Genomic DNA, 141,940 nt, shown 5'->3' with positions numbered 1-141,940 from the left:
CAAGGTCATGGCAAAACACCTGAAGTTCATTGCCAGGACTGTGATGGTGCAGGAAGGGAACGTGGAAGGTGCATACAGGACCCTAAACAGGTAAGTGTGAAAGGACCAGAATCATGCCCAGACCAAGGCCCTTGAGAAGCGCGGTGGTTGTCCTTTCCCTTCCCCTGTCACACATTGTTCTCAAACCAGTGCCAGCCCAGGTGTTCACAGTCTTGAAACTTCCCAGCCCCTCAGAACCTGAATTCTATCCAAGACCTCAAACAGAGCCCAAAGGGAAAATCAAGTTATAAAGTTTCCAGGAAGCAGGAAGATAGTACATGATTCATAGAAAGCTTAGGGAGGGAACGGTGTGGGGCAAAGCTAATGGAAAAGATGAATTCAGAGTTGGGATCTTGGAGAAGCAAGCAAGAGAGGAAAAGTGTTACTTTAAGTGTTACTAAAATTTAGATTTTAGGAAGCTGCATTTCTCTTCCTTTTTATTGTGAAGTGTTAGATATATATCCCATAATTGCATTTTAGCCTCAAGAAATAAAGTGATACTTTATATTATTTTGCTCTTAGAATAATTTTCTAGGCCAAGAGTTTTAAGCATGCAGATATGAGCTAGCTGGTGCTGGAGTGTCCCAGTCTTCTGTCAGACACAGTGTTTTCTGATACACTCTTCTTCTTTTTCTCCTTTTTTCCCTAATATCCTCTCTCTGGCCACCTTTTCTGTATGTATCTATTACGTCCCAGGCTTCTCGTCTCTCTCAGCTTTCTGATAGTTGGTAGTTTAAAAATAAGTTGCGTGTTCTGTTGTCTAATTACAACAGTAGGTGGAGAGCAAATGAGAGGAGAGGGAGGTGGTTAAAACGTGCGCATGTTTTGTAGAAGCAGTCTTACAAAGGAAACAGCCTACGTGTCCGCCTCGTTAGACCGCCGTAAATGTTTATTATATAACCAAGGGCCCTCCTGGGTGCCCCGGGATGAGGAGATAAGAGAGTGGGGTTTGCTAGGAAGCCCTGCATGATTGGCTGACCCCAAGCGAGGAAAGGCAAGCACACTGGACACATGCCCGGATGACCCCTTTTATTTCTGGTGGGCAAGCTTCTGGGCCCATTGAGTCCTTCTGCGTTCACATTGGTCCTGACGTAGGCTAGCTACATGGACATGTGAGTCTGCCACTTCCAGGGCCCCCCCCCCCCCCCCCCCCCCCAGCTCCTTTTACATAATCCCTTGATTTTCACTAAAACTGGCAGCTGATTTCTCCTTCAGTGTTATGTTGGCAGGCGCCTGAACTCAAGGCTGATCTGTTTACACTGAAGCTGTTGGTCTTCTAGGCCTTGAACTACCTCTGGAAGCAGAAACATCTTTAGTAACACCGTCTGTTTACGTCATGAGTTCTGCAAAACTCCTCCTGTATCCTTTTTGTTAGAAATAAGTTGAGTAGATGCCTCTATGGTAGGAACTCGGGACCATTTGAAGCTAATCTGTACTTTTTTTTACGATAACTAAAAAGTACAGAGTAAGGGAGGGAATCTGCACCTGGAATCTTGGAGCTTATTTGGTCTGTGTTCAGGAGTTAGTTAGACTAGTCCCGGGAAAACCATTAGCAACCCCCTAATTATGTTGTGGGCCACCGATCTTTTTGTTCTTTCCCGTCCTCCATTCTCATATTCTTCTGTTAGTTTCCTTCGCGTCTTACTTTTTTGGCCTCACCACACAGGCATTTACTTGGTAAGATGACCACTTCGGTTTCAAACCCCTTTTGAAACTCCGGTAGGATACCCGAGTGTGTCTAAACTCTCTCCTCCCTTTGCAGTTTTCTTCCATCCTGCTTTTAAACTGTCTGTCATTCCAGTAGGGTCCTCTTCCAAGGTGAAGTCCTATCCAGGGGTCCCTGTTCTTTTTATAGTCTATCTTCAAATCCAGTCTCCTTGTCCTTTTTATATGATATCTCTAGTTTTTTCTCTCAGGGACTTCTTCCTGCTTTTTTCTTTAATATACTAGTGCCTAGTCCAAAAAGTGGCCTTCATCAAACAGCAGTAACCAACTAGACAGAAGTAATGCTTAGGTGTTGGCATCATTCCTTTCCCTCAGTGTGCCATGTCTTGGCTTACATCTCTTTAATTAGGGAGCCTAGCCAGCTCTTTCCTCCTTCCTTCTTTCCTTGGCTCATGAGCACTGCAGTGATTTGTCTCCTGAACCCCAGCGGTTTTTGCTTGAGAAGCAGAATGCTGTTGTGGAGCACAGTACTAAAGACGGAATTCTACTTCTAGCTGTATTCTGTGATCTTGGGGCAGATTAGCCTCTCTGAACTTCAGTTATCTAAAATCTAATGTGCTATCTTAGCAAAGATAATATCACTGAGGCTTTCTGAGTCAACATTTCCAAGAACTGCGTCTATTATAAAGTCAGTCCCTTGAGCTGTGGACATTTGTCAGTCACCCAGAGCAGTGGTCGGCAAACTCATTAGTCCACAGAGCCAACTATCAACAGGACAACGATTGAAATTTCTTTTGAGAGCCACATTTTTGAAACTTAAACTTCTTCTAACGCCACTTCTTCAAAATAGACGCGCCCAGGCCGTGGTATTTTGTGGAAGAGCCACACTCAAGGGGCCAAACAGCCGCATGTGGCTCTCGAGCTGCAGTTTGCCGGCCACGGACCTAGAGGATTCATTTTTGTCATATATTTACTGATAAAGGCTTAATCCCTAACCTTAAGAAGCACACAGACCAGTAAGAGAGATGATAAAAAATAACAACAAATAACCACAGTTAGATATACTGCTGTCTGAGCAGTATTCTAAAAGGGGCATTAACACTGTGCTGTGGCATTGGTTTTCCCTGGACCTTCAGCAGCGACATCATCTGGGAACTTGTTAGAAATGCACATTCTTGCCCTAGCCGGTTTGGCTCAGTGGATAGAGCGTCAGCCTATGGACTGAAGGGTCCCAGGTTCGATTCCGGTCAAGGGCATGTACCTTGGTTGCGGGCACATCCCCAGTAGGGGGCATGCAGGAGGCAGCTGATCGATGCTTCTCTCTCATTGATGTTTCTGACTCTCTGTTCCTCTCCCTTCCTCTCTGTAAAAAATCAATAATATATATATTTTTTAAAAAGTAGTATGTTTGGAGAACTGCACCTAGTTCAGTATGACTAGGGCATAGGCTTTATAGACAAGATATTAAAGGTAAAGCTAGAGAAATAGGGTGAAGCTCAGTTGCTAAGGGCTTCAAGCTTACACTAATGGTTCCCAGATTTATTTACACATTGGAATCACCATGTTCCTCTCCCCTTGTGATTTAATTCTTCTGGAGTGTGGCCTAGGGGGTGGAATTTTAAAAATATCCCCAGGTGGCCCTGGCTGGTATGGCTTAGTTGGTTGAGTATTGTCCCATGCACCAAAAGGTCACTGGTTTGATTCCCAGTCAGGGCACATGCCCACATGGCAGGTTCAGTCCCCAGTTGGTGTGGGTTATGGGAAGCAACCAGCTGATGTTTCTCTCTCCCTCCCACTCTCCCTTCCTCTCTGTCTCAAGTCAATAAAAACATTTTTAAAAATAAAAGAAAATATCCCCAGGTGATTATAATATGCAGACAAGACTGGGAACCACTGGCTTAAACTATTTTGTATACTGGGAAAGATTTTTAACATTTATTGATTGATTTTAGAGAGAGAGAAACATCGATGTGAGAAAGACACATTGATTGGTTGCCTTCTGCATTCACCCCCACCGGGGCCGGGGATTGAACCTGCAATCCAAATATGATTCTCTACTAGCCTACAAATCATTCTCGATATTAAACAGCAAGAGGCTGGGAGAGGATCCCATAGGTATAGTGGTTCCCATATCTATTCACATTTGTAATTTACCCAAAGCTCAAATCTTTTCAAGTTCATGTTCAATCTATTGTTGTTATCTTGGGCTTTGTAATATAACAGCAGTAAATAGGGTTTCCCACTTGGCAGAGTAGCTGGTGGTTTCTCTTATTCTTACTAACTTCTTCCTGGGTCCTCCTTCTTCTAATTATAATAGCCATGTCTCAACCTCGCCAATTGTGTTTATGACTTCTTATATGTAATGAAAGGGCAGGGAAGGCAGGAATGGAACCATTCAAACAATGCCAGGAATGGAGGGCAACAGCAGCAGGTGCCTCCAGATCTCCTCAGGATCAACTGATGATGGGTTGAGAGGGAGACACAAATTACAGATTGAGCTCTCAGGAGCATAGGATTAGATAGGTTATAGAATAAACCCCCATGTCTTCTTGGCTCAGTGCAAACAAAGAGGTGAGTTTGAGTTAGGCATGTTATAAATCCAGCAGGAGAAGCTGCATTGCAAGTAATCCGGCGGGGGTGGGGGGTGGGAAGGGGAACAGATTGAGCTCAGTTTTATGGACACTTAAAGATTAATAAAATGTGGTTTCTACCTTTGAGGATTTTCAGTCTAATAAAGGAAATATTAGTATAAGTAACTAATGGAAGGGCAGAATGAAATAGTTGCTAAATAGGTCTACAAAAAAGTAAATGATTGTGTAATTAATTGCTTTTTTATTCCCCTCAAATTCCTATTTGGGGTCCCTATAAGTAGGCAGTTAATGCTGTATTGCCACCATTTCATACCCTAATTTTTTTTAGAGAGAGAAGAAGGGAGAGGGACAGAGATAGAAACATTGATGAGAGAGAAACATTGAACGGCTGCCTCCTGCACTCCCCCACCAGGGATCGAACCCACAATCCAGGCATGTGCCCTGACCGGGAATTGAACGGGTGACCTCTTGGTTTATGGGTTGATGCCCAAACACTGGGCCACACTGGCTGGGCCCTAATTTTTTACAGACATCAGTTGTTTGGTCAGTTGACTTCTGGCCATCTGTAAAATTGAAAAGGAATAATAATGAGTCCAAGCTTCTAACGTCATTGCCTGCCTTACTACAGAATCCTCACCATGGATGGGCTCATTGAGGATATCAAGCGACGCCGGTACTATGAGAAGCCTTGCCGCCGACGACAGAGGGAAAGCTATGAAACCTGCCGGAGGATCTACAACATGGAAATGACTCGCAAGATCAACTTTTTGATGCGAAAGAATCGGGCAGATCCATGGCAAGGCTGCTAAGGCCTGTGGATAGTAGGAAAACACCTATCTGGTTGTATCTCCATCTCTTTTCTTTCTGCAACCCCATTTCTTGCAATAAACTCAATCATATATATACAAGAAGGCCTGAGTATATTGAAATAATCCACTAGTCAGCAATGGACCCTCTCTTCTATTAAGTGAAAGAGAAACTGAGTCAAAAAGTAGTCTAGGCATAGAGGGGCTGGTTGGGAGGGGGGATTGGGAGTTATTGTTCAATGGGTAAAGAGTTTGAATTTGGGAAGATGAAAAAGTTCTGGAGATGGATGGTGGTTGCATAGTTACATAACAGTGTGAACGTACTGAATGCCACTGAATTGTACACTCAGGTGGTTAAAATGGTATATTTGATGTTAGGTCTATTTTACAGTAATAAATTTTTTAAAGTAGAAGAGGTGAGGAAATTTCATAAATATAGTGGAATATACCAGTATCTACCATTTCCTACCCAATTTTTATGAAACACAAAGGAAGATCTTATTGGAAAAGCATCTGTTACTCTTTTTTTTTTTTTTTTAAATATATTTGATTGCTTTTTTACAGAGAGGAAGGGAGAGGGATAGAGTTAGAAACATCGATGAGAGAGAAACATCCATCAGCTGACTCCTGCACACTCCCCACTGGGGATGTGCCCACAACCAAGGTACATGCCCTTGACCGGAATCGAACCTGGGACCCTTGATTCTGCAGGCCCACGCTCTATCCACTGAGCCAAACTGGTTAGGGCTTTTTTTTTTTTTTTTTTTGGACAAGAGAAAATAAAATTTAATATCATGCACATGGGCACCCCACATACATGAGAGAGTCAGAGACCCTGCATACAGGAGAGATTTAGAGGTAGAAAGGGGGATTGAAGTATGTAAGACACCCTGAGTTAGAGATGAGGTAATGCACATTGCAGGATGATAAAAAGAAGGGGTTTTCAGTTAATAAAAGTGCCCTGCTATATAAGTGGGTCAAAAGGTTAGTACTGATAATCTCTTTTCATGGGCAAGGCCTTTAATTCAAATTCTTCTAAGTAATTAAGGGGGGGCAGGGAAGCAGAAGTTTCTCCTGAGCCTGAAGCTAAAATTGCCTTTAGCTCAAAGTAATCTGCATACCACCGAGGCACATCCTGGGGTGGCTGGTTCTAGACCCCCACACAATTTTCCCATACCCTTGCCACTGTCATAGTCTTATTTTTCTTAAATCAATTTAAACATTTTCAATTATAGTTTACATATATTAATTTCAGATGTATACCCCAGTGATTAGACATTACATAACTTACTAAGAGATGATCCCAGTAAATCTCACAATCATCTGACCCAATAACAGTTATTAAAATATTATTGACTATATTACCTGTGCTGTACTTTACATCCCCATGACTGTTTTATGACTACCTATTTGTACTTAATCCCTTCACCTTTTTCACCCAGTACCCCAACCCCCTTCCATCTAGCAACCATCAAAATGTTCTCTGTATCTATGAGTCTGTTTCTGTTATGTTTGTTCATTTATTTTGGTTTTTTAGATTCAGTTGTTTTTAAAAATATATATTTTATTGATTTTTTACAGAGAGGAAGGGAGAGGGATAGAGAGTTAGAAACATTGATGAGAGAGAAACATCGATCAGCTGCCTCCTGCACACTCCCTACTGGGTATGTGCCCGCAACCAAGGTACATGCCCTTGACTGGAATCGAACCTGGGACCCTTGAGTCCGCAGGCCGACGCTCTATCCACTGAGCCAAACCGATTAGGGCTAGATTCAGTTGTTGATAGAAATGTATTGCCATTTTATTCATGTTTTTTATGTTTGTTTTCTGTTCTTTTTTAAAATATGTTTTTATTGATTTCAAAGAGAAGAAGGGAGACGGAGAGTGATAAAATCATCAATTGGCTGCCTCCTACACGCCCCTTACTGAGGATCAAGTCCACAACCTGGCATGTGCCCTGACTGGGAATCCAACTGCTGACCTTGATTGCTATTGGCATGTCAGTGAGAGGGACTTATCCACAGACCAATCAAATTTACAACTAAACTTAATTTAGTTGTAATTTTTATGTGGTTGTAGAAGGCATGAGTACCACATTTACCTACACTGCCATTTTGACCGGAAGTCCCAGCATCTGTTACTCTTTTTTTAAAAAATATATATTTTATTGATTTTTTACAGAGAGGAAGAGAAAGGGATAGAGAGTTAGAAAGATCAATGAGAGAGAAACATCGATCAGCTGCCTCCTGCACACCCCCTACTGGGGATGTGCCCGCAACCAAGGTACATGCCCTTGACCGGAATCGAACCTGGGACCCTTCAGTCCGCAGGCCGACGCTCTATCCACTGAGCCAAACCGGTTTCAGCCATCTGTTACTCTTTACTATACTGCCCCCATTGTTAGGTAAAAGAAGTAAAGGAAGCTTATATATATTTGGAATAAATTCTGCTTCTGAAATACCCATTGACCAGATGAGAGTGCTAGAAGCCTTGCCCAAAGGGATCCTTAAGACAAATTTAACATTCACCTCTGTTTTCCCTCTTTCCTTTAGTTTTCCTGAAAGAGGCTAATAGAGGGATGGTGGAGAAGAAATAAAGAGTAGGTGAATGGTAATAAAGGAAATAGGAGTATTGAGAAATAGAAGGGCACTGAGCCAGAAATGCCTACAGCAGCAGTTCTCAAAGTGTGGTTTTCAGATCTGCAGCATTTACAGAAGCTGAGAAATTGTTTGAAATGTACATTCTGGGACCCTGCTTTAGACTTCTGAATTGGAAATTGGGGTTAGAGCCCAGTAATATATTTTAACAAGCCCTGCAGGTGATTCTGATGCCTGCTAAAATTTGAGAACACTGTCCTATAGGACTCAAACGGGAGTCCAGACGGAGAGCCCCACCACCTTCCCTACCTTTCCCCAAAAGGCACTCCTGGGCCTGTGATTTTTTAAAGATATTTTTATTGATTTCAGAGAGCAGGGGAGAAGGGGAGATAGAAACATCAGTGATGAGAACCATTGATCAGCTGCCTCCTGCATGCCCCCCACAGGGGATCAAGCTCTCAACTCTGGCAGGCATGTGCCCTTGACCGGAATCAAACCCAGGACCCTTCAGTCCGCAGGCCGACGCTCTATCCACTGAGCCAAACCAGCTAGGGTCTGGGTCTGTGATTTTTAATAGCTGGGGGTATCTGACCCCTGGGAAGACCAGCTACTCCGCTTCCTCTCCTGTGTATTTCCTCTTGTCTTGTTCCCCTGACAGCCATGCTGCTGATACAAGGAGAGTTGATGCCAGCCCCTTGTAGGAGAACAGCAGAGGGTAGGCAGAAGCTGCGAGCCCCCCTCATCTCAACCAAGGCAGCTCTCAGCATGGTGTTTTAAAAAAATAAACAGAGCAGATTGCCAAGGCACCCCCACCCCAACCCCCCTGCACACACCTCTCCATATTGCTAGTGTTCAAACATTGCCCCCTTGTGGTGGTGTAGTGTGGCTTCAGATTTCTGGCCTTAATTTTCTTTTCACTATCTTTTCTCCCTTTCACACTTATTAAGCAGGCCTGCAAGAAGATATGCTGAAGCCATTGTTCCTTGCCTTTCAAGGCTTGATTACACTGAGTGGCCAGATTAGTATGATCTCTGAATACATAATAACCTGGCCACTCAGAGTGTGTGTGTGTGTGTGTGTGTGTGTGTATATTAGAGGCCCAGTGCATGAATTTGTGCATGGGTGGGGTCTGACATGGGCTGTTGGCTGGCCTGCCTGCTGGTCGAACTGGTCGAGGGGACAATTTGCATATTAGCCTTTTATTATATAGGATATAAGTATGACTTGCAAATATTTTCTCCCATTCTGTGGATTGCCTTTTTACTCTTTTAATAGTGTTCTTTGATGCACAAAAGTTTTTAATTTAGATGAAGTCCAATTTATCTTTTTTAAAAAAATACTGCGGAAATTTAGGGGTGGAATGTTTATTATTTTATTTTGTATTGATTTCAGAGAGGAAGGGAGAGGGAGAGAGAGGTAGAAGCATCAATGATGAGAGAGAATCATTGATCGGCTATCTCCTGCACACTCCACACTGGGGATTGAGCCCTGACCAGGAATTGAACGGTGACCTCCTGGTTCATAGGTCGACACTCAACCACTGAGCCACGACAGCTGGGCTAATTTATCTATTTTTCTTTTGTTGCTTATATTTTTGGTGTCATATCCAAGAAATTATTGCCAAATTCAATGTTATGCCGAAACCGGTTTGGCTCAGTGGATGGAGCGTTGGTCTGCGGACTCAAGGGTTCCAGGTTCGATTCCGGTCAGGGGCATGTGCCTTGGTTGTGGGCACATACCCAGTGGGGAGTGTGCAGGAGGCAGCTGAGCGGTGTTTCTCTATCATTGATGTTTCTAACTCTATATCCCTCTCTCTTCCTCTCTGTAAAAAATCGATAAAATATATTTAAAAAACAAAAACAAAAAACAAATTCAATGTTATGAAGATTTTCTTCTAAAGGTTTTATGGCCCTAACTGGTTTGGCTCAGTGGATAGAGTGTCGGCCTGTGGACTGAAGGGCCCCAGGTTTGATTCCAGTCAAGGGCATGTACCTTGGTTGCAGGCACATCCCCAGTAGGGGGTGTGCAGAAGGCAGCTGACCGATGTTTCTCTCTCATTGATGTTTCTAACTCTCTATCCCTCTCCCTTCCTCTCTGTAAAAAATCAATAAAATATATTTTAAAAATAAAAATTAAAAAATAAAGGTTTTATGGTTTTGGCTCTTAAGTGTAGGTCTTTGATCCAATTTGCATCAATTTTTTTTATGTGATATGAGGAAGGGATCCAACTTCATTCTTTTTCCTGTTGTTGCTGTTAATCCTCACCCAAGGATATATTTTGCATTGATTTTTAGAGAAAGTGGAAGGAAGTGAGAGAGAGAGAGAGGAAGAGGGAGAGAGATCAAGAAACATCGATGTGAGAGACACATCGATTGGTTGCCTCCCCCACACATACCCTGGCCAGGGCCAGGGATCGAACCTGAAACCCAGGTACACGCCCTTGACCCAGGATCCAACCCGAGACCCTTCGGTGCATAGGCCAACACTCCAACCACTGAGCAGACACTGGCCAGAGTGCAACTTCATTCTTTTTTTTTTTTTTTTTTTAATATATTTTATTGATTTTTTACAGAGAGGAAAGGAGATGGACAGAGAGTTAGAAACATCGATGAGGGAGAAACATCAATTAGCTGCATCCTGTGCACCCCCTACAGGGGATGTGCCCGCAACCAAGGTGCATGCCCTTGACTGGAATCGAACCTGGGACCCTTCAGTCTGCAGGCTGACGCTCTATTCACTGAGCCAAACCAGTCAGGGCCGCAACTTCATTCTTATGCATGTGGATATCCAGTTTTCCCTGCACCATTTATTGAACATACTTTTGAAAGGTCTTGGCATCCTTGTCAATAATGAACTGACCATATACTAGTATGTGAGGTTTATTTCTGGGCTATTTTATTCTGTTGGTCTATATGTCTGTCTTTATGCCAGTGACACCCTAAATGTGTCTTATATATTACATTTAATCTTCACATTACTCTTGAAGTAGAGATTCTTCTCATTTTATAAATGAGGAAACAACCTCAAAAATTAATTCCTTGAATGAATTACAGCTAGTAACTGGGAGACTAAGGATTTAAACCCATACAATTCCAAATATTGGAAATAAAATCAGTTCCTAGAAAAACATTTCCTTCTGGGGAATTGAACCCAGATGGTTAAAAGCACTGAAACAAAAAAGTTTACAACTCTGCAGAGTTGGAACTCACTACCCATTCAACAGACTTTTGAGTGAATATTAAGTGAGACATTGGTGTTAGGGGCTGTAGATACAATGAGGAAACAGGCTTGGATAACTTGAGCACCATGTTCAAGCTCCCTCAAGTTGTTCCTTAAAGCCAGGCTTTATTCCATTTTGTCTGCTGCATAATGGTCAGGGAAGGTGGTTTGGGTATGTATTTCTTACCAAAATCATGTGCTCCCTGGGAAATTCTCTTAACCTCCCTAGCAAATAGCTTCATTTTCTAGTGAGTCTACTATCCATGAAAACAAATTAGAATTTTAGTTTCTGTAGTCTGTAATCTGATGTAATTGGAATATTATTCAAACTGTATACATTTTGAAAAGAGGGCCAATGGAACAGAGGAGTCCAGATGACTCCCAAGATTATTGGCCTGCATAACTATAAGAACAGAGTTGCCATTAACTGAGATGAGGAAGACTGTATTGGGAGCTGGAGTGTGTTTTCTTTTGGGGGGGGATCAATTTAGTTTTCATTGTGTACATTGTTTACAGCTATATAGTAGATATAAGTAATATATAAAACATCTATAACAGAGATGTCTATTACACATATATGTTATATATCATGTAGCTTATTGAGAAGCACTGTTTTAAGTGCATTGTCCTTAGTCACTCACAGCAGCCCAATGAGATGGATTTTTTTTACAGGTGAGGAAATAGTAAAGGGCTTAAGTCTTTGCCTACTGTCACAACTAATGAGTGTGAGAACTGAAATACGAATCTAAGTAGTCGAGCTTTAAAGCCCATGTCTTACTTAATCATTAAGCAATCTTGATTCTCAGAGGATTCCCGGCACCTTCAGTCAATAAGTATTTGTTCCATCAATGAATGAATGAAATAATAAAATGTAGGGGGCGCTACTATCTTCAGAGTCCTAGACTCGCCTTTTTTTCTGGGTGGTTGGTCTCTGGTACCACTGTTAATTCAACCAAGGGAGAAAGGTTTAAGGAGACGTGGCTAAAACTAGTCAAGTCGACTCTTGCCAGGAGTTGACTTTCTACCAGAAAGGCTGCGCCTAGGCTCGCTTTTAGTTTTAGCATAACTTGACTTTGGCGCACTTATTCTCCACTCCAGGAACGCTGCGAGCCGCCCAATTTCTGCTTGAGGCAGAATTAACCTGGCAGGAACCGACTTAGCGGAGTTGGCAGGAACTTGCTCGGGGCAACTTCAGGGCTCCACTGCGCGTGCGCCCCGCCGCCGGGGACGGTGGCTACTGCAGCTGCGCGAGTGGGAGGCCCGGCCCTCCCCCGTCACGTGTTGGAGGACCGCGGCGTGGAGGCCCCGGTGGCGGTAGCGACGGCAGAACGTCGGGCAGTCGGAGGGTTTCCGGTTCCGGTGTAACGTTCGGGCTCCGTCTCAGGGGCTGAAGTTTGTGAGGTGAGTAGTGGCCCCGGGCCCAGAGGGGGTGTCCCCCCCAGTCCGAGCGCCGGGGGCCCGGGCTCGGTCCCGGAGGAGGAACGAAGCGGGAAGGTTCCGTGGGAAGGCAGCCGAGAGAAGAACCAGGCTCTGCCGGAGAACGGGTCAGAATGAGATTGTGGAGGAGGAAAAGGGCGGGGGCGGGAAGGAGACGGGCTGGGGAGACGAGCTCAGAAATAAGGAGTTTGGGGAGAACACGCTGGGATAGGGACCCGCCGGCGGGACGGAGGGAGCGAAAAGGGAAGGATGGGGCTGGGGCTGGGGGCGGGGGGTGGGTAACGGGGTGCAGTGAAGAGGAGCAGGGCGTAAGGAAATCCTTCAGGAGACTGGATTCTGCCACCTGCTCATTCAGACATCATTCCGCCTTCCTCTCCTTCCTCATCATCGCAAACACCCCGCCCCGCCCCCTGCCCCACTCGGTTATTGTTCAACATTTGATTAGTGACAAAGCTAGTTACTGTTTGAAACTTTGATTTTTGCCCACTGCCTGTTCCGTGTGCACATTACCTTCTATGGACTTGAATCCATCTGTTGGTATAGCGCTTGGCCATACCTTTCATCCCATAGAGCGGCAGCTCATTTACGGCTTTGGATTTTCAAAGGGCTTGCACTTTCTCGCCTGTGATTCACCTTTACTGGAATATAAAACTCTTAAGGCGAGGATTCTTCTCGGGTTTGTTCGCTATTGTATGTATCCTCGGCACCCAGTATACTGCTTGGCACAATACGTATTTATTGAGTGGGTTAAGTACAATGTAGGTATGGCAGTTGTCCTCATTTTGTAAGGTGAGTAAACTGAGGCTTAAGGGGACTCACTTGCCCAAAGGCTGCTAAATAGTAGAGCTGGGTGTTGCACCTGTTCATTGTGAGCTCTTTCTTCACTTTGGTATCTCAATATGCTGCTTTTGAGCAGTACACACTTAATATGTAGAGATTGATAGGTTATACTGCTATTTCCTGATGGGTGAATAGAGAACTGTTTATATAATGTGTCACTGAGGCATAAAATCTTTTCACTCCTACTTTCATGACTTGAATCTACTAGCTGCTTGTGGTGATACCAAAATTAAATACACTGTTTAGCAACAGATCTTAAAGAGGATAAACCTGCCAAGAATGTGGAAGTTAATCAGACTATCTTTTAGGAGAAAAGATACCTTAACACATCTTTTTTTTTTTTTTTAAAATCAGAATTTTTATTAACTGCAATTTTTAAAAATATATTTCTTTATTGATTTCAGAGAGGAAGGGAGAAGGACAGAGAGATAGAAACATCAATGATGAGAGAGAATCATTGATTGGCTGCCTCCTGCACACCCCCTACTGGGGGTGGAGCCCGCAACCCAGGCATGTGCCCTTGGCCGGAATGGAACCCAGGACCCTTCAGTCCGAAGGCTGACACTCTATCCACTGAGCCAAGCCGGCTAGGGCCCTTAACACATCTTGAAAGATTGATTCCTAGGTTAGACCTTGATATGTTGCACTGCTGGGAGGTTAGCTTGGAAATTGAGGTCAGTGCAATTATTGACTTTTAGGCATTATGGAGAAAATCAGGGAAATAAAATGTTCTCTATGCTCATGAGTTGTTTATTTTAATATTTTTTTAATTTTTAGAGAGAGAATGGAAGGGAGAGGGAGATAGAAACATCAATGAGGAGAGAGAATTACTGATCAGCTGCCTCCTGCACGCCCCTACTGGGGATCGAGCCCGAAACCAGGACCTATGCCCTGACCAGGAATGGAAACCTGACCTCCTGGCTCATAGGTCAATGCTCAACCACTGAGCCACACCGGCCAGGCTCATGCGGAGTTTTGAGTTGAGATTAGGTAGGAGATGAGAATGTAAACATGAATAATGTTTAAGAATTATACCAGCTTGCATTAAGTAACAAGGATTTGTTGTAGAGAGTCCTTTATGATAGTGTTTTCTCTGCTAAGCTAAAAAGTCGGAGAATAAAGGTGAAAAAGCAAAGAGCTAGAACGTCCAAATGAGGGTATTTTTTTCTGAGCTGAGGGATTTACTCAATCAAGTCAACTGACAGAGACCCTGTAGAACAAGCATGTCAAACTCAAAGGCTAACACGGGCCAAATAAACAAGGTTTAAGTTTATGTGGGCCTCAAAAAAAAAAAAAAAAAAGCTTTAATTTTCATAGAAACGTAGGTTTATTTCTATAGAGACATGCTGAATACAAAAGACTGAAATAAATGAGTAATTGTTATTACATTTTAATAAAAATTAATATTTTTTCTTTTTAAAAAGAATATATTTTATTGATTTTTTACAGAGAGGGATAGAGAGCTAGAAACATCGATGAGAGAGAAACATCCATCAGCTGCCTCCTACACACCCCCCACTGGGGATGTGCCTGCAACCAAGGTACATGCCCTTGACCGGAATCGAACCTGGGACCCTTCAGTCCGCAGGCCGATACTCTATCCACTGAGCCAAACCGGTTTCGGCAAAAAATTAATATTTTTTCTTGAACATTAACTCACCAGACACTGAATAACTGTACAAATTAATAAGTGTAACACAAATAAACCAATTTTTCTTGTTCTCCGAAATCGAAATATTTCCAATTGCGAACACCAAACAAATCAGTACAAGATTAATGATGTGGCAATCAGCTGCTGAAATATTCGCTGCTAGTATTAGTGGAGAGAAGTCTTATTAATGGAGAGTATTAGTGGGCCTGCAAGTAAGGGAAATGAATGTAACACGATTATAGTAATTAGTCATTAGCGAAAGTTGTAGTTCGTTATTAATAATGATGTATAACAGGGTATTGTGAAAATTAAGTTATGAGATTTTTATTAATAAGTTTCTTAAATACCGTTATATTGGCTGGGGCGCAAAAATAATCGTTGTGGACCACATGCAACCCGGGGGCTGGAGTTTGACATGCTTGCTGTAGGACATGAGAGAAAATTATCGGTATAGAATTCTCACTGGGATGAATATGAGTTCAAAGAAATGTGACCAGCTCTTTGCTGCATCTACTGCGAGGATGAAGACCACTCTCAGCAATCAGACTCTGGACATCCCAGAAAATGTGGACATCACTCTGAAGGGACGCACAGTTATAGTAAAGGGCCCCAGAGGCACCCTGCGGAGGGACTTCAGTCACATCCATGTAGAGCTCAGTCTCCTTGGAAAGAAGAAGAAGAGGCTCCGGGTTGACAGATGGTGGGGAAATAGAACGGAACTGGCCACAGTTCGCACTATCTGCAGTCATGTACAGAACATGATCAAGGGTGTTACACTGGGCTCTGTTACAAGATGGGGTCTGTGTACACTCACTTCCCCATCAACGTCGTTATTCAGGAGAATGGCTCTCTTGTTGAAATTAGAAATTTCTTGGGTGAAAAATACATCCGCAGAGTTCGGATGAGGTCAGGCATTGCTTGTTCAGTATCTCAAGCCCAGAAAGATGAGTTGATTCTTAAAGGAAATGACATTGAACTTGTATCAAATTCAGCTGCTTTGATTCAGCAAGCCACAACAGTTAAAAACAAGGATATCAGAAAATTTTGGATGGTATTTTATGTTTTTGAAAAAGGAACAGTTCAGCAGGCTGATGAATAAGATCTAATTTGTCCAACTATAGAAACACCGAGATGCCGAATGATTTGTCACACTTGTTTGTGAAATTATAAAAATGTACAATAAAAAAAAGAAATGTGACCGAATAGTCTTAAAGATTATGAGCTTTAATATAGGATAAACTGACCTGGACAAGCCCTCCCTTACTTGCAACCCCTAAAAGAAAGGGAACCTATAGGTTGAGTTAAGAAATGCCTGCTTAGAAGTAGAAAAGATAAACTCTGGGTGGGCTTTTTTCAGTCTTGTTTTCATGTTATAAAACAAGTCCTTGTTGATATGACAGGTTCGAAAAAGAAGCTAGAACGATTGATTGATTGATTGATCTTTATTGATTTTTCTGAGAGAGGGGAAGCGAGAGAGAGAAACATTGATCAGCTGCCTCCTGCATGCACCCAAGCGGGGATCGAGCCCACAACCCAGGCATGTGCCTTGACCGGGAATTGAAATGGCAATCTTTCCATGTCAGGAGGACACCCAACCAACTGAGCCATACCAGCCAGGGCTAGAACTCATTTCTCAGACTAGATTATTCCCAGGGTTGGTTTATTTATTCCACAAATTTCATTGACCCACTGATACTGAGTTAGGGTTAAAAATCAAACAGGATGTAGCTCTTTCTGCTATGAAGTATGCGTTTTAGGTAAAGTATTTGGCTTGAAATGAAGTGGAGGAACTGCCTAAGCCTAATGATGTACTAACCATTGCCTGGAATCACTTTGGTCTTTTCTTATCCTCTAACTTAAGTCTTTCCTGATTTCTTTTTAGGTGCAGTATAGAACTCCATTTGAGCTATCCTCCTTTTCCTGAAGAATGGCACTGTCTAAGAGGGAGCTGGATGAGCTAAAACCATGGGTAGAGAAGACAGTGAAGAGGGTACTGGGTTTCTCAGAGCCCACAGTGGTCACAGCAGCACTGAACTGTGTGGGGAAGGGCATGGACAAGAAGAAAGCAGCTGGTATGTACCTTTCTGAATCTTCTGACTTACCATGAGATGACCCCAAGGACTGCTTTGAACTTTCCCAAAAGGATCAGGCTACATTTTTTTTCTTGCATTATAATGAAAATAACTCAAATAACTGATTTTGCTTTTTCTCCTATTTTTTATTTTTGTGACATTTTGAATCTCAGACTGACTTCCCTTGACCACTGTCCTGAGTTACCTAAGTTAAATTTACTTAGGAAATATGTTAAAGTGAGGTGGATACATTCAGATTCAGGTTGACATCTAAATATATAGAAGTTGTTATGAAAAAGTTGAGGGAGGTAGATTTTGTTAATGATCATCTCTGCTATTTGGGGAAGAGTTAGGGAGACTTTTTTTCATCCCAAAGTTTGATGCTCAACTTAAGTAGCTTGCTCTGGCTATGCTACTTCCTACTCTAAAGAATTATAACTGTATTTTTACCTCATAGGGCGAAGTGACTCAGTGTAAGAGGATTTATGGGAATCCTACAAAGAACTGAAAATATTTTCCTCCCCCAGAGATAAATTTCCAGTGTTGGTGTCTGTTATGTGCCTAGTATTAGACTAAATTAAGTACTCTTACCTTTTCAACCCTGCCACCTCTTTTTTTCCTTTCAGACCATCTGAAACCTTTTCTTGATGATTCTACTCTCCGATTTGTGGACAAACTGTTTGAGGCTGTAGAGGAAGGCCGAAGCTCTAGACATTCCAAGTCTAGCAGTGACAGGAGCAGAAAACGAGAGCTAAAGGTAGGTTACAGTTAACTATCTGATTAACTCGGGAGTGTTTTGAATGGTAACAAAGTTGCTGAGCTTACGTGGTTCACACTTTGATATCCACTATTAGAATACCTAATATTCAAGAGAGGCACTTACTTACACCTTAAAGCAGAGGGGGTGAACTTGAATTATCACCATCTTATGGTAATGAACTACCTAAGTTCATGGGTTGAAATATTCCAAGGAAACAATTGATAAGTTTGTCCTATTTTCATATACAGTTAGGGGTTTTGGTTCTCATGTTTCCCTATGTTTCTTTCTCCCCCTCCCCCCACCTTTACTACTGCCTAAAAATTGATTGATTTAAGATTTTATGCTTCAATTTGCTTGATGCCTAATAGATTGCTTCAGAATGTGATTCTACTGCTACCTGAGTGTAGACCTCATTGTTGCTCCTTTTTAGAGGTTTCTCTGCAGTGGACTTATAGATGGAATACCTAACAACAGTTACTATTTGTCTGGAGAGCCTGCCATTTTTCTATATAGCATCTTACTGGCCATCTGGCCCCATGAGTAGAGTACTTAATGGGACCATCGTTACTCCCTTACCTACTTCACTTTTTGTTCTGTGGTTGCTGATTGGTCATGGCCTCTTTGAATATTTGCAGTATCAAGTAGCTGATCTCTATATATCTTTGCTCTCTGTCTCTATCTTTAAAGAAAATCTTTCTGTGACTTCTATCAAACCTTCCAAAGTGCTTTTGATACTTTGTAGCCTATTGCTTTTCCTGAGGCACAAAGGGTGAATAAGCAATGTCTGCTTGGTCCCTGGCCAGGCTGTGGAACTAAGAGAAACAAACATTCATGCTCTCTGTGTTTAGGGCATTGGAGGGTGATCAGCGGAATGAGAGCTAGTCCTTGCCTTAAAGGAATTTGCTATTTAAGGGTTGAAGGTCGGGGGAGCAAACAAAATAATCACAAATTATAAAATATGAGTAGCAATTTCATGTAAATTTTAGGGTTGACTGTAGACTTTTGTTGAATTTTATGTTTAAAGGGGAATGCTTGATATACAGTATACACAGATCTGTAGAGTGAACATTAGTTATGATAGGGCATGCTGCTGTATAAGTGCTTAGGTGGGATTCTTGAAGAAGGTATCTAGATAGCCTTGGGATATGGGTCCCTTTTTGGTCCATTCACGTCCCAACCCCACACCATATATTATGGGAGAGTCCTTTTTCTTGAACTGTAGGAGTTCCAGGAAGCGCTCACCCCTGGCCGAGGATATGTCCTTGCAAAACACGAGCCCTCCTAGTGAAGAGGGGATGTCACCCAAAGCCTACCACCGGTGTGTACATTTGCTTTTTCCCATTGTCCCTTCCAGTTGGCCATTCTTGGTCCTGTTAAATTCACCTTGTCAGTTAGTCAACAGTGAGTTCCCATTGTTTGATAAGAACAAAGTGTTATTGGGGAGTACTGAAGAAGAAAGAGAAAGCCCCTATCCTGGAAGAGCTTAGATTCTAATTGGGAGAAAGTACTAACATTGAAAGATGTAACACTTGGCAAGCAGAATGTAATTTTACATAGTATAAACCAAGCTATTAAGTGCTAAGAGGAGGCAAAACAAGAGTTTGATCAGTATGGGATGAGACTATTAATGAGGAAAACTTGCTGGAGGAGGTGAGTTTCAGGCAGGATTTGGAACAGGGGTTGTGGAAAAGTTGAGGGAGATCATTACACATATGGGCAGTAGCATTTGCAAAGACCTTGAGATGGGCATGTTGATAAGGACATGGGGATGAAATTTGCTTGACTGGAGTGGGTGAATGATGAAGTTGGGTGAGATGGTCCATTTGGTGGAGGGTCTAGAAGACTCTGGGAAATGCCACAAAATGTTGATAGGAACTAGGATGATTCTTCTCTTCTCCCATGGGCAGGGATACAACTCTTCTTTCATCTTGGGTTCCCTTAGGAAGTGTTTGGTGATGACTCTGAGATCTCCAAGGAATCATCAGGAGTAAAGAAGCGACGGATACCTCGTTTTGAGGAGGTAGAAGAGGAGCCAGAAGTGATCCCTGGGCCTCCTTCAGAGAGCCCTGGCATGCTGACTAAGCTCCAGGTTAGTATTAAGAAATGGAAACAGCCCTAACCGGTTTGGCTCAGTGGATAGAGCATCAGCCTGTGGACTCAAGAGTCCCAGGTTCGATTCTGGTCAAGGGCATGTATCTTGGTTGCGGGCACATCCCCAGTAGGGAGTGTGCAGGAGGCTGCTGATCTATGTTTCTCTCTCATCGATGTTTCTAACTCTCTATTCCGCTCCCTTCCTCTCTGTAAAAAATCAATAAAATATATATTTTTTAAAAATGGAAACACCCCTGGCCCATTTGCTCAGTGGTTAGAGTGTCGCCCCGAGAACCAGAGTCTTGGTTTGGTTCCCGGGCAAGGGCATGTACCTCGGTTGCAGGTTCAGTACCTGGCCCCAGTCTGGACTCCTGCGGGAGGCAACCAATCAATGAGTCTCTCTCATGTTGATGTTTCTCTCTCTCCCCTCTTTTCCACTCTCTAAAAATCAATGGAAAAAATATCCTCACTCCTCAGGTAAAGATTAAAAAAAAAAAGAACTGGAAACAGTAATTTTGTGAGTTGGAAAAGCAAGAGATATGTGGATCCAGATTTATTGTGGCCTTGATGTGGATTAGTGTTTAGTATTGGGGAACTTTCATTTCCTGTTTTATGTTTCATCATTCCTTGATTTAACCAGGAGTATTTCAGTTGAAGGTTAATGAAATGGCATTTACTGAGCACCTATTATGTGGCAAACAAGGTGTGTTACATAACTTCATTTACCCAATTATCTACCTCATTGGGTCATTGAGAAAATTATTGAAATAATCAGAATTCAGCTTGATAGCAGAAGAGAATTTCCAAAAACAATTTAGAGAAGGTATAATCCACTTACATAGTTTCAAGTTGACTTTTAATTTTTTTAATAGGAATTACCTGGCTTGTTTTTTTTTTTAATGGTCACTGTTAGACAATTTTGACACCTCATAAGCAATAACTGTTTCTTATACCAGTTAAAATTTCTTGGGAGGAAATACATATGGATATATTCCATTGGGTAGATAGGTTTGCTTATATGATATTTCTGAAAGGGAATGAAACTGATAATGATGTTTTTTAATAGAAAATGAGGTGGAAGAATTCACAATATAAGCTTTTGTACTTTTTACATTTTGAACTATGTGAATATATTACCTACTCAAAATTTTTGTTGTTGCCCTGGCTAGTTTGGCTCAGTGGATAGAGCATTGGCCTGCAGACTGGAGGGTCCCGGATTCAATTCCAGTCAAGGGCACATGCCCGGGTTGCAGGCTTGATCCCTAGTGGGGTGTGTGCAGGAGGCAGCCAATCAATGATTCTCTCTCATCATTGATGCTTCTATCTCTCTCCCTCTACCTTCCTCTCTGAAATCAATAAAAATATATATAAAAAAAAGTTGCTCTGGCCAGTTTTGCTCAGTGGTTAGAGTGTCGGCCGCAGACTGAGGGTCTTGAGTTCAATTCCAGTCAAAGGCACGTACCTTGGTTGTAGGCTCAATCCCCAGCCTGGTCGTGGTATGTGCAGAGGCAACCAATCAATATGTCTCTCTCACATTGATGTTTTTCTCTCTTTCTCTGTCTCTCCCCCTCCTTTCCACTTTCTCTAAAAATCAATTGGGGGGCGGGGCAGAATGTCCTCGGGTAAGGATTAATAACAAAAAATATTAAAAATAAATTTTAAAAAATATCATGGAGCATCCTGGCCAGGTAGCTCAATTGGTTAGAATATTGCTCCAATACTCCAAGGTTGCAGGTTTGATCTCCTGTCAGGACACATATAAGAAGCAACTGATGAATGCATAAATAAGTGGAACAACAAGTCAATGTTTCTCTCTCTCCCCCCTCCCCAGTCCCCTTGCCCCACCCTTCTCTCTCTGAATATAAATCGATAAAATTTTATCTATCTATCTATCTCTCTCTCTTAGAGCCCCTTGACACCAGTTCTCTTGGAAAATTTAAGAAGAGTTTATTTGATTGTATCCTCAAGGAGTTTACAGAGACTATGAAGCAGGTCTTTGTATTGTCATCTCTGGTTACCCAAACAAGTAATTCAGGGACCAATAACATGATTAAAAAACAAAACAAAACATAATGATTTCTATTCTAGGAATAGAAGTTCTGTTATGAGTTTTGCATATGTTATTTAAATGCTCACAATAGCTTTGGTAAGGTAGGTGCTACTGTTTTTACCCCTTTTAGACACTTGGAGGCTTAGGGATTAAATACGATGTCCAAGGTCACACAGCATTAAGTGGCAGAGTTAAGATTCAAACTCAGGTTTCTCTGACTCCAAAGTCTTAGTCATCAAGCTGTGTTACTACCTAACATACCAGTCCTGCCTTGGGAAGATACATTGAAAAATGCTAGTGCTTAGCTATGTGGGTTCATCTTTACTAAATTTTCTAGCCTATGATACAGGCAGAATGTGATGTTGTCATCCAAAAAATGTTTAGCTTCTAGACCTGAAAGCCCTTTGGATTTAGGAACCTATATGGGAGAAATAAAAGAGAGACATTAACAGCTTTTCAACTCTCCCCTATTCCCGAGAGCAGATCAAACAGATGATGGAGGCAGCAACACGACAAATCGAGGAGAGGAAAAAACAACTGAGTTTCATCAGCCCCCCTACACCTCAGGTATTATACCCAGATTACTCTGAAAAGAAGAATCTTTAACTCAGAATTTCTTGTCATCCATTCAAATGAGAGTCCAGAAGTGACTGCATGTTTCACGCCAGTCTACCACTGTGTGCGTGCGTGTGTGTGTGTGTGTGTGTGTGTGTGCGCGTGTGCATGTGTGTGCATGGGCGCTCACCCACCTACCTACCTGCCTGCCTAATCCATCTAATTCTGACTTCTTTTTACCTATCTCACAGCCAAAGACTCCTTCTTCTTCCCAACCAGAGCGACTTCCAATTGGCAACACTATTCAGCCCTCCCAGGCCGCCACTTTCATGAATGATGCCATTGAGAAGGCAAGGAAAGCAGCTGAACTACAAGCCCGCATCCAAGCCCAGCTGGCACTGAAGCCAGGGCTCATTGGCAATGCCAATATGGTGGGCCTGGCCAATCTGCATGCCATGGGCATTGCTCCCCCGTGAGTATCTATTTCATGGAATCCTTGTTGTTTCTGAAGCTTGAGAAGCAATAAATGTCTTTGCATGTTATTAATCCTCTTCTTCCAAGGAACCTAATTTCTCACAGTTAAATATTTCTTACATAAACTCAGTAAATACCAGTTGAATTTATTGTTTTGGCTTCCCTGTTGCAGAGTTCACAATATTTCTATAATTGGTAGGACTGAGGTTAAGATTATTCATCTAATATTGAAGCTAGAAATAGAATCAGGTCTCCTGGTTCCTAACTCAGCTCTATCCAATAAACGACATTAGGTGAGACCATATCTGAGAGTTCTCTATAACGGGGTAAAGATGATAAACTTCATCTTTAGCATCTACGATTGGTATGGCATCCCTTACTAACCCAAGAATTTAGGAATAAAGAAAGATAGGATTGCAAATTCATATCAATGTAATCTATCCGTTTGTTTAATATGATTGTACTTTATAGTCAAATAACCAGTTTGGTGTTTTCAATCAAAATATTATTACTCACCTATGGGTTTATGTTCCCTAGAATTGGGTAACTTGGTTGTGTTTGTTGGGTTTTGATTTGTTTTATTTTCTGTTTGTTTTTTGTTTGCCTTATTGTTCCATATGCAATTTATTTCTGTGTGGGCTATTTTTCAGGAAGGTTGAATTAAAAGATCAAACTAAACCTACACCACTGATTCTCGACGAGCAAGGTCGCACTGTAGATGCAACAGGCAAGGAGATTGAGCTGACACACCGAATGCCTACTCTGAAGGCCAATATTCGTGCGGTGAAGAGGGAACAATTCAAGCAACAGCTTAAAGAAAAGCCATCAGAAGACATGGAATCCAATACCTTTTTTGACCCCCGAGTTTCAATTGCCCCTTCCCAGCGGCAGAGACGCACTTTTAAATTTCATGACAAGGGCAAATTTGAGAAGATTGCCCAGCGGTTACGGACAAAGGTATCTGGATAAGAATATAACCTAGAACTTCAAAGAAGTTAGGAAGGCAACAAAGGACATTGAATAGAGTCTTAAAATACTGTCAACTCATTTCTCTGTGTTTTAGGCAATTAGACTTGATTTTTAGCTGATTTGTCTTCTTAATTACATTCTATTTAGGTGGAAATAAAATTGAGTTGAAAATTCTCCACATCCAAATAACAGTGGAGGGAGACAATTCAGGAAACCCTTTGGGTGATTGAGGAAAGCTATTCTGGTGTTAAAATTTACTGCAGACAATCCACACACTTGGAGAGTTGAATTGACTGTATATTCAATGACTTTTGCCTTGTTTTTATCTTCTCAGAATGAGGTTTTCATAATATTCAATTTCTGCACATTTGCTGCAGGCACACATTGGGTGAAAGAGTAGTGATGAGGGTGAAATGTCTTAAGTAAAGGATAAAATAAAGCAGGACAGCTCTTTTTTTCTAAACTTTCAGAAATTATGAACTAGTTACATTAAGTGTAAAGAGTTTAACGGGGGAGTATTTTAAAATTTGGGATTCTACCACTCCATGTTTTACCTTCCTTTCTCGGTTTATCTTGTCCTTAGGCTCAACTGGAAAAGCTGCAGGCAGAGATCTCACAAGCAGCTCGAAAAACAGGCATCCATACTTCAACTAGGCTGGCTCTCATTGCTCCTAAGAAGGAGTTAAAGGAAGGAGATATTCCTGAAATTGAGTGGTGGGATTCTTATATCATCCCCAATGGCTTTGACCTGTGAGTTTGTTAGTTCCTTTTACTAAGACTATAATTTTAATGTGAGAGATGACACTTATGCATTAAGTAAACATTTAAAATTCAAGAGAAATAGGTAACTGTACACAAGCTCATATACTTATAAAGAATATGTTGTATGAGTTATTTTTGTGTGTGTTTTTTTGTTAATGTAGGAGAAATGGGCACAATCAATCTAAAAGAGCAGATCTATAAATTATTTGCTTTTGTTATATATTGCTATTTGTTTTTAGCATACTTATTTCTTATATTTTTGTTACTTATAATAGGTGTTTATGTTTCTTAAAGATCCAGTTCTAGAATAGAGCAAGGATTCTTAGTTGATGGGAGAGAGAATGGTAAATAAAGCATATAGAAACATTTGGATAAGGGTAAAGGGAGCCAAATATATAATAACAGGATGATTTGACTGGATGGGGGGCACACAATGCTATATGCAGATTGTGTGTCATGGAGATACACACTTGAAACCTATAGAATCTTATTAACCAATGTCACCCCAATAAATTTAATTTAAAAAATAAAATTTGGAGAGCATTAATAAAAATGGAGAGCATTAGTTATATCTGCTTCATCATCCTGATACATGGCTTTAGGAGACTGTATTTCAGCCTTTCCTTACCCTTTCTTTGTCAACCAATTAATGTTACTAATGAGAGAATGTGGTATCTATCAGGGTGTTAGACTAGAAAAAAGGTCGAGAATAACTGGTGTGGAGAGTGCATCCAACCTTAGTGGGACCCAGTTTTCTCATCTTGAAAATTATGTGTAATGTAATTACATATTATAGATAGGCAAATACTAAAAAGTGCTTGAGTGCATTATAAAGAGTGGATTTTTTCATTGTGTTTCTGAGACTCCCCCTCTCAGAATCATCTCTACCCACATATCCTGTTTTCCCTTCTTCCTCCAATTTTAGTACAGAGCAAAATCCCAAGAGAGAAGATTATTTTGGAATCACAAATCTTGTTGAACATCCAGCCCAGCTCAACCCTCCAGGTAATATATAGATTACTCAGTCAAGACTCTAAAGAAGTACTAACCAATAGAACTTTATGCGATAATGGACATGTTCTCTATCTGTATTGTCTGTATAGTAGCAACTGTCCACGTGTGACTGTTGAGCACTTGAAAACTGAGTTGCACTAATGTAACTAAGGGATTGAATTTTTAATTTTATTCCATTTTAATTAATTTCCATTTAAATGGTACATGTGGCTAGTAGCTGCAGTATTACCGCAGCTTTAGAGCACTGAGGCCCAATCTAAAGAGGACCATACTGATGTACAGTACAAGTTGGGCTTTTGTCATAGTGTTGACTCCCAACTCCAGTCTTGTATACCAACTCTAAATTCCTGACCTTCAGTTTTTGTCTTTAGCCTTTCTCTCTTTTTATCATTATTGTAGCAAAAGTTTTATTAGCTCAGCCCTGGCCGGTTGCTCAGTGGTTAGAGCATCAGCCCCTGGACCGCAGGGTTGTGGATTCGATTCCCGGTCAAGGGCACATACCTGGATTATAGGTTTGATCCCAGGCCCCAGTGGGGGCATGTGTGGGAGGCCACCAATTGTGCAGGAGGCCACCAGTCGATGTGTCTCCTTCACATTGATGTTTCCTTTTCTTTCTCCCTCCATCCCTTCCCCTCTCTCCCTCCCTCCCTCCTTCCACTTCTCTAAAAGTCAATAGAAAAAATATCCTCAAGTGAGGATTAACAACAAAAAAAGAGTTATCCTATATAATAAAGAGCTAATATGCTAATTAGACTGAACAGTAGAACGACCATCCGGATGACCTTCCAGACAAAGCTGGGGCTGCGAGGGCCAGCCAGGGCTGCGAGGGCAGGCCGGGGCAGCCAGGGCTGTGAGGGCTGAGCCTCTTGCAAGAATTTTGTGCATCGGGTCTCTAGTGTGGATTATAAAAGACTTTAATGTTTTCACCAGGTTTGAGATGAACAGAGGAGATAATACCTCAATTAGTAAATTTGCTTGTCAGTATCTCCAGTAACTTCAGAAAAATAGATTGAGCTCTAATACAAGGTATAATATTGAATTTTATTTCATCAGAGTCTACTCTACTTAGCTGTCATCAATGTGAATCATTAGAAGAATGTGGAGGGGTTGTTTTAAAAAGTTGTGTAAACCTGCTTTGGGGATCCAGATGATTTTTTTCCATTCCCTATAACTCTAAAATTATAAGTTTTATCATCTTGGGCAGTGGTTTTCGAATTGTATTACATAGAAACATTGAGGTTCAGCAGGTGAGATCCAAATGGGATTCTAGATAACCCCCACCTACTCAAAATCCTCAAGCAGAGAGACCAGAGTAGCTCTAATTTTGTTTTCTCTATTTGCTGCATTTCAGTTGATAAAGGGTTCAATTGTTTTTTAAAAAAAAATCAAGTTAGAACACTATGCAGTTAAGAATGCTTTTTAAAAATATAACCTTACTACCTAAAAATAACCAAAACAATTAAAGATTCTGGTTTGTTTGTTGTTGTTTTTTGTTTATAATCCTTACCCAAGGACATTTTTCCATTGATTTTTAGAGAGAGTGGAAGGGACGGGGAGAGACTGAGAGAAACATTGATGTGTCTCTCACATCGATTGGTTGCCTCCCATGTGCACACTGACTGGGAATTGAGCCTGCAACCGAGGTACATGCCCTTGACTGGAATTAAACCCTTCAGTCTACGGGCCAATGCTCTATCCACTGAGACAAACCATCTAGGGGTAAACTAAAGATTCTTTTAATGTGATTGATATAACACCTATGTCCCTCTAACATGCTTATTGCTTTAGTACGTTCATTTCTCTAATTAACAGTCGACAATGACACACCAGTTACTCTGGGAGTATATCTTACCAAGAAGGAACAGAAGAAACTCCGAAGGCAAACAAGGAGGGAAGCCCAGAAGGAGCTACAAGAGAAAGTCAGGCTGGGCCTGATGCCTCCTCCGGAACCCAAAGGTACATTTTTAAAAGCAGGGATGAAGGGGTGGCCATGTTGATCTCTGCAATTCTAGAGGAACTTTAGCATCTCTCTGTATTCTGTTTCTGAGAATCATTTATTGGCTCTTCTTCCTTTTCCAAAATTTCTGTCATCTTTCCTTATTCAAATAGATTTTGAGTGAGCACTGTTATGTATAGGATCTTTCACTAAATGCTGTTATCAGAGTGAAAATACCAAAGAAATTAAGTTCCCAAGGTGAAAGAGAGTAAATGGGGGACAAATGGTGATGGAAGGAGACTAACTAGACTTTGGATGGTGAGTGCACAAATACAATGTGCAGATAATGTAGTGTAGAATTGTACACTTGAAACCTATGTAATTTTAAAAAATATTTTATGGATTTCAGAGAAGAAGGGAGAGAGGGACAGTTGAGACAGAAACATCAATGATGAGAGAGAATTGTTGATCGGCTGCTTTCTGCACGTCCCACACTGGGGATCGAGCCCACAACCTGGGCATTTGCCTTGACCAGGAATCGAACTGTGACCTCCTTGTTCATACATGGACGCTTTACCCCTGAGCAACACTGACCAGGCGAAACCTATGTAATTTTATTGACCAGTGTAACCCCAGTAAATTCAATTAAAAAAAGAAAACAACAGCCTTGGCTGGGTAGCTCAGTTGGTAGATTGTTGTCCTGATAAGCCAAGGTTTTGGGTTTGATTCCCTGTCAGGATATATACAGAAATCAACCAAAGAATGTATAAATAAGTAGATCAACAAATGGATGTTTCTCTCTCCTTCTCTCTGTCACTCCCCTCTCTCTCTAAAAAAAATTTAATTAATTAAATTTATAAGTTTCTTTAAAAAGAAAATAATAAAAAACAATGACATTTAAAAAAATTAAGTTCCTTGTCTTTTATAAATTTAATGCATGCCAACTATGTAGATTAACTGTGTGAACATCCACAAATACTGAGTTAATTGTATGGTCTTTTCAAGGTAGGAGTTCCTAGAAGAAGTTAGTTTTCAGCAGATTTGAAATATGTAAACAATATGAATTGGTAGAGAAGAAAGGATAGGCTATCCCAGCTGGAGAAGATTTGGGAGATTGATTTCTGTCCTCTTTCCACTGCAGTGAGAATTTCTAATTTGATGCGAGTATTAGGAACAGAAGCTGTTCAAGACCCCACGAAGGTAGAAGCCCATGTCAGAGCTCAGATGGCGAAAAGACAGAAGTAAGTGCCATGGGATTGGGTGGAAACCCAGGGCAAGTATTTTTCCCAAACTTTCTAGGGGATCCACATTTGAAGGAAGGGGAGAGTCCTCCGTTGCTCTCTCTTTCCCTCAGCCCTGCCTCTGATCTTCAATGCCTTTCTCACTTGTGGATGTCCTTCCTGTCACGACAGAGCGCATGAAGAGGCCAACGCTGCCCGAAAACTTACAGCAGAACAGAGAAAGGTCAAGAAAATTAAAAAGCTTAAAGAAGACATTTCTCAGGGGGTACACATATCTGTATATAGGTAGGTGTTCAAACTGGCAGCCTTTCCCAGAACATTTTCTAAGTCCTTGAAGCAGAATCACTGTGGTCTAAAAGCATACCTAACATCAGCCCCTACTCTCCTTAAATGACCTAAGTGTAAAGAGGAGTTAGTAAATCTTTTACAATGGTGAGGGTTAAAGGCTTACCCTTCTATGTCTGAGGCTTCTTAGTGAACCAGTAATAGTTCTGAAGAATGAATGAATGCGTATATTTGTTCAGGCCAAGATGTGAACTAAAGATCGTCTATGATTTTTGAAGCATAAAATACCCTATTTCTCCAGGAAGCATTAAAAGTTTCTTCAGTAACTATATCCTTATATCCTGATGTATTGCAGTAACCTTTTACCGGTATTCCCACTCCAAAATGCACTTTATACAGTGTATTTTTTACCTTTGTGTTGATTTAATGTTTTTATTCTCTTACGTTGAGTACCTGTGTGTCTTCTATTTTTTAAATGTTTTAGTAACTAGTTCTTTATTATAAAAGTAGTGAATCTTTGTTAAGATTAGAAAAAAAATTCTAACAATATAGAAGGGCACTTAAGGGGAAGTCCCCTTCCTATTCTCTATCCCTTAAGACTACTCACTATAGCTAATTGCTACTAACAGTTTTTCATGCATCCTAGAAATTTTTTATGGATAGCATTGTAACTACATCCTAAGCATCTAGAATAAATTTTGATTACCTGTTATTTGTTTTAAGGTGGAGTGCTAGACTTTGGAGAAGTGTAAGGCAGTAGAAATATATCTAAACTCATCATTTCTACCTTTTAAGCATTAGTATATTTGCTTACTCCAAAGACCTTCGTTTTTAGACAGAAAATCATTTTGGATTCATCTTTTTTATTTGCCATTCCATTCAGGCAGCTACCGATGCTAAAATGAAAGCCATAACTAAACTTTCCCTTCTCCAGAGTTCGAAATTTGAGCAACCCAGCCAAGAAGTTCAAGATTGAGGCCAATGCTGGGCAACTGTACCTGACAGGGGTGGTGGTACTGCACAAGGATGTCAACGTGGTAGTAGTGGAAGGGGGTGAGTCTGAAAAAATTGAGGGAGATTATCCCCAGGCAACCCTATGCCTTGAAGTGATTAGCATGGTGGGAGAAAGGAGAAAAGGGTACTATTTTAGAACCATACCTGGGCATAATATCCTGGGCCTCTGCTTCGTGTTTATTGGAGTAAAAGGACCTAAGTTATGGTTCCTGGGATTGCTTCAGCTACCATATTAATGTCAGCATTGAATGAGCTCAGAGGTTATTTTCTACCCCACCACCTTCCACAATTCTGGCAAAATTCTCCTTTTCTGTTTCCAGGCCCCAAGTCCCAGAAGAAATTTAAGCGTCTTATGCTGCATCGGATAAAGTGGGATGAACAGACATCCAACACAAAGGGAGATGGTGAATGGGGGTTAGAGGGAATTAAGTGGGAGTTGGGATGGTATTGTGTCCATTCATCAATTCTCCTTCTGACATTCTTGCTAACACTGGAATTTTAGAAAGGCCCATTTGGACTATGAATATGCTAGACACTCATACAGTATTTATTGCATGGTCATGTGCGTTAGTTATTCTGCCTCTCCATTAAGGCCTTTTTACTTCTTTCTACCAGTTTCACTGTCATGTGTGCATTGTCTATATTATCCTTTTTTTTTAATCCTCACGTGAGGAATTTTTTTAAATATTGATTTTAGAGAGGAAGGGGGAGAGGGAGAGAGAGATAGAAATATCAGTGATGAGAGAGAATCATCGATCAGCCGCCTCCTGCATACCCCCTACTGGGGATCGAGCCCGCAACCCAGGTATGTGCCCCTGGCCGGAATCGAACCTGGGACCCTTCAGTCCACAGGCAGACGCTCTATCCATTGAGCCAAACCAGCCAGGGCCTCAAGTGAGGATTTATTATTGATTGTAGAGAGAGGGAGAAACATCCATTGGTTGCTCCTGTTTGGGATTGAACCAACATTTAGGCATGTGCCCTGACCAGGAATCAAACCCACAACCTTTTGGTGTGTGGGACCATGCTCAACTGACTAAGCCACACAGCCAGGGCTGTTTTTTAATTTTTTTTTTAGCAGAGAGGGTGGAGAAAAGCGAGAGGGAGAAAGAGAAACATTGATTTGTTGTTCCATTTATTTATGCAATCATTGGTTGATTTTTGTATGTGCCCTGACTAGGGATCAAACCTATAACCTTGAATGATGCTCTAACCTACTAAGCTACCCAGCCAGGGCCTTGTCTGTGTGTTGTTTTTGTGTGTGTTGTGTGTGTGTGTGTGTGTGTGTGTGTGTGTTTAATTTGAGAGAGAAACATCAATGTGAAAGAGAAACATTCAATCAATGTTTCTGATCAGTTGCCTCCCTTACATGCCCTAACCAGGAATTGAACCTGGAACTTTTTGGTATATGGGACAATGCTCCAACCAACTGAGCCACCCAGCCAAGGCTGTATTATTTTTTGATAAAAAAATTTTTAAGGGGTTGAAGGCAAAAAAACACACAAAAGATTTTCAGATTAAATAAACTTCTTGCTTTGTTTAAGAAAATGTACTTTTCATTCGTTTGCCCAACTTTATCTTATCAAATATATATATATTTGAAATCCTCCTGGCCACCATTCTTCCATCAGTATTCATTATTTTCTTTGAAAACTTCGGTTGGCATTTAACATATACAGAGAGCCTTATTTTTTTACCTAACATTTTGGTCTTAAAGTATTTTTTAACCTTACAAAAAATATTTTTTAATATATTTTTATTGGTTTCACAGAGGGAGTGGGAGAGAGAGAGAAACATCAATGATGAGAGAGATCATGGGTCTGCTGCCTTCTGCACGTCCCCTACTGGGGACCGAGCCTGCAACCTGGGCATGTGCCCTGACTGGGAATTGAACCATGACCTGCTGATTCATAGGTCGATGTTCAATCACTGAGCCACGGTGGCGGGCACAAAGTATATTTTTTACTATAATTGACCTATATTTTGTTTCGTGTTCCTATTTTCATTTGATATATATGCCCTCCTCCTCCATTAGACTAAAACCTCCTTGAGAATGGACTCCCAACTCATGGTAAAGATTGACAATATTTAAAATAATTTGGGTAGATTTAAACATTGTTTAGAACCTAAATTTTGGTCTCTAGTCTATATCTAGAGCAAGATTTAGCTATATTGTCTTTTCCAGATGATGAGGAATCCGATGAGGAAGCTGTGAAGAAAACCAACAAATGTGTACTAGTCTGGGAGGTAGGTGATTCTTTATTAAATACTGAAGCAGAACTTTAATTCTTGATTGTTTATACTATTCAAATTAAGTGATGGAATGGTAAAACTAAACAATGACTAATCCCTTAAGCCTTAAGTAATTTGTGGTTTCTTGCTTATTTGGGGGGCAGGGGGGAGGGAATTTATTGTTAAACGTTTGGCAGCAAATTCTTCCTCATTAGATTTTAGTTAAATTGAAGAGCATGTTAGTATCTGCCATCTGGAAAAGAGTATGGAAAACTGGTGGCAAGATCACAAATTCTCGATTGAGCTATTTCATAGTCATAGATGAGGCCTATAAAGAGGGAAATTAATTGTTGGATTTTTCTTTGTCTGGATATAGTAAAAGAAATACTAAACTCAATATAAAGTTGGGAATCTGGGCAGTACTACTTATTAACTGTGCAACTGGGCGAGGCATGTTTAACATCCAATACTGTTGTTTTGTCTATAAAATGTAAATATAATTTTCCCTCCCTATTGTCAGGTGTTTTTTTGTTTGGGAACCTAATTAAATTATTGTGTAATTGTACTTTGTACAGTGTAACGAAATCACTCTTCAAATGGAACTTTCTTATGATTATACAATTTTTTCATTCCTGAAATCTTAATGAAGCAGTATTAGTTCTGAAGAATGAATGAATGAATGAATGAATGAATGAATGAATATGCTTGTTCAGACCAATTTGTGAAGTAAGCATTGTTCTCCTTTTTTGAAGCATAAAATACCCGATTTCTCTAGGAAACATTAGAAGTTTTTTTTCTCAGTAGCTATCTGTGTCCTGATATAGTACAATAATCCTTTTATTTCCACTCCAGAATACACTTTATACATTGTAAATATTTTTACCTTTGTGATTATTGTTTTCATTTTGTTCTTCTGTATTGAGTTCATGTGTACCTTCTATTTTTTATTTTATTTTTTTAATATATTTTTATTGATTTCAAAGAAGAAGGGAGAGGGAGAGAAAGCTAGAAACATCAACAATGAGAGAGAATCATCGATTGGCTGCCTCCTGCATGCCCTACAATGGGGATCAAGCCTGCAATCTGGCATGTGCCCTTGACTGGAATTGAACTTAGGACCCTTCAGTCCGCAGGCCAACACTCTATCCACTGAGCCAAACCAGCTAGGGCAATTTTTTAAATGTGCTCATGTTTAGTAACTAGTTCATTATAAAAGTAATGTTCTACAAAAGCAGTGAATGCTTATTAAAATAAATTCGAACAACAAAGAAAAGCACTTACTGAAGTAGTTCCCTTTTGATTCCGATTCTTTAAGACCACTCTTATAGGCAATTGTTTTTCATGTATCCTTCTTTTTTGTTTTTTGTTTTTGTCTCATAAAACCCCACCTGCATATTTAATATCCCAGCCTCTTCATCTCTTCCATTTATCTAATGTCTTCAGGAATTATATCTCAGGTTCAAAAACAAGCCAAGTTCTGCTCTAGCCTCCTTATTGGAGTCTGATCCCTGGAAGCCTCTTGAGGTAGCACTTTATGACTGTTGTTGCTACTGGTGCCTTTTTTGAGAATGCGCTTCCACCCAGTATCTTTTTCTATTGTAGTTCTGGAGGTCGTCCCCCTTGTCCCTGTATTCTTCGTCACTGGGCCCCAAAGCCTCCTTGTACACAGGGTCTTACTAAGTCTTGTGAAAAGAGTCCTTTCAGCCTCTGCTTCTCTAACACCTTTCTCCTGAAAAGACCAAATTTAATCTTTGAGGCCTGATGGGAGACAAGTTCATCCCATCTCACCATCCATAGTCCTTCCAGATTTGCTCTTCCACCCAGGCACCAGAGCACAGAACTCCTCTTTTTCCATTCAGTCAGAAATGACCAACAAACCCTTATGCGTAAATTCATGAAAACTCATGCAACATCCAAGGAGGTGGAGATTAGAATTTCCTTTTACCATAAAATCATATTCAGCTAAGCACGTTGCTACACAAGTGTTATTAGGTTTTATAAAAGACTATCTGATTTAAACTAGAAATTGCAGTGTTGTTATTACATATTTTGTCTCTTTTTCAGGGTACAGCCAAAGACCGGAGCTTTGGGGATATGAAGTTCAAACAGTGCCCTACAGAGAACATGGCTCGGGAGCATTTCAAAAAGCATGGGGCTGAACACTACTGGGACCTTGCGCTGAGTGAATCTGTGTTGGAGTCTACTGACTGAGACTACTGCAAGCCCTGGCCTCCACCCTCTTGCCTATGTCTCTTCAGTCCTCTCCCTTATTTTACTTCCCAGCCCGGCCCACTTGTGTGTGTGATCGCAGAACTGTGCCCAGCTGACATTGGGACAAAGGGAGAACACATTGCTCTCTTCCCCTGTCAGCCTGGTGCTGCCCTTTACTCCCCTTATGTGTATATGATTAAAGAGTTATTTTTAAAATTTGTATGATATTTTTCATACACTCATAGGTATTGATTGGAGTTTGGGTCTTCAGGTGATCTTTTCTCCAGACTCCTAGCAATTGCTGTGAAAAAAGAAAAGTTTGTCCTTGAAGCTTATGTATATATGAGTGAATGAAAGGATGAATGGGTATATCTTTTTGAGGTCTAATGGAAATTTTCTGGCCTCATCTTGGAGCAAGAGTGCTAAAACCGCTTTCCTGGAGCAGAGTGAAGCAAAAAGAGGTATTAAGTAGGTGAGGGGGAAACGAATGTCCATCTCTCAGCCTTCGATAGAGTCAGGAGGTAGACAGATTACTTCTGGTCTTGGCTAAGTAGTCATTTAAAAAATATTTTATTTTAGCCCTAGCCAGCTTGGCTCAGTGGATAGAGCATCAGTCTGCAGACTAAAGGGTCCCGGGTTTGATTCCGGTCAAGGGCACATGCCTGGGTTACGGGCTTGATCCCCTGTGTGGGGCGTGCGAGAAGCAGCCGATCAATGATTCTCATCATTGATATTTCTTTTTTTTTTTTTTTTTTTTTGATTTTTTACAAAGAGGAAGGGAGAAGGATAGAGAGCTAGAAACATCGATGAGAGAGAAACATCGATCAGCTGCCTCCTGCACACCCCCCACTGGGGATGTGCCCGCAACCAAGGTACATGCCCTTGACCGGAATCGAACCTGGGACCCTTGAGTCCGCAGGCCGACGCTCTATCCACTGAGCCAAACCGGTTTCGGCTCATCATTGATATTTCTATCTCTACCTCTCTGAAATTAATTATGCACACACACACACACACACACACACACACTGAGTGGCCAGATTATTATGATCTCTGAACGCATAATAATCTGGCTATTCAGTGTGTGTGTGTGTGTGTGTGTGTGTATTAGAGGCCCGGTGCATGAATTTGTGTATGGGTGGGGTCTGGCCAGCCTGGCCAGGGGAGGAGACATGAGCAGTTAGCCGGCCTGCCTGCTGGTCGAACTCCTGGTTGAAGGGACAATTTGCATATTAGCCTTTTATTATATAGGATATACACTGAGTGGCCAGATTATTATACGTTCAGAGATCATAATAATCTGGCCACTCAGTGTGTGTGTTATAGCCTTTGTTTAAATTTTTTTTCTTATTTTTAAATATTTTTATTGATTTTTAGAGAAAGATGAAAGGAAAGGGAGAGAGAGAGAGAAACATCGATCGGTTGCCTCATATGCACCCCAACTGGGAATTAAACCCACAACCTGGACTTGTGCTGTGACCAGGAATCAAACTGGTGACCTTTCAGTGCATAGTACGACACTCAACCAATTAAGCCACACCAGCCAGGGCTAACTATTTTTAGCAGGAAATGAAGTGGATGCAGAGGGAACATTGAAGGAGGATATTATGGGTCAGTTTGTAAAGTGGAATGAGAATTTAGCGTATTTCCTCTCTTTACTGATTTAAAAAAATCCACAATCCTTTTCCCACTGGTAGGTCTTCAGAGGCAATAATGCATGGAGCCATCACCTATGATAACAGTGCCTTCTGAAATACTTCCTGAAAGACCAACCTTTTAATGTTGGGGTCCATGTTTTTAAACTTGCAATATTCAGTCAGTTTCTCAGGAATCATCTCTAGAAGCTCCTCAATGTCATGCTTGAACCCAGGTTCAAGTTGTTTACTGTTTCAACTATAGCCTTGTTGATTTTTGTTTTGTTTTGTTTTTTAATCCTCACCTGAGGATATTTTTTCCATTGATTTTTAGAGAGAGTGGAATAGAGAGGGAAAGACAGAAATATTGATGTGATAGAAACACATCAATTGGTTGCCTCCTGCACAAGGCCCGACCAGGGCCTGGGCCGGGGAGGAGCCTGCAACCGAGGTATGTGCTCTTGACCAGAATTGAACCCGGGACCCTTCGGTCTGCATGCTGATGCTCTATTCACTGAACCAAACCGGCCAGGGTGCCTCGTTGATTTTTATAACCTCCTTATCCTTGGGAAACACTTTCACATCATGGATGAACTTCTTTAGTGTCTTCTTAAGAATGCTGTTCATACACTCCTTGGTTACCTCACCCCAAGCCCAAGCCAAGTTCTTGATGCAGTCATAGATGTAATCCTTCCCGAATTGCATTAGTGTCTTCTCAGTGTCTTCCTCAGTTGCAGTGGAGAAAGGTCCTCTTCAGGTAGTAGGCCTTAAAAGCTATTGTAACTCCTTGTTTCATTGGTTGGATCAAGGAGATGGTGTTTGGAGGGAGAAACACCACGTTGCTATTGGGATGAAGATCACCAATAAAAGGAGGATGTCTGGGAGCACTATCAACAGTAAGCAAAATCTTGAAAGGTATACTATTCTCCAAATAGTATTTCCATTTTCCTGGCATAGCAATTCAGGAAGACATCTTAGAAGAGGAGCTGGTCATCCATGACTTGTTACTGCTTCTGTAGTACACTGGTGCTGTATGCTTATTGATACGCTTGAAGGCATGGTGGTCTCACTTTGCCACATCAAAGGGTTTTAATTTGCAGCCCACAACATTGCCCCCAAGCAATTGATAACCTGTCCTTAAAAGCCTTCAAGCCTGGGGGGGTTCTGGTCAAGATGCAGGGTAAGTAAACATGGTACTCAGAACCTCCCACAACCACATCAAAATTCCAACTAAAGCACAGAACAACCATCATTCAGAATCGCCCCAAATCTAGCTGAACAGAAATCTTACAACTCAGCATATATATAGAAGAAGCCACATCAAGATGGGTAGGCCCTAGCTGGTTTGGCTCAGTGGATACAGCGTTAGCCCTCAAACTGAAGGGTCCCGGGTTTGATTCCCAGTCAAGGCCGCATACCTCAATTGCAGGCTCGATCCCAGGCCCTTGTCAGGGCACATGTGAGAGGCAATGAATCAATGTATCTCTCTCATTGATATCTCCCTCTGTTTCCCCCTCCCACTCTAAAAATCAATGGAAATAAATATACTTGGGTGAGGACTAACAACAACAAAAACAAGACAGGTAAGAGGGGTGGAGAGCTACTATATCACCCAGCAATCCTTCTGGGTATCTACCCAAAAAGTTGGAAAACATTTATTCATAAAGATATATGTACCTCTATGTTTATTGCAGTGTTATTCATAGTTACCAAGACATGGTTAAAGCCTTGTCCTAATAACGCCAAGGTTGTGGGTTCGATTTCTGGTCAGAGATATATATCTCCACTACAGTTCTGTCTAGAACCTTAATTCCTGGGCAACCTCATCCATCTCATCATTTTAAAGATCAACTATATACTGAAAAATTTTAAATTGATATTTTCTACCTAGACCTCTCATGAATTTCATACTTACATATTTAATGCCATTTATGTGTCTGATATCTCAAACTCAAGATGTCCATACCTGAAATCCTGATTCCTACTCAATTTTCACATGACTGTTCCTTTCCCTCTTTCTTCCCCTGGTTCATGTGAGAAAATGGCCACTTCATACATATTTTCTCTAAGTTCATTCAGTTCTTTATTGGTTGTCTGGGCCCTATAGCTGCCCTTCAGCTTAGGGTCTTCCTGAGCTGCACACAAAGACCTATCACCTACTGGGACCAAGAAGGTAACACAGAGGAGGTGGTCCTTGTCCCAACATACACACCCCACCCTTTGGGGCTTATGTTCTAAGACTTCTAGAGGTACAAACCTATATCTTCAAGATTTATAGCTCATTATTCTCCCCTTGACTAGCATGAACTTCAAACTCATCTGCAGTGTTCTTAGATTGCAGCATTTGTCCTGGAAGCTCTTCTGTTTCTGTTTCTCTCTAGTGGGCCTATGACTGCCCCCCAGTTTCCCCTCCAGGGCCTGGGGCTTCTCCTCCATCATTTCCTTGTCTGGATTATTCCAACAGCCTCCTTAACTAAGTGTTTATGAAGTCTTGTTGTTTTTTTAATCCTCACCCAAGGAGTGCAGATATTTTTTTCCATTGATTTTTAGAGAGAGGAAGGGAGGGCTAAGATGGGAAGGAGAGAGAAAGAAACATCAGTGTGAGAGAGATACATTGATTGGTTGCCTCACCCATTTGCCCCCACTGAGGGCAGGGATCAGGGATCAAACCTGCAACCCAAGCACTTGCCCTTGACCTGGGATTGAACCCATGAGCATCTGGTGCACAGGCAGACACTCTAACCATTGAGCCATGCCGACCAGGGCTCTGAAGTCTATTTTCTTTTTCTTCTGAAGTCTATTTTCAACAGCAATGTGATTTTTTTTTTTTTTTTTTGGAGAGTGGGAGGGGGATAGAGAAACATCGATGTGAGAGAGACACATCAATTGGTTGCCTCCTACACTTGCTCCATCCAGGGCCCAGCCCAGGGAGGAGCTTGCAACTGAGGTACATGCCCTTGACTGGAATCGAACCCAGGACCCTTCAGTCTCAGGCCACTCTATCCACTGAGCCAAACCAGCTAGGGCCCAATGTGATCTTTCAAAAATATTTCCCATGTAATTTTTCTGCTTAAAGGTCTGTATACAAGGGCTCCCATCTCAGAGCTAAAAGCCAAAGTCCTTACAGTGACCTCTTAGACCTCTACCACTTATGCCTTCTCCTACCCTTTTCTAGCCACACTGGCTTTCTTGTTCTTTCTCTAATATGTCAAGACATTCCTATTTTAGGGCCTCTGCACTTGCAGTTCTTTCTGCCCTTCCCCCATATCTGCTTTGTTATCTTGTTCTCAATGTTCATATTTACAAGGAGAAAATTATGAGGTAACCTAAATTAAACTACAGCAGGCCAGAGAGTGGAAGGAAGAGATAATTAGAGGTTAAGCAGTTAACATCTGTAGTGCAAAACTAACAAAAGACTGCTTGCACTCAGTGTATTTGGGACTTATTAACTTCTAGGTGACTATTTCTAGATTATCTAAAAAGAGAGAATAGCTAGTTTGACCAATTTCTTACCTCCCCCCTCCCCATTTTTGAACCCCAGGAACCTCTGCTTCTTGTTTACACACGCGTTTTACAGATTCTTGTGGACTCTGCTGCTCCTATCCCAGCTTCACCTTCTCCCATCCCCTTTGTCTATAGCTAACGTAAATTATTTAAGAAGGATTTGTATCTTACTCCCCCTACTTCATGTACTGTATAATGCTTGCATACCTGGCCAGTGTGGGTCAGTTGGTTGGAGTGTCGTCCCATACACTGAAAGGTTTTGGATTTGATTTCCAGTCAGGGTACATACCTAGGTTGCAGGTTTCATGCCTGGTCGGGGTGCATATGGGAAGGCAACTGGTTGATGTTTCTCTCACATTGATGTTTTTCTTTCTCCCTTCCTCTCTCCCTAAAATTAATAAGCATGTCCTCAGGTAAGGATTAAAAAAAAAATGCTTGCAAAACCCAAGGACATTAGACATGTTTTTTTTACCTAGCCATGTTGGTGGTGGTTAGGCTCACACCCCAAGAATCAGTCTTCTTTTTTTGTAGCAATGGCCTAATCAACCTTTTCTTTTAAAGACTTTCAGCTGTGAAAGTTAAAATTTTTGTTTAACAAGAGCAAGTGTCCCTTCCTTCCTGACTCACCAAACCACCATTCCTATGCCCATACAGGATCACCCATTCTATACCCTCTACCTCTCTTAACCTGCTTCATACTTCTTCATAGAACTCCATACTACTCCTTGATACATATTTGCTTATGGTATCCTGACACTAAGCCCCAGAGGGAAGGAATTTTTGTCTGTTTTGCTGTTACTCTCCAACATCTAGAATGGTACATCCCACATGTTCAACAACTTTTTGTTGAATTAATGAATACTAGATATGAGTTTGACGAAATAGGTTCCCTGCGTCAAGAAACATGAGTCTACTAGGGAGTCATAAAATAATTAAAATATAATAATTGCATTTGTTCAGTGGGACACAGAAGCCTCCAAATCTGCTCAGAGGATTTACATGGCAGATGAGTTAGAACGGTTAATCTAGGTGGTGCTAATCAATATACTAGTTATCCAAGGCTCCTGTAAACTATAATGTACTATGCAATTGTGAGATGGTCTTAGCTGGCCAAGGTGAGATATGTTAACCTTTCCTGGTCTTGAAAATTTTATGGGGAGCCTGGCCCGAGTGGCTCAATGGTTGAGCATAGATCGATGAAACAGGTCACGGCTCATTCCTGGTGGGGAACTTGCCCCGGTTGCCAACTCCATCCCCACTGTGGGACATGCAGGAGGTAGCCGATCCATGAATCTTTCATCATTGATGTTTTTCTCTCTCTCCTCTCTGAAATAAAAATTAAAAAAAAAAAATCCTCACCAGAGGGTGATTTTTCAGAGAGGGAAAGACAAATATCATGTCAATTGGTTGCCTCCTGTAGGCACCTTGACCAGGACCCCTGTGGGGGATGGGTCTGCAACCAAGGTCCATGCCCTTGACCCCAATCCAACAGGGGACCCTTTGGTCTGCAGGCCAACGCTCTATCCACTGAGCCAAACCGGCTAGGGCTGAAATCAATAAAAAAAAAAAAAAAGAGAATTTTACCGGGAAAATTTCATTTACTTCATTTATTTCCTCTTCCTATAATTCATATAGTCAAATGGCTATGAATGGTATGGCCCAAGGGGAATGTAACATATTGCTTGGTCTGGGAGTCTGCGTATAGAATGGCTCGCTGGAGCTGGCGCATGCGCATCATTAAGGCACTGCAAGATGGCTGCCAGCCACTTTGTGGAGCGTCAGTTCCCTGAGGAGTTAGTGCCCCAGCGGCTGCAGCCGCCAGAAAGTAACAGTGGCCGCCAAGTGGTGGGCGTTTCCGGCCCTGTTTTGTGAGCTGGGTAGCCTCAAGAGAGAGAGAGATCTCACTAGGGAGGAAAAGGCAGGGCGAGACGGGGCGGGGAAGCCCCCTCCCCCAACCTCTCAGCGTGACCAACTCCCTACTCCCCTCCCCGTTTTCCCTCCCAGCCCGCTACACGCCGAGGTGTTGCGCACGCGCAGAAATAATAGACGCGCCTCCGCGGCCCTACGGTCCTGCGGGCTCCTGCGCGCGCTTCTCGTGCTTGGGCCGTGATTGGTCAGATTGCCCCGCCATCACGGCCTCCCTCTGCTTTCTAGGTTGAGAAGGAAGAGAGGGGGGCGGGACCAAGCGGCGCGTGCGCGATACTGTTGCTGTCCCCTGGCTATTGCGTTGCAAAAAAAAAAAAAAAAAAATCCTGACTAGCCATCCTGGGGCCTTTTCTGTACTAGAGGACCTAAAGGAGAAAGATTTCTGCTACCGAAGGGGCAGTCGGGTAGTATTAAATTTCAGATATTAACGCCCGCCCTAAGAGGAGTGCGGGGATAGGGGCGGGGAAGGGCCTCAGCGTAGAGAGCCGGAGTATAAAACCATTGATTGGGGGGCCAGGCAGTTTTGAAAGGCTTTGCAGGACCTGTTTTTCTGCGTGATTCTTCCTTGGTTCGTGACTGGTTTAAACACAACCCCTCGAGCAATTCTGATAAACCTTCGAAACCCACAGCCCCTCCTTCGAAGCGTGTCGGAGCCCCCAGCGTGCCCAGCAGCGGGTCCGCCCGTCCTCCCTCCGGAGGAGCCGAGCGCGTGCACCGTCCCCTCCCCCTGGCCGCCCTCCCCACCTACGGCTTTCACGCACTCTCAGTGATTGTTTTGCTCGCTCCCGCCGCCGCCGCCGCCGCCGCCGCCAGAGGAGCAGCAGCGCTTGTGCAAACCGGGAAGATGGCGGCCGGCGGCGGCGGAGGCAGCAGTAAGGCCTCCTCCTCGTCGGCCTCTTCGGCAGGGGCTCTGGAGTCCTCGTTGGATCGAAAATTCCAGTCGGTCACCAACACCATGGAATCTATTCAAGGCCTGTCGTCTTGGTGTATCGAGAACAAGAAACACCACGCTACTATCGTCTACCATTGGATGAAGTGGCTCCGGAGATGTGAGTGTTGGGGGTGCCGAGGGGGAAGGGGGAAGACTTGGGGGGGAAAATGAAGGAAATCATTGCGTGACCCGCTTGGGGTTTTCCCACGGAGCCACTGCCTTTGGCGGGGCTGCTCACGTATAAAGATCTGACCGGAGTGTTCCCAAACCCAGACTCCATTCCTAGCCAGGGTTTTTCCTCCCCCCTGGACTGCAGAAGGCTTCGCGTTTCTCGGATATTTTCGCCACTGCCTCGGTGTGACCTTGGGCCGTTGGCCCCCGGTCTGGGGGGGTTTCTGCAGGGTACCCTTTCGGAGCCCTGCACGGTTTTGTGGACTTCGCGGAACCTTGACGGAAATTGTCGCGTCCGTTTGTTTCTGGGTAGAGGCCTTGACGTGTTAATGATGATTTCTGGTTTTCCCGAAGATAGACGGGCTCGGGTGTGAGCAGTTAGCAGACCCACCTATTTCGCTGGAATATGCTGGATCGCGCTGTTCATCACCGACCTGAACTTGTGATGTGTAACAAGAAGGGCCTTATCTGGGTGCATGTTAAGTAACGTGAGTTCCACTTAGCGCTGAAGCGACTTACCTGGGAGGCTTCCCCGTGTTCGCTGCAGGGCCTCTGGGTACTGGCCGGAAACCGCTGTCGTCAGTGCTATCAATGCTTTAAAATCACTTGGGAAAACAATTTTTATTTTTTTTTTAAGGAATTGAGTTTGGTTTCATGTGTAATAATCAAACCAGGAAATCAGGAAGTGTGCTTTTTGGGGGGTGCTTTTTGAATAGGTAGTACTTTCACCACTCCCCTGGTTATTACTTTTTTTTTGGTCTTCCTTGGGGAGTTTTTCCGCTTTGCTGCTTTACTACAGAAAAGAGGTCTAGTCAACTGTCAGGAAGCATGGATTGTTTGCAGAAGGTGTCACATCTTGCAGGAGGAAGTGTGGAGAAGTCGCTGTTGCTTCCTGCTAAGAAGAGATGGTTCATCCTAAATCCACCTGTGTTTGAATTTTAGATCTTCGCTGCTTCCTGTCCGTAGCTTGTCACCAGTGATACCCATCGTTCGGTTATTCTTATTCCACTTCAGCCATTGCTTATGTGGTGTTTTGATTTGTGTTTACCTTTTAGGGAGCAGATGGATGCAAAATCATAGGCCCAAGCTTAAAATAATTTGTACATATGAAGTTATTGTTGGGAGAGATGTTTTGTGGCTCTTTAAATAATAGATGCTGAAAGGGTTGTAGAACCAAGATGGGGATTACCTATATTTATCAATAGCAGATCGAAGTTACTTTCTATATTTATCAATAGCAGATTGAAGTTACTTTCTTTTGAAGAGGTAAAATTAGAACATACAAAATCAAATATAAGTTATCAAAGACCCTCTCATATTAAATATCTGCTATGTGCCTAGCCCTCATCATTTATAGTATATCTATCTCATTACACCTTAAAACACCCTAAGAAGTAGATTTTTTAATCATTGATTTACAGATGGGGACACTAAGGCTCAGAAATGTTAATTAAGTTGCTTAAGTTTACACAATAAAATGGTGGAGTTGGAATTTGGCTACCATATCAGTTGACAATGACCACATTTAACTTTGTAAAATGTTTTCAAGATTATTCTTTAATGTACTTGGTATACCAGTGGTAGCAAACAGTGCTCATGTGAGCTGAGGACTTATTTTTCTTAAACATATTTTTCATGTTTTAAAACATTTTTACTAAATTATGAAAGTATTTAGCATTTTCTGTCTTTGGGCTCTGGTACTTTAACTGTATGGTTACATCATTTGCAAGAATAAATTGGTTTTCATCCCTGCCTTGTGGGATTACAGATGACAATTACAATATTTTTTCTAGGCAGCAATACTAGAGCCAGAATTTTTCTGCCTCTGCTGTTGTTGATATTGTATCTGAGTTTATTTCTTTTGTTAATAACTTAAGAAGGGACAAAAATGATTGCTCTAGGACAGGGGTGCGGAATGTCTGGCCCAGGGGCCCTGTAAGGCCCTGGAAATCATTTGGTCTGCCCCTGCCAAGGCACTAGGGGTGAGTTAATTAAATGTTTTACCAAATATAGCAGGTTAGTTTTTAAGTTGATAATTTTGTGTGGCCCGCGAATGATGTTATAAATATCCAAATGGCCCTTGGCGGAAAAAAAGGTTCCCCACCCCTGCTCTAGGAAGACTACTTATTTGAGGTGCGTAATACATAGTTTATTTAGTTAAGCGCTTTTGGCTTTGTAAAACCCTGATTTTTGTTCCCTTGGCCTAGTGGAATGTAACTTAACTTTCTAAAATGGTTAAGGGTAATTTGTAGTAGTTTTGTATTTACAGTTGACCTTTGAACAACTCCCAGGTTAGGGATGCCAACCCCTGAGAAGTCAGAAAACTGTGTATAACTTTTGACTCTCCCAAAACTTAATTACTAAGAGTCTACTGTTGACTGGAAGCCTTACTGATTACATAAACAGTCGATAACACATATTTTGTGTGTTATATGTACTAGTGTTACATACTGTATTCTGACGTGAAAAATGAGGTTCAATGCATAAGCTACTTTCATTGTGCCCTTCACCACTCTCCTGTCTCCCCTTAAACTCTAGTAAGGAGAGACAATAAATAAGTAAAATATTAAATATATTAGGAGGTGAGAATATTAGAAGTGCTGTAGAGAATATAAAATATAAAGCAAGGAAGGGGGGGATACAGAGTGTTAAGGGAGTTTGCAGTTTTAAATTGGATGGTAAGGGAAGGCCTCACTGAGAAGAGATGTTTGAGCAAGAAGGTAAGGTATTAAACAATGACGATATGAGGGTGTGAGAGAAAGAGTGTTCCAAGACAAAGAGGACAGAAGAATACAAAGATCTTGAGGTTAGAGTGTGCCTGCTAAGCTTAAGGAACAGCAAGAAAGCTTTTGTGGCTGGAAAGGAGTTAGTTAAAATGAGGATTAACAGATGAACTCAGAAATTATGGTGAGTGATGGTGAACGGAGAGGCCGATCACAAAGAGCTTTATAGATATTGTAAGGAGGTTTGGCTTTTATTCTGAATGAAATAGGGAGCCATTTGAACAGAGGAGTGATGTGAACTGATTTGTGTTTTTGAAAAGGTCATTGGTTGCTGCAGAAACATGTATATCAATTAGGTGGCTACAGTAGTAATCCTGGGGTCAGATGGTGGTTTAGACCAGGTTGTGGCCAGTTGAATTGATATGAAGTAATTTAATTCTAGATCTCTTCTTTATTTAATATTTTTTATTGATTTCAGAGAGGAAGGGAGAGGGGGAGAGAGATAGAAACATCAATGATGAGAGAGAATCATTGATCTGCTGCCTCCTGCACTGCACACCCCACACTGAGCATCAAGCCCACGAGCCTGTAACCCAGGGCATATGTCCGGGAATCGAACAGTGACCTCCAGGTTCACAGGTGGAATGGTCCACCATCCATCACCGAGCCACGCCAGCCGGGCTAATTCTAGATCTCTTTTGATGGTAGATCGTACTGGGTTTCTAGATGAATTAAATATGGGGTAAGAGAGGAGAGTAATAAAAAATGACTTTTTTTGCCAGAGGTATGCAACAGTCACCACAGGACAGGGTGTTAGTGTGTCTTTAGAGCCACCAGGCTGGAAGAGACCTACAGCATGCGCCACTTAATGGGGATGCATTCTGAGAAATGCATTGTTAGGTGATCTTGTCATTCTTCAAACATCATAGAGTGCACTTACACACACCAAGATGGTATATATCGCCTACTACACACCTAGACTACATGATAGAGCCCATTGCTCCTAGGTTACAAACCCCATACAGCATGGTACTGTACTGAATACTGTAGGCAACTGTAACACAGTGGTATTTGTATATCTAAACATAGAAAAGGTACTAAAATAGGGTATAAAATGGTTCACCTATATAGTGCACTTAGCATGAATGGAGCTTGTAGGACTGGAAGTTGCTCTAAGTGACTGTTGAGTGAATGTGTACACTACTGTACAGTAAGGCTACACTGAACACTGTACAACACAAGATTAAATCAAGCACAAGAGAATGATGCAATCAAGAGAGTGGCAAACACCAGATCTGTGAGTCTTCTGCTGGCACAACAAGGCCTAATGTTTTACAGCAAACTTTTTTTAGTAAGTAGAGTGCACTCTAATGATAAAAAGTGTAGTACAGTAGTAAATACATATACCAGTAACAAGGTTGTTTCTTACCATTTTTAAGTATTATGTACTATACATAATTATATGTGCTATTCTTTTACACAACTGGCAATGCAAGAGGTTTGTTTATACCAGCCTCACCACAAAACAGGAATGAGGAATACGTAGCACTACGTTGTGATGGATACATCACTAGGCGATGGGAAACTTTCAGCTCTATTATAATCTTGTGGGGCCACCTGTATGTGGCAGGTTGCTGTTGACCGAAGTGTTGTTATGTGGCCATGACTGCACTAGGGATTAAGTGTGGATAGAGAAGTAGGTGTAATAAGAAAGAATAATAAGAGTAGATAGAGAAAAGGTTGAGAGAAGGCTCTGGGGCATTCTCGTATTTTAGATACCTCTGTCTATTTATTTGATCTGATGTGGTCTTGGCTTAGGTTCTTTTTGAGGTTCAAGGTAAACTTTGTCTCAGCTCCCCAAAGAAGTAGTATATCTATTTTGATCTCTTGCATATTTCTGCTCTTGGTTTAGGCTTTATGGCAAATTATAGTATAATTGGTCTTCTTGCCCTTTGGATACCTAGGTCATATTTTTTTCATTCCATTATCCTAGGTTCATAGAGATGCAAATAATATTTTCCATGTTTCCTGACAATGTTTAAAAACATGGAAGCACCTTAGTTATACCGTATAATTATTGCAATGGTATATACTAAATGAGCCTTTTACCTGTATTATGTGATTTTACAAGCCATTGTTATGTTCTTCATTTAGCTGCGTTGTCTGTCAAATGCAGAAGGGTGGTATTATATACATGGCTCTAGGTGGATCTGAAATAACATATAGAACATAATTTTGCTATATAAGCTTATAGTAAACTAAATAAATTATGTAACAGATAAACATTCTATTCTCATAACTCAAAAGTGTGAAACAATATTGACAAGCTTCACATGGTCCTGTGGTATGTAAATCTTAAAAGGAAAATTTCATTGGCAGTAGAATAATATTAATATTAAAATTTGCTCAAACAGGTCACCCCAAAATTAAAGTTTTATCTGCAGAGAAGGGGTATGTATGTGTGATTTCTTAGGAAGTAGAGGCTTACTAATTTTATTCAAGTCCAAAGAGGGTATGTGAGTTAGTTGTTTTAAAATTTCAACTATCAGATTATGTGAGGCCTTTTAATGTGTAGAAGGAGTTCAGAGACCCTAGTAAAATTTGTCAATAACTTAACACTATTGTACAAACCAGCTTGACTGAGTTTCTCGTTTGTTTGTCAAGGAAACAAAAAAGTAGTTGTTTTGTATAATTATAGAGCACTGGAGAAATGTACATCTTGTAGAGAAAGTAGTAGAACCTAGTTCCTCCTTTTGGAAAAAGGCAAAAATTTCATCTGGGCTTTGGAACATAAAGTTTGTCTGGCTAAGATAAAGGCAGTTTAAAAAAATACCTCATTCTTTTTATTTTCTTAGAAACATTGAAATAGAGGCTCTTTGATGAAAGAAATTAAATGTATAGTATGCTGGGTTTAAATTTTTTGGTTGTGGCCTTCATTTTTTCCCTCATCTCTTTCTCTCTCCACTTTACTCTTTAGTGAATGTGTAGTTTCACTTATTTTCACTGTATGGTTCTTTGGTATCCACTAGCAGAGGGAAAGTGAGTGAGCGAGTTTCTTTATTACCCTTTAGTAAAAGCTGCAGTGTTCGAGGGGGGAAGATCTTTTAATGTTAGGAGGTACAGCATTCCACATTTTATTTTTAAAAGACCAGAACGGATACCAAACTGTTTGATAGTTTTAAAAACTATAGCATAAAGCAGTATTTTAAAATTATGATCTCTTGTGTCCAGGAGACAGCCAGCGTTACTTGAGTTATTGAAATGTATAGTGTCTTCCTGTGTCCAAAGACAGCATTTAGAAAATGAACTCAGGAATATTGAATGCTTGCTTATGTAAAACTCTGTATTGGATGCTGAAAATTATAAGAAACTTAACATTTAGTAACTAAGATAGGAATTGAACAAAAATAATTGGTTCTGGGAAGTGTGATAGTATGCATTTTTATATGCTGTAACACTTTTAAAAAATATATTTTATTGATTTTTCACAGAGAGGAAGGGAGAGGGATAGAGAGTTAGAAACATCAAAGAGAGAGAGACATCGACCAGCTGCCTCCTGCACACCTCCTACTGGGGATGTGCCCACAACCAATGTACATGCCCCTGACCGGAATTGAACCTGGGACCCTCCAGTCCACAGACCGACGCTCTATCCACTGAGCCAAACCGGTTTCGGCTGCTGTAACACTTTAAAAGAGGTATCACTTTTTGGTTGGAGTGAAAGTATTCACTGAGTTTATTTACTAGATATCATACGTATATTACCTCTAAACCCGACATTAGCTCTGTAAGATATGAGTTATCCCCACTTAAAAATTTTATAAGCTGGGGCTCACGGAGGAAACTGTCAGAAAATTTATAGCATAGGAAAAGGAAACTACCTGGTTTCAGAGTGGCTAAGCATAAGTTTAATTTAAAAAAAAAAATGTAGGCAGAAGGTGAGAGTGGGAGAAAGAAAAATAATAGATTCAAAGCCTCTGTTGCTTACAAATACTTTATTATTTAACAGTATTCTTTATTAAATTTCTAGTCATTAATGCAGTTAACTTCACAAACATATCACTAATAGATTTAATAATAAATAGTTAACATTTCCTGAGTTCTTATGTGATCTCATTTAATATAACAATTCATGAAGTAAATTTTTATTACTTAATAAGTCTATTAGTGATATATATGTAAAATTACACTGGTGACAGGGAAAATAATGAAGAAATATTATAAATGGTAATAAGGGAAGTACTTAAAGACTTAGTGACGTAAATTGTTCAAGGTACACAGCAAGTGAACAGTAGAGCCAGGATTCAAATCTAAGCAGTCTTTACTCCAGAGTCTACTCTCTACCACTGTGCTAGACTGCTTCCAATTTCTTTCAAAGTTTATTGGTATTTTGTATTGTTCCATATGTAGTGAGTGTGATGTATATAGTATGATGGTTCCCAAACAGCCTTATGCCTATTTTTTTCCAGCTTTATTGAGATGGAATTGACATCTCAATAATCACGATACAACATGATTATTTGATACACATATATATTGCAAAATGATTACCACAATAAGGTTATCACCTTATAAATTAGTTTGTGTTAGAGAACGTTTAAAGATCTAGGAACATTCAAGCATATCATACCATATTTTAACTATAGATGCCATATTGTACATTAGATCCCCAGAACTTACTCATCTAATAACTGGAAGTTTGTATCCTTTGGTCAACATCTCCCCACTCCCTAGTCCCCGGCAACCACCATTATACTCTCTGTTTCTTTGAGTTTGTGTGCCTGTGCATTTCAATGATTTCAAAGAGGTTTTTAGTATAAGTAGAATTTGATAGAACTTTTCAACCAGTTGTATGTTGGGAATGAAGTTAGAGGAAAATTTGAAAGATGGATTCTGTGGATTCTGTCTTGGGTGACAGAATTGGGGAGGAAGAGCTAGATAATGAAAGCAGATTTGAACATATGGAGTTGGAGTGTTTAGAGGGCATCTGAGAAGAGTTGTTTAGTAGATAATTAGCCTTTTAGATAGTGTATATAATCCTCATATTGGCTAATATTTATGGACAGTTATGTACCTTATGCTATCCTACACACTTCACATGTATTATGTCATGTAATCTTGACAATAACCTTTGAATATGTAGGTATTATTATTATCCCATAGAGTAGATAAGGAAAGAAGTGTTTTGAAAAGGTCATGCAGTTGGAAATAGGGGCTGGGCTTTGAAACTAGGTCTGACTGGCTTAATAAATGTTCTTGCCCTGCTGGCATGGCTCAGTGTTGAGCATCGAACTATGAACCAGAAATAGTATAGAGAGTTGTCATATACCCTGTACCCAGTTTTTCTTTTTTAATTTTTTTTTCATTTTTAATAAATCTTTATTGTTCAGATTATTACAATTGTTCCTCATCCCCCCCCCATAGCTCCCCTCCACCCGGTTCCCACCCCTCCCTCTGCCCTTACCCCCCCCACACTGTCCTCATCCATAGGTGTGCGATTGTTGTCCAGTCTCTTCCTGCACCCCCCACACCCCTTCCCCCCCGAGCATTGTCAGTCCACTCCCTTTCTATGCCCCTGATTCTATTATATTCACCAGTTTATTCTGTTCATCAGATTTTTTATTCACTTGATTTTTAGATTCACTTGTTGATAAGATATGTATTTGTTGTTCATAATTTTTATCTTTACCTTTTTCTTCTTCTTCCTCTTCTTAAAAATACCTTTCAGCATTTCATATAATACTGGTTTGGTGGTGATGTTTAGCTTTGTTTTATCTGTGAAGCTCTTTATCTGACTCCTTTAGCTTTGTTTTATCTGTGAAGCTCTTTATCTGACCTTCAATTCTGAATGATAACTTTGCTGGGTAGAGTAATCTTGGTTGTAGGTTCTTGCTATTCATCACTTTGACTATTTCTTGCCACTCCCTTCTAGCCTGCATAGTTTCTGTTGAGAAATCAGCTGACAGTCGTATGGTACTTCCTTGTAGGTAACTAACTGTTTTTCTCTTGCTGCTTGTAAGATTCTCTCTTTGTCTTTTGCTCTTGGCATTTTAATTATGATGTGTCTTGGTGTGGTCCTCTTTGGATTCCTTTTGTTTGGGGTTCTGTGTGCTTCCTGGACTTGTAAGTCTGTTTCTTTCACCAGGTGGGGGAAGTTTTTTGTCATTATTTCTTCAAATAAGTTTTCAGTATCTTGCTCTCTCTTCTTCTGGCACCCCCATAATTCTGATGTTGGTACGCTTGAAGTTGTCCCAGAAGCTCCTTACACTATCTTCATATTTTTGGATTCTTTTTTCTTTTTGCTTTTCTGGTTGGGTGTTTTTTGCTTCTTTGTATTTCAAATCTTTGACTTGATTCTTGCGATCCTCTAGTCTGCTGTTGGATCTTTGTATATTATTTTTTATTTCAGTCAGTGTATGCTTAATTTCTAGTTGGTCCTTTTTTATATCCTCGAGGGTCTCACTAAATTTATTGGCCTTTTCTAGAAAATTCTTGAAAAACCTTATAATCGTGGTTTTGAACTCTATATCCAGTCATTTGCTTTCCTCCATTTCTTTCATTTGTGACCTGTTTCTTTGTATCCGCATTTTGGCTGCTTCCCTGAGTTGATAGAGTGGCTTTGTGTGCTAGGTGTCCTATAGGGCCCAGTGGCTCAGCCTCCCCACGCCCTGAACGCTGGCCGCACTCACAAAGCACCAAGAGAGGCTTCTCATGCAAAAAGCAAAGGGTTTATTGGTACAGGCATGCCCGGTCCCACAACATACTCTGAACACAGAGCAGAGGTTGTGGGCCCCGAAGCAGGGTTTGAACACAGGTTAAATACACTTTAGGGGGCAGGGTCTTTCCATTTTACAACCCGGTAACTTTCCACAGCAGGTTTTCTGCTTCCTGGAATAGTTAAGACAATTAAGTCTGTTGACATATAAACATTTTTCTTTATCTATGCACAAACTCTTGGTATCAGTTCCCCCCAGCCATAGATGGCTATCTGGTTTCTATCTCAAAGTTCTTGGCTGACTTATTCTAATTGTCTTCAACTGACCTTGTCTTCAACTGACCTCAGGCCCTTACTGAAATGCTGGCTTTTATGATTTTACAACTCTTCACAGTTACCTGAGGTGGACACTCTTGGTGCACCCCTTTGTGGGCTGTGTGCACAGTCTTGTAGTCAAGCCTTGATTGCTGTTGGTATCACTGGGAGGAATTGACCTCCAGGCCAATTGGCTGTGAGGATCAGTTGTGTCTACTCCGGGAGAACTTCTGTGCTGGAGACACCCTTATGAGACAAGAATTGCTTCAATGGGGCTTTGGTGTTCACTGAGTCTGCCCCCTGAGTGTGTCCCTTATGGATCTGAGGAGTTGTAATCTGGATGGTCCCACTTTGATCCCTGGGTACACTGGCTCTTGGATCTCCAAGGAGGTGCTGATTTAGCCTCTGCCTGAGGCCACTGAGCAGGAGCTACAGAGAGATCTGCAGATTCCTCTTCTTTGTTTGGGTTTTGGAGGTGCCCAGATGAGGCCCAGCTGTGAAGCAATGCAAGCTGCTGCGGGGCCTTGGGCCTTCTTTTGGATGTTCTGGGTCTCACTGACTCAGCTGCAGTTTGTTAGGTAAGTTTAGATTTCAAAGGACCAGGTCATTCATATGCAAAAGCCTCTGTTCAACTTGGATGGGGCAGGATCTCAGGGCGGAGCAAATAGCAATGGCTTCCCGTCAGCCCTGCCCTAAGATGTCCCTGGGTCTCAGTGTCCCGCGGTAATCGCAAGCACCTCTGAGAGAAAGCCGCCCTCGAGTTTCGCCCATTGCCAGACAGTCCAGTTTCTCCCCGTATGAGTCTGGGTCCCCGGAGTCTCGCCCGGAACTGGAGTTCAGAGCAGTCGGGAGCTTTTGTCTCCCTCCTGATTGAGAAAGCCAGCCCTCTCCTTGCGTGCGCGCCTCCGTACCTCTGCACTTCCACAGCTCCTCTGAGTCTCAGTGTGCTTTTCTCTTTCCTTCTAGTTGTAGAATTTCCACTCAGCCTGCCTTCCTGTGGTTCTGGATGATGTCCGTTTTGTCCTTTAGTTGTAGTTTTGAAATTGTTGTGTGAGGCAGCAGTTTAGGTGTTTACCTATGCCGCTATCTTGGTTTTCTTCCCCAGTTTTTCTTGTTATTAATATCTTAAATTAATTAGTGTGGTGCATTTGTTACAACAAATGAACTAATATTGATATATGTATAATTATTAACTAGAGTTCATACTTTATTTGTGGATTTCCTTGATTTTTTGCCTAGTCATCATGTCTCTTTTTTGACTAACAGTTTTGAGAAATACTGATCAGATATTTTGTAGAATGTCCTTTAATATGGGTTTGTCTGATTCTTTTTTCTTCATGATTGGGTTATAGGTTCCTGGGAAGAAGTAAAGTGCCATTTTTATTACATCATATCAAGGGTAACTACCAGCATGACTTATCACCCATGATGCTAATGTTGATCACTGGGTAAGGCAGTGTTTGTCAGGTTTCTTCACTGTAAAGTTACTTCTCCCTCTCCTCATCATACTGGACACTTTGGAAAGAGGTCACTGTGCATAGTACACACTTAAGAAGTGGGAAGTTATGCTCCACCTCCTTGAGGGGGTAGTATCAATGTAAATTATTTAAATTCTTCTGTATGGAAGGTTATAAGCATATTTTTAAATGTTTTTATTCATTATTCTCATAGAGAGAAAGGGAGAGGATAATACATCCTTAAAAAGCTCCTTTACTTCTTTTTTAGCATACACTAGTAATGCATTAAAAATATGCTTATGCCTGGCTGGTGTGGCTCAGTGGATTGAGCGTCATCCCATGAACTAAGAGGTCTTGGGTTGGATTCTGGTCAGGACACATGCCCAGGTTGTGGGCTCGATCCCCAGTAGGGAGCGTGCAGGAGACAGCCATTCGATGTCTCTCTCTTATTGATATTTCTATCTCTTTATCCCTATCCCTTTCTCTATAAAATTAATAAAAACATTAAAAAAAAAAGACTAAGCAGATGAAGTATTTATGCATTTACTTTGGTAGCTCACAGTGAGTCAGGGTCAGAGAAGATCTTTTGGACTGTAATTTCTAGATATGAGCCAGTCAGTTTAAGAAAAAACTAAGGGTGCTGAAAAAGGATTGTTTATATTGCCAGCTAAGGACATTAAATTTGTTATTATCATTTCATAAAGGTATTTTAATAGAAAAGTAGGAAGAAGATAATAAGGAATAATCCCTTAGTGTGGATACATTTTACTTTAGGAAAAATAAGCTTTGTCCTTACTTTTTTCATTTCTCTGCAAACCAGTAGAAATTTCATTAAAGGCCAAAACCAGAATTTGGGAACAACTGCCAAAGACCATACTGCTGCTTGGAATTTTTTCTCTTTTTAAAATTATTGATTGATTGGTTGATTGATATGAGAGAGAGGAAGGCAGAGAGAAACATTGATTTGTTGTTCTATTTATTTATGCATTAATTAGTTGATTCTTTCTTGTATATGTCCTGACTGTAGATGGAACCTGCAATCTTGGCATCTAATCAACTGAGCTACCTGGCCAGGGCAAAATTTTTCTTTACTTATTAGATAGATTGAGAAAAAAGTCAAGGAATGGTATCCGACTATGACAACTAATTGTGACTTTAAATAAGTTTTATGGAAACCAATTCTTTTAAGTCTTTTGTAAATGTATAATTTTACAACTCCTGATCTCAGATATGCTTTGTTGTTATTGATGGTGGAATTGATTTTGAAATGTCACCTGATACTTTGGTTAATATATTGTGGTTTTTAAAAATACATATATTTTTATTGATTTAAGAGAGGAAGGGAGAGAGAGAGGTAGAAATATTAATGATGAGAGAGAATCATTGATCAGCTGCCGCCTGCATGCCCCCCTACTGGGGATGGAGCCTGCAACCCGGGCATGTGCCCTGACCGGGAATCAAACCGTGACCTCCTGGTTCATAGGTTGACGCTCAACCACTGAGCCACGCAGGCCAGGCAATATATTGTTTTCTTACAAGTTATCCTTTCTGCACTTTGCAGCATCTCTCTTCCTGTCTATTAGAGAAGTATAAGGTGTGGAGAGGTAGATTATCATGTTATACATTTAAGCATATAATTACCAGGGTAAATTTGTTAAAAGAATCAATATGATGTGTTCTAAATGCTCAGTGGGATGTTTTGGGAATTAATTTGTTTGAATCAGCCACACTAGCATTTCTCTTCATTGATGTACTTAATAAATAGTTGTCTTGTGCCAATACTTATTGAAGATGAAAAGGAATAATCTGCTGGGGTTTTTTGCCTCAAGTTAGACCAGGGCAGACAGGCAGTCAACAAAATACAGATTAGCAAGTATTTCATAGATAATCAGCATCATTGAAGATAGAAAACATTTTACATTCCACCCAAGGAGAAGCTAAGGTGTGAAACACTGCATGATCCTATATAATAAAAGCCCAATATGCTAAGTGTCCAATTGTTAGTTCAACCGTTTGACCAGTTGCTATGACACGCACTGACCACCAGGGGGTAGACACTCCGACTGGTAGGTTAGCTTGCTGCTGGGGTCTGGCCGATTGGAACTGGGCGAGATGGGCTGGACACACCCTGAATCCCTCCCATGGTCCCTCCCTGGACCTGATCATGCACCGGTGGGGTCCCTGTGCCTGGCCTGCTCCCTCTCACAATCTGGGACCCCTGGGGGGGTGTTGGAGAGCTGGTTTCGGCCTAATCTCCACAGGCAGACCGAGGGACCCCACTGGTGCACGAATACATGCACCGGGTCTCTAGTATTAAATATAAGAGCAGTATGAGTTCAGAGTAAAGAAAAATGGAAGTGGTTTAAAAAGTTTTCATTAAGGACTAGGGATTTGACTTGGGTTTGTTTATTTTTTAAATTGATTTCAGAGAGGGAGGGAGAGGGCTTTGTATTATACATGAATAGAGTTTTGGTTATAATCAACTTTTAAAAACATTTTGTTAGTTAAAGATATGTGCATAGTTATTCTGCATAGTTTTTAGGTATAATAAATTAAATAACTCATGTAAATCTCTGTACTTAGTATTACTGTAGGTCAACCATTTCTGAGTACCAGGTGTACCAGTTAATAATGTGGATTTTGTCATCAAAACGCGATAATTTCAAGAGAAACATCAAAAGTGCTTTATTCAAAGTAATGTCTATCGCTAGATTTTTCCCATCTTTCAGGTAATTTGTGGATACCGTCCCAATAGAACTTTTCTTGTTTTGAGGCAAACCATTCAGAGACCCAGTTTTCCACTTCTTTGTAAGTTTTGAAGTGCTGCTCAGAAAGTGCATATGCCATTGATCGGAACAAGTGGTAATCTGAAAGGAGCAAGGTCTGGTGAATACAGCGTGTGGGTTCATACTTCCCAGGCAAGATCTTTTACCGTGTCTTTAACTGGTTTTGAAGTGTGTGATGGTGCGTCATCATGAAGCAAAATTACTTTGCCGTGTCTTCTGGCACATTCTGGTGGTTTTACGATCAAAGCGTGGTTCAACTTGATTATTTGTTATCAGTAGCGATAAGTATTAACGGTTTCACCTGGTTTTAGAAGCTCATAATACACCACACCTTCCTGATCCCACCAAACGCAGAGCATTGTCTTCTTTCCGAAGCGATTTGGCCTTGCAGTCGAAGTTGATGGTTGACCTGGATCAACCCATGATTTTGTTCATTTGGGATTCTCAAAATCCACTTTTCATCACCAGTCACAATTCGGTGCAAAAAAGGCTTTTGTGATGTGGAAGCAACGTTTTACTGATGACTTTTTGGTTTTCCATTTGTCTTTCATTCAGTTGATGTGGCAATCATTTTCCTTCCTTTAAAATCTTTCCCATTGCTTGTAAATGATCGGAAATTATTTGCTGAGCAACGTTTAATCTTTCTGCAAGTTGTTTTTGAGTCTGACACGCATCTTCATCCAATAATGCTTGTAATTGTTGGTCTTCAAACTTTTTCCGTTGACCTGGACGTTCTTTGTCTTTCAAATCGAAATCATCACTTTAAAGCGTTTAAACCAGCGTCCACAAGTACTTTGAGATGGAGCATGTTCACCATAAGTTTCCCGAAGTATACACTAACTTTCAGCAGCACTTCAAAATAAAGTAATGAATTAAAACTTCCCGCAAATGCTCCTTTTTGGCACAAAATTCAACTTTTTATATATATATATATTTTATTGATTCTTTACCGAGAGGAAGGGAGAAGGATAGAGAGTTAGAAACATCGATGAGAGAGAAATATCAATCAGCTGCCTCCTGCACAACCCCCACTGGGGATGTGCCCACAACCAAGGTACATGCCCTTGACTGGAATCAAACCCGGGACCCTTCAGTCCACAGGCCGACGCCCTATCCACTGAGCCAAACCGGTTTTGGCCAAAATTCAACATTTTTAAGCGTAAAAATATCTATGATGTTAACACCTTCAGAAAATTGGACATATGAAGTTTTGAAGCTTGTCAATACAACAAAATAGCATACATATCAAGTCGCATATATATCTCATATGTGTAACTGCATCTGTTGAAAAAAATCCTCATTATTAACCGGTACACCTGGTACATCTGAAAAGAAAGTTGGTTTGAAGCTCTAAGAGTTTTTTGAAGACTAGGGTTTCCAAGTGATTGGGCCTCTGATTTTTTTGGCAGCTTAAATGCTTCACATGCTTCCTGGGATTGGAGGAGCTAAGAATCATAGAGCCCTTTTTCTCCCCATTTTCAGAGGCCAAAGTTAAAGAGGATGAAACTATTGTCATACATGGATTAGTTTCAATAGATGGCATTCTCTGCTCATACTCACCTCATATATACTAACTTGGAAGGAAAAATGGGAAGAAACAACTTTGAATAAATTGCTCTGTAACAGGTACTACAAACAGATACTTAAAATATCCAAATGCCTTTTGAGTGATTATATTTATTTTAAGACTAGAGGCCCGGTGCATGAAATTCATGCACGGGGGCAGGGGGACTGGTGTCCCTCAGCCAAGCCTGCACCCGCTCCAATCTGGGACCCCTCGAGGGATGTCTGACTGCCCTTTCACAATCCAGGACTGCTGGCTCCCAACCGCTCGCCTGCCTGCTTGCCTGATTGCCCCTAACTGCTTCTGCCTGCCAGCCTGATCACCCCCTAACCACTCCCTTGCAAGCCTGATCAATGCCTAACTGCTCCCCTGCAAGCCTGATCAATGCCTAACTGCTCCCCTGCAAGCCTGATCAATGCCTAACTGCTCCCCTGCAAGCCTGGTTGCCCCCAACTGCCCTCCCCTGCTGGCCTGGTCACCCCTAACTGCCCTCCCCTGCTGGCCTGGTCTCCCCTAACTGTCCTCCCCTGCTGGCCCGATTGCCCCTAACCGCCCTCCCTTGCCGACCTGTTCACCCCCAACTGCCCTCCCCTGCTGGCTTGGTCACCCCTAACTGTCCTCCCTTGCCAGCCTTGTTGCCCCTAACTACCCTCCCCTGCAGACCTGGTCCGCCCTAACTGCCCTCCCCTGCAGGCCTGGGTCCCCCCCAACTGTCCTCCCCTGCAGGCCCAGTCCCCCGCAACTGCCCTCCCCTGCAGGCCTGGTCGCCCCCAACTGCCCTCCTCTGCTGGCCATCTTGCGTCCACATGGGGGCGGCCATCTTGTGTGTTGGAGTGATGGTCAATTTGCATATTACCTCTTTATTATATAGGATATGGAAATTAAGGCTTGGTGACATAATTTTACCCAAGGTCATGACCCAATTAGTTATTGAGGTAGAATTTGAATTGATGTTAGTCTGAGTCTAATTTCTATCTTCTTTCCACTATACCATTCTCTGATGAGAATTCTGATATGTGGATTTGAGACAGGACTATCCTTAGCACCTTATTATTTACTAGAGGCCTGGTGCACGAATTGGTGCACGGGTGGGGTCCTGAAGTGGGTAGCGGGGGCACAGGATGCCCTTGCCGGCCCAGGATCCGGATCTGTCCTGCTGACATTCGCGTTGGTTGTCAGGAATCACCTGGCAGCCGCTTTTATATTGTTTCTTCCTTGCGGAGCATCTAGGGAGGGGAAGTGGCCATGGTGCCCGAGGCTGACTTCCAGGAGGCCAGGCTGGTGGGCCACCAGGACAGGTCGGTCAGCTGAGCGGCACTCCCGCTGTGGGAGCACACTGACCACCAGGGGGCAGCTCCTGCGTTGAGCATCTGCCCCCTGGTGGTCAGTGTGTGTCATAGCGACCAGTCGTTCCGGTCACTTAGACTTTTATATATATAGATATGGTCAAATTTGAAAGAGTAAATGTTACAAAAGAGCCATGGTAGGGGTTATTTAAGACTTTGTAATATGTAGACTTATTGAAGATAGAGTTGGTCCACAAGGAATGGGAGTAAAAGATTCCTTCCCCTTCACAACTTAGATCATTGCTTGGTATTATCTAGTATAGTAACTATGTGCAAGTTGTTAGCAATATTGAGGAAGGGCAATATAAAATGTAGCCATGTATAGGGGTATTTTCTTTTTAACCTTTTGCACTTGGATGTCGAGTATGACTCGACATGGTTAGCATTAGAATAAAGGAATCGAGAAAAAAGCAAGCGAGTGCAAAGGGTTAATTTTTAATGTATTAGTTTGAATAAGTAAATACCCAAATCAAATTCCAAAAAGTGTACAAATATAAAAAATAAACTCTTCTGCCCTAGTTGGTTTGGCCCAGTGGATAGTGTCAGCCTGCAGACTGAAGAGTCCCGGGTAGGATTCCGATCAAAGGCACATGCCTGGGTTGCGGACTCGATCCCCAGTAGGGGTTGTGCAGGAGGCAGCCAGTCGATAATTCTCTCATCATTGATGTTTCTATCTCTCTCTCCCTCTCCCTGCCTCTCTGAAATTAATAAAAGTATATTAAAAAAAATGAACTCTTCTATCATGACTGTCCCTGTCTCTCATGATCCTTTGGTTTCCTTCTGTAGCAGTTTTTTGTATACCCTTCCAGAGTTATTCTGTATTAATATAAAGTATATGCTCATTGGTATTTTTTGTACAGATATAGCGTACTAGACCCATTGTATCTTGTGTTTTTCACTTTATATCTTGGAGATAGATCTAGATGAGGTATAGAATATCCTTGTATTTTTTATGTACTATTCAGTGGGTAGAGGTAACATACTTTATTTAGCCAAGCCCCTATTAATGGACTTATGATTATCTTAATGATTATCTTATCTCCAGACTTTCGTTGGAAATAGTGTTGCAAAGAATATCTTTATAGTCTTTGTACATAGAGGCAAGCATATCTGTGGGATAAATTCTCAGCAGTTTGGAGACTGCATTGCAGAGTGGTTGAAAATATAGGCAGAGATCAGTTAATTAGGTTTGTTGTAATAATGAGAAAATGAAGTAAGGTGGTAGCAAAAGGAGTGGGAAGGGAGAGAATGAATTATGAATTATATAGTCCATCAATTCTAAGATGTATTGTTTTTCACATTTTAACATGTTTGAAATCTGTGCATTTTACAGTTGATGGTTTCATACAACTAATTGGAAGTACTTATTCTTGGTGATACATTAAATGGTACATGTTATAAAGAGTGGTTTCTTAAATTCAGAAAAACACAGTAATAAAGGAGGTAGGATTCACAAGACTTACATGTGGTATTTAAGGGGAACCAAGGGTCAAAGTTGACGTACTTTTTCTCTACTTTCAATATGTAAACCATTTTTCTGTTTTCTGTATGGTCTTCATATTTGATTGATCCACTATTGGTGGATGTTTATTTTTTAATTTATTTTTTATTAAGTATAGTTTTATTGATTTCAGAGAGGAAGGGAAAGGAAGACAGAGAGAGAAACATCAATGATGAGAGGGAATCATTGATCAGCTGCCTCCTGCATGCCCCCTACTGGGGACTGAGCCTGCAACCCGGGCATGTGCCCTTAACCCGAATCAAACCCAGGACCCTTGAGTTCACAGGCCGATGCTCTATCCACTGAGCCAAACCGACCAGGGCTATTGGTGGATATTTAGATTCTATGTTTCTTTGACTCTTTATTGATCATTGGTAACACTGAACAGTTTTCTGTTTAGAATTAGGGAACGTTTCGATTTAGATTGCTAGAAAACTGTATATAACAATATTTAACAAATGAGTGGCAAATTATATAAAGAACTTCTGAGTTGATATCTTATGAATGTTAAGAGACAAGTTTGAAATTTTTAGTTTAGATGGTGCTCTTTTGGTATACATTGAAGTTATTATTATTTATATATATATATATTTTATTGATTTTTGATTTTTTTTTTTACAGAGAGGAAGGGAGAGGGACAGAGAGTCAGAAACATCGATGAGAGAGAAACACCGACCAGCTGCCTCCTGCACACCCCCTACTGGGGATGTGCCCGCAACCAAGGTACATGCCCTTGACCGGAATCGAACCTGGGACCCTTCAGTCCGCAGGCCGATGCTCCATCCACTGAGTCAAACCGGTCAGGGCTGAAGTTATTTTATTCATGATTCCCAACCTCATGTATATATGTGTATATGTATGTATGTATGTATGATATATACTGTAACTGGTAGTATATAATTCCATAGAGTGAATCATTCAGAAATTAAATCAGTTGAATTTTTTTGATGCTTGAAACATCCACAGATTTAGGAATATTCAAACGTGCTGGTTCTTCTGTTTCTCTTCATCTTTGTGAAAATAATCTTATTATTTCTTCCAGTTCTTGGTTAGTCAGTATTTCTCTATGGTGTCCAATTTTATCTTGAAATTTAATTGCCTTTGTCCTTGAACACTTGTTTAACTTTGTTGTTAATTGTTTTTGTTCTTAAACTCTGGCTCAGTACTTACAAATGAATTCTTGTAAGTTAAATGTAAATATGATTTGACTTCCATTAACCTATAGCTCTTGAGATCTCTAATTTCTGTATTGGGATATTCTTTGTACTTTATTTTATGGAGCATATTCGTATACTAGAGGCCTGGTGTACGAATTCCTGCGCATGGGTGGGGTCCGGCAGGCCCGCTCCAATGGGGGCCCATTGGGCTGGGCTGGCTGGGGGGAGGGGCCATGGGTGGTTGGCAGGCCAGCCCTGCCCCCAGATGGGGGTGGCGGGGGGCCAATCGGGACCTGGATCAGGCTGGTTGGCTGCCGTAGTGCACGTCATAGCCACCAGTTGTTCTGGTCATTGTGGTCATTCCGCCATTTCAGTCACTGGGCTTTTATATATATAGATAAGACTTGGCTATTGAGGACGGTTCTCAAAACCATGGCATCACACCACAGAGTTAGTACATTGTTTCCAAGTCTCAGCAAGAATACCTCATCAAGAGGGAGTTCCAGGTACATTTCAAGTTCGTTGATGAATCTGTTCCCAGATAACATAATTGTAAATCTGAGCCCTCAATCAAAATATTAAGCTATTAGGTGTTTTTTTAAATAGTAAAACAATACATATGATGTATTATAGAATTGTGCAGCTGAAACCTATATAATTTTATTAACCACTGTTACCCCAATAAATTCAATTTTAAAAATTCATTTAAAAAAAAAACATGGTCAGTTTTGCTCAGTGGACAGAGTTTTGGCCCGTGGACAGAAGGGTCTTGGGTTTGATTCCTGGTCAAGGGCATGTACCTTAGTTGTAGGCTCGATCCCTGGCCTTGCTTGGGGGCATGTGCGGGAGGCAGCCAGTCAATATGTTTCTCTCACATTGATGTTTCTCTCAGCTGCCTTATGGGATTATTAACCAAAATGAATAGAAAAGTACTTATTATTCTTCATTCCTTTTCTTCTTTTCATTGTATCTTCTTTCTCTTCTAATTTATTCATTTAAAAAGTAGTTACGAAAACCTGCAATGTGTAGATGCTGAGAATTCAACCATAAACAAAACTGACAAAAAAATCCTTCCCTTACATGAGGCTTATATTCTCATGGGAGGAGATAGCCAAAAAAATAAACAAGTAAATTCTACAGTATATTGGGAAATTATGTATTATGTGGGAAAATAAAACAAGAAAGGATGATAGCAGTGTTGTTGGCTTGATATTGTAGTTTTCCTGGTTAGGGAGTACAGGAAGTCACTGAGAAAATGACATTTGGGCAAATATTTAAAGGTGATGAGAGAGGTAAACCATAAGACTATGTGGGAAAAGGATGTTTCAAGCAGAGTGAGCAGGGAGCTTAAAGGACCAGGAGGCAGGGAGTAGCCAGGTGTATTGTAGGTCTTGTAGCAGCAAGGTGGCCAAAATGGCTGGAATGGTGACGAGGACAGGGGATTGGAGACATAATGTGGGGCCAGATTATTTAGGATTTACAGGCCATTGTAAGGACTTTGATCTTTGCTCTGAGTAAGGAGGGGAGCCATTATTGGAGGGATTTAAGCAGTGGAATAATATGATCATATTTCTATTTTAAAAGGATCAAGATCACACTTCTGAGTTGAGATTAGACTGAAGTGAGGCAAACAAAGGTAGAAACAGGGAAACCAGTTAGAAGGCTACTACAGTAATTCAAGCAAAAGATGATTATGACTCAGACCAGGAGGCAATGGTAAGTAGTAGTTGGAGTCTATATTTTTAAAATTTTGTATAAAAGCTTTTTATGGCTTCTTGTTAGCCACAGAATAAAGGCTGAAACTTTTTAGCTCATTATTTAAGTCCTACCAGAATTTGTCATCTGGCAAAGATTCTCCTACTGTTCTTCCACCCAAACCTTCCTGGTCAGACAAATATAGAAATAGGTAGTGGTTAAAAATGTAGATTCTGGAGCCAAACTGTCTGTATTTAAATCCCAGCTTTACCACTCACTAGCTGTGAATAGGGACAATTCATTTAATTCTATCTCTTAAATGGAGATAATAATAGTACTAGGGTTGTTGTAAGGACATCAGTTAAAATTTGTATCATTTTTAGAACAGTGCCTAGCACACAGAAAGGGATACATAAGTTTTTGTTAAATAAATTTAAAATTCTACCCTAAATTTCTTCCTCCTCCAAAACAAAAGACAATCATTGCACAGGCCTATTCAGCACCTTTGCTCAAGACTTGTTCTCACTGGAGTGCTCTTCCCCTTCCTTCTTGCCTATGAAAATTTAACTTCTTCATTAAACATTTAGCTAATATTAATTGAGCACCTATCAGACACTGAATTAGTCATTGAGGACATGGCAGTAAACAAGACAGAATCCTAGCCTTCAGGGAGTTTATACTCTCTCTAATGGAGGGTGCAAACCAGTACACTGTAGTGTGATAAGTGTTGACTGGGTAAGTTCAGGGTTCACTAAAGACATAGTCTTGTGGAGTTAGGGGAAGCTTCATCAAAGATGTGAGATGTCAGCTAAGACTTGAAGAAAGTGAAGGAATTAGCCTATTGAAATGGGTGACAAGAGAGGGAAGAGGGTGAGGCTCGAAGATGAGAACAAAGTTTTGTTCACCAAACTGGAGCTTTAAGGGAGAGAGTGGCTAAAGTTGAGGCTAAACATGTAAGCAAGAACTATGGTATAAGAGGGTTTGAAAAACATTCAGGATGGGCCTTCTCAAAAATTCATAGGCATCTTCCCAGATTACCTCAACCAACTTTTCTCATTCCTTCTAACTTTCTTAGTGCTCTGGCTAAAGTGGAGGGTTTACATTGGGGGAAAGTGGCAGTAACATCGTTGGAGGTGATTTGTTTTGGGCAGAAGTAGAAATGAGATGGAGGGTCAGAATCTGACATGGATTAAATTTAAAATTTTGGATGCTTGAAACATCCACAGATTTAGGATTTGAATGTTTTTCTGTGGATGAGTGGAAAACACTAAAGATTATTCAGAGGGATTATAAAAAAGGCAAGTTCTGAAAGACAGAGATTTCTGGGAATTGTAATTCATTAAAGATAAAATTTGATTTTGAAGGGGAAGAGATGAGACTAGAACAGAATGTAAGATCAAGATCATAAATGGAGTCTAAGGTATTTGGGCATTTTCCAGTAAACAATTGGAAATCATTGGCAGATTTGATATCAGAAATAACTGTACAGTTTTGCATATTAGAAGATGAATTTAGCAATTCAATGTAGAGAATAAATTTGGGGTGGTCAAATCTAGAAGCAAAATAACCAGTTAGGAGGCTATTGAAGTAGTAGTCCAGGTGAAAGGTGATGAACCCAACAAAGAGCTATAGTAGATAGAGAAGGAGAAGAGGGATAAATTTGATATTATTGGAGACAAAATTGGCTAGACTTGGAGATTTAATAAATGGGGGCTGAAGGGTAGTGAGGAGGAGGAGTCAAAAAATTGCTGCCCTAACTGGTTTGGCTCAGTGGATAGCGCATTGGCCTGCGGACTGAAGGGTCCCAGGTTCGATTCCGGTCAAGGGCGTGTACCTTGGTTGCAGGCACATCCCCAGTGGTGGGTGTGCAGGAGACAACTCATCGATGTTTCTCTCTCATCGATGTTTCTAACTCTCTATCCCTCTCCCTTCCTCTCTGTGGAAAATCAATAAAATATGTTTTAAAAAATTGATTGCTTAAATTCTGGCTAAATACAGGAGGAGTAATAGATGGAAGAGGAGGAAGATTAATATTAGTAAAATATTGAAAAATCAAGCTCAAGGTGCCTCTGAGACTTAGCATTGATTGATAAAGGGAAATCCAGGCTTGAAAAGTATGGATATGGGAGTCATGGATACATAGGTGGTAGTAGCTAAAGGCATGGAAGTGAATGATTATGCTGGTAGCATTCCATTTTCTGTGTGCTAAGCACTCTCCTTAATGCTTTATACACATTGTTTTGTTTGTTTTTAAAATGTTTTTGTTGATTTTAGAGAGCGAGGGAGGGGAGAGAGAGAAACATCGATTGGTTGCCTCTCGAATGCACCTGACTGGAGATCAAACCCTCAGCCTTTTGGTGTATGGAATGAAGCTCCAACCAACAGAGCCACCTGTCCATATACATTGATTTATTTAATTCTTATAACAACCTGTGAAGTTGTCATTCTATAAGTATGGAGTTAATAGAAGTTAAAGTGAAGACAGCGAGTACATAAAGGTCTTTCAGATTCCTGATTCTGACTCAGGTTAAGTTAAGTTGATCTGGATGAGTTTAAATGTGGATAACTTTTTTTTGAGAGAACATAATTTCCATCTGATGATTTATGCTTTCTCTGTGAAATAGAGAAACAAAATAAAACATTGAGAATTCAACCATAACATTCAAACATTTATTGTTTTTTAAATAGCATATAAGCTTATCTCCTGAGAGTGAGAAAGGAATGTGGTAACATAGAGGTCTTGACAAGAGTGGTAGAAATTTGATATAGCTCTTACAGTATATGAGGGAAAATGCTGATTAAGACATGTGGAAGGACTGTAGCATTGAGGGCTCAGCTGGAGAAGTTTGAATTTATATGGTTTCAATCTTCCTGGTGAAAGGATTTTTCTTCAACAGAACACAGGAGCGGAAATAAAGTTGTAGTGAAGGCATTCCGTTAGATCCAGATTTAAGATTTTGTTGAGTGCATGTGCTAGAAAGGCTAAATTTGAGGCAGGTGGGGGAACGATGATGAAGATAAAAAACTCTTTTTTTGATAAAAGAGTTATTTTAATAAAGGGTCAGAAACTCTGGAATTGATGGAGAAAGAATTTGAATACTGGAAGAGGCTGTAGAGAAAACAAAGAACTGAGATTCTGATGAAAGTGAAGAACAAAAGATGGTTCTGGGAGGATACTGAATTTGAATTTGAGATCAAGAAATTGGGGGACTAGAAAATATGATGGATCATCCATGTGGATATTAAAATTGTCCAGGATAACAATGAAATTTGGGGCGACATTGCTCAAGGTTCCAGATAGTAAGTTGATTGGGCCTAATCATGGGCCTTTGAAAAAGGTTGACTGGTGTGTTTTATGGGATCAAATTACTCATTTCCCAGGACCTTCGCTTGGTGATGCAAGTAGCAGCAGAACCTCTTTTCCAGCAGATGGGAGGACTTACATGTATCTGAGTGGTATCTGGACTGGCTGATGAAAGGAGTCTATCTACAATTATAAGGACTTTGCCTGAGGTCACATTCTGATTGGATTCTAGAAAAGCCCACGCTCTTTCCAGTAAACCTGGTGTTTTTGCAACAAGTTGAGCTGCTTCTACTCAATTTTTTATCTTTTCAAATGTTTGGGAGAGCAGTTTTGTTTTGTTTTTTTAATTTTAGCTTCTCCAGAGTTAATGAGTTTTTTAGTGGCAAGCATCTATAAAGAAATCTATTCAAGGAGTAGCTTGAACAAAAACTGAACCTGAAGCAGTCAAGGTTTTTAGATACTAGGTTCAGTAGGTTGATCATATTAGTTCATTTGTCTGTTCATCCATCCATCTAATAGCAGTTTGAGAACACTGTATTTGGAATAAATTGAACTAAGTATAAATTGACTGATTTGGATTTATTTATATCTTTTATCGTCTCTAGCTGCCTATCCCCACCGTTTGAATCTCTTTTACCTTGCCAATGATGTCATCCAGAACTGTAAAAGGAAAAACGCAATCATATTCCGTGAATCATTTGCTGATGTACTTCCTGAAGCAGCTGCTCTAGTGAAGTAAGTAAATTCTTTCTGGTCTTTGGGATCTAAGCTTAGAAAATGTAGAATTTTAGATTCAATTTTTACCCATTACTAAGAACTGTAATAGTTGTACATGCTTAAGGATCCAAGAATATTTTGCCTAAGTTATTCATTGTAACTTTCCTGCTAATGTATGCATTTTTTTCTTTCAAAAACTCTTTGTTCCCCTTTTGAAAGTTTGTTATTTACAGTCTGCCTCTTCTGGCCTCACTGACCATATGTATCTCCTGGTCATACTCTCTGGCTACTTCTTTCCAACGGCTTCTTCTATTTTTGTGGGAGTTTTTACACATTTGCCTACTTTTTTAAGTCTTTCTGAAATTTTATTCCCTTCATGAAATCTGTGTAATTAAAGGGGAATGGAGATATTTATTCCCAACTCCATACTGATTTATTCCATTCTTAGCAAAATTATATCCAGCATTTTCCAAAATGCTGGAACACATATCTGATCTTATTTTTGCCCTGTACTAATTGTTTTCCTTGTGTTTTATCCATATTTGTAAGTTGTTTGGTACAAGAGACACACACACACAATTGGAGGGAAAATAATAATATGGAACAATCAAAATAGATAAATATTTCCTCAAATTATATATTTATTAGCTTAATATATTTGTATAAATATTAAAACTGGAGGCCCGGTGCATGAAATTCGTGCATTGGGGGGGATCCCCTCAGCCTAGCCTGCACCCTCTCCAATCTGGGACATCCCTCTCACAATCTGGGACCACTGGCTCCTGACTGCTCGCCTGCTGGTCTGGTCGCCCCCAACTGCCCCCCCCCACACACCCCCCTGCCAGCCTGGTCACCCCCAACTACCTCCCCTGTGGGCCTGGTTGCCCCACGCAGCCTGTTCAGTTGTCCATTCAGTTGTGATGGTCGCTTAGGCTTTTATATATGTAGATAATGTACTACTGATCCATTTGTTAGTATAACCCATCATAACTAAATGATCCTTGTTTCTTCCTTTGGATTATTAACTTCAGATACCTACTTTGGTATTACAAAAGATCAAAATATGGCCCTATCTGTATGTACTAAGTGATAAAGATACACATGTCAGGAATACATAAAATAACAATTGCACCTCACATTTATTGAATACTTGAAATTGACCAGATATTTTACAAAGTGCTATGTGTGCTCTAAGTCATTTAATCCTGAGAACAACTTTATAAAGTACCTACTACTACTATTCCATTTTAAGGAGGAAGAAACTGGCTTGGAGAGATTAAATAACTTGCCTAAATTCTTACAGCTCCCTGGGTGGAGGGGGAGTGTCCTATAGAATTCCCACCCAAGCCTGTCTAGACAAGCCCATGTTCTCTGCCACTTACGCACTAGTATGTGCTGCCTCTTTACATATATAAACGCAGTAATTTTAAGTAGGAAAGCAGTATGCCAGATGATCCCCACTTAGAGTTTCTGCTGTAAATGTCACTGTAGTCTTTTTAAAATTTAACCTAATCTTCCCTACACTTAAGATTTCATGACCTAATTCATGGTTGTCAGCTTTTATTTTACAATGTGAAGATATTTTTTAAAACAACTACTTCGTATTTCTATTACTATTTCACAGTAAAAGATGGGAAGGACTTAATCTCAAAATAAAGTACAGTCCTTTAAATTAAAATTTTAAGCTCTGAAAATGTTCTTAACTCAATGAAGGGTATCTTCAAAAACCTCTAGTAAATATCAGACTTAATGGTAAAATAATAAAAGCATTCCAAGATGGTTGCCTTCTATTATCATACTATTCCCTTTTTTATTGGATATCCCATTCATTTCTAAATAAATAAGAAGAATGCATTTAGAAGAGACAGAATTGTCATTATTTGCATATGATATGATTACCCACATTAGGGGTGGGCAACCTTTTTCTGTAAAGGGTCAGGTAGTAAGCATTTTAGGATTTGCAGGCCATAGGATCTCTGTCCCAGGTATTCAACTTTGCCATTCTTGCATGAAAGCAGCCATAGACAATACATAAATGGGATGGCTATGTTCCAATAAAACTTTATTTACAGAAATAGGCAGCAGGCCAGATTTGGCTCAAGTTTGGTAGTTTGCCATAGAACCAACTAATAAGAGAGTTCAGTTAAGTAGCCAGATTCAAGTTCAACATAGAAAAGCAGTACCTTTCCTATACTGTATATGTTAGCAGTAACTGATTTAAAAATTTTAAGTTCCAGGCAGGTAACATAGATGAGTGAAGTGAGTTGAATGTGAGGAATATCCATCAAAAAGGGACAGCAGCTACTCTGCCCTTAGCCCATGGCAATAAAGAAATATGAGCCCAGTGTTAAAAACACTGCCAGACCTTGCAAAGACTTTTTTCACCCTTTAAACTAAGTCAGAATCTGGTTTTTATATGAAGCCCCCATTTTTTAAATGTGTAAAACTAAATCACGTTAAAAAAATATTGTTAGCCAAATAAAACACATCTGATGACTAAATTTGAGCCATGGGCAACCTATTAGAGACCTCTGTAGTAGGCATTATTTTATTCTTTTAGAACCTTTAAGGAGTTACTTGATTTCACTTGATTAAAAGTTGCTATGGGGTGAACTCACTGTCATATGTTAAAGGAGATGGCCAGAGGGAAAACTAGTTCTTTCAGATGGGTTAGGGAACTTTTTCTTTCCAAATAACAATCTAATTATTCCAGTTCCTTTTTTTTTTTTTAATAATATATTTTATTGAGTTTTTACAGAGAGGAAGGGAAAGGGAGAGAGAGTTAGAAACATCGATGAGAGAGAAACATCAATCAGCTGCCTCGTGCACACCTCCCACTGCGGATGTGCCCGCAACCAAGGTACATGCCCTTGACCGGAATCGAACCTGGGACCCTTGAGTCCGCAGGCTGACGCTCTATCCACTGAGCCAAACCGGTTAGGGCTCCAGTTCCTTTTTATTATATTTCAGTTTATCCTTCCCTCACTGGTTTGCAATTTCATAGTCTGAGAACCTGGATGTGCTAGTTATTATTGTAATAAAATATTCATGTGAGCCCTAGCTGGTCGGACTCAGTTGGTTGGAGTGTTGTCCCATACACCAGAAGGTTGCGGGTTCAATTCCAATTGGGCACATACCCAAGTGCAGGTTTGATCCCAGGTTAGCGGTACTATAGGAGGCAACTAATTGATGTTTCTCTCTCTCACTCTCCCTTCCTCTCTTTCTAAAAGTGTGTGTGTGTGTGTGTGTGTGTGTGTGTGAGAGAGAGAGGGGGGGGGCGGCGGCATAAATGAAGGTAACCTGATGATATTTATTTGTGTCCTAGAGATCCTAGCTAAGGTGCAAAAATGCCAATTCATCTGCATGCATACATCGTTGTGAGAACAGAATAGTTGAAATATCAATTTGAAGCACAGGGAAAAATTTGTCTTTATGAATGTCAGAATTGAGTTACCACTTGGAAAACTAGGGGTTTTTCTTCCACTTCAATAAGTTTACTTTATTTTTTCACCAATAAGTTTTATACACATGTTATATAGGTTGTAGAAGAATCCCTATAACTGAAGGTTTGCTTGTATTATATCAGAACTTTCCTAATGCCTGTTTCTATCCCAGGTTTTCAGAAAAGGCAGTCATTTTTGCTTTTAAATTCTCTTTAATCAAACTGAAAAGTGCATTTATGCTGATTATTATTATCAGAGCTTAATGTGTTTTATTTGTTTGTTTTTACTTTGATGGTATAAAGATGTAAGTATGACCTTTATTAGGAAAAGATACCATGACAGGTTTTGGGGAAATGATGACCTTGGTACTCTGAAATAAACCCAACTTAAGAGTTTCTGATGACTCCATGGTTAGTTGTTGGTTAGTGAAGAAAGTCTTGAAACCTTTTGGAGTTTGAATTTTGGCAGTTTTCTCACCTTCTTACTAAACTGTCAGACTTGCCTTTCTGCTGTCTTTACACACTTTCTCTCGGAGACTTATCTACTCATGGATTTAACTGTTACTCATGTACTAATAACTACTATATCTGTATCCCTAGATTTTTTTACTATGTATTCGATTACTTTCTGGGAATTACTGCTTCATTGCTACCTAATGATATTCAGCACAAAATGCCTAAAACAGTAATATACCTTATATTTGTATAAAGCCCTACTCCTGTAATTTGTGTGAAAGTATATTATAAAAGGCGAAAGATTTATGCGGTCTGAAGAGAAACCAGAGCATTGAAAGTATATTATAAATTGAAATTATTATACAATGTTATTTGAAACTCACAGTAACCAACTTTGCAGGTAAACAGATTAGATTTTGTTTTTCCTTTTTACAAAATGAAAATACTGAAACCCAGAACAGTTAAGAAATTGCCCAAAGTAACATGACAATTTAGTGAAAGAGCCGAGACTGAAACTGAGGTTTTTCTGACTCTTAGTCCTCTATTATTTTTACTCTAGTCTTTCTAAACTTAATTTATAGGTGGGTGTTTTTCTTTTTAAATCTTATAATGGTCCCTTAGTAATTTTAGATTCTTATCTCTCTATTTCTTAGTCACTTACTAGGGACTGATTCTTCTGTTGTTTCTTCCTTCTTTTCTCTCTGCCTTTTAATTTCCCATTATCTCTATTTAATATATTTGTATATCATCCTTCTAACTAGTTTCTTATTTTCTGATATACTTTTCATTCACTTTAGGCTACATACACATTGATGTCCAGAGATATAATGGTTTAAGACCATAGGCTCTGGAACCAAGGTACATGGGTTTGAATACTGGTTTTACCACCCTCCAGCTCTATAACTTTAGGCAATTTAAATTAGCCTCAGTTTTCTTATCTGTCTAATGGAGCCAGTAATAAATAGTACCTACCCCACAGAATGAGGGAACTGAGTTAATCTACATTAATAAAAGAGAAACATGCAAATTGACCATACCTCTGCTACTCCTACAAGCTACGCCCACCAGCCAATCAGGAGCAAGTATGCAAATTAACCCAACCAAGATGGCTGCAGCCACAGCGCAAGCAGGAGGCTTGGGTTTCCCCAGCAATGGAGGAAGCCAAGCTTCCCTCCCAGCCTGGCCTGCCCTGGCCTCCGCTCAAGGCTACAAAGTTTCAATTATAGAAGATAAGTAAATCCCAGATACCAGGGCCTGCGCTTGGGTCGCCAGGGAGCGTGGCCAGCCTGCAAACCACCACAGGCTCCTCGCTCAGGCCGCCCCACACCCCAAGGGAACCCCTACCCTGATCCAGGACACCCTTCAGGGCAAACCAGCCGGCCCCACCCATGCACCAGGCCTCTAGCCCATCTAATAAAAGAGTAATATGCAAATTGACTGTCATTCCAACACAATATGGCTGCCCCCATGTGGACACAAGATGGCCAGCAGGGGAGGGCATTTGGGAGGGACCAGGCCTGCAAGGGAGGAGGGCAGTTGGGGGCGATCAAGCCTGCAGGGGAGGGCAGTTAGGGGTGACCAGGCTGGCAGAGGAGGGAAGTTGGGGCGACCGGGCCTGCAGGGAAGGGCAGTTAGGGGCAATCAGGCTGACAGGGGAGCAGTTAGGCATCAATCAGGCTGGCAGGGAAGTGGTTAGGGGTGATCAGGCTGGCAGGCAGAAGTGGTTAGGGGCAATCAGGAAGGCAGGCAGGTGAGCAGTTGGGAGCCAGCAGTCCTGGATTGTGAGAGGGATGTCCGACTGCCCGTTTAGGGCCTGGTAGGATCGGGCCTAAACGGGCAGTCGGACATCCCTCAAGGGGTCCCAGATTGGAGAGGGTGCAGCTGGGCTGAGGGACACACACCCCTGTACATGAATTTTGTGCACTGGGCCTCTAGTAGTACATATAAAGAGCTTAGAACAGTGACTGGCATATAATAAACACTTAATAAATGTTAGCTGCTGCTATGATGATGAGCCCGGCTGAGTAGAAGCTCTTCATTGACAATCTGACCACTAGAGTATTGCTGGGGCGCACTGCCAAGAGCTGGGATTTGATCTTTCTCTTCTTCTACTGAGTCTTTTTTGGGTTTCTAGCTGAACTTTTCACATTCACAATGCTTCAGACTCAGAACGATGAGGTTGCAAAATAGTGTGACCAGATTTCTAGTCCAGGACTTAGGGTTTTTCTAAAACTAGTGTCTATGTTGGAATATTCACTCAGTATGTTGGATCCAGAGTCCTATAAATGGTACATTGAAAACATTATGGCCCTATCCGGTTTGGCTCAGTGGATAGCGTGTCGGCCTGTGGACCAAAGGGTCCTGGGTTCGATTCTGGTCAAGGGCACATACCTTGGTTGCAGGCTCCTCTCCTGCCTGGGCCCTGGTCAGGGCTTGTGCAGGAGGCAACCAATTGATGTGCTTCTCTCACATTGATATTTCTCTTTGTCTTTCCCTCTCTCTTCCACTCTCTCTTAAAAACAAAAACAAACAAACAAAAAAAACAATGGAAAAAATACCCTCGGTGAGGATTAAAAAAAATAAATTAAAAATAAATAAATAAATAATAAAGAAAACTTGATGAAATTTCTAAAGATTTAGAACAGAAGAATCTCACAGTCTGTCCTGATGGAGTACTTTTTGAAGGGCCCAGTTTATGTTGCATGTCAGTTTCCTGTTATCGTACTTCACGCATGCAGTGGTGTGGATGATCCTGACTTTGACTCTCCAGGGGACACCTCAAGGAGAACTAAGGATAGAATGCTTCCTAAGAGTGAAAACAACTCTTATCAGCTTATCCTCCCAATTTAATTATAGACAAAGTATTCTCCATATTATGGGAAAATTTGCATGTCCAGCTTGGCTTTGGTGCTAGTTGTACGCCAAAAGAAATAATAGTCAAATGCAGGATTATTGGACACCTAATCTGAAAAACCATGATGATTGTGACAGGTTTTTAGGACAAGTTATATTCAAAATCACAATATATACATAGTAGGAGTTAGACTACCGCCACAGAGTAAATGTTGTGTTGTCTTCATTTTGTATTAGCCAGAACTGGCATGCTAGAAGCATGAGACCACCGTAGAAAAAGGGTGGGGTGGTACATGACATTGGGGTAACATCATGATGTGCTTCCTGATCAAAATGTTCAATGTCCTCTGAAGTTACTGACGGTTGCCTCTGCTGCCTTTTGGAGCTATTGTACAGTCACCTAATGGGGCCTGTGAACACCTGATTCTGATGTAGAATGGAGGTCTTGTCCTATTTTTATGTGGTTTAATTGCCACATAAGCTTAATGTGCTGTGGTATGTAAACATTTTATAGATTGAACATGGGTTAACTGTCATATTTTTATGCCAGCAAAGTTTTAGGGATAAAATGGCACCTGACCAACATGCAGTGACTTGATAGCTGAAAAATAAAATGTGGTGTGTGGAGAAGTTCTGTATGTGAAAAAGAAAATAAAAATGGATTTAAAAGGTTGTCTTGGGGATCAGGGGGTGAAAAACAAGGCACAGAGTGGGAGAAAATATTGCAGTGCAATCAACAATGGGATCATAAAGAATTACAAAATAGGCCGAAACCGGTTTGGCTCAGTGGATAGAGCGTCAGCCTGCGGACTGAAAGGTCCCAGGTTCAATTCCGGTCAAGGGCATGTACCTTGGTTGTGGGCACATCCCCAGTAGGGGGTGTGCAGGAGGCAGCTGATCGATGTTTCTCTCTCATCGATGTTTCTAACTCTCTATCTCTTTCCCTTCCTCTCTGTAAAAAGTCAATAAAATATATATTTAAAAAAAAAAAAAGAATTACAAAATAGGAAGAAAAAGGCCAAAAAAAATAAAAGAGTTAACCTGGCACTTATTATACTAGAAATTAAAACAGAAATTGTTTAAATACCTATTAATTACTTTAAAATATATATTTTTTATTGATCTCAGAGAGAAAGGGAGAGGGAGAGATAGAAACATAAATGATGAGAGAGAATCATTGATTGGCTGCCTCCTGCATGCCCCCTTCTGGGGATTGAGCCCACAACCCAGGAAAAAGGGGACATCTGTAATACTTTCAACAATAAAGATAAATTTTAAAAAACACACAATAAAAACATCCTCGGGTGAGTATTAAACAAGAATTGTTAAGTAGGTAAAAGGTAGTTACTAACTACTAGAAAAGAATGAAAGAACTCTAAGGTACGGTGGGACTACTTCTGGACCTGAGGGAAAAGTAAATGAGGAGCCCCAGCTGAGACTCAAACCTGAGGAGAGAGGGAATTGCTACCTGCACATGCTACTTGGCACTCTATTGGCTAAGAAACAGGGTGGAGAGCACTCATCACTGAACTGCAATGCAAGAGCAACCCCCCACCAAGATGCCTGTGTGCTTGCTGAGCCACTTAAGAACAGAGTAGAACACCAAAAGAATCCCTACAGCCAATTCCAGCCTCTCAGTGTCACTCTAGGGCCCTCTATTGGCAGAGTCTAACAAAGAGCCAAGGGTTCATTCTGGCTCCAGTAGCACCAAGAAGGGTGGCTTAGAGCAGAGAGGCAATAAATTAATATCTGGCACATATACATTTTAAAGTTCACCAATACCAAAATTAGCAAGATTGTGGCACAATGGGAACTCTCATATACTGTTGGTTTGAGGATTGGATGGTATAAAACAACCTCTTTTTAAAAAGTTTGTTATAGCCTTGGCCGGTTTGGCTCAGTGGATAGAGAATTGGCCTGTGGACGGAAGGGTCCCAGGTTCAATTCTGGTCAAGGGCACATGCCTGGGTTGCGGGCTCAATCCCCAGTATGGGGCATGCAGGAAGCAGCCGATCAATGATTCTCTCTCATTGATGTTTCTATCTCTCTCTCCCTCTCCCTTCCTCTCTGAAATTAATAAAAATTATTTTTTAATGCCCATACCTTTAAAAAAATAAAAATAAAAAGTTTGTTATGTACACCCTATGATCTTGGGATTCCACCCCTAGTCTTTTACAAAGCCCTGAGAAACTTTTGTATATGTGCAGCAAATTGATGGAAGAGAATTTTTATAGCAACAGTATTTGTGGTAATGAAGATTTGGAAACAGCCCAGATATATATTGCACACTTATTTAAGCCTTGGGGTATTAAATAAAATTTGGAAAACAACCCAGTAATTATATATTGCAAACTTATTAAACCTTGGGGTATTAAAACTTTAAAATGTTAGAAGAAAATATGACACATTTTATGACAAAGGGAGTTAAAAAGCTCTTAAGATACAAAGAACATTAATAAATAAAAGTATTTATGAATTTACTTACATCAAAATTAAACTTCTGTGTTATAGAATAAGCCATAAAATTAAAGACAAGTGACACACTAGGGAAGATATTTGTTATAAATAAATAAAAAAGGTAAGTTATAAAATGGTCATTATTTTAAGAGATACAGAGTAGCAAGGTTTTAGAGATAAAATTTATCTCCACTCTAATTTCTGAATTTTTATTATTTTTTTAAGCTTCACTTGATACTTTTCCTATTGATTTTTAGAGAGAGAGGACAGGGTGGGAAAGAAAGAAAGATAGATTGATGTGGAAGAGACACATCAGTTGTTTGGCAAGAATCTCAACCGTGGCTGAGGACGAACCTGCAACCCAGATACGTGCCCTTAACTGGGAATTGAACCCGCGACCCTCTCCCTGGTCCACGGGCCAAGCTCTAACCATGATACACACTGGCCAGGGCTACTTTCTGAGTCTTTTTAAAGTATTGCTAAGCCTTGTCTTATTCTGTACTCATACAATTGATTTTTTAGACCAGATTCTTTATTATTATTATTAGATTTTAGAGTCAGTCTGTCTTTTGGGATGCTAGTTGTGTCAATGCATACCCTGAGTGGCCCTCTCAGCTTCATATCCATCAATAAGTTCAGTGTGTTGTCCATGGCCTCATCTGTGTCACTCATAGAACTGAGTAAGAGTGCTTAAGATTTTAGTCCTAGACATGTAGAAAAAAGTTTTAAAATAAACATCAAAAGACATTTGGAAAATAATTTTGTTGAAAACTTTATTTTTAGATCTATAGTTTGAGATACATTAACATTTTTATCTAACTTTTTCTTTCTCCTTAGGGATCCATCTGTCTCTAAATCTATAGAAAGAATCTTTAAAATCTGGGAGGACAGAAATGTTTACCCAGAAGAAATGATTATGGCATTAAGAGAAGCTTTGAGTAAGTGTCTTTTCTCTCCTAGAAGGAAATTTGAGTCATTGTTCAGATGTTAAAATTGTATATATTTTGTAGATCTGGTCCTATTGCTTAATAATGAAATAGAAAGTTTTGGATCTGACCTTGTTTGTTTAAAATTAAATACTTATAAAAATCCGAATTAAAATTTAAGTAGAATAGGTTTGGGGAGGGTTGGATTTTATTTTTACTGACTGAAGAAAGTCAAGCATATTAAGTGATGATGGTCATCTATTCCATTTGCTTTATGTCAAGTGTTTAAACTAAAGTTTACTTTTTGTGCTTAATAATTACTGCCCTGTCCTCTTACTGTTGGAGAATTTTTGGACCGGATTTCAGTTTTCACTAAGTATTTGATATTAAGCATATATTGGCATTCTTTAGTCTCTATTTTGGTTTAGATTTACAGTAAGTGGTATGCCTGTTTTTTAAAAAGTTATTTAGTTCCTATATATTAGATGCATGTAATTAAGTCATGGAATAGAAGCTGGTGATATCTTAAATCATGACTATTATTGACTAGAAATTTGCTTTACAAATAGCAACTTCTAAGAAGCTGTTAAATTCTTCATTGGAATGTGTTAACTGGTATTTTTAATCTTCCTGTCCTATTCTCAGAATCAGTCATTTCATTGACAGTAGAAATTATGTTTATTTGACAGCTTCTTAGAGATCTGGTAGGTGTTTTATTTATTTTTTAAATAAAAATGAAAGAAAAGGAAAGAAAGAAACAACACACAGACTCGGATTGCCTTTTTTCGTGCTACAACTTTGACACTGAAGTGGACAGACAGAACAGCTTCCCATAATGCCAGGTTGCAAAAACTGAAATGTTTTCCAGGTACCACTTTCAAAACTCAGAAGCAGCTGAAAGAAAATCTGAACAAACAACCGAATAAGCAGTGGAAGAAATCACAAAGTAAGGAACAAAATCTCAACTAATATAAAATTAACTCCTCTTTTTGGAGCAGAAGAAAATGTAGACCATTTGACATCATACCTCGCATAAACTATGGGCAAGCCTGTGTTTTCCAGGCCTGGGAGGCTCCCAGTGACTTACACTAAACAAGCCATCATGGAGTTACTTCTTAAAAACAAAACAAAACAAAAACTACTTTTAAACAAAGAAAATGCAGGAAGAGAGTTTAAATGAGTGAAGATTCAAGAGTAGTTGGGGGATTGAAAGAAGAAAATAAATACTTGATAGTGCCCAGGCTAACACTCAGGTTCAAAGATACATGAAGTTAGAGGCAGCTGGCATTAAACAACAGAGCTGAAGAGGAGACTAGGCATTAAGAAGCATTTCTGTGGGAGCCATGAAATCCTTCAGATTTGGGGATACACTCTACCAGATTAGACATGGGCCTCAGATCAGGCCAGAAGCTCATTCTCTAACAGGAGCTCCTGCTATGTTTATCATGTTTACCCAGCATGAGATCAAGGGAGTGGAATACTGCATGTGATAGGCTGCTGTGGGCCAAACAGGAATATTGAGAAAGACCTGAAGGTGTGGAGGGAACAAGGTAAAAGACAGTGAGAATTGGGAGGTGAATCAAGACACTTGGGATGGTTTTGCTCCAGCAAGCATTTGATATTCATCATGATTAAGGGAGTCCTCTATCTTCCTTTTGGGCATAAGTTGCATGCTTAGGAACAACAGGAGTCATCATTTCAGCCAAAGTTCCACCACAGTGGGAATGTACTTAGAACTTTCTTTGCCTGTTTTTGCTATGAACTGAGTCACCAGAAAAAGAAATCCAAAGCTAAATACATAGGAATAGAGTTGATGTTTGTAAATAATATTCTTCAGCCGGTGCTCAGAATTAATTGGATGTCCTGCTCCTTAACACTCTTATTTTGAAGTATTGAGATCCTCTTACACTCAGTCAGACTAGGAAAAAAGGTACTTAATGTATCTCAGGATCTCCAAATCAATAATTCTAGGACTTTATGACTTAAAGGGCCTATTGGAGGTAAGTCGGTCAGTCACATGTTTTTATATTGACCATGCTTGGGAGGTTTAAATTTCATATTCCACTATTCTAGATATTAGGATTTAAATGTGCATGTTTGACATATGTTCAAAAGTACACCCTTAACTATAAGAGCTAAAATTTTTCTGAATGTTAGTCAATAGTTTCTGTCTGTATTCTTAATGATGTTTTGTTTCATTCCAACAGCATCCACGAATCCAAAAGCTGCTCTCAAATCTAAGATAGTTGCTGAATTTCGAGTAAGTTACAGAATATGTTGAACATGGCCAAAGCATTATTCACCCTTTTTGTGTTATAGCTTCCTGTGTAGTCCAGTAAGATTTATTTTTATTCAGTTTGTACATCAATTATATCTTAAGTTCTAAGGGAATCCAGATTGGGATCAGATTACTTGAAGTTTTATCTGTTTCCCTAATGGAAAAAATAACCTTACAGAAAATCTGTTACAGGCTTAGTTCTGAATCCCCCAACATGCGGTTCATCTTTCTTTGAAGCTCTACTAAATTAGAATTTGTGTAGAGTTAGAATAATAAGGCTATGTTTATCTAATTAAAATGTAAAGATATAAGTGGACCTTTGTTTCATGCTTAACCCTATATCCATAAATTAGCTTTGAATAACCAAGGAAAATGATTTTTTTTTTAAATCTTCACCTAAGGATATGTTTTGATTGATTTTAGAGAGAGAAGAAGGGAGAGAGAGAAAGAGAAACATCGATCGGTTGCTTCCCATACATGTCCCGGCCCAGGATCGAACCTGCAACTTATGTATGTACCCTGACTGGGAATCAAACCCACAACCCTTTTGGTGTATGGGACAATGCTCCAACCAATTGACCCACCCAGTCAGGGCAGGAAAGGATCTTTTAAAGTATAAGACTAAAAAAGAATATTTTGACGTGAGAATTGATATTGATATCCCTGATTATGAGGAAATGTGTAGGGTTTTTCCCTCATGGGGTTTTACTAGGTTTTAAGGGAAAAGATAAATGAGTCAGTGATCTTGTGAATGAAATTTGACTCTGCTCTGTGTTCAGTCTCAGGCCCTCATTGAAGAACTGTTGCTATACAAGCGCTCAGAAGATCAGATAGAATTGAAGGAAAAACAGCTGTCAACTATGCGGGTGGATGTGTGCAGCACAGAAACTCTCAAATGCTTAAAAGGTAATACATCCTTTTAACAAGAATAACTCAGATTTTTCCCCAGATCTGTCATTTTCAAGTGGTAAGACTGGCTTCTTCCATAAAGAGAACCCTTAGTTGGTTGTAGAGAGCAGTTGTGCCAGCTCTGGTTTCCCAGGTGATTATATGCATATACATTTCATAAGTAAATTTCTGTCCTTCACCTGTGCACACTAAACTCACACAGTATTATATGTCAATTATATCTCAAGAAAGCTGGAGAAAAATAAGTTTAAAAACCCAAAGAAATAAATTCTGTCATTTTCCCCACTTATGGTGCTTTCTTGATATACTAGGTTATATATAGGCAGGTATATTTCATACGTGTGATGAACTGGTTTGGGTATGCTCTTTAATACGGCCACTGTAATGCCTCATAAAATCTAGTTAGTTGCTCTCTTTTCCTTACATTGTAAATTATAAATAATAGTTTTTGTTTTTTTTTTTTTGTGTGTTAATCCTCACCTGAGGATATTTTTTCCATTGCTTTTCAGAGAGAGTGGAAGGGAGGGGAGAGAGAGAGAGAGAGAGAGAGAGACACATAGACTGGTTGCCTCCCACATGGTCCCCATGGGGGGTGGCGAGCAAACCCACAACCCAGGTATGTGTCCTTGGAACCCGTGACCCTTAGGTGCTTGGGCTGACGCTCTAACTACTGAGAAACCACCCAGGTCATAAATAATATTAATAGTTTATCATAATATAAACCTCATGATGGCAGAAACTATCCTTTGTACTTTAAATATATATATTTTGTTGTTGTTGTTGACTTCAGAGAGAGAAAGGGAGAGGGAGAGAAATAGAAACATCAGTAATGAGAGAGAATAATCTATGGGCTGCCTTCTGCATGCCCCCGCCTGAGGATGGAGCCTGCAGCCTGGGCATGTGCCCTGACCAGGAATCAAACTGTGACCTCCTGGTTCATAGGTCAATGTTCAATCACTGAATCACACTGAGTGAAATTATCCTTATTTGTTCACTGCTGTATCCAGCCTAGAGCGATGCTTGGTACATAATAGGCATTTAATAAATATTTTTGAAGTAATGAGTAAATGGCTACTAGATATTCATTTTGGCCTTTATTTTGTTATTGTACCATCCTTTAAATTTTAACATGTTAGCTTTGCACAGTGGCAGTATCATAAATGGGGTTTATCCGAGGCACGATTATTGCTAATTGAATAAATAAATACATAAATTTAACATGTTATTGAATTTAATCCTCACAACAACCCAGAAGTATATTAAAAACTTCCATTTTATATATGAGAAATTCAAGACTTCATAAGGGGATGAGTAGCTTGCCTAAGTTACACAGCTGATGAGAGACAAAGCCAAAATCTGTGCCCGTTTCTAAAGTCATATTCCTACAGTCATGGGGAAAGAAGTATACTTAGAAGTGTAAGTAACAGTTCCTAATGTCACTATTGTTTTTTGTTTTTTGTTTTTTTTTTTGTGTGTGTGTGTGTGTGTGTGTGTGTGTGTTTAATCCTCACCTGAGAATATTTTTTCCATTGACTTTTTTAGAGAGAGTGAAAGGGAGGGAAGGAGGGAAAGAGGGAGGCAGAGAGAGAGAGAGAAAAACATCGATGTGAGAGAGACACATCGATTGGTTGCCTCCTGCACGTGCTCCAGCCGGACCAGGGATCATCTACAACCCAGTTACGTGTCCAAGACTGGGAATCAAACCCGAGACTCTTTGGTGCTCAAGTCGATGCTCTAACCAGTGGGCACACCAGCAAGGTCCATAATGTCACTATTGATGCAAAAATAATTGAGGGTTTGTACTCTTCTGATATGAAAAGAAGAATTTTTGGTGTGATTCACAGAGCAGTCACTTTATCTTTACTTTTCTGAACCTTAGTTTTTTCATGTATCATACATTCTAGAGGATTAAAAGTTAATGGTCTAAGTCAGGGGTGAGGAACATTTAGCACAAGAAATCATTTGATCTGGCATTGCCAAGGCATTAGTGGTGAGTTCATTAAATGTTTGACCAAATATAGCAAGCTGATTTTTAAGTTGGTAATTGTGTATGGCCCATGAATGATATCAATATCCATATGGCCCTTGGCAGAAAAAAGGTTCTCCACCCCTGGTCTAAGTGTACAGAATCAAGCCTCATTCCACTATTCCAAAGTAGTAGAATGGCATCAAATTTGTAAAGAAAATTAATGAACTTCCTTTTAGTTGGACTTTCTTTTGTTTACTGTAATTATTGGTACCTTCATGATGCACTATTGCTTTTAACTCTAGCAGATTCACATGAATCATTTTAATAATCTGTTTTGTGATTTGGAGAAACTTTTTAAAGGTGAAACTATGAGACTAAGAATATTACATATTAAGGCAGTAAGAATAGGTTCACTGATCATCTGGAGGGGGGTTTTCTTTGAAAAATTTAATTGTTTACTTTTTCTTTTTTATCCTGAAATGAATACTTCCTCTGTTATTTTAGATAAGACCGGTGGGAAGAAGTTCTCCAAAGAATTTGAGGAGGCAAGCGCCAAGCTGGAGGAATTTGTGAATGGATTAGATAAGCAGGTGAAAAATGGGCCCTCACTTACAGAAGCACTGGAAAATGCTGGAATTTTCTATGAAGCACAGTACAAAGAAGTAAAAGTGGTGGCCAATGTAAGTAGTAATTAGAGCTATCGTATTGATTGGTTACTATATGTCAGTGACTGTTTTACATGTGTTACCTAACTCAGTGAGGATAAACATTATCTCCAGTTCACAGATGAAGAAGTTACTTTTAAAGAGGTTTAGAACCTTGTATAGGAATACTAGTATAGCTACCAAGTGGTGGAGTCTAAATTAGACCTGGGTCTTTTTGATGCTAAAGCTCATGCATACCTTGGTTATTATGCCTTATGTCTTAGAATTTCAAAGGGAGTATGTCAAGTTACTATTACAGGATATAAAATTAGGCTGAAATATATGTAGAAAACTAAATGGAAACATTCTGTTACTAAATTTCATGTAAATTGACTGCATTAAGGACCCTCTTTGTCCCCACCTCCACTGAAAGGGAGTTGATAATTGGACATTTGTCTAATGGCCTCTGAAACTGTCCATTTTGTACTTACTTTTTTTTAAAGTTTTAATCACAATATGTAAAAGCATATAGTATTATAGAGCCCACCAGTCCCACTTCCTAGAAGCCATTCCTTTTACCTCATTTAACTTTTTCTGGCATTTGCCTCCATATTTCTAAATTATATGCCCTTATTGTTCTTTCTTGGTTTATCCTATTTAAGAAAGATCTTTTAACTACTTGATATGACAAATGAGGATTTAGCTTATATTTACCAGCCTTCCACTTTCTCCCAATATTATTATATAACTGTTTTAAATCTTTTTATTACCTTTGTAAATGTAAGTACAGTTGCCTCTTAAATACATGGGGGTTAGAGGTGTTTTCCCTCATTCCCTGTGCAGTTGAAAAACTATGTATAACATTTGACTCCCCAAAAACTTAACTACCATGCAGTCATTTCTCAGAATCCACTGGGGATAGTTCCATGATCCACTGCAGATTCCAAAATCTGCAGATGCTCGAGTACCTTATATAAAATGACATAGAACAACACATCTGCAGATTGAAAATACTGTTTTTGATCCACGGGTGGTTGAATTTGTGGATGGGAAACCTGGGGGATACAGAGGGCCAATGGACTCTTACAAATGGATCTGTGCAGTTCAAACCTTGTTGTTCAAGGGTCAGCTGTACTATACTATTTTTTGACCACTAACTCTAGACTCCCTGCTTTGTAGAATGAGGATATTAACATCATATCCTTTCCCATTAGTTTTCATCTACCTCTTCAGTTTCCCAGCTTCAGTGAACTATACTTTACTTACTGTTGTATGGTTGATAATATTTACATTCCATTCTGTAATCATAATTGTCTTCCTTGTTTTAAAGGATGGAAATTAATAAATAAAGTTTACATTATATCTATGTAAACATTTGTTCACTGCAAGGTCTTTGTTAACTATGGATATATTAGAAATATTTGGCTCCCCCCGCCAATCACTTCAGATATTCTGAATCTATATTTCCCCCGAGGCCTTTCTGCCTGAACTTCCATTCTCCTGCTCCAGTTTTAGGTCTCTAGATCTCATTTAAAGATTAGTCTTTACTGTTATTCTTAGATAAGCCCTCTATTTTGAAGATTTGTGTCTTTTTTTCTTGGTATTTTTTCATCCTGCTGGAGCACATCCTCAAATTTTTTTTTTAAAGGGGGTATTGCAAGAAAGAAATTTCTGAATCTTTATATCTAAAAATGTCTTTATTCTGTTTTCACATATGCTTTGATAGTTTGGTTGAAGAGCATTTTCCCTCATAGTTTAGAAGACATTTCTCCATTGTCTTTAGTGTTGTTGCTATGAAGTCTTTGCAAGATCCTTTGGGGATGACTCTTGTATAGAGTCAAGATCCTTTGGGGATGACTCTTGTTTTTCTGTCTGTAAGCTTTTAGGGACATTATCCATGGTGTTCTGAAATTTTTACAATGATATATCTACATGGTTTTCATTCATTATGGGTTACTTGGTGTGCTCTTTCCGTCTAAAGATTGGTATTCTTCAACTCCAGGACAACTTCTCTCTTTCCTTTTCCTTTATTTTCTCTCTCTGGAACATTGATTAATCAGATGTTGGATCTCCTAGGTTAATATTTAATGTGTCCTATGTTATCTCAACCTTGCTTTCTGGAAGATTTCAACTTTATCTCCCAGCTTCATCTCTTCATATTTTTATGTTTGACAGTCATATTTTAAATTTCTAAGAATTCTTTTTTGTTCTGTGTTCCCTTTTTTATGGCAATCCTTTCTGATTTTATGGATACAGTATCTAGTGTCCATGAAGATACTAAAACTTTTTTCTCTTCCCTGAATTGTCTTATTTCCTGGTAGAGCCTTTTATTTTATTTTATTTTATTTTTTCCCTCCTAGTTGTGTTAGTCTTTCTCTTTTATGATTTTGGCTTTCCTCAAAATTCATATATCTCTTTGTCCATTCCTTTTTAAGAATGAGTTATGAAAAAATTTATTGAGGGGCTTTCTGTCCAAAGGTAGGGACTCTCTACTTCTTGGGTTTAACCATTAAAATCTGTGTAGGTGAGGAGCTGGCTGTTAGTCTGGGCAGGAGGAGCTCTAAATGTGAGAAGGCTGGAGTCTTTTTGCCAGGACATTTTAACTCTTTAGAGAAGAAAGCATATTTTGTGCCCGGGACATAGTGCCTTGGCTACTACCAAGTGTGAAGGCTGCAGAGGAGGTGGTATGAGTGTTTGGCATTCACACTTTTAATGAATTGTCCTATTTTCAACCCCACTACTTAACTCCTCCACCCTTTTATACTCATCATTTTCTGGATCAAAGTTTCTCAGGGATTCTGCAAGACAGATTTGCTCCTTTCCCAGGTGTAGCTCCCTTTCTGTATACTCCTAAACTCATTTTTCTCCACCCTGCCTCATCATCACTTCTCACTCTTCTATTCACATGCTGTCATCTGAAAATCTGTAGAAATCTTTTTCTCAGGTGTATTTCTTGTTGTTGGTTTATACCTTTGTATTCCTTTATTTTTCATTTTATAGGAGTCTCAGGAGGGAGAAACCATGAATGGGAATGGTCAGTTCATCATTTTGACCCAAAAATATTTTATAATTTTTGAATAGTGACCTATATCCCTAGCCCCTTATTTATAGAATCATATAAAATCATTTAGTCTGCTTTGGAGGCTATTCAAAAAATGGCTTGATGAGGTCTATTAAGCAAGCATTTATTGAGCACTTATTCTGTGCCAAGTATTGTGTAATACAGAGAAAAGAGACATTGTTCTCACAGAATTCTTTTGATCTGATGGAGAAAATACAATAAAACACATCATTGCAATTTTGTGTGATAAGTGCTATAGTAGAAGGTACTGTGAGAATAGATTGAATTGGTACTTTTATCTAATTTGGGACTGGAGGTGGAAGAGATGGAGAAAATTTTTTCCAAAGGAGCTGAACTCTGAAATTGCAGTCATTAGATAAATGAAAGCTCATAATCTCTGATGAGCATTTTCAAAAGTGTGGGAACATAAGAGAACATGGCAAAACTGGTAGACCTGAGAGCAGTTTCTGATAGCTGGGTTTGTATGAGGAAGTAATAAAACCAGAGAGGTAGTTAGGAACAAAGTTCTAAAAGCAGTAGGAGGCAGTTATGAGATTTAACTTTTTTTTTTTTTACTGTTTTTATTGATTTTATAGAGAAAGGGAGAGGGAGAGTTAGAAACATCAGTGATGAAAGAGAATCATTAATTGACTGCCTCCTGCATGCCCCCTGCTGGGGATTGAGCCTGCAACCTGAGCATGTGCCCTAACCAGGAATTGAACCAGGGACCTCTTGGTTCATGGGTCAGTGCTCAACCACTGAGAAACACCAGGTGGAGATTTTACTTTAAGTTCATAATATTCTGTATAATAAAAGCCCAGCTATCAACCAGTCTCTAAGATGCACTCTGACCACCAGCGGGCAGACGCTCAATGCAGGAGCTGCCCCACTGGTGGTCAGTGTGCTCCCACTGTGAACCCTGGGCTGACAGGCAGGAACCTGGGCTGCGATCGCGCTTCCTCGCCCCCCAGGCTCCTGCTCCTCGCTCCCTGCCACCTCCTCTGGATGCCTGCAGGCCGCGCAGTGTTGCTGCTGTGCTCGCAGAGCTGACCCCAGAGGATGGGAGGCAGGTTAGTGGCTGCCGCGGGACTGAGGCCTACTCCTCCACCTCTCAGCGCTATTGTCCCTGGGCCCGACCCTGACCGGGTCCCCTGGAGAGGCGAGTGCTCTGGCTCCTCGGAAGGTGCCGGACCAGGGAGCAGCCGCTCATAGGTGGGTCCACAGCCGCTCTGCAGACCCGAATGAGCGGTGCTCCCACAGCGGCCAATCCCCACAGGCCATGCCCCCCATCAGTGCATGAATCCCGAGCACCGAGCACCGGGCCTCTCGTATTGTAATGATAGGGTTAATTTTGTGGTGAAACACTGATGTAAAGAGCAGAGTATGAAATGATAAGTCAAATACACGGTATAAAGAAAAAGCACGAGAGTTTTATCTATAACATTTCTGTAACTTTAAAAGGAGATCTGAAGTAAATATTAGGAAATATTAACTTCAAAATATTTTGGGTAGTAGGTATATCAATTTTTTTATTTCACTATATTGTAGTTTTTCAGAACTTTTTTTAAAGGAGGAAATGATCATAGGAAATAGATTGTAATAAAATTTTACCAAACCTATCACTTTTGGGAACTCATGAAATGGTTCTTCTCTCCATCCCCCTCTACCCCCCACACACACTATTTTATACTTTTTATCAGTGTTCCGTATTTCCTACAGAAAAAAAATTCACTCCCAAATGAACAAAAATCACCCCACCAGGCTGTAGACATAAGAACTTTTCAAAAAATTCTAACATCCACTAATTATTAGTTACTGAAATTTAACCTCCCTATCAATTTCCTCATCCATAAAATAAATGGGTAAACATTTCTGCTTCCCAGAATTTACTATGAGAATCATATAATAAAATACTCTGCAGCAATACATCTCCATAAGGAGTATATTTTTTGAATGACTATTTTGGGGAGGGACCTGACTTTGGAAGTAGATTGATTTGGTTTGTGGCTGAGAGGCTCTGTATTTGTTCTTGCAGCTATCACTAGAGTTAAACTGCTAGATGAAGCTCTTTTTAATGGGGAGTGTTGTTCATTCCTCTTGGAAGACAGGGTATTACAATGCCAATGTCATTCTGTGAGAACATTAAAGAGAACAATAGAGGCAGAGGCAGAGGCAGATATTTTGTTAAAAGCTCTGATTTATTTAGTAAGGCAGTACAAAGTTAAGTACCAAAAAAGGACTTCAATTTGCTATTGATGTGATCACGTTTGCATTTCAGAATCAATATAGCAGAATGGAGAATAAAAGAATCTTAGAGGGAGAAAGATGTTATTTTCTGTCTCTGCTTTTTAGTAGTTATATAATGTGTCTGGGTATGATAGCTGGGGTCTTCATGTTTGTATTTTTGAAGAACTATTTAAATTGATGGTATATTAGTTTATTAGGACTGTTATAACAGTATTGCAGACTGGGTGGCTTAAACAATAAGTTATTGTCTCATACTTCTGGACACTAGAAATCTAAAATCAAGGTGTCAGCAGGGTTGATTGTGGGGCTGTAAGGGGAGGTTCTGTTCCTGGCTTCTCTTTGCCTTGAAGATGGCTATTTGCTCCCTGTGTTTCTTCATGTTGTCTTTCCTCTGTGTGATCTGGGTCCCAATTTTCCCTTTGTGTAAGGATGTCAGTCATACTGGATTAGGGCCCATCCTGATGACCTCATTTCAACTTGATTGCCTCTGTAAAACTTCGTTCTCCAAATAAGGCCACTTTCTGAGGTACAGAGTTAGGACTTCAACATATAAGACTTTGGGGGAACACAATGCAACCCTTAACAAATAGCTTAATGATTTTCATAAATTTTAGGAATTCTTGGCTGTTACCTCTTCATGAATTGTTTCTATTTCATTTTCCTTTCCTCCTGGAACTCTATGAATACACACACACACACACACACACACACACACACACACACACGTATATATAATCTCATTGCTGTGTTCCAAATTTCTTTACTTGCTTTCTGTATTTTCTGTCCTTTTTTATCTCAGTGCTTCCTTCAGAATATTTTCTATGAACTGGTCTTCTAATTCATTAATTATCTCTTCTGCTAACCCTTATCTATTGTTAAGCCTATCTATTAATTTTGGTTGGTTTAGTTTTCAGTTTAAGAATTGCTATTTGGTTCCTTTTTAGAAAGAATTCAATTTTCTGGTAAAAGTTTGCTTATCTATTTTCTTCATCTTTGCTGTTCATATTTTTTGGTCTTACTTTTTTGGGGGGAACAATCTTCAAACTTAAATATCTTAAATACATGAAGACTTTGTTTTCCTGAATCATCTATAATAATAAAAGCATAATATGCTAATTAGACTGGACGTCCTTTTTTCTGGACAAAGCGACAGCGGGCGGGGGCCGCGACAGAGGCGGCAGAGGCTCCCGGCCACGAGCCAAGGCCCTTGCACGAATTTCGTGCATCGGGCCTCTAGTCTATATATGTATATATAAAAGCCTAAGTGACCGTTGCAACTGGTCGACTGGTCGCTATGATGCGCACTGACCATCAGGGGATGCTCAATGCAGGAGCTGCCCCCTGGTGGTCAGTGCGCTCCCACAGCCAACCTCCCACGGTCCCCGCCCCCCAGCTGGCCGCCCCGATTGGGACTGGGCGAGATGGCCCCGATCACTGGCCAGGCCAAGGGACCCAACCCGTGCACAAATTTGTGCACCAGGCCTCTAGTTTGAAAATAAGTTGCTAATACCCCATCCCTCACATACAGGGTGTCCCAAAAAAATGTATACACACTTTTAACAGCTGATAGCTGTTAAATGAAAACAAAATGTATTTTAATAAACACTGCCTTTATAATTATTCAAAGTGTGTTTATAAATATTTTGGGGGATACCCTATATTTTCATGTGTATTTCCTCCCAATTATATTCTTCTTCATAAGCATAACATATAGCTATTTAATCAGGAAATTAATTGATACACTGACACACTATTATTATGTAATCCTCAGGCCTTATACAAATTTACCAGTTTTTAAAGCAAATGATCTTGTCTAGAATCACAATTTGCATTTATTGCATTTGTCTTTATTTTCCTTTGATCTGGAATGGTTCCCCAGTCTTTTCCTTGACTTTCATGATCTAAATATGTTTGAAGATTATAAGTCACATATTTTGTACAGTGTCCCAACTTGGATTTATGTGATGTTTCTTTGTGATCAGATTGAGATTATACATCTTTATAAGCAATATCACAGAAGTGATTTGTTTGTTTCTCTTTTTATTATTTCAAATAGCACACAAGTTTGATTTTACTACCTATAATATTCCACTTGATATCTTTTATTAATGTGACATCTTCTAGGCTTGTCCATTGAAAAGTTCTACCTTGGTAATTGCTATGGGTTGAATTGTACCCCAAAAAGATATGTTGACACCCTAACCCCTAGTACATGTGAATGTGACCTTACATGGAAATAGGGTCTTTGAAGATGTAATCAAGTTAAGATGAGGTCATTAGGGTGGGCCTTATTCCAGTATAACTGGCATTCTAATAAAAAGAGGGAAATTTGGATACAGACACACAGGGAGAACATCATGTGACAACTGAAACAGATATTATAGTGATGCAGCTACAAGCCAAGAAATGCCAAGGGTTAATGGCAACCACCAGAAGCTAGGAAAAGACAAGGAAGGCCCTAGCTGGTTTGGCTCAGTGGATACAGTCACCGGACTGAAGGGTCCCGGATTTGATTCTGGTCAAGGGCACGTGCCCAGGTTGTGGGCTTGACCCCCAGTGGGGGGCATGCAGGAGGCAGCCAATGAATGATTCTCTCTCATCACTGATGTTTCTATTTCTCTCTCCCTCTCCCTTCCTCTCCGAAATCAATAAAACATATTTTTTTAAATTAAAAAAAAAAAAGATAAGGAAGGATTCTGCCCAGGCTCTGAGGAAACATAGCCTTGCTGACCTCTTGATTTTGGACTTCTAGCCTCCAGAATTATGAGACAATAAATTTGCTATATTAAGCCACCTAATTAGTGGTATTTTATTACAACAACCCTAGGAAACTGGCATAGTAATTAAGTGTTTTTGAAACTATGTAAATATATTGTTTCATATCCAACTTTCAATTTATTTATATAGTATGGACTCATAGAGTTCTATATATTTGTTATGCTAACTCATTACTACCATTACTTACCTTGATGCTCAACGTGTCCCAGATTTGGCCTGTAGGAGCTCCTTCAAGCTGCTTTATTTGTTCTTTTGACATATCCCTACATTTTTTGAACATTTCTTTATTTTTTGTTCAGGCTCATCTTGCACTTTCTTGTGCCCCCATCTCTCCTCCATCCCCCCAAAATCAGTCATTTCTCCACAGAGCCTGGTTTCTTATAGTGAAAAATCACATTTAGAAACCAAGATTTGTGTATTAGGTCCGCTCATTACCATTGGGACAGCACTGCTGCCAGACTTTATCAGTGTGATAGGAAATAGATGGGGTGGGCAAAAGTAAGTTTCCAGTGTGAGTATGCAAAACACGGTTTATTCTTGTATTATTTATTAATTTTTGTATTGTTTATTTATATTTGTCTTATTATTGTTATTGTTATTTTGTATCCTTACTTATTATTTATCTTTTAGGTGATGATGGTTGCTAATTTAACTTACTTTGCCCACGTGTGTGTATGTGTGTGCGTGTGTGTGCACAAACACATAACCTATATACACACACATTTGCATCTGTATTTATTTCTATACTAGAGGCCTGGTACACAAAATTCGCACAATCGGGTGTGCAAGAGGCAGCTGATCGATGTTTCTCTCTCATCAGTGTTTCTAACTCTCTATCCCTCTCTCTTCCTCTCTGTAAAAAATCAATAAAATATATTTTTAAAAAAGAAAAAAAGATAATCAGATCATTAAGATTTAAGCCAGGTGATCAAAGTTAACATCAATAGTGGTACATCAGACAACAGTATGGTAGTTAACAGAGGGAAAAGGGATGTAGGGGAGAGGAGGGTTGAAGAGGACAAAGGGGGTCAAATATATGGTGACTGAAGGAGACTTGACTTTGTGTGATGGGCACACAGTGCAATATAAAGATGATGTATTATGGAATTATACACTTGAAACTTAATCTTTTTCTCTTTTAGGCATACAAAACCTTTGCTAATCGAGTGAACAATTTAAAGAAAAAGCTGGATCAATTGAAATCAACCCTTCCTGATCCAGAAGAATCACCAGTTCCTTCCCCAAGTATGGATGCTCCCTCCCCGACTGGTTCTGAGTCTCCTTTTCAAGGAATGGGAGGTGAGGAATCCCAGTCACCAGCTGTGGAGAGTGAGAAATCTGCCACACCTGAGCCTGCAACAGATAATCGTGATGTGGAAGACATGGAACTCTCAGATGTAGAAGATGATGGGTCAAAAATTATTGGTATGTCCTTATTGATTAGTAGGCAACTTGTTCCTTATCTGTTTTACTTTCCCACCAATAAATCTATCATAGGCAGATGTTAAAAGATAGTTTACCTCTGGCAGGGAAGCTCAGTTGGTTAGAGCATCATTCCAGTACACCAAGGTTGCAGGTTTGATCCCCCAGTTAAGGCACATACAAGAATCAATCAATGAATGCATACATAAGTGGAACAACAAATTGGTCTCTCTATCTCTCTCTCTCTTTCTCACTCTAAAAATCAATAATTTATATATATTTTTAAAGATAGTTCAATTCTTACAAGGTAGAATACCAAGGTAGCAAACATTATTGTCTCCATAGCAATGGTTCAGGATTTGGTAAGCCACATGGGTGAAGAATCATTGCTCAGGATTTCTGTTGTTCAATATGGTAGCCACTAGCTACATGTGACTGTTGAGCATTTGAAATGTGGCTTATCGAGCTTGAGATGTGCTCTAAGTATAAAAGGTACACATTAATATATTGAAATAAATAAAACATTATTAAAATTAATTTTACCTTAGTGTGGCCACTAGAAAATTTAAACATATATGTAGCTTGAATTATATTTTTATTGAACAGTACTGCTCTAGAGGGAGGAGCACTTATATTGAAATTCCTTATTCTCTCACTTTTTTTTTTTTTTTTTAAATATATTTTATTGATTTTCCACAGAGAGGAAGAGAGAGGGATAGAGAGAGAAACATCGATGAGAGAGAAACATCGATCAGCTGCCTCTTGCACACCCCCTACTGGGGATGTGCCCGCAACCAAGGTACATGCCCCTGACCGGAATCGAACCCGGGACCCTTGAGTCCGCAGGCCGACGCTCTATCCACTGAGCCAAACCGGTTTCGGCATATTCTCTGTCACTCTTAACCTTCAAGATTCCAAAGCAACAGTTTGTTTACCACACTTTCAAAATGAATCTGGATAGCTCTGGCCAGTGTGACTCAGTAGGTTGAGTGTCATTCCATGTACCGGAAGGTCGCCAGTTTGATTTCCTGTCAGGGCACATGCCAGGAATGCAGGCTTGATCCCCAGGAGGATGTTCACAGTGACATTTCTCTCCCTCTTTCCTTCTCTCCCTCTCTCCCTTTTCCCCCTCTCTGTCTCTTTCTCCCCCCCCCCCTTCCTTCCTGTCTCTCTAAAATCAATACAAAAAAACACTTTAAAAAAAAAGCTAGCCTGCATTGGTGAATTGTTTTTCTGACATCCCCAGCTTTTATAATTATTGGAGAGTTTTTGATTTGTGTTGAATTTAATGTGCTATCCATACAGTGCGTAGCCTTTTAGTTATTAAAAGTATCAAGAGTTAAAATTGCAGTTTCAAATTAGTGCCTAATTGCATCCCCTAATAGGCCAATATCAGGAACCCACACAAAAATACGGTAAAGTCTATTTCTTTAGAAAGCTCTCAGGTTAACAAAAAAGATAGGACAATTTATGGCATAAATATCATTACTGAAAGACAGAACACGAAAGTGTACCCAATAATAACATGCTTCTAGAAATGTACAAATTTAATATACAGATGCTAAGAAGATGCAAATAAATCATTAAAAATAAGATAAAGTAGCCCCAGCTGGTTTGGCTCCATGGATAGAGCGTCAGCCTGTGGACTGAAAGGTCTTGGGTTCGATTCTGGCCAAGGGCACATGCCCAGGTTGCGGGCTCAATCCCCAGTAGGGGCCTGTAGGAGGCAGCCAATCAATGATTCTCTCTCATCATTGTGTTTCTCTCTCTCTTTCTCCCTTCCTCTCTGAAATCAATAAAAATATATTTTTTAGAAAAAAGATAAAGTATGAATTTGGGGAATTCTTTTTAAGCAGGTGTTGAAGTCAGGAAGGATCATAGATTATAAAGAGTGGGGCTTTTAAAGAAATCATGAAGTGAGTGGTTTTCTATAAAGCATAGTGCTTTTTACTCCCAAATCAGGAACTAGTAGGACATGCTGTTTCCTACTGGAAGTAGAGTCTGGATAGTAATAAGATGCACTAATACTTGTTTTCTTTGTTTAAATAGTAGAGGACAGGAAGGAAAAACCTGTGGAGAAGTCGGCTGTGTCCACTTCTGTACCTACAAAGCCAGCAGAAAGTATCTCCAAGGCCTCTTCATGTACCCCAGTGCCTGTGACCATGACAGCAACCTCGCCTCTACCAAAGCCTGTGAACACTTCTCTTCTTGCCCCTTCTCCAGCATTGGCTTTGCCGAACCTGGCTAATGTGGATCTGGCAAAGATCAGTTCCATCCTTAGTAGCCTAACATCAGTCATGAAAAATACAGGTAAGCAAGCCCAGTAAAGAGGATAAAAGGCTGACTCATCGTTCTAATTGAACCATCAGTCTGTTTTTTGTTGAATTTTTAAAATTAAAAGTAATTTTTAAAATTTACCTAAAAGTAGTATCTACCTATCTATGTATAAAAGCCTAAGCGACCGTTACAACCGAATAACCAGAACAACTGGTTGACCGGTCACTATGACGCACACTGACTACCGAGGGGCAGACGCTCAATGCAGGAGCTGCCCCCTGGTGGTCATTGCGCTCCCACAAAAAATAAATATAATTCTACCCCAAAGAAAATCACTTTTATATATAACCTTACCAAGTATGTGTGTATCTGAATGTTTTGGGAGATTAAATATTTGTAATAATTGTTCTTTTAATAATTGAAGCATATTGCATATACTGTTTTGAAACCAGCTAATTTTAGCTATATAGTTTTTTATTATTTATTTAAGCCTTTTAATTTTAGACATCCAGTATGTCTCCAATTTTTCACAAACAACCATGATGCCCAAATTTTATGCACAACCCTTCCTATAAGGGTTGATGCATATATAGGACTTTTTTTTTTAAATGGAAATTTTAATGAGTCTGTAGAGCACCTCCACATACTCATCACTCATCTTCAACTATATAAACACATGGCCTACCCAATCCTGATTATTTTGAAGAAAATCCCAATTATTTCATTTCTTCAAAGTACTTAAATATATGATTTCTAAAAGATAGATTCTCCAAAAAATCAGCACTTAGATTTTTTAAGTCTTTTCATGTTATAATTACAATGATCTCCAAAAATGTACTATTTATGTTCCAGGTACTATATAAAAGTCCCCGTTGTGCCGCAGCTTCTCCAAAACTATTTTGTTTTGTTTTAATCTTTATTAAATTCAATCTTTAAAAGTTGTTTGTTTTCATTTGCATCCTTTTGATTAAAGATGTGGTTTAAATATTTTTCATTTGCTTATAATGTTTTGTGTGAAATACCTGTTCATATTTTTGATCATTAAAAAAAATCAAAAATTATATTTATATACTTTTTCCCTATGTTAAAAATCAATCTATTGTTTTAAAATATAAAAGTATAAAGGAGGTTGCTTATATAATCTCATTTTATAGATCATTTCAAAAGCAAAATCTTATTAATCACATAAAATTATGCTGTGGCTGAGTTATACAATTGCAGTGGCTCTGATCATAATCAGTCAGCAATATTTTGGGGGCACCTACAGTACTCTGAGGTATAGGTTTCATTTCATAGAGAAAAAAGAAATAGGTTCCTTAGTCTCTTTCTGTTGGAGCTCTCAAAACTAAGGGAATTACATATGAGAAAAACTTAATATTTGTTTATTTTAGGGGTGCTCCAACTAGGTGGAAGCAAATCTTCATCTAATTTTCAGATTTGGGGGTGGGGGGTACAAGCCATGATATGGACCATTTGTGAATCAGTCATAGAAAAATTTTGGGTGGAAAGTATTATGGATTTAAAAGTCATTTTGAGTTGCATTTGCTTGAGTTAATCTTTCTGCCACCAGGGGTCAGTCCTGCATCAAGACCTTCTCCAGGAACTCCTACAAGTCCTGGCAACCTCTCCAGTGGCCTGAAAACACCTGCACCTGCCACGACAACATCTCACAACCCTCTGGCAAATATCCTCTCGAAAGTGGAGATCACCCCAGAGAGCATTCTGTCTGCTCTTTCCAAAACCCAGACCCAGTCAGCCCCTGCCCTGCAAGGTAAACTGACATGCCAGAGGGACTTGAACTGTCTGTGCTTGTCTCTGGCTTAAGCCTAGGTTCCATTTCTGAGAAAAAAGAAAAAAAATCCAAAGCCATGAAATATATAATATAGTTGATTAATTATTCTCTTTATATTTAGCATCTGTGAGCTGGCATTTGTAGTAATATAAAGTATCAAAGATGAGAGAGACTTTAAATATCATCTAGTCTAATCCCCTCCTTTTCAGGTGAGGAAATTAAGGCTCAGTGAGGTGATGTGATCTGCTTAAGGTCACACATCTACCTATTCAATGATGAGCCAAGACTAAAAGCCATATTTCTTGACTGGAGTCCATTCTTTCACCTACACCATGACACCCTAGGGGCTGCATTTATCCCAGCTCTCAGTACAGGTTAGTATATGTTGAGGTTTACATATTTTAATGTTAACTGAAGCTGAAGACAGTAAGAAAGGTCAATCTGCTATCAAATATCTTATGAGATATGATTGTCTCATTTATGTCCTAATGTTTTATAGAGGCCTCTATTTATAGATATGTAGTGAATCTTTTTGTTTTTGCTTACATATAATCTCTACCTTATTTGAACCTCTCTTCAACTTTGCTAATTATCTGTGTTGGGCCTAAAACTGTTCACTTCTAACATTTTTTTTTTTTTTCATAAACTTCCCTGCTCTCTATTCCCAGACCCTCCAGCTACCAACACAAGTATCTCAGTATAGTTATGTATTAATTACAAATAGCAGAACAGTATCTTTATAGTGATTTACTCTGTATCACTAGATCTCAACCAGGAAGCTGCAGGGGATATTTGCCAGTGCCCTAAAGGCGTTGTTTGTTATAACGGGTGGGTAGAGATGCTGCTGCATCTAATGCATAAAGGCCAGAGTAGCAGCTGAACATTCTACAGTGCACAGGACAGCCCCAGCAATAAAGAATTATCAGCCCCAAATGCCAGTAGGACTGAGGTTGAGAAACTGCTTTATATGAATAGAGAACATTACAGGTATCAATTTTATTTCCTAACTGTTCTGTAAGTGGATCAGCCAAGCACTATATTATAGTGAACTTTGTCTTAAGATATAGGAGAATTTTAGTACATTGAACTAAATACAATTTTTTAAATTGATTTTTAGAGAGGTAGGTTGAGAGGGAGGGAGGGAGAGAGGAAGAGAGACAGAAACATCGATGTGAGAGAAAAACGTCAATCAGATGCCTTCCACGTGTGCCCTGAATGAGGATCAAACCTGCAGCCTGGGTATGTGCCCGGTTGATGGGGAACCAAACCTGCCACCGTTTGGTCTAAGGGACAGTGTTCTAACCAACTGAGCCATACCAGCCAGGGCTGAACTAAATAGTACTAAATGATAACTCATATCCCCAATTCATAGACAGCAATAAAGAATTAACGATAATACTACAGCACATCTTATACTACTAATTTCAGAGATAGTTTTAGAGATTAGCATCATGTTTATGATTCTCCCTTCTAGCCTATAATTATAGTAAAAATTTTGAACTCACTTGTTTTAGCTTTTTTTTTAGCTTCTTGGATAGATGTATCTTAAAGAAGAAGCTTTTCTTTTTTTTTAATACTTCCAAGTTTTTATTACAGCAGTGTACCAAATTAACAGTTCTTGTTAGTTGGCCAAAGTAGCAGATGGTTCCCCAGTCTCAGTGGCTTACCACAATACAAGTTTATATCTTGCTAACATTACACACACCTGACGCAGCTGTTCTCAGTCTGGGAGCACATCATTTTTTTTTTAATATATTTTTATTGATTTCAGAGAGGAAGGAAGAGGGAGTGAGAGAGAGAAACATCCATGACGATAGAGAATCATGGTGGATCGGCTGCCTCCTGCAAGTCCCCCACTGGGGATCGAGCCCACAACCCAGGCATGTGCCCTTGACCGGAATTGAACCTGGGACCTTTCAGTTCACAGACCAATGCTCTATCCACTGAGCCAAACCGGCTAGGGCTGGGAGCACATCTTGATGCCTCCCTTCCAGACAATGATTCAGAGACCCAGGTTCTTTGCATCTTGTGACTTTTCTCCAGTATGTGGCTGCCCTGGGAATGGGCTCCATTTCAGCCAGACAGCCAGGGACCGAGCAGGGGGAGCTATGCAGGGGAGGTGTATGAGCCAGGCCTGCAGGTGGGGAGCTCCACCCTCATCCCGTGCCTCACATTCAGTTTTACAGCCAGGTCTCACTGCAAAGGAGGTTGAGGAATGTAATTTAGCTCTGCAGCCATGATCTAGGCCAGGTTCTTCTCCTGCTGTTTCACCCTCCGAGGTCCAGAGGCTGCAAACCAGCTTTCTGAGAAAGGGCAATGGCAATGGCAAGGGAGGGATGCTGTGTTGTCCTGGTCTTCGATCTCCCCGTCTGTCCCATCGTGGTTTGCTGTCTTTTACCAGAGGGGTGAGGTCCTCGTCTCCAACTGTTGATTGTGGAAGTAAAGTCTCATGATACCCTGAAAAAAAGAATTTTCTAAGACTCGCATGGGAGAAGGAGTGAATTTTTTTATTTGCATGGAATTAATTCCTTGAATTTCAGGGTCCCATTTCCTTAGTCCCGTCATAGAAGACGTGTAACTGGGGGTTCAGCAGAGCAAAAATCCGAGCCAGTGTCCAGAGTTTCCTTTCCATGTTAGAGCCGAGTCTAGTCCAGCATCAGTTAGCTTAGTTGTGTTTCCTTCTGCAGTCCATCAGTCCATTGCATGCGGAGTCCACATGGCTGTACGGGCAAATGCAAGAGGAACAAGAATAGCTTTGGGCACACACTCACACACACACCCTGCTCCCGGAAATTGTTGCAACAGGATTATGTGGGCTTTCTTATCAGGCAAAATTTGAGCAGATATAGGTGTGTTCTGACAAAATGAGAAGTGGAAATCCCAGAAAATAACATTTGTGGAATAACAGGGCAGTTCATCACCTTTCATTTCTTTAGAGAAAGTGGAATTCTCCTTAACTTAAGACAACTGTGCCCAGCAACTTAAATAGATGTGTTTCTTCAAAGACTATAAAGAAAATCTCTTAGAACTTTGCTCTGATTATGTCACTCATAGCCCTTATTGGCAGATTTTCAACACAAAAGAATGATTTAAGTGGGCAAAGGGCTGTAGAGCAAGCATGTCAAACTTGCAGCTGGTGGGCTGCAAGTTTGACATGCTTGCTGTAGAGTATGGCTTGTTAAGATGGAAGAAAAGTGCCCTGGCCGATGTTGCTCAGTGGTTAGAGCATCAGATTGCACACCCAAGGGTGGTGAGTTCGATTTTGGTCAAGGGCACGTACTGGGTTGTCCATTCGTTCCCTGCCTCAGATCAGGGCACACTCGGGAGGCGGCAGCCAATCGATGTGTATCTTTCACATCAATATTTCTCTCTCTCTCCCCCATTCCCTCCTTCCACTTCTGAAAAGCAATGGAAAAAATATCCTCAGGTGAGTATTAACAAAAAAAGATTGAAGAAAAGTAATATTTAGTGGTACAAAACTGTTTCACCTATTGCCAGTAATCTGAATAGTATCTTTCTTTTTTTATTTCTTGTTTTTTTGTGGTGGTTTTATTTGTATTTTGTTAATCCTCACCCAAGGGTATTTTTCAGGTTCGAATCCTAGCCCCAGTCAGGGTATGTAGGGGAGACAACCAGTCGGTGTGTGTCTCTCACATCGATGTTTCTCTCACTCTCTCTCTCCCCCTACCTTCTTCCCTCCCACTCTCTCTAAAAAAATCAATGGGGGGGAGGGATACGGGGGTCAATGGGGAAAATAAGGAGGCATATGTAATACTTTCAACAATAAAGAATTATTTTTTTAAAAAGAATTTTGAAAATGTTGTCAGGTGAGGATTAATTTTTTAAAAAAATCTTCAGACCTTAAATCTCTTAGCAAATATGGATTAAAATTAAAATTTTGAAGAAACATTAATTGAAGTATTTTATGAAGTATTTTCTTTCACCATGTCATTATGAAGAAGCCATTTTAGTGTATAACTAAAAGCTATAAGTTTGGGTGGAGTATATACAAGTTTTCATTTATGACTAGAAAGTGGGGACATTTTCTAAAATAGGATTTTAATGTATAGGACCTGTTATCTTCTTTTTGTCATGTTTTTCTAAAAAAATTTCTACAGGAGCAGTTTGCTTTGATGGACTTCAGCCTTTGCCCAAAAAATTCTATTTCATGGCTTCTGAGAAGTTTTTGTCTATCATTAAGTAGGGTTGAATCTTACCACTATCAACAGTAATCCTTGAGTTTTCCCCGATATAAGGTGGTGGTGGGGGGTGTTTCGTGTTTTCTTGTAAAAGGATCAGAGCCTTTGATGATCTAACTTTGTGTTTGTAGTGTATGTTTATATGTTTATTATTGCTACATTTTACAACCAAAAACGATAGCTTAGAGCAGTGGTCGCCAACTGGTGATCTGCAGACCACTGGTGGTCCATGAGGTCCGAAAGGTTGGCAACCGCTGGCTTAGAGCATTGTTTCCCAAAAATGATAGCAAAAGATGCTTCTCTTAAAAAGCGCCCTGGTTCAAATATATTTCTGCAATTTGCATTGTTATTCTCTCGAGAATAACAATGTGCATTAACTTACTAGAGATAATCATGGAGGTTGGAAACGAAGGCAGAATATCTATTTAGATAGTGATGGCCAGAGGGAAGGGGCACAGGCTGGGTGGAGGTGGGCAAAGGAGGGGGCAATGGGGACATCTATAATAGTGTCAACAATAAAAATAAATTTAAAATATATATATATATATCTATTTAGAGAAACAGTTCCACAGATCAAACATTAAGAAATACTGACTTGCCCTGGTCAGTGTTTCTCATTGGTTAGAGTGTCGGCCCAAGCACGGAAGAGTCATGGGTTTGATTCTGATCAAGTGCACACACCTGGGTTGCAGGTTCGATCCCCAGGCCCCAGTCTGGATGTGTGCGGGAGGCAGTCAATTTGTCTCTCTCACATTGTTGTTTCTCTCTCGCTCCCTCCCTCCCTCGCTCCCTCCTCCTCCTCTCCCACTCAGTCTCCCCCTCCTTCCTTCCCAATCACTCTCTAAAAATCAATTGGAAAAATATCCTCGGGTGAGGATTAACAAAAAAAGAAAAAGAAAGAAATACTGGCTTAAAGTGTTATTTTAAGAATGATTTTGCTTCCTTTCTTTTCCTGCTTTGTCTTGTTTTAACTATGAATGATTCTGACACGAAAATCTACCCCTTCCTGTTGCCTTTTATTGTGCCATGTTGGACTTGTTTCATGACTGTACTAGAAACATTTCGGTGATTTTCTCTCTTTATATTGGCAGATAAGTCCAGTGTTTTCTGTGACATTTAGCAGCAATGCTTGTTTGGTCCGGATTTCCTTTGGCCTCACATTTTAATGTCTATCTGGTTCCCACTGGAATGAATGAGAATACCCGATTAGCCTAAATTGTTTTTATTGTAAGGTAGGGAGTTGTTCTTTTTAACTCCTCTAATCTCTGCTTCTACAGGCCTGTCATCTTTACTTCAGAGTGTTACTGGGAACCCAGCTCCAGCCAGTGAAGCTGCATCCCAGAGCACTTCAGCTTCCCCTGCCAACACCACTACAGTCTCTAACATAAAAGGAAGAAATCTACCCTCCAATACCCAATCCTTTATTCCCAAAAGCTTCAACTATTCTCCTAATTCATCGACATCTGAAGTCTCTTCAACTTCAGTCAGCAAGGCCTCAATTGGGCAAAGCCCAGGGCTTCCAAGCACTACATTCAAGCTGCCGTCCACCTCTCTGGGGTTCACAGGCACCCACAATAATAGCCCTGCTGCCCCACCTCCTGAAGTTGCCATGTGCCAATCTTCAGAGATCTCCAAGCCAAAGCTGGAGTCCGAGTCCACCTCCCCAAGCCTGGAAATGAAGATCCATAACTTCTTAAAAGGTAATCCTGGTTTCAGTGGCTTAAACTTAAACATCCCAATCCTGAGCAGTTTGGGGTCCAGTGCCCCAGCAGAAAGCCATCCCTCAGACTTCCAGCGTGGCCCCACTAGCACTTCAGTCGACAACATTGATGGAACCCCTGTGCGGGATGAACGCAGCGGGACACCCACCCAGGACGAGATGATGGACAAGCCCACGTCCAGCAGTGTGGACACCATGTCCCTGCTTTCCAAGATCATTAGCCCTGGTTCGTCCACACCCAGCAGCACAAGATCACCACCCCCCGGGCGAGAGGAAGGCTACCCCAGGGAGCTCTCCAATTCTGTACCTACATTTCGACCCTTTGGCCTGGCCAGTGAATCACCCTATAAGCAGCCTTCTGACGGAATGGAGAGACCATCTTCCCTGATGGACTCTTCACAGGAGAAGTTCTATCCAGATACTTCTTTCCAGGAAGATGAGGATTACCGAGATTTTGAGTATTCAGGGCCTCCACCCTCTGCCATGATGAACCTAGAGAAGAAACCAGCCAAGTCTATCCTGAAATCCAGCAAGCTTTCTGAGACCACGGACTACCAGCCAATCCTGTCCAGTTACAGCCACAGGGCCCAAGAATTTGGGGTAAAGTCTGCCTTCCCTCCATCTGTAAGGGCCCTCCTGGACTCTAGTGAGAACTGTGACCTTCTCTCACCTTCCCCTGGGCTGTTTGGTGCCTTCAGCGTAAGAGGGAATGAACCTGGGTCTAACCGGTCACCGTCACCGAGTAAGAATGATTCATTTTTCACCCCTGACTCCAACCACAATAGCCTGTCTCAATCTACCACTGGGCACCTCAGTTTGCCACAGAAGCAGTACCCAGACTCTCCTCACCCAGTCCCACAGCGTTCCCTTTTCTCTCCGCAGAATACCCTTGCTGCTCCCACGGGCCATCCACCCGCATCAGGCGTGGAGAAAGTCCTGGCCTCCACCATTTCCACCACGTCGACGATTGAGTTTAAGAACATGCTTAAAAACGCCTCACGAAAGCCCTCCGATGATAAGCATTTTGTCCAGGCCCCCGGCAAGGGCACTTCAAGCGATGGTGTCAGTCTCTCAAACCTCTCCCAGCCCAGCTTGGCCGCCACTGAGCAGCAGCAGCGAGAAGAGCACTACCACCGCATAGAAACCCGCGTCTCCTCCTCCTGCCTAGACTTGCCTGACAGCACTGAAGAAAAGGGGGCCCCGATAGAAACCTTGGGTTACCATAACGCATCCAACAGGAGGATGTCCGGGGAGCCCATACAGACCGTAGAGTCCGTCCGAGTTCCTGGGAAGGGAAATAGAGGACATGGGCGTGAGGCTTCACGGGTGGGTTGGTTTGATCTGAGCACCTCGGGCAGCTCTTTTGACAATGGCCCCTCAAGTGCCTCTGAGTTGGCATCCCTTGGGGGTGGGGGCAGCGGAGGCCTCACTGGCTTTAAAGCAGCACCATACAAGGAACGGGCACCCCAGTTTCAGGAAAGTGTCGGCAGCTTTCGTTCCAACAGTTTCAACTCAACATTTGAGCATCATCTTCCCCCATCCCCCTTGGAACACGGGACACCCTTCCAAAGAGAGCCCGTGGGGCCGTCATCTGCCCCACCCGCCCCTCCTAAGGATCGTGGCGGTGTCTTCTCTCGAGATGCACCCACTCATCTACCCTCTGTGGATCTTTCGAACCCCTTCACCAAGGAGGCCGCCTTGGCCCATGCTGCCCCGCCCCCCCCTCCTGGAGAGCACAGCGGAGTTCCTTTCCCCACCCCACCCCCTCCAGCCCCTGGGGAGCATAGCAGCAGTGGTGGGAGTGGTGTCCCCTTTTCCACTCCCCCCCCTCCTCCCCCTGGTGACCACTCTGGGGTTGTACCCTTCCCAGCCCCACCACTGGCAGAGCACGGAGTGGCAGGAGCAGTGGCAGTATTTCCCAAGGACCATAGTTCTCTCCTTCAAGGGACCTTGGCTGATCATTTTGGGGTGCTCCCAGGACCCAGGGACCATGGGGGCCCCGCCCAACGGGACCTCAACGGCCCTGGCCTTAGCCGTGTACGTGAGAGCCTGAGCCTGCCCTCCCCTTCTCTGGAGCAGCGGGGCCCAGCCCGCGGAGGAGGCGGGGGAGGCGGCAGCAGCGGCGGCCTCCCCTTAGGCCCCTCGCACAGAGACATCATCAGCCGGAGCGGGATGGTTTTGCGGAATCCCCGGCCAGACTTCCGGCCTAGGGAGCCTTTTCTCGGCAGAGACCCGTTCCACAGTTTAAAGAGACCCAGGCCGCCTTTTGTTAGGGGCCCTCCGTTCTTTGCACCAAAACGCCCATTCTTCCCTCCCAGGTACTGATGGCGACCAAGGGAAAGGCATTTGGAACAGTCTAGAGAGCATTGGAAGTAGGAGTTTGGTTTGTTGTTTGTTTTCCCTCCTTTGATTTATTTTTCTATGACCAAGGGTCTCCCTTCCAAAGTAAAAAGTCGTACATATATGCTTACATTTCACTATCCCATCCAGTCCTCCTGCCCACTGCACTTACCTGCCTTCCCCAAGTTGTTTGTATTTAGGGGGGCGGAGGGGAGCAGGCAAAGAAACACAACCAAAGCCACTTCCTTGGGCTGGGAGTTTGAGGGACGGGGAGGAAAACAAATCTTATATCCCCATCTATTGAAGAGTATTACTGCGTTTGAAATAAAACTTCCACCAGTACAGATGATAATGTGCCATGTTGGGATGTTATTTTGGGTTTGGCTTACCAGTAGTCACTGGAAGGGTTCCTGCCCCCTTCTCTCTCCAGCTACCTTAACTGCTGTCACCAGCTTGGCTCCCTTCCCTGTGTCTGCCCTGCTGACAGCCGGGAGATGTTGCAAGGGAGGAAATGAGGGAGACCTCGGAGCTGTCACGCTGTTCTGTTTTGTTTGTTTCGAAAGGCATGTGGAAGTTGAGCTCTTTACCTTTCTCCTCAAATCTGAATTTAACAACAACACAAAAGGCAGCCTCTTCTTCCAAAGCACCATCAGGCCGTAACTTTGAGGAGATACTCATTCTGTCCTAGTCAACATTTTTCCTCTTTATTTTTGGAATGGAAGAGAGCAGGCTGAATATATTTTAAGGTTAAAATACGGAGTCATTACAATAGAGAGTGAGAGAAAGGGACTCTCTAATGTGTGCTGTGACCTGCCCATCCTTCATAAACGGGAGAGAATGGGAAATGTTTTTTGAGATGGTTTCACTCCTCTTACACCAGCTCTGCCTGCTTCCCTCTCTTGGCTTTCGCTTCTGGTGCGGCCAGAAGGTCGCTCAGTTGACAGTTGTTACAAAGGTGGAACTGTACTGTTGTCTCTGTGTTTTAATGTAGAAGTAGACATTTTTCCCATGGCGCCTCCCTGACGTAGGTGGTATTTGTTGGCGTATTTCAGCAAAGGTTAACTACCAGGGAAAGGGAATTCGTTGTCTTTATCTTTCCTTTCCCCTTGCCGTGCTCCCGTATTCACCCCATTCTTGGTGTTTATGTCAAAGAAGGTTCAATAGCATCTTTCTTTCTATTACACCTCTTCAAATGTGTCCTAGTAACAAGCGAGTATTACTAGACATATTTTTATAGAGGAAACTGGAGAACATGAGAAATCTAAATTTACCCCACTCCACAGTAGCTGCCCATCACATACCAAGGCTCAAGCCTTATCCTCACTTCCCACTCCCAGTAGGAAATAAAGGATGTCTCTGCTCTTAGTCATTTCACATAGAAAGTTCTCTTCTCCCTGAACTGAAAGGCTTCTTATTTGTGTTTCTACAGAGAGTACTGGGGAAAGGACAATCACCGCACTTTGAGTGTTTATATCTTTATATGTTAGGGACATTGAAAAGCAAATGTTGCGTTACTGTTTGTTATTTAGTGTCTTATCCTAAGGTACACACACACACACGGGTAAACTCCAGCTAGATGAGTACAACAATATGAGTTGAGTGTTTTAGAGAATCCTAGTGAGTTTCCTATTTTCTTCCAGGTTAGTATAGAACCACAGGAAGTGTGGGGATTGCTTTGGATTCCTGCAGTGAAATACTAAAGGTGGGAGAGGACAATGTAGTGACAGAAGGTGATGCTTTGTCTCAAAATAAACTTGCTTTTCAGATAAAGAACAGCTTAAACCAGGTGTGTGTCATAGTTTGGGAGTTCTCTGTAAGTTATTCCATGTTATTTATTTGGGCTCGCTATGTGTACTGTGGTTAGGATGCTGCAAGTCATTCATCTCCCTAATGCATTTCTGGTCCTGGGCCAACTAACTGTTCTTTCTTTCTTTGACCCTCTCAAGCCTCTATGCCCTGTGGCTCTCCCACACAAAAAATGCATGATACCATGACCTTGTATGTGGGATGGGGTATATAGTGTAGCAAAGCAAAGAAACAGTATAGTTACATTGAGTCCTCAGACATTTGTTTAGGAACATGTATACGTAGGACAGTGAGGGTGGGGAGGGGGGAGTTCTATTTTGACTCAAATGAAATAGAATTTTTTTTTTTTTTTTTTTTTGCAGAAATTAAGGGGGATGTTTTCATTCTAGAACAAAAGAATGTGAATTCTTTCTGCTGCTCTTGTTTAAGCTAAAAGTAGTGTTTACTTGAAAAGGCTCTCTGACCATTTGGTTTTATAAGAAAATACGGGGATGTCAGGAAAGTGGCTTCCTGAATGTTGGGGCAGAGTAATTGTCCTTAAAAGTATGATGGCTAATACATGAAAGGAAGACCTTGTACAGTTTTAAAGATGGACTTTTAAGGGCTGGCTTTCTTTTGTGGGCTGTTTTGTTTTTTAAGCCACAAAATCCTCCAAGCACTTGTTTCAGGATGGAAGTGAGGATTTGTGTGACTTTGAGCTGTTCACTTTAAGGAACTCTGTCTATAGCAGTAAATGAAGACGACAATGTACATATGTGATATAGTGAAACAAAAGACAATTCTGGTATTCATAACATGAAACAAAGGGGTTTTATTCTTTCTGTGTCTGTGATTTAAAACTCCGTGCCCATGCTCTGACTTTTGTATCTCAACCTGAGTTTAAAAAAATAAACAAGATATTTTTTAAAGAAAGCATAACATAGTGTGTCTTGGAAAGGACATGATTCACATGAAAGCAGAATATGCGAAGTTGTAACTAAGGTCCTTGGTGCTCACTGTAAAATCACAGACAGAGAATTAGTGGGGGTTGTAACTACACTGGTACCACCGAAAACTCTGATTCCGCGTCAGAAATGAGAGTCCTTACGTAGTTTGTAAGTTTACTCCTCAGTGAGCTTAGAGGGAAGCTCTCCTGCTTCTGCCCCCCAAATGTGGAGAGTAAGTCGAATTTGGTTTGATTCCAGGGAGGGTGAAATGATCAGAGAGGAGGACTTTTATCCTTTCCAATCCCAGGGATACAATGTGTGTGATATACATGGTACAGCAAACCTAGCTAGATAATGTGAATATGCTAAACTTCCTAACTGCAGACTATTCACTATTTCCTGAAATTACTGGTTCATGCAGAATTAAGCTTCAGCTATTCATTGTTTTGAAGCCGCTGTAAATTACTGCTTTTTCTCCCTTTTTCCTCCCCTCCCCTTTTTTTTCAATGGGCGGGGGTGCCTGTTAAAATTAAAATTAGATATGTTCTATTGATATTCTCACGTGTTCAGTGTGGAAAACAAAACAAGTACATGCTTTAGAGGCAACAACATTGAAATCCTTTTGAAATGTGTATTATCACTTAATAAAATAACTAGTTCTCAAGGTTTGACATTTTTCTTTGAGATTTGGGGCTTTAACCAAGGGCCCCTGGCTTCTCTGGTGAGTGCAAAGAGTAGGAAACTACTCCAGGAGCTGAAATTGCTGCTTTGTGGCGAAGGCCTTCCTTGGAATATCTACATTTTCTCCAGCAAAGACCCTACATGACTGCCCAGGGCTGAAGGTGAACCCAACTACGGAATGCAAAAAGAAAAGCCTGGATACACCTCTGAAGATCTGATTGGATTGGCTTTGGTCTGAGAGTGTGTGGGAAGGGGATGGTGGGTGTGCCTGCACACTACGGAGGCGCGCACAGATGCCGCCGACCACCCATCTCGTCCCTCCTTGTGACCATGTGCACCTTCCTCTTCCAGCCATTCCTTTCTTTTTTTAAGTCTGTCTGTCTCTGATATTATGTTTTTGTTTTCCAGTTTAATAAAGTATCGTTTCTTTGTGGTGTGGTGGCTCTTCCCCTCTCACATTGATCTTGTCCAGCTGTCCCGTGTGACTCCTGCACTTGGTGTCTCTGAGGCAATCGGAATCTCTAAGGAATTCATGGCCGTGTGGGTTTTGTTTGATCCTTTGTATAATTCAGTTTTGGAAAGGGATTTTGGGTGGGATGAGATCAAAGATGTTCAGGGAGTGGCTGGTGGTGAAGTGGGCTATATTGTATGGCTAATTATTTGTGTATGTCTCCAACAAGTACAATTGTGAGCAAAGAAGCATTTTTAAAGCAAGCTTAGAATTTGGGGAGGTGACAGGGGTCCTCTGGCCACTTCTGTGCCCACATCTACCCTTTTCTGCTGCATATTGGCAATCTGTCATACAGAAACCACACAACCCTTCTCTCTTGCCCCATCCCTTTTCCATAACCCACAGAGGCTTAAAGAATGGAATGTGGGCTCTCAGGGGTAGAGAGAGTCACGGCAGGCATCTCGATCAGGTCTGGGTCACTGGCAGGATAGAAGCTCTAAATAGCAGCCCTGGTTATGTGAAGCTACGTCACCAGAAATGCAGAAATAGCAGCGGCCTGGGAGCACACCCAGCAGGTAGGGTGTACCGCTGAACTGACTGCCGCTGGGGTCTGGCTCACCCTTTCTTCCTTGTCCCCTCCGGACCTTGACTTGCCCTCCTGATTCTTGTCTCCACCCTCAAGGAAGCAGTAGCTTTTAGACTCTCATCGGCCTTTCTGGGCATGTTGGAAATGGGTCCTTCCCCCAAATTGTTTTTAGGCGAGTCTGGTACAGGAGGGATGAGTTACTCCCGCACGTACGTAGATACAGTAACACAAACACCATCCGAATGGATTTAGGGTACTGGGGTGTTTCTCATACTTGTTTATGAGTAACTGTATAGACAAGTCCGGTCAGCTGCTGCTCACAATTGCTGAGTAATAACTCACTGAGGCTGCCTAGACAAAGCTGTTAAAGGGACATGAGTGAGACATGGCTCCTAAGTAAACATCCTGTTCTCCCCCCATGTAGAAGTAAAAACTGCCTGCGTCAAGTTAAAAGAGCAAGTCGAGTGCAATGTAAAACCACCCAATTCTGACTGCTGGGGGAGAACGGGAGGAACCTCTGACGTTTAGTTCTGCGTTTGAGAGGAAGGATACGAAGGCTGAGATCTATGTAAAAACGGACACTGCAGTTACCTTGCGGTTCCTTTATTTTCTCCTTTCCCTTTGTGCTCACTGTGGCAAGAGTCAAAAGTTGAGAATACAAATGTGGGAGGCAGGGCTATGAGCAGTGCCAACAGAGAACACAAGTACAGGCCACTGTTTTTTGTGTTTGACTCAGAGGGGTGTTGGCTAAACCAGTCCACCCTGGACCTGTTGGGGTTCATGGCAAATTCAATGTTCCAGCAACTTCACTTCCTTATTTTTCTCATTACTTCCTTATGTTTCTCCTTATGTGTTTTTTAAACCTCACCGAAGGATATGTTTATTGATTTGAGGGAGAGAGAGAGAAACATTGATGTGAGAGAGAAACAGATTGGTTGCCTCTCATACCCGCCCCGACCAGGGATCAAACCCACAGCCTAGGTATGTGCCCAGATCACAAATCAAACCCAAAATCTTTTGGTGCACCTGGCAAGGGCTCCCCGCCCCCCCTCCCTTTTTTTTTAAATATGTGAGAGAGAAATGGCGAGGGATAGAGAGATAGAAACATCAATGAGAGAGGAACATCATCGATTGGCTGCCTCCTGCACGGCCCCCACTGGGGATCGAGCCCACAACTGAAATACATGCCTTTGACCGAATTTGAACCTGGGACCCTTCAGTCTGCAGGTTGATGCTCTATCCACTGAGCCAACCCAGCTAGGGCAAGGACTCCCCTTATTTTTGAGAATGACTTTGCTGCATAATTTGTAGAAAAGAGATGCGGACTTGAGACTTCTTGCATTTGTCTTGGGGTAATTCAGTTGAAATGCATGGAGAGAAGGGAGATGGGTGGCACCCTGTGCTTCAGTTTTGCCCTCCCCTGGCTAGCAATCCTTTGCACCTACATGAGACAGTTCAGGTCCATATCTCCTAGGCAGCCAGGCATTGCCAAAGGCAGTAGAGACTAGTAAAGGATGAATTTGAAATCTTGGCTATTGGGTAGTGGGCCTTAATTGCCTTCTGTCGATGTATCTAGGACCTTCTTTTGCTCTTTCCTTTGTTTTTTGCCTCAGCATCGAACCTCAGTTGGCATCCCTGCACTGGTTCCTGTGTTTGGGGGGGGGGGGGGGGAACGGTAAGAGGTGGCTGTTGCCTTGTTTCTCTTCTATAGACTCAGGAGATGTCTTGGGGAAAGGGAACCAGAGATTTTAGGTGCACCCAAGGCTTTGTTTTCAAAGCCAAGTTCAACTTATTTCCATGCTCCTAATAGGAAGCTTTCCCCCTTATTTACTCAGCAAATTTGGTTGAACTTTTTCTCTCTTCATGGCATCTTAAAGCAATGTTAAAGTAAAAAGCCTGGCCCCATCCTAGATCTTTATTGCTAAGGGAAAAGGATTTTTAATAAACCAAAACTCCCCACACCACCTGCTGTACCTCTAGCTACTTGGCTAATTGGGTGAGCCTCAAAAGCATTTGATGGCAATGATATAAATTTTTATATATTTTATCTTCTTAAGTTTATCTTTTTTTACCTCCAATATCTTTTCTATCTCTTTGATGCAGGGAAACTTTGCTTCTAAGAGCTAAGATAGATTTGGAGGTATGTGTTGATCTGTTGGCAAATGGAAAATGTATTTTACCTTCAGCGGAGAGCATTCTTGTATAAGATTATAACAACAATACCACCTCAAAGCTTTAGCTAACTTTAAGATGTCTATTTTAAAGGTGAAGTAAAACTGAGAATTTCCCAAAACTTGACTAAGGGTCTAGGATACCCTTAACTGAGGATTCCCTTTTCCCTAGACTTCTGTGGAATCTGGCATTATTTCCTGAGCACTTCTTTTTCCTTATCTTTAGTCTGCTAGAAAAAATTTGGTAAGATGCCTCTTTTCTTGGTTTTTATTGGACTCCTCTCTCCAACCTCTATATTAAAGCCTTTTGGGCCCCAAACGCTCCAAGTAGTGTACCTGGAGAGAGAGCGGAGCCGTGCTACCAAACGTGATGCATTCTGACTATTCTGGTGTCTGAGAGGCAGCAGAGCATGGCATGGTATATAGGCTTTGGGTTCAGAGATTGGGACTTCTCTGAGGGTAATTTTCCATGTTATAAAGGGAGCATAAGAAGAGCTACTACTTGTCAGGGTTTTTTCTAGGAATTAAGATAGTGAATACAAGCACTTGGCACATAGTAGGTGTTCAGTGATACTCTGGATAGAAGTAAGAGCAGTTTTAGGGATGCTTCCCAGGCAGACTATCTGGTTAAAATTCCCTGAGGCTGAGACATAGTAGGCACAATTCAGAAATTGTAGCAGAACCGGCGATTAGTGAATTGGCCTTAGCTAGCTTGCTTTTGCTGGCTTGCTTGCTACAGAGGGAAAAATTGAATAACTTGAAATTCCTTCCTTCCTTCGTTGCAACACAGGTTACATAGGCAATGATGTAGTCGTTGATTTATCAGCATCCCCTGACCACACAGCTCAGTGCATTGCACGTAGTGAGTAGCCAATAAATGTTTGAGGGATGAGTATAGGAAGCTGCCATAATAATGGAGCTTACTTATTCCACCATCCCTCTACCCTCCACACAAAAAAAGGACAAGGTAGAATGATTTAAAAATGTGTGTCAGTTTATGTATCCTTTGGAGTTTCAACTCAATACTAGCACAATGATTGGTACATTCTTAATTCAATAATTTATTGAGCACCTGCAATGTAACACTCCTGTACCTTTTGGTGTGGAGCTATGGAAAGGATTCTGCCTCTTGTCACACTTTGTGAATGCCACTTAAAAATCCTCACTACCTTTCCCAGACACACACACAAACACACACACGTGATATCCCTCTTCCACAGTCTTATTTCTTTTTGTATTTCAGGGTGTCTGACATGTAAGAAGATGGAGCCAAGATCTAGAATGGTGCCTGTGACTCAGATCAACTGCTGTCTTTCCCAGACAGAACCTCTGGCCTCCGGAAACCTAGATTAACCAGCATTTTCTGACAGCTCTTCCTCCTCAGTCCTTGATTCCATCACCACCGGAAACTTGAGCACCAACTCTAACCACCCCCACCTCCAGGTGAGGGCACTAATGGGAATCACTGAGAACCTCATAGCTGGCTCCAAGTCCATTTCCCCTCTCACTTTACTAAAATCTGACTGAGATTTTGTTTTTACTGTGTAAGGTAAGACAAATATACCTAGTTCTTTATCCTAGATATAGTATGGAAAGGGAAAAGAAGGCTAAAGGAATTTGAGAGCCAGAATGGGGATGAGAGGCAAAGGTCTTGCATAGGAAGCAGAGAGCCAAGATTCTGGGTCAGGCACCTCTTTCTGAAGTAACCACTATTACCAGTGGTAGGAAAGTACAAGACTTGGATTAAATCCAGCATTAGCACTTAACTGACTTTAAATTGCTCATCTATAAGATTTAGAGGTCTCTTAAGCACGAGTATGAAGGAACTCCAGGAAGTGCCCTCTGCAGATTCTCTGCTCCAGCTCTTTTTTTTTTTTTTTAGATTTTTAAAATATATTTTTATTGATTTCAGAGAGGAAAGGAGAGGAAGAAACATCAATGATGAGAGGGAATCATTGATTGGCTGCCTCCTGCACGTTGGACCAAGCCCGAAACCCAGGCATGTGCCCTTGACCGGAATCGAACCTGGGACCCTTCGTCCGCAGGCCAACGCTCTACCCACTGAGCCAAACTGGCGAGGGCTCTGCTCCAGCTCTTAAAGCTGTTATATTAACTTATTCTAATGGTTTGTCCGTACTGTTGCCCATTACCTTATACCATGCAGTATATTAGATGATTTACATAAAACAAACTTCAACAATTGGGAGCAATACTATGATTCCCATCTCATAGATGAGCAAACTGAAGCATAAAAAATAAATTCTCCAAATTACATAGTGAATGGTAGGCAGATCCAGGATTTACACTAGGTCTGTTTGGTTTCAAATCTATGCTCTTAAGTGTTTCCTACTTGCTAGTAAAGACTATGTAAAAAATATATACGGTTACGTGGAAATTACTGACTACCCTTTCTGGTCCGTTTTCCTCCCACTCTCACTTCAGAGTTTTTTGTTTGTTTGTTTGTTTTTTCAGAGTTTTCCTGCTCCTGTCCTCAAACCCTCAGGACCTCTTATTGCTACTCTGGGCTGAAACTGCAGGTCTCGGGATTGCCGGTGTAACCGCGTAAGTCTTCCCATCGGCCGGAACCACCCACATCGCTGCTGTTGCTGTGTGGGGTGTACGTACGTCTTCTCATTTCCTGGGGGGGTGGTTCTAGGCTAGAGTGGCAGCTGTAGTAACCAATAGGCATGGGCCTTGTCGGGCCAGAGGCCAATGAGGAATCTTCTGGCGGAGAAGGCGATCATTTGGGGATGTAGGCACCGGTCTGGAGGAACATGGGGCTGTATCAGAGGTGGCGGCGGCTCCGTCTCCCAGGGTTACAAGCCTGCGGGCTACACACGGCGCTTGAGGTACCCCAAAGTTCCGAACCCCCCAAAGCCCAAGGTGTGGGTTCTTAACCCAGTCTGACCTCCCCTGCTCCCGCCCTGAGTCCCGGACCAGCTACTCTGGCCTTTTTTTTTTTAAAATTTATATGTTTTTATTGATTTCAGAGAGGAAGGGAGAGGAAAGAGGGATAGAAACATCAGTGATGACGGAATCATTGATTGGCTGCCTCCTGGACGCCACACAAAGGGGATCAAGCCCGCAACCTCAGCATGTGCCCTGACGGGGAATTGAACCTTGACCTCCTGGTTCATAGGTCGATTCTCAACGGCTGAGCCACTGCGGCAGGGCTACCCTAGCCTTTTGAGGCACTTTTTCCTAAGGTCAGCAGCCTGGGGAGCCAGGACTCCTAACGTAGGGCCCTGTAGCATCCATTCCTTTGAAAGACTAGAGGTTAGGACCACGGCCACTTCAATATCCTCACCTCCCACCATCCCCAATGCCAGGAATAACTGATGGGACCTGTGTTACCTCCTAACGCCTTTCCCTCCAGGCAGCTGTGCCGACTCCTCCACCCTGTTTGGTTGAGCGGCTTGGCCTTTTTGAGGAGCTATGGGCTGCTCAGGTAAAGAGGTTAGCAAGCATGGCGCAGAAGGAACACCGCACTATTAAGGTAGCACTTCCCGGAGGACAGAAGGTGGAGGCTGTGGCATGGAACACAACCCCTTACCAGCTAGCCCAGCAGATCAGGTACCAGGCCCGTTCTCTACCTACCGGTACTCTTCTTCTCCCTCTGCTTCCCCTGGACCTGAGCAGAGAAAGAAAACTCTGCTTGTTTCTGTTCTATGCCATCATTTTCCTACCTTCGTTCTTTATCTGTGTTTGTTTCAGAGTCTCTGTCCTTCCTCTGTTGTCCTGGGGGGAGGAGGGAGGAGAAACAATAGGTTCTATTGCTCTGGTAACACGTTCCCCCTTGGCAAGTTGAGTCCCTCTTTTTCCATGTGGATTGTAACTCTCTTTTTCTTTATCCCCACCCCGTCCCCACTGATGAAGTTCAACCCTGGCAGACAGTGCAGTGGCTGCTCAGGTGAATGGAGAACCTTATGATCTGGAGCGGCCCTTGGAGACAGATTCTGACCTCAGATTTCTGACGTTTGACTCTGCAGAGGGGAAAGCAGTAAGTTTCCTCTTTATCACAAATACAGTGGCTACTAAACTAAGAGATATTTAAGTGGGTGTTTCTAACATTTCTTTTGCCTCAGTTTTTCCATTTTTACTTGGGAGGGAGACTTACCACAGATTGCTTGTCTTGACTATTCCTAGCTAAGCTGGAAACTTATGATGAAAGTTTTTACTAAGCCTGGGTCTCTTATAAGCGGACATCATTTGTGTTAGTGAAAGGGGGAAGTAATACATTGAAAACAGGATGATATTGGGACACCCATTATAAGTCATCTGTAGCATATATTTAATTTTAACGTGGCTTCCACAACTGAGCATACAACCAAGCCGCGTCCCCATTTTGTCCTCTTCATGTCAGCTTAGGTCAGTGGTCGGCAAACCGCGGCTTGCGAGCCACATACGGCTCTTTGGCCCCTTGAGTGTGGCTCTTCCACAAAATACCTGGGTGAGTCTATTTTGAAGAAGTGGCATTAGAAGTTTAAATTTAAAAAAGTTGGCTCTCAAAAGAAATTTCAATCGTCGTACTGTTGAAATTTGGCTCTGTTGACTAATGAGTTTGCCGACCACTGGCTTAGGTAATGTAGACCTCATGTATTAGGCTGCAGAAAAATTGAGTTCTCATGTCACTTATGTATAAATGATGACCAAATCCTAAAGCAGTGGTTGCATCACACTGGATTCCTGAGCTAGGGGGCAAGAAAAAGGCCTGAAAGACTGAGCAGAGCCTTTAAGAAGCAGTCTTCACAGAGTAGCTTGCTCTGAAGCCCTATAGGAGACGTTACAGGAGAGCACAGCTGCCCGGCCTCCTCTGACCGGGACCCGGGGAGTGGGTAGAAGGGTACTCTCTTCTGTGCACCGTTACTACTGACCTCTGCTTTCTTTTCTATTTTGTTTTTTTTCCTTCTCACTATGTAATTGTCACCACCTCCATTATATGATAGTTATTCCTAGAAGAGCCATACTGGTTTCACACCAGCTTCTCGGAGGAGAGAATCCGAGAGCGAGGGGTTAAGGTAGTGGTTGGCAAACCGCGGCTCGCGAGCCACATGCGGCTCTTTGGCCCCTTGAGTGTGGCTCTTCCACAAAATACCACGTGCGTGCGTGCACGTCCAGTGCGATTGAAACTTCGTGGCCCATGCACAGAAGTCGGTTTTCGGCCTGGGCGAGTCTATTTTGAAGAAGTGGTTCTAACGCCGAGCCACACTCAAGGGGCCAAAAGCCGCATGTGGCTTGCGAGCCGCATGTGGCTTGCGAGCCGCAGTTTGCCGACCACTGGGTTAAGGGAGAAGGTTAGGACCCATGGACTTCTTTCCTGTGAACCCAGGTGTTCTGGCACTCCAGCGCCCATGTCCTGGGGGCAGCAGCTGAACAACTGCTCGGTGCTGTCCTCTGCCGAGGGCCCAGCACAGAGTGTGGCTTCTACCATGATTTCTTCCTGGGAAAGGAACGGTGAGCAGTGCAAGGAAGCGGGAGAGGGATGGTTTCTCTTTTGAGACTTGACCTTTTCCCCCCAGGTTTTTTTGAGGTATAATTGACAAAATTGTAATATTTTTCAAGTGTGTACTGTGATAATTTGATATTCATATACATTGTGAAAGGATTCCCACAATCTAGTTAATTAACCCATCGCCTCACGTTTTTTGTGTTGTTTTTTTGTTAATCCTCACCTGAGGATATTTTGCCGATTGCTTTTCAGAGAGAGTGGAAGGGAGGGGGAGCAGGAGAGAGAGAGAGAAACATAGATGTGAGAGAGAGACATGGACTGGTTGCCTCCTGCACACACTCTGACTGGAGATGGGGAGCAAACCTGTAATCCAGGTATGTGCCTGGGACCAGGAATTGAACCTGAGCCCCTTTGATGCTCTAACCACTGAGCTACCAGCCAGGACGACCTCACCTTTTTATTGTGAGAACACTTAAGGTCTGTTAGTAAATTGCAAATTTCAGCTATACAATACAGAATTATCAGCTGCAGTCACCATGCTGTGCATTAGCTCCTCAGACTGTATTCATCTTATAACTGACAGGTTGTACCCTGTTATTGGAGTGGTTTCTGGGGTCTTGGGCATGTTCACTTCGGAGGAGCAAGCTGGGGGAAGGGCCTCCAGGCCTGATATGCTTAAAACATCTTCTCTAGCCTTTAGGAGTTCTTCAACTTTTATTTCATTCTTCATTACTATTGCTTTAATTTTGCTCATCCACATTGCCTGCACTCAACTTTTTAAAAGATATATATTTTTATTGATTTCAGAGAGGAAGGGAGAGGGAGAGAGAGAAATACTAATGATGAGAGAGAATCATTGATTGGCTTCCTCCTGCATGCCCCACTCCTGGGGATGGAGCCTGCAATTCAGGCATGTGCCTGGGAATCGAACCCGGGACCCTTCAGCCTACAGGCTGACTGAGCCAAGCCAGTTGGGGGCTGCACTCAACTTTTAATTTTATACATAGAGCATTTGCTCCAGCTATAAAATTTGTACCTGATTTCCTATCTTTTCTGTTAGTTTGTTTAAGAGCAAATAATTCTAGATGTTTCTGGAGGGCAGGATTTCACCCCTAGCCAACAGGTATGCCACCAGGTGATGCTGCTTAGAGGATGCAAACCAACCAGTTCTCATCTTCCCAGGACTATCCGGGGCTCAGAGCTGCCTGTTTTGGAGCAAATTTGCCAAAAACTTGCAGCTGCTGCTCAGCCCTTCCGGAGGCTAGAGGCTTCCCGGGATCAGCTTCGCCAGCTCTTCAAGGTGGGTTGGAAACACTCAGTTTTAGGAGGAAGATCAGAGGCCTGAGGGACGAGGTGGCTCTCTCCCGGGACAGCATTCTGGGGATCAAGACTTGTCTTCACTCATCCCTTCTTCCAGGATAACCCCTTTAAGCTCCGCCTGATCGAGGAGAAAGTGACGGGTCCGACAGCAACAGTTTATGGGTGAGAGTGGTGGAGACGGAGAGAAATGGGGAGGTGGCTGCACTGACAAGGCCAGAGGGGGGCTAAGGGAAAGAAGACAGAAGCTAATCTGTTGCTCCAGAAAAAGAAATGGACGGGAATGGATTTTTATCCCCCATTGCTCTCTCTGTGGGACACGTTTCTTTACTTCCTCTGTCTGTCAGCTAAAGGCCAGGAGAGGGAGAAAACTAAAAACTCAGGAATTTGGAGACCACTGACTGGCCCCTCTTCCTCCCAGGTGTGGCATGTTGGTTGATCTTTGCCGGGGCCCCCACCTTCGGCATACCGGACAGATTGGAGGACTGAAGCTGCTCACGGTCAGTTGTGGGGACAGGGTTAGGTGGAAAGTCCTGTTTTCACTGGAGTAGCAGGGGAATGGGAAGATAATCCTCTCAGCCCCTTCCTTGCTGATAGCTAAGCCGGGAATCCAGAGGGAGAAAGATACTTAGTCCCTGCCTTCTAGAAACTGAGTCTGATGGCAGGCCCAGGAACTAACTCAGTTTCCATAATTGGACATCAACGCTAAAAAGGAGATGGGGTGGGAGGGCGCGGGCCGGCTGGACAAGGTCTTATACGGCCGGCTCCTGTGAATAGAGGGGTGTGGAATACCATTTGACAGGCACGGGGAGAATACTCTAAGTCAAGGGCATGTCTTTTATGAAAACACTGTTCCTGGGCAAGGTGAGTTGTTAGAGAGAGTGGGAGCAGAGGGCGAGGAGAGAGGCAGATATGTAGAACAAAAAGCGCCGGACTGAAACCTAGCCATCTGTGCTTCGTCCTGGCTCTGCCATTAATGACGTGTGTGGCCTTGGGTGCATCTCCTTACCTATTTCCCCATCTATGGAGAGATACTGTTCATTCCTGCCAGCAAACCCACATCCAGAGACAGAACCAGCGAACGCAGGAGGAAGTGTTTGAGGGAAAGTGCTGTGAAGTGCAGGCTGTTTCTTATTAGTACTGTTCAGGGAAGGGCAGAGGCAGGTGATTTCACGGGGCCAGAGATAGGGGGGAGGGTGGGAGACTGGTAGGGGATGGAGGGATGACACTTGACCAGATCTTCAGGTTAATCCCCTGAGCAGTCACTGAAGGGGAGGAACTAAGGCCGGGGTGCTGCAGGGCAGCAGTAGTGAGTTGCTCAGGACGTTAGGCCTGAGTGGGACGTTGTAGAAATCAAGAACCGGCACTTTGGAGGCTATAAGCATCACAAGCGTTGTGTGAAGGCCCCGCCGCGGTGGTGGGGGGGGAAGTAGTGCAGAACTGTGGAGCCCACACTGAGACTGTCCTTTGAGGTTTGCAAGAGAAGCTGGGTGGCTTCAGCCTCATCTTCCCATGGACTCCCTGTGCCCCCACAGAACTCGTCATCCTTATGGAAGGCTTCAGGGGCCCCAGAGACGCTGCAGAGGGTGTCAGGGGTTTCCTTCCCCACAGCAGAGGAGCTGAGGGCCTGGGAAGAATGGAGGAAGGAGGCCGAGTTACGGGACCACCGGCGCATTGGGAAGGTACAGAGATTGGGGCGGGGGCTGATGGGAAGGGCTGGGACAAGAGGAAGGAACGTGGTGGTGACGTTGGGAGCAGACTCGGAATGCAGCAGACTGAGCGCTCCCTCCCTTATTTCTTCTGGGTTCCAAAGCCCCTGCTTCCCCCTTGACGTGACCACTGCCCTTCCTGCCCCAGGAACAGGAGCTCTTTTTCTTCCATGAACTGAGTCCTGGGAGCTGCTTCTTCCTGCCTCGGGGGACAAGGGTGTATAATGCGCTGGTGTCTTTTATCAGGGTAAGGGGGGCCCAGTCAGGGGGAGGAAGACCAGGGAGGGGCTGGGGGCCTAGAAGAAGTCAAGTGTTAAAAGGGGGGATTAGAAGCATAAACATAAATATTGTCAAGTGCTGGTGATTTTTATTAAGATACTAGAAATGTGTGGTCCCATTGGGGAACAGAGAGTTAATACGGTGTTGAGTAGGTTGTGGCTGTGATCAGCATGACTGAGGGCCCAGGAGAGTCACACAGCTGCCACCTTCCCTTCTCTTCCCGTCACTCAGTCACTTTGACCTTTCCTGTCTGTACCCCCTTTCCAGGCCGAGTACACCCGCCGTGGTTTCTCAGAAGTAAAAACACCCACACTGTTTTCTACGAAACTCTGGGAGCTGTCAGGACACTGGGAGCATTATCAGGAAGACATGTTTGCCCTGCAGTCCCCAAGCTCTGACAGGCCCACCAGCTCCCAGAGTGACCACTCGCCCAGCCATCCTGCAGACACACTCGCCCTCAAGCCCATGAACTGCCCTGCACACTGGTGAGCTGGAGCCAGCGGCCCAGGCTGCTAAATACTAAGTGACAGGAAGCATCTGGGAAGAGGACTGGGCACCTGATTTGAGTCTTGAATCTGCCTCTAGCTAACCATGTGAATTTGGGAAGATCATTGTACCACTCTAAGCCTCAGTGCCTTACGTGTAACATCAAGGGTTTGGCTGTCTAAGGTTTTTTCCCCAACTCGGCGCCTGTCACAGAACAGGCGCACAGTAAGTGATGTCTGTTGTTGTTGCTGAGAAATCGCCTTTGAGTCACGCAGGGCTCCGGTTGTGATGAGTGGGGACTGGCAGGACTCCGAGGCCACGGCAGGCTGGCGAGGTCCTTAGCTGAGGGTGCAGGGAGAGGAAGCAGTCTTCGGGAGCTAGTTTTCCCTGTGGCACTGACCCCTTCCCACCCCAATCTCAGCCTGATGTTCGCCCACCGGCCCAGATCCTGGCGAGAGCTGCCCCTGCGACTGGCAGACTTTGGGGCCCTTCACAGGGCCGAGGCCTCTGGCAGTCTGGGAGGACTGACGCGGCTGCGGTGCTTCCAGCAGGATGATGCTCACATCTTCTGTGCACCGGATCAGGTGGCCTTCCCCAGCTCCATCAAGGCATTTCTCACCCCCCTCTCCCCATGAGCCAACATTCCTGACCCGCAGTTGCCCTCTTTATATTACAGTTCAGCTACGTGCTATCCCCACCTTTCCTCTGTGTGCCCCAAACTACCCTCACCCCCGAGCTCTGTCTAGCACACAGCTCACCCTCCCTTACTTCCTCCCCCAGCTGGAAGCCGAGATCCGGGGCTGCCTGGATTTCCTCCGCTCGGTCTATGCTGTCCTGGGCTTCTCCTTCCGCCTGGCACTGTCCACCCGGCCGTCTGGCTTCCTGGGAGAGCCTTGCCTTTGGGACCAGGCTGAGCAGGTGCAGGGAATCGGGTGGATGAACCACTCTCGATGGAAGGGGGACAGTTGGGAGTCAGGGTCCTCAGGAGAGGCGTAGGCGGTCACTTGGGGGGCGGGAGGGTGTGTTGCTCATAGTCCTCTTCTCTCACTCCCTCTAAAGGTCCTTCAACGGGCCCTGGAAGGATTTGGAGAGCCCTGGGACCTCAGCCCTGGAGATGGTGCCTTCTATGGGCCCAAGGTAAGCTGGGGCCTTTGGATAGAGTTTCTGTTTCATTAAGTATTTAACAGATAAAAAGGAATTTTTAAACTTGTGTGTAAAGAAGAGCGATAGAGTCCCTGCCCCATGGGACTTGTCTGTGAGGACCGTGGTTGCAGGCGCTGAGGGAGCTTGCTGTCCAGGAGGGTCAGGAAAGCCTCCTGCAGGGCTCTCTAATGCGAAGCGTGATTGTTGGCCAAGGAAAGAGGTGCTTCAGGAGGGAGCCGGAGGCAGGGGAACACTGACTCACATGGCGAGTTGGAAGAAGTGGAAGAATCAGGGGGGGTTGGGGGGGGACTGAAAAGTATCTCCTGGATTTAGTGAAAAGGCTGTTAGTTTTTGTTTGTTGGTTGGTTGTTACCAGTGAATATATTTGAGAAATCAGAATTACATGCAGACAGAAGAAAATTGGTTATAAAAACTACTACATTATTAAAATTTTTGCAATGTTTTAAACATTTCTAATCATGTAAGTAATAAAGATTTTAAAAATTGTATAGCCAGGCCGGTGTGGCTCAGTGGTTGAGTGTGGACCTATGAACTAGGCCCGTGGTCGGCAAACTGCGGCTCTCGAGTCACATGCGGCTCTTTGGCCCTTGTGTGGCTCTTCCACAAAATACCACAGCCTGGGCGAGTCTATTTTGAAGAAGTGGCATTAGAAGAAGTTTAAGTTTAAAAAATTTGGCTCTCAAAAGACATTTCAATCCTTGTACTGTTGATATTTCGCTCTGTTGACTAATGAGTTTGCCGACCACTGAACTAGGAGGTCATGGTTCGATTCCAGGTCTGGGCACATAACAGGTTACAGGCTGGATCCCCAGTGTGGTGTGCAGAAGGCAGCTAATCAGTGATTCTCATTATTGATGTTTCTATTTCTCTCTCCCTCTCTGAAATCAATAAAAAATGTATTTTTAAAAAAGAATTCATGAATGGCAAAAGAATACTGCCTCAAAATATACTGAATTCACATATGTTAATAATACCATAATGAATTCATGCTAGATATAAACTCAGGTTACCAATTAGGTTGAAACAAATTTTAGAGCTATTTTTATAAGACAAATAAATGTATTTCATGATAAAGGCACAGCAGGATCTAAAAAAAAAAAAAAAGATAAATTTATCACAAAATTCAAAATTCCTTAACCATTAACAACCCAGGACAGAAAAATTTTCTTGGAAACTTTTTAAAAGGCTTGATTTAACATGCCAGGAAAATGTTATTTTTCAGTTTCACACCTGGAATTAACAACCGCTAGCAAAAGTACCAGCTGCTAATAATGTTTACTTGTATATAACTTAGCTGGATGTTAAAATAACTGTTGGTGCCAGTCTGCTTACAAAGGCAATACTCTGGATGTATCTTCTCACAAACAGTGGGCAAACAGGCTTCATTATTAATTAATGAATTCAACAGTAATCCTGAATTCATTAAACAAGGTCCAACAATGTGGTTTCTTCAAGAGGAATATTGCAGAGTGAGAAATTACAGTGTACCGTGTGGGGCAAAAGTAGGTCTACAGTCATATCTACTTTTGAATGCAGTAGTGAATAAATAGTAATGCACGAGTAAGCTGTTTCACAGGTAGGTTTACCGTTGTGTGTGAAACAGTTTATTCCTGTAATACTTAGTAATTGCATTCTTTTCCTTACGGACAACTGCAAACCTGCTTGTGCCCCACCCTGTATTTTGTGACGAGCAGTGACTTTCTGAATGCTCTGTTGGCTGGTGCTTAGCTGACGCAGGCTTGATCTCAGTAGAGGCAAATATGTGACCCTTTGCGTGGAGAACTTCTTCTGTTTATGTGGCAGCATGAAGCAAGGAGAGTCACAGACAGGAGAAGTCTCATGGTGCCGGGCAGGCACTGACAGATGAGTGGATACAACAGGCAGTGGCAGCTCCTCTAACAAGCTCGGGCCAGGGATGTTCTGCTTCATTGCAGGTGCGGTAACCTTTGGTGCAGCCCTGGTCAGAGCATTGCCAGCAAAGCGCGTTGGTAAAAGCTTGCTGCTTCCTGCAGCCCGAGGAGGCAGAGCAGACAGCAGAGCAGTGAGCTGTGAGCAAGCGAGAAGGCCGCCTCGCCGGGTCCAGGGGATTGGTCATCATGAATTGCACTGCGCCTGCCCCTTGAGGACGCTGTCTGGCACAGAAAGAGCAGAGCTGGGTTTCTAGAAAGACCAGAGCGAAGGCGGAGCTCAAGCTGTTAGGTTTTGCAGGACCATTTTTGGTAAAGTGGAGAGTGAGGGTGGAGTGAGGGAGGGAATGAATGAACCTCACTCTTTCAAGAACTTTGGCTGTTACAGAGGCAACAGAGAGTTAGTAAGGGCCTGAGTAGTCAGAATGTTCATGAAGGGAGAGACCTGAGAATGTTTAAATGCCGTATCGAGAGGGTGCCTGTTGGGGTCAGGGAGGAGCCGAAGTTGTCGAAGGGGTTTCAGTGCGGGAACTTCTGAAGCGTGGCTTTGAAAGGCCTCCACCGAAGAACAAGCTTTGCCCTTGTTTGGGGGCACACAGAAAGGCTGGGGGAGATGCCAGGAAGTTCATGGGTGTGGTTACAGGGTTTGAAACATTTTCCATCTCAAGATAGTAATTGTCTGAATTTTCCATGAAATAGGGGAAAGAGTCATTTGGTGAGAGGGAATGGGTGGGGGGAGCTTTCAGTGAGGGAGGTGAGCATTGGAGAGCGGAGGGAAAGCTTGAAAAGCCTCGAGGAGGAGGACAGCTGGTTAAAGCAGCCACAGACTTGGGGGCAGCAGCAAGGGTCCAGCTGAGGTTGAAGCAGGGACTTGCGTGGCATCAGTCCGTTCTGCATCTGTGTGTGTGTGACATGTTGGGCAGCGCTGAGCCATTCTGTTAAGTGCCAAGGAGGTGGGAGGGGAGGGTGCCCCCGGGGTGGGAGTTTGCCATGTGGATGTGATAGGAACAATGATGTCGGGAACCTGGGAGGGTGGGTACAGCTGCCTAGGGAAGAATCAAAGGCGGGAGGCGTCTGTGAACGGGGAGAAAAAGAAGCATTAAGGAACCTAGACATTGAAGAGCTATTAGCAGGAGTAATTGTCAAAGCTAGAAAACCCAGAGACGGATCAGAGCAGGGTGGACCGTTCCGGAGGTGCGGCCACAGTGTGGGTGTGGGTGTGGGTGAAGGTCTCCGAGATGAGGCGCTCGAGGAATTGAGAGGCCAGGGAGTGGATGGGTCAGCCATGTGACTGTTGGGGTCCCCTCATATTACACCACCACTGAGAGTGCCTGCCGAGTCCCCGCTGATGAAGGGAGTCTGGCACCGCTGGTGAAGGCTCTCAGAGCAGCCTGGGGCATGGGTAAGGTGGAAAGGGGGGGCGGGCACAGGTACCGGAGGGCACGGGTTCTGGCTGCTCACAGGCCCTCCCCTCTCTCTCCTCCAGATTGACGTGCACCTCCATGATGCCCTGGGCCGGCCCCATCAGTGCGGGACAATCCAGCTTGACTTCCAGCTGCCCCTGAGATTTGACCTCCAGTACAAGGGGTACCGAGCCTTGTCCGGACAAGTTCCCTTTCCCGCGGCCGCCCCTGGAATCACTGGAGACCAGCTTCCCCTTCCCCCTTTGGCCCTGAAAGGAACCAAATCCTGCACACCCTCCCCTGCTGAGCCTGAATGTTTCTAAGAACTGGCAGGTGATCTTGATTGCACAATTTGTGCTACTTCCTCCATTCCACCCACTTTTCTTTTTCCCTCTAAGGCGAGCCGGGGCCCCGGAGCGTCCAGTCCTCATTCACCGAGCAGTTCTGGGTTCTGTGGAGAGAATGCTGGGAGTGCTGGCGGAGAGCTGTGGGGGGCGATGGTGAGACCCCTGACTCCAGACTTCCGTTCTGAGCTCAGACAGGAGGGTGCCTGCCCCAGACCCTGCTCGCTGCAGCCGCCCTCAGGGTCGGAGCCAGAATAAGGCGTTTGCCTCTGTTCTCTCCCAACTAGGCCGCTGTGGCTGTCCCCATTCCAGGTGATGGTCCTCCCAGTGGGGGCCGAGCAAGAGGACTACGCCCGGGAGGTGAGGATTGGGGGCGAGGACAGGGCTGAGCACGACCCATAGGGACCCGAGCAAGTGCACAGGAAGAGGCCACCTGGGTGGGAGGGGCGCACAGCGCTCGCAGGCTGCTGGCCTGTATGCTGGGAGCTCCACATCTGAGAAACAGACTGGCCCTCCTCGTGGAGATGTGTGACAGTTAAATCAACACACAGGAGGCTGACGACAGAGCACAGAAGGGTTGGATACATGTTGCTTTTCCTTTGCTTTCTCGGGAGAAGTAAGGCTGTGGGCTGACCTCGAGTCCAGCAGCTGGTTGGGGAGAGTGTAGCCAGAAGCAGGCAGCCCGGGATCTGCAGGCTGGGCTCCCGCAGGAGGCAGGCACAGGCTGCGGGGCGAGGGCCTCCACGTGGAGACAGTGAGGAGGGGTGTCTGAGACCCCGAGAGCCTTGAGGCAGAGGGAGGAGGAGCAGATGCGGCTTTGGTATCAGACTGTTCTCCTCAGCCTTCCATTTAATTAAGTTCCTGTCACCAAACCTCTGCCCAGGTACAGCAGAGCCTGCGGGCGGGGGGGCTGGTCGGAGACCTGGACGCTGACTCTGGTCAGACCCTCAGCCGGAGAGTCCGCGGGGCCCAGCTCGCCAACTACAATTTTCAGTTTGGTGAGTGACAGCTCCAGCACCCGCCCCATACGCTGTTCTCCTTTTTATTAAGTCTGGTCATCTGCATATTTGGCTTAATTGGGGCTCAGTCCTGCGCTGGACAGGAGCCAGGATGCCTGAGCCATTTGCACCATAGTTTTCTTCACCCCAACAGCTACCTCTGACCCACAGAAGAGTGTTCTTCTGACCCTTCATAGCTGTCTGTTAGGTTAATTCACCAAGGGAGTGTCAGAGAGAAAGGAACAGGAAGGGTTAATAAGGCCTTAATTAGTTAGCTTTGTTTATTCTAGACCTAGATGGCGTCAGCCCTCCTGGATGAGGAGAAAGGCCTTACGGAGACGAGTTCCTTTTTCATTTTCCAGTGAAAGCCAGGAGCAGAAAGTCCTCCGCCAGATAACCTGATTCTAGCTCTCCACACCCACTCCGCTGCCCACAGCCCCGTGGGCTTGCCGAGCCTCCCACCACCGCCACCTGCCCTTTCCGGCATTCACACACGTGCACACACTTTCTCTGGGCCCGCTGACCTTTGTCTTGCTCTGGCTGACCCTGCTATCTCTGACCCCGGGCTCCCGACCTGACACAGCTTCTTATCTCCTCAGCACGAGCCAGTAATATACCGTCCCCGCACCACCTCTGGGCTTTGTTCTCACCCTTTCTAAAGACTTAGGTTAGGCTCTTCCATTGCCGCAAAGGGAGATACCCAGGTGGGTTACATCTGCCCTGAGTACCCACCCCTCTCCCTGCAGTGGTTGGCCAGAAGGAGCAGAGCAGCAGAACAGTGAACGTTCGGACTCGAGACAACCGTCGGCTTGGAGAACGGGACTTGGCGGCGGCTGTGGGGCGGCTGCTGGAGCTGCAGAACTCCAGGGTCCCAAACGCCGAGGAAGTTTTCTGAGCGTGTGCATAGCAACGTGACAGACCTGCAGGAGCCACCAGCCTCTGAACACAGGAGGGGCCACCGAACGGACAGAGTCTGGAGTCCCAGACCCTTCAGAACTTGTGTGGAGGCCTGAATCTCCTCTCCGGAGAGAGATTGATGTGGGGGAAGCCACAGCTGCTTGCATAGGAGAGCGGAACTAAACAATAAACCTGAAGCTCCGGGGTTGTGTCGTCATCTCTGACTCCTGGTGGGGACTAAAGAGGGTTTGACTTTGGCTCCCTCTCTTGTCCCAGGGCGATGGGGAACGTGAAGAGGGACAGCCCAGCCCTGGCTGGTTGGAGCATCGTCCTGTGCACTGGAAGGTGGCGGGTTGGACTCCTGGTCAGGGCACATACCCATGCAGGAGGCAACCATTTCTCACATCGATGTTTCCCTCTAAAAATCAATAAACTTTAGAAAAGAAAAAATAAGTTAAAGGACAACCCAGGCCCTGGCCAGTTAGCTCAGTTGGTTAGAGTGCTGTCCCGATTCACCAAGGTTGCAGGTTCAATCCCTGGTCAGGACACATGACAAGAATCAATGAATGAGTCCTAGCTGGTTTGGCTCAGTGGATAGAGTGTCGCCCTGAGACTGAAGGGTCCCGAGTACAATTCCAGTCAAGGGCACGTACCATGGTTGCAGGTTCCCGGCCCTGGCTGGGACTCCTCAGGATGTTCTCTCACATTGATGTTTCTCTCTGTCTCTCTCCCTTCCACTCTAAAAAAAGCAATGGAAACATATCCTCCGTGAGGATTAACAACAAAAATCAACCAATGAATGCATAGACAAGTGGAACAAAAAAATACCTCCCTCCCTCTCTAAAATCAATAAAAGAAAAAAAGTTAATAAAAAGGGTAGCCCAGGCCTCTCACTGGTTAGGGAGCCCCTAGGGTAGGTGTCTTGTTCCCACTCAACTCCTTAGTGCCCATTTCCCCAACCCCAATTCAGCAGGTTGTCAGTTCCCTTCTCCACCTGCAAACAGAGAAACTGAGGCACAAAATAAACTTTCAAACATCTTGGGGTCATAAAAATGTTCCCCTCTCATTACCCCCATTCTTCTCAAGCCTCTCAGGATGCCTCAGGGTGAGTTTGGGAGGAGTGGCTGCCAGAGGGGGAGCAGCTGGGACTGAGTCATGGCAGGAAGCTGAGGAGGGCGGGAGCTATTCCCACAAAGCCATATAAAAGGAAGGGAGCCGGCCAGAGGTTCACTACCGCAGTAGCAGCAACCAGAGGAGCAGGTTCCCAGCAGCCCGGCCTTCGGATACAGATCTACCTGAGGAGACTCCTCCTGGGTGGCCACTGGCCAGTCCTTGTCCCAGGACCATGCTCAGAGCAGCCTTGGTCTTGGCCTGTTTGGCTGTTACTTCTATAGCCTCTGAAGGAGGTGAGTTGGGGTTGGAGTCAGCCCTTGGGAAGGGGTCCTGGCCAGCGTGGGCCTGGGCCTGAGTCCAGCCATCCTAGGTGGCTCATCACCAGCAGGTTGGTTCTCCAATTGCTCCTGCTGCTGAGCAGGCCCAAGGTGGGCCTGGGCCTGAAGCCCTTCACCAGGGAGGGCTCAGGGGCACAGGAGGGGTTGCTAGAGCCGGCTGCTGCTAGAGACTGTGCCTAGTGGTTGCTGCCAAGAAACGCAAACTTGGAGTCAAAGGCCAACTGGGGCGGGGGTGGGGAGGTGGACTCGCTGAGGGAGGCCTCTGCCGGAGGGAGATGGAGGTGGGACCAATTAGGCAGCGGAAGGTGGAAGAAGGGCCCCCAGGCGGCTCGAAACCAATTTGCTGACCTAGAGTCTGGACGACCTCCCTGCCTGGTTGGGAGAAGAGTTGAAAGGGTGCCCCGTGCACAGGGGCCTGGACACAGCCACCCTCTGGCACACACACTTGACCTGCGTGGATGCTGAAGAAAACGCTCCCGAGGGAAGCTGGGAGAGCATCACGGCTCTAGTCTATCTGCCCAAGGCCCGCTCGCTGCCCCTAGGCTTCGTGACTGCAGGCCAGCTACAGGCGAGCCTTTCCCTGTGGCCGAGGGGTGCTTGGCCTCCGTCCTGAATCATCGCAGGCCCCGTCCTCAATCGAGACCTAACCTAAGGAGGACCGGGGAGTAGCTAAAGGTGAAGGAAGCTTACATTGCTGGGTAGGCTGCATGTCAGAAGGCCCTGGAATAGGAGGGTCGGCGGAGGAAATGGACAGGCAAGGCTCCGATCCGTTCAAGTTCAGACCTTTCCCTCTGAAAACTAGGGAAGCATCCCCGCAGAGCGGCTGTGGGGCGGCAGCCCAGAAGTCCTGAGGGAGTGACACTGACAGAGAGGAGGGCCTTCCTCCCAGCCCCGTAGGCCCCATCCTCCGTAGGCCCAGGCGTGGGAGGCCCTGGGCGGTGGGTCTGGTAGGGGTGAGGCTGTCAGGATCACAGGGCTGCTCAGAGCCCAGTGACTCACGTCGAGGAGTGTTTGGGGGTATGGATTAGGGGACACGGGGCAGGAGCCATAAGGAGGGGCTGCTGGTGTCTTCATCCTCTTCCCTGTGCTCCTGATCTCCCCTCCTCCCCACCCCGTGCTCAGAGCCAGGCAGGGCCTCTCAAACCACCCTGACTCCCCCTTCCTCACTCCAGGCTTCAACCCTTCAAGGCAGAGGGAGTTGGGGCCAGAGTACCATCAAGAAGGTAAGCGTTTGGGGGAGTGGCATGGGACTGGGGGTCAAGCAGGAACTGTAGGCTCTGACTGTCTCCCTTCTTGCCTCTAGTTGGCTATGCAGCACCCCCTTCCCCACCCCTGACACGAGTCCTCCCCAGGGATCACCCTGACATCTCTCTGCACGACCCTGACTTTGAGGGACAGAGTGAAGGTAAGTCCACCTATTCCCCCTCCGGGTTTCTAGTCTGGCTGCCCCCCCCCCCCACCCCGTCTTCAGGGAGGGAGGGGAGAGCAGGCCTCGCCCTGTCCCCTCACCTGGCTCCTCACACCCTCCCCTTCTGCAGTGCAGCCCTTTTCCTCCTTTGACCAAGTGGAGGAGCTGTTCTCGCCCCAGCTCCTTGTGAAGAGTGGTGAGTGCTCGGAGTTCCCTGGCCTCCAGCCCACTGTCATCTTGCTGGCATCAGGCTGATCCTTGCTCCTTTGTGTCCTCCCCTCAGGATTCCTCTCTCTGTCAGGCAGCCAGGCCGAGCACCCCGCTGCCCCCGGGAAAGCGGTCCCTCTCCAAGAAGAACTGGCCCCTCCCCAGGGCCCTATTGAACAGAAGGAGAGTAAGTGACTCCCTCTTCTCTCTAACCCTCTGCCTGCCCTGGCTTTGGGGGCTGTGCCACTGCCTAGCTGTGTAAACGTGGGTAAGTCACCTCTCCAGGCCTTAGTTCTTCATCTGTCACGTTGGGGAAATAATACCTATTTTATAAAGTCGGAGATCAACTGGCATAAGAATAGAATCTAGTTTCACTTGCTTCTCTATTGAGACCCTCTCTACGAATGGGAACTGGCCAGGTCCCCCTCTTTTAGAGAGAGCCTTCCCGATGTGGCTTTTGCTTACGCGTCTTCTTCCGCCGCAGTAGACTCACCAACGTTCCCCGCACAGGAGGAGAGCACCAGCCCACCTAAGCGGGGCGAGGGTGAGTGACGGCTCTGGCCTGTAGGTCCCCCTGCTTTGGTGTCAGGACCCTGCAGAGGGGGCAGGGCGCCTGGGCCTGGGGACGCAGTGCAGGGAGCAGGCCTGACTCAGGGGGACAATAACGGTTCTCTTTTCCTTTCAGCTACTCAGTCTGAAGGTAAGAGTCACAAATGCCTTTCTTTCTCTTCCCCCATATCCTCCCAATCCTTTCTCCTCGACCCCAAGTCCTTTCAATCCTCCCAACTCACCCAGCCTTTCTCTACCGCTCCCCTCGGTTTTCCCGACTTTAGAAAGGCCCGCTCCCATCACGCCGCACAGCCCAGGCCAGCACTGCCAACCGGGCCGACCCCAAGGGGGCTGGGGCTACCGGCTGGATGGCTTCCCTCCTGGGCGGCCTTCTCCAGACAACCTGGACCAGATCTGCCTTCCCACTCGCCAGCATGTGGTGTATGGCCCTTGGAACCTGCCACAGTCTGGCTACTCCCACCTCAGTCGCCAGGGTGAGACCCTCAATATGCTGGAGACGGGATATTCCCGCTGCTGCCGCTGTCACTACTATGCAAAGCGCATGGATTGTGCAAAACTTGTGGTAAGGCTCGGGCTTTTAGACCTGGGGTGTCCCTTAAACCCCAGACAGTGCGTGTGCGTGTGTGCGTGTGCGTGTGTGCGTGCGTGTGTGTGTGTGTGTGTGTGTGTGTGTGAGAACCTCACTGGTCCTATCTTGGAGAGCAGAGACTGCTCTGCTGCTTTCCGACCTCACTGCCCAGAGTCCTCCCCTGGAGCCCGGGAGGAAGACAGGAATGTGGACGGGGCTGCGAGGCTGACCCACCCTTCTTCTCTAGTGGGAGGACACAATGAACCAGTACTGTGAGGCCGAGCTTTCGGTCAAGACCCGACCCCACTCGTGCTGCAAACAGCAGGGGGAGGCTCGATTCTCCTGCTTCCAGGAGGAAGCTCCCCGGCCACACTACAAGCTCCCGGCCTGCCCCCGCCACCAGCCCGTCATATCCACGGGCCTCGAGCTGCCTTTCCCCCCGGGGCTGCCCACACTGGACAATATCAAGAACATCTGCCACGCAAGACGCTTCCGCTCGGTGCCCCGCAACCTCCCACCCACTGACCACCTCCAAAGGCAGCTGCAGGCTCTGAGCCGGCTGGAGGGGGAGTTCCAGCGCTGCTGCCGGCAGGGGAATAACCACACCTGCACACGGAAGGCTGTAAGTGGGCGTCCCGGCCCCCTGGAGAGCCTGCCCGCCCGCCCGCCCATCTCTGACCTCTGATCCTGCTGGTCCGTTCCTCCGCGTGCCTCCCCACTGTGGACACGTTTACCCGTCCGTCTGCTTGTGAATGTCCGTCCATCCACTGTGTTCGTCACCTGAGTCTGTTCGTCCTGAGCCTTCATCCTGCACTCCTGGCCTCGTCCACCCACGATCCCACACGTGTACCTGCCTGCCATCCGTCCATCCATCCAGCTCTAGCCTCACCCAGCCCGCTCCGTCTGCCGGTCCAGCTCCTCTCCCGTGGCCAGCTCCGACCCTCACCTGTGCTTCCGCCTCCCACCTCCCCAGCCTCACACCCACAGCTGCCTCCTGCCTGCTGGCTCTTTGTCCTTCCCTTTTGGCCCCTGGGTTGGGAGTCCCTCTCCTTAGAGTGTGGGCAACAAGGGAAGTGGAGGGTGTGGGGAGAAGGGGCCAAGTGTCCAGGCTTCTGACTTCCCTCTTTCTGTCTCACAGTGGGAGGAGTCCCTCGATGGCTACTGTGAGCGAGAACTGGCTATAAAGACCCACCACCACTCATGTTGCCGGTACCCTCCTAGCCCGAAACGCGATGAATGCTTTGCCCAAAAGGCTCCCTACCCCAACTATGACCGGGATCTCTTGACCGTTGACCTCAGCCGAGTCACCCCCAACATCATGGACTATATCTGTGGAAACGAAAGAGTTATCTCCAAGCAGTAAGTCTTGTACAATTCCTCCCAACTCTCCTCCCTTCCCAAAAATCTCCTTTTGGGACATCCTCTGGGGCATTCTTGGCAAAATCAAAATCATGGTCTCCAAGCACCATTTTTACTGCCTGGGGTTTCCTGAAGACCCTGACCCCTGCCCTTTGCCACCATAGTAAGCAGATTCCTGGGCTAATCCGAAACATGACTGACCGCTGCTGTAAGCTGCCCCTTCCGGAGCAAGCCTGCTGTGCTGAGGAGGAGGTGAGTGTGGGTGCAGGGAGTCACCTCTCCAAGAGAATGCAGGGGAGGGAGATTACTAGACCTGGAGGCTACCCCACTTTTAGGACCTCAAAACAGTCCACAGAAATAATGAGGACTAGGGGGAGAGATCTTTCTTCTCGGTTCCAGAAGTCCTCATTCCTGACCTGACCTGCTCCCCACTGCTACATTCCTATTAAGCTCCAGCCTTTGCACATATGCACATCTGCCCATCACAGGAAGTCCAGCTGTGCAAGGCAGCCTTGCATTCTCTCTGGGACCCAGGAAGGGAGCAGTAGAAGCTGAAGGAAGGGCGACTTTGGGCACCCAAGTCTCCATGCCTGACCTCTGACGACCCCCTCCCTCACCATCTCTGCTTTCTTCTTCCCGTCCACCAGAAAACATCCTTCATCAGTGACCTGTGTGGTCCCCAGCGTGACTTCTGGCGAGACCCTGCCTTCTGCTGTAAAATGAATCCTGGGGATGAACAGACCAACTGCTTCAACATCAATTATCTGAGGAACGTGGCTCTAGTGGCTGGGGACTCGGGGAATGCCAAGGGCCAGGGGAAACAGGACCCAACTCAGGGAACAACTATCAGCCCCACCTCTGAACCCAAGGAAAAGTGAGTCACCCCAGAGCCTTGAAGGATCAGATTGGGTGAACCCCACCCCACCCCGCCCTCCTTGAATACGCATTGCAGTAAACACCTCTGGGATTTGGTGTCCTCATTGTCTCACACACGAACACACCCTCCTAAGCCTGGCTGCTGGCATTTTCTTCAGTGACTGAACCCTGAGGCCCCCTGCCCTGCCCTGCCCTCACGGGGCAGAAGTCGTTCCAGGGCTGTGATGGAACCATAAATAAATGGCTTAACTTCACTATTTGTCATCTTGAATTTATTCACATATTTGAAAAGGATGGTCACCTTGTTAAATAGCTATCAAGATTCAGAAGTGAAAAAGATGTGGTTCATGTCCTTGGTGAACCCCCAAAATACCACAGCCCTGCCTGACACTTAAAAATGTTTAAATTGATTTCAAAGAGGAAGGGAAAGGGAGAGAGCGAGAGAGAAACAGCAATGATGAGAGAGAATCATTGATCCGCTGCCTCCTGCACAAGCCACACTGGGGATCAGACCTGCAACCGAGGCATGTGCCTTGACTGGGAATCAAACCATGACCTTTTGGTTCATAGGTTGACGCTCAACCACTGGCCACACCGGCCTGACACTTTTTAATCTTCACTTTTGATCTTCGGAGTCCATATTGATTCATTCAATATCCATCTATTGAACTACCAACGTCCACTGTGCTAGTCCCTTCCGTCAGGTCACTCACGTTCCAGGTACCCAGCAGGTGTGATAAGCAGTGTGGCACAGAACAGCCAGAGTGCCTGTGTGCTCAGCCCAGAGGTGGGAGCAGGGCTGCGGCAGTAAGGTGCACTGGGGAAGGCCTCAGAGTGAGGTCAAGCTTCTCCAGCAGCGAAACAGAGGGTGCCAGGGGCAGGCGCCATCCAGGCAGAAGGGACGCCTCAAGCACAAGCACAAAGCTGAAGGGGCCTGACCCTGGTGGTGACCCTGAGATGTGACTGGGAAGATGAGCAGGAGCTCATCATGAATGCCTCATCCACGTGCTTTAAAGAGGATCTTGGCGCCTGTGCCCTGGAGGGCACCGGCGGTCACAGGCAGAGAATGTGTTCAGATTTTCCTTTTACCAAGTCTAAGTGGCAGCCAGCCAGGCAACTTCCTGGGTGGCCAGTTGGGAGCAGGTCTGGCCAAGGGCGACGGGAGGGGGCTACAGCCGCCAGACCTAAACTGGACCACAGGGCGGCGGGACAGCCCTCGGAGGCTGCCGCAGGAAGCCAGAGCTGGAAATATCGGAATTAAGACTCGAGTCTGTGGCGACTCCGCTGTCAGGACAACAGCCCAGAAAACGGGACTTCCCGGCCAGGTTAAGACAAAATGAACAAGCTGAGCCCTGGCAGCTCTCAAGCAGGCATCCCGCTCCCCTCCTCACCGCCTGTTGTTTATTTACTTATTTATATTTTGCCGGGATGCAAGCAGCATCTTAGTGGCTCCTTCACCTGTCCGTCAGCACGGGAGCCAATGAGCGAGCGAGATCCGCGTTGGGCCCCACCCCTTCACCAGCAGCCCTACTTCCCGGTGAGGGGCGACCTGGGCAACGCACGCATCACGCGCTCTTAAAACGTCACTGCGCCTGAGCGGATATCCGGCGTCGATCCCTCGAGCGCTAGGACCCAGGGACTGGGCACGGGGCGGCGGGGCCAGCACCACCACCCCCCTCGCTTGGTCCCAGCCGGGTCCTAAGGCGCTCGCAGGGAGGGGCTGAACCCCAACAAGTGGAGGGATATGCGGGCGATCGGTGAACGAGGCTTTAGGCTGAGTTTGCAAAACGCAGCGGCAGGTGCCGGACGGACGGGGAGTCCGTGAGGAGCAGGACCGCTGTCCCAGCCGCTGGGAGTGTCAGTCTACCAGGGCGGAGAGGAAGGGACCCGGACAGCAATAGGAAGCAGCTGTGAGACTATCAGTGCTGCCCGGGCCCGAGTGGCGCAGCGGTTGGAGCGCTGGCCCGAGCACCGAAGGGTCGCGGGTTCAATTCCCGGTCAAGAGCATGTAGCTGGGTTGCAGGGCCAACCCCTGTCCCTTTGGAGCGCCTGTGGGAGGCAACCAGCTGATAGGCCTCTCTCACATGTTCTCTCTCTTCCCCTCCCTCCCTCGTTCCCACTCGCTCTGAAAAGCAATGGGAGAAATATCCTTGGGTGAGGATTAGCAACAACCACAAAAAGAACGTCAGTGCTAACAAGATGTACGCACCAGGAGCTGAGTTAAGGGAAGTCATTCTCGCTAGGGGTCAGTGAACTGTTACATGGAAGAGGTGCTTTGGATAGAGCCTGGAAGCGTGGGTAGGTTTGCTGTTAGCTCCCAAGGAAGGCAAACGCGTTAACATGTACTGCAGTTGTATAGATAAACTATTAAAATATGATTTATTAAGTCCAGGGGCGGTGGATAACGGAGTCAGAGTCCCACACTACTTGGAGGGGCCCGGAAAGCATCCTGAATGAATTCAGGCTTGAGGAGGATTTTGCTGGAAGGAAAAGGGAGGTTTACAAAGCCCTGTGTGTATACAAAGTTCAGCTACAGTAAAACAGAATGTCCGCTTTGTATTAGGCAAAGTGCTAAGTATTCTGGCTATAAAAGACTCAACACCATCCTCAAGGATTTTTAGCTCTGCGGAGACTCGAATTGTCCCAGCCTGGCTTTCAGGGATGTCTTGGAGGAGGCCATAAAGCAGAAAGTATGGTTGTTATATTTGAGGAGCCACTAAGCAGTCTAAATGGTGTGGGGGAGTAGCTAGGCATGAGGTCAGCAATGTAGACTTAGTCACGCCTGCTGGAAGATCCTGAAGGACTAGAAGTCATGCCAGCCTGGCAGTAAGCAGCTGTGAAGGACTGCGAAAGACAAGTCCTGTGAACAGAGACCCTCAAGGGGTAGCTTAGCTGGTTAGAGCATCATCTGCATACCCCAAGCTTGCAGGTTCGATCCCCAGGCAGGGCACATGCAAGCATCAACCGATGATGCGTGCAGGAATAAGTGGAACGACCAATCACAACCTCTCCCTCCCTCCCTCTCTCCCTCTCTGTCATCAATACATTTTTAAAGAAATTTTTAAAGAAAAGTGATGTGAACAGATTTTTTTAAAAAGATACATTAAATGGACAGACAGGTGGAGAGGAATAGATGAGCTGAAGAGGGTAGAGTCAAGAGACCAGTTGAAATTGTAATTTTTAAAGTTTTTTTAATTTATTTTTTTGGTCGATTTTAGCTCTTTAAATGTGTTTCTGTACTCTAGACCAGCAGCCTTTTAGACAGGACATTAGATACTGATTCAGCTTGCTCTGAAACGAACTCCTCTGGGTACATGGGAAGAGGTGAAGAAGAAAACACAGCAATGAGTTGTAGAATCTAGGTGGTAAGAGTATGAGCTGTACAACCTGTCAACTTTTCTACATTTTTTAAAATTTTCATACAACATCAAGAAAAAGGAGCTCATCATTTCTACCCTCCACTGTTTGTCCCCTGCTGGGTCCCATCTCAATAAATAGAACCACTGTCTACTCACTTGTTTAGGCAGGAGACCTGAGAATATCATTCTTTAATTAATTCCTCTTTCTCTCCCTCCTATTCCAATCACCCACCAACCCTCCTCAATACCTCAAGTCCATCAGCAATGGGGTTGTTCCTTACACTAAAGTTAGGTTCTAAAGTCAGTGTGTAAGACAAAAGTTACGTACGCAACATAACTTTGGAAATACCTTAAGTCACTCATAAAATACAGCAGGCCTGATTTTGTGTGTATAACTGTACACAAAATGTATGTGCAAGTATGTAGGTTATAAGCATGTACTGTATATAGCAAGGTACAGTATATAATAGGGTACGCAATATAACATTACGGTATTTTTAACTACATACCAAAGAAATAGTGCCGGATATAGTTGAACAGAATTGTTAAGCACATCCAGGGCACAGGGCACTGTATTCCTCTCCACTGCCTCCACCCTAGTCCAAGCTCCCACCAACCTTCAGAATTATTAACATGGCTTCTTAACTGGTTTCTTGGCTTCTGTTCCTGATCGTGTTCAATTTATTCCCGTGTTCCAGGCAGAATGAGCTAACTGAATTCATCAGGTCACTTCCCTGCTTTAAAACCACTCATGATGAGATGCAAATCAAAACGACAATGCGATACCATCTCACACCGGCCAGAATGGCTATCATCAACAAATGAGCAAACGACAAGTGTTGGCGAGGATGCGGAGAAAAAGGAACCCTCGTGCACAGCTGGTGGGAATGCAGACTGGTGCAGCCACTGTGGAGAACAGTATGGAGTTTCCTCAAAAAACTGAAAATGGAACTCCCATTTGACCCAGTAATCCCACTCCTGGGAATATATCCTAAGAAACTGGAAACACCAATCAGAAAGGATATATGCACCCCTATGTTCATAGCAGCACAATTTACCATAGCTAAGATTTGGAAACAGCCTAGGTGCCCATCAGCAGATGACTGGATCAGAAAACTGTGGTACATCTACACAATGGAATACTATGCTGCCATAAAAAAGAAGGAACTCCTACTATTTGCAGCAACCTGGATGGAATTGGAGAACATCATGCTAAGTGAAATAAGCCAGTCAATGAAAGAAAAATACCACATGATCTCACTCATCTATGGATAATAAAAAAAATTATAAGCTGTTGAACAAAAAGATAGATACAGAGACGGTAAAGCATCAAACAGAAGGTCAAATTACAGCGGGAAGGTTAGGGAGAGGTTGGGGAGATAAGAGATCAACTGAAGGACTTGTATGCAAGCATATAAGCATAACCAATGGACACAAAACTCTGGGGGGTGAGGGCATGTATGGGAGTGGGAGGGGGCAATGGCAAGATATGTACACATATAATACCTTAATAAAAAAAAAGAAGAAGAAAAAAAGAAAACCACTCATGATGTCACACTGTTCCCTTAGGACCGTGGTCGGCAAACCGCGGCTCGCGAGCCACATGAGGCTCTTTGGCCCCTTGAGTATGGCTCTTCCACAAAATACCACGGCCTGGGCGAGTCTATTTTGAAGAAGTGGCGTGAGAAGAAGTTTAAGTTTAAAAATTGGGCTCTCAAAAGAAATTTCAGTCGTTGTACTGTTGACATTTGGCTCTGTTGACTAATGAGTTTGCCGACCACTGGGTTAGGACAATGTCTAGAACACCCCATATAGCTTCCCGTCTGTCCACCATCTGGCCTCTGCCCAGCCCCCGGACTTCATCACACACACCTCTTCCCACTTGTTCTCTAAGCCCCGGCAGAACTGGGCTCGTCACCTTTCAATCCCCAGGTGCTGGGAAGCATGAGACTTGGCTGGAAAGTTTGTAAGGAGGATATTCTGAGAAAAGGGGCGTGTGTGGAAGGTCTGCCTGCCCTGCTGATCGGAATTCTTAGGGAAAACTTAGGGGAGTGTGGAAGGCAGCGCCCCTAATTATCCCTGGACCTTTCCAAACGAGTCTGTGCAGGTGCAGACCCCCGGGTGCTTACTGGAAGCCTTATGCCTCATCTTGGGGTGCACTTGCTTAAAAGACACTACAAACACATGTGTCCTCCCAAGATTACTGACCTGACTGATTGTATCTAAGAGATAAACTTTATCTCAAACTGCTGTTACAATAAAAGGCAGGCAATGGAGGCTGCTTGGTCCCTTGAGCCAGGCGACCCCTTAGCCCTCTCTCTCACGTGACACTGTCGGAGTAATCAGTTCAGCCCGGCACTCAGGCTCACCTCATTCTCTTGTACGTCTGCAGCTGGGACACGCTGCTGTCTGCGGGGAGAATTCTCTTCCCCCTCTGCTCAAATGGGTAAGCTCTATTCCCATGTAGTCTCCTCAACAAGCCATCCTTCAACTCCCCAATACTTTGTTCTTGCTGAATTTTAAATTAAAAATAAAGCATTGTGCACCGTAGCCTGTTTGGCTCAGTGGATAGACCACAGGCCTGCGGACTGAAGGGTTCCAGGTTGGATTCCTGTCAAGGGCACATGCCAGGGTTGCATGCTCCCCAGTATGGGGTGTGCAGGGGCAGCTGATCAGTGATTCTCTCTCTTCATTGATGTTTCTATCTCTCTCTCCCTCTCCTTTTCTGAAATCAATAAAAATATATTTAAATGAACTAAAGCATTGTGAAAAATAATACACATTTTAAAAGTGTGCTAAACATAGCCAGGCTGGTGTGGCTCTGTCGGCACTGCACGGAGGGGGAGGGGTAAATTCCACTCGGGTCAAGGCCTGTGCCCGGACTGCGGGTTCGATCCCTGGTCGGGGCACATGGGGGAGGCAGCAGATGGATGTTTCTCTCTCACATGGATGTTTCTTTCTCCCTCTCCCTTCTTCTCTTAAATCAATTTTTTTTTTTAATTGGGCTAAAAACACAAATAGTTCAATGGATTATTATAAAATGAAACTCCCGAGTGCCCTCGGCGGTCCCGGATCTGTCTCTTGCTTCAACAGTGTTTGGACGGAACAGACCCAAGGACGCCCCTTATTCCAACCTCCGACCACCTTCGGCATCAGCCAGCACACATAACTCCTATCGCCGAACAACACACCTATTGCTCCTTATTGCCGAACAACACACCTTAACCCCTATCGCCGAACAACACACTGTAACTCCTATTGTCGAACAACACACCTTAACGCCTATCGCCGAACAACACACCTTAACTCCTCTATCGCCGAACAACACACCTGTTGCTATTGCCAAACAACACACCTTAACTCCTATCGCCGAACAACACACCGTAACTCCTCTATCGCCAAACAACACACCTTAACTCCTATTGCCAAACAACACACCTGTTGCTCCTTATTGCCGAACAACACACCTGTTGCTCCTTATTTTAAAAAATATATATTTTATTTGCCGGGCCGGTGTGGCTCCGTGGTTGAGCATCCACCTGTGAACCAGGAGGTCATGGTTTGATTCCCGGGGAAGGGAGGGAGAGGGACAGAGAGTTAGAAACATCGATGAGAGAGAAACATTGATCAGCTGCCTCCTGCACACCCCTCACTGGGGATGTGCCTGCAACCAAGGTACATGCCCTTGACCGGAATTGAACCTGGGACCCTTCAGTCCACAGGCCGACGCTCTATCCACTGAGCCAAACCGGTCAGGGCTATTGCTCCTTATTGCCAAACAACACACCTTAACTCCTATTGCCGAACAACACATCTTCACTCCCATTGCCAAACAACCATG

General features: G+C 43.0%; 5 protein-coding genes and 1 pseudogene across 20 annotated transcripts in view; all 6 read left to right on the top strand.

Moving 5' to 3' along the window:
* Positions 1-5,200, top strand: part of MRPS21 (mitochondrial ribosomal protein S21) — a 6,428-nt gene extending 1,228 nt beyond the window's left edge. For all 6 annotated transcript variants that reach the window (XM_054711570.1, XM_054711569.1, XM_054711571.1 and 3 more), the window contains exons 2-3: positions 1-90; positions 4,924-5,200. The exon at positions 1-90 is cut by the window's left edge and continues 32 nt beyond it. In XM_054711570.1, the coding sequence (XP_054567545.1) occupies positions 8-90; positions 4,924-5,104 (264 nt within the window). In that variant the 5' untranslated portion in view covers positions 1-7 and the 3' untranslated portion in view covers positions 5,105-5,200. The remainder of the gene's footprint in view (positions 91-4,923) is intronic.
* Positions 5,201-12,261: 7,061 nt separating this feature from the next.
* On the top strand, positions 12,262-34,731 carry PRPF3 (pre-mRNA processing factor 3). Of its 3 annotated transcripts, none has more exons than XM_008155820.3 (16): positions 12,262-12,318; positions 16,728-16,917; positions 17,544-17,674; positions 19,620-19,766; positions 22,302-22,385; positions 22,625-22,845; positions 23,498-23,804; positions 24,400-24,566; positions 25,504-25,583; positions 27,405-27,548; positions 28,670-28,769; positions 28,941-29,054; positions 29,989-30,107; positions 30,389-30,472; positions 32,254-32,315; positions 34,365-34,731. In XM_008155820.3, exons 2-16 carry the CDS (start codon positions 16,773-16,775, stop codon positions 34,509-34,511), a joined length of 2,052 nt encoding a protein of 683 aa, XP_008154042.1. In that variant the 5' UTR covers positions 12,262-12,318; positions 16,728-16,772; the 3' UTR covers positions 34,512-34,731. The 3 variants fall into 3 exon arrangements, with proteins under 3 accessions (XP_008154042.1, XP_054567946.1, XP_054567945.1); XM_054711970.1 differs by lacking the exon at positions 12,262-12,318 and adding an exon at positions 12,330-12,461; XM_054711971.1 differs by lacking the exons at positions 12,262-12,318; positions 28,941-29,054 and adding an exon at positions 12,328-12,461.
* Positions 15,349-15,944, top strand: LOC114227829 (60S ribosomal protein L9-like; annotated as a pseudogene).
* A 7,142-nt stretch (positions 34,732-41,873) lies between the features above and the next one.
* On the top strand, positions 41,874-109,574 carry RPRD2 (regulation of nuclear pre-mRNA domain containing 2). Of its 7 annotated transcripts, none has more exons than XM_054712040.1 (12): positions 41,874-42,624; positions 67,846-67,975; positions 78,003-78,103; positions 78,960-79,037; positions 80,299-80,351; positions 81,149-81,275; positions 83,752-83,927; positions 93,120-93,402; positions 95,449-95,709; positions 97,247-97,447; positions 102,945-103,367; positions 104,270-104,437. In XM_054712040.1, the coding sequence occupies exons 1-12, from the start codon at positions 42,420-42,422 to the stop codon at positions 104,356-104,358; spliced, it is 2,127 nt and encodes a 708-aa protein (XP_054568015.1). In that variant the 5' UTR covers positions 41,874-42,419; the 3' UTR covers positions 104,359-104,437. The 7 variants fall into 7 exon arrangements, with proteins under 7 accessions (XP_054568015.1, XP_054568014.1, XP_054568016.1 ...); XM_054712039.1 differs by having other exon boundaries at positions 102,945-104,129; XM_054712038.1 differs by having other exon boundaries at positions 41,875-42,624; positions 102,945-103,987; positions 104,270-109,574.
* Positions 109,575-115,076: 5,502 nt separating this feature from the next.
* On the top strand, positions 115,077-128,506 carry TARS2 (threonyl-tRNA synthetase 2, mitochondrial). The gene is made up of 18 exons (XM_028131626.2): positions 115,077-115,197; positions 115,725-115,921; positions 116,225-116,348; positions 117,678-117,802; positions 118,980-119,097; positions 119,215-119,279; positions 119,536-119,614; positions 120,650-120,796; positions 120,972-121,070; positions 121,370-121,587; positions 122,010-122,172; positions 122,369-122,506; positions 122,648-122,725; positions 126,146-126,246; positions 126,461-126,562; positions 126,694-126,766; positions 127,290-127,404; positions 128,151-128,506. The coding sequence occupies exons 1-18, from the start codon at positions 115,123-115,125 to the stop codon at positions 128,297-128,299; spliced, it is 2,166 nt and encodes a 721-aa protein (XP_027987427.1). The 5' UTR covers positions 115,077-115,122; the 3' UTR covers positions 128,300-128,506.
* Positions 128,507-129,524: 1,018 nt separating this feature from the next.
* On the top strand, positions 129,525-134,994 carry ECM1 (extracellular matrix protein 1). 3 transcript variants are annotated; one of them, XM_054712012.1, is made up of 12 exons: positions 129,525-129,707; positions 130,925-130,975; positions 131,056-131,157; positions 131,291-131,356; positions 131,444-131,554; positions 131,855-131,911; positions 132,053-132,067; positions 132,201-132,499; positions 132,753-133,127; positions 133,644-133,864; positions 134,029-134,116; positions 134,512-134,994. In XM_054712012.1, the coding sequence occupies exons 1-12, from the start codon at positions 129,647-129,649 to the stop codon at positions 134,740-134,742; spliced, it is 1,677 nt and encodes a 558-aa protein (XP_054567987.1). In that variant the 5' UTR covers positions 129,525-129,646; the 3' UTR covers positions 134,743-134,994. The 3 variants fall into 3 exon arrangements, with proteins under 3 accessions (XP_054567987.1, XP_008154124.2, XP_027987441.2); XM_008155902.3 differs by having other exon boundaries at positions 131,852-131,911; XM_028131640.2 differs by lacking the exon at positions 132,753-133,127 and having other exon boundaries at positions 131,852-131,911.
* The last annotated feature ends 6,946 nt before the right edge of the window (positions 134,995-141,940 follow it).

This window comes from Eptesicus fuscus, chromosome 22, assembly GCF_027574615.1.
Source record: "Eptesicus fuscus isolate TK198812 chromosome 22, DD_ASM_mEF_20220401, whole genome shotgun sequence".
Taxonomy (NCBI): Eukaryota; Metazoa; Chordata; class Mammalia; order Chiroptera; family Vespertilionidae; genus Eptesicus; species Eptesicus fuscus.
Note: the sequence above shows the minus strand (reverse complement) of the source record. Positions and strands in the feature narration are given on the sequence as shown.

Excerpts from the sequence above, each read along its gene's own strand:
- PRPF3 (XM_008155820.3), top strand. The coding sequence starts at position 16,773 with ATGGCACTGTCTAAGAGGGAGCTGGATGAGCTAAAACCATGGGTAGAG. Across the intron at positions 22,386-22,624 it reads TCAGCCCCCCTACACCTCAG|CCAAAGACTCCTTCTTCTTC; the intron begins GTATTATACCCA and ends CCTATCTCACAG. Across the intron at positions 23,805-24,399 it reads CCCAGCGGTTACGGACAAAG|GCTCAACTGGAAAAGCTGCA; the intron begins GTATCTGGATAA and ends TCTTGTCCTTAG.
- RPRD2 (XM_008155823.3), top strand. The coding sequence starts at position 42,420 with ATGGCGGCCGGCGGCGGCGGAGGCAGCAGTAAGGCCTCCTCCTCGTCG. Across the intron at positions 42,625-67,845 it reads GATGAAGTGGCTCCGGAGAT|CTGCCTATCCCCACCGTTTG; the intron begins GTGAGTGTTGGG and ends TATCGTCTCTAG. Across the intron at positions 93,403-95,448 it reads TGATGGGTCAAAAATTATTG|TAGAGGACAGGAAGGAAAAA; the intron begins GTATGTCCTTAT and ends TTGTTTAAATAG.
- TARS2 (XM_028131626.2), top strand. The coding sequence starts at position 115,123 with ATGGGGCTGTATCAGAGGTGGCGGCGGCTCCGTCTCCCAGGGTTACAA. Across the intron at positions 119,280-119,535 it reads CCGACAGCAACAGTTTATGG|GTGTGGCATGTTGGTTGATC; the intron begins GTGAGAGTGGTG and ends TCTTCCTCCCAG. Across the intron at positions 126,247-126,460 it reads TTTGACCTCCAGTACAAGGG|GCGAGCCGGGGCCCCGGAGC; the intron begins GTACCGAGCCTT and ends TTTCCCTCTAAG.
- ECM1 (XM_008155902.3), top strand. The coding sequence starts at position 129,647 with ATGCTCAGAGCAGCCTTGGTCTTGGCCTGTTTGGCTGTTACTTCTATA. Across the intron at positions 131,555-131,851 it reads CCCTATTGAACAGAAGGAGA|TAGACTCACCAACGTTCCCC; the intron begins GTAAGTGACTCC and ends CTTCCGCCGCAG. Across the intron at positions 133,128-133,643 it reads ACACCTGCACACGGAAGGCT|TGGGAGGAGTCCCTCGATGG; the intron begins GTAAGTGGGCGT and ends TCTGTCTCACAG.